General features: G+C 38.8%; 2 protein-coding genes across 5 annotated transcripts in view; one reads left to right on the forward strand and one right to left on the reverse strand.

Moving 5' to 3' along the window:
* LOC124863804 (cytokine receptor common subunit beta-like) overlaps positions 1-16,737 on the reverse strand; it is a 22,778-nt gene extending 6,041 nt beyond the window's left edge. The window contains exons 1-10 of the mRNA XM_047358300.1: positions 16,637-16,737; positions 14,872-15,097; positions 12,036-12,162; positions 11,753-11,928; positions 11,502-11,656; positions 11,215-11,359; positions 10,164-10,296; positions 9,915-10,066; positions 374-504; positions 96-279 (exon numbers count right to left, since the gene is read on the reverse strand). Of these exons, the coding sequence (XP_047214256.1) occupies positions 96-279; positions 374-504; positions 9,915-10,066; positions 10,164-10,296; positions 11,215-11,359; positions 11,502-11,656; positions 11,753-11,928; positions 12,036-12,162; positions 14,872-14,974 (1,306 nt within the window). The 5' untranslated portion in view covers positions 14,975-15,097; positions 16,637-16,737. The remainder of the gene's footprint in view (positions 1-95; positions 280-373; positions 505-9,914; positions 10,067-10,163; positions 10,297-11,214; positions 11,360-11,501; positions 11,657-11,752; positions 11,929-12,035; positions 12,163-14,871; positions 15,098-16,636) is intronic.
* A 10,761-nt stretch (positions 16,738-27,498) lies between these two features.
* LOC124863930 (parvalbumin-7-like) lies at positions 27,499-117,368 on the forward strand. 4 transcript variants are annotated; one of them, XM_047358497.1, is made up of 5 exons: positions 27,499-27,745; positions 112,660-112,725; positions 113,736-113,868; positions 113,957-114,066; positions 116,692-117,368. In XM_047358497.1, the coding sequence occupies exons 2-5, from the start codon at positions 112,665-112,667 to the stop codon at positions 116,715-116,717; spliced, it is 330 nt and encodes a 109-aa protein (XP_047214453.1). In that variant the 5' UTR covers positions 27,499-27,745; positions 112,660-112,664; the 3' UTR covers positions 116,718-117,368. The 4 variants fall into 4 exon arrangements, with proteins under 4 accessions (XP_047214453.1, XP_047214452.1, XP_047214455.1 ...); XM_047358496.1 differs by lacking the exon at positions 27,499-27,745 and adding an exon at positions 83,881-83,971; XM_047358498.1 differs by lacking the exon at positions 27,499-27,745 and adding an exon at positions 99,900-100,049.
* Positions 117,369-144,179: the final 26,811 nt, after the last annotated feature.

A 144,179-nucleotide genomic window follows, 5' to 3' on the forward strand; every position in this document is an offset into this window, starting at 1 on the left:
TCATAATTTAAGTTTTTTTTTGGGTCTTTCAGAGAAAACAAAAACCAAAAACAGCAGGAAAGAATCAACATTGTGCACGCTCAAACTGTAAAGACCTTTATTTGAGGTCCACTTCGCAGGATCAGACCATTCTGAGGGGATTCCTTCGTAGGTGGAACCGCTTCCAGGGACGACCAGTGACCTCACTTTCACCTCGTAGTCCTGGAGTGGGATAAGAGATGTTCCCAGGATGGTCACGCATGTGGACCCCTTGGAACTGTTCAGCAGCAAAGAAGACCCCTGACGACAGAAAAAAAACAATCCATGAACATTCGGGAGTGTTTTCAGGAGCTAGTGAAGTGATTAGAAGCTAAATTACCTAAAATCATTTTACCTGATCTTTTGTCCTGTAATATGAGACCTGATAAAAGAGCTCTGAAGGTGCTGTAGATGGTGCAGACCACTCCACATCCCAGTCACCGTTTGTCTCTCTCACTTTCACCTGCTCCGGCGGTTTGGAACGGACTGTTTAAAGAAATAATTGTTCTTAGCTTGAGAAATAATGGTTTTTTTTCTACATTTATCATACAATTGTTCACTTTTTTTATTGCAACTTTGAAAACATACATTGAATAATGCTTGCATTCATGCTGCATACAGAGTTGTGCAAAAGTATAAAGTCATTTCTAATTTTGAAATAGAAGCATACTTTTCAAAACATTTTTCACTTTTAGAAATCTGCAAACTGGGGTATACATTTTTGTATAATAAAACAATATCCCAAGCTGAAAATTTCACCAAGCACAGGTTAATCCATTAGCTCCAAATGGAGACGGTACAACTGCAAACCTAGTAAGATGGCAGTCCATCTAATTCTACAGCCTGAACGAGGACAGCATTAATCCGATCAACTTCCAAGAGACCTTTTGATAATTTTGGGTGAGATCCACAGCTCGGTGAGAGAAGCAGTTTACAGGACAACTATTAGTCAGACACTACACTTCTGGTCTTTATGGAAGTGAAGCAAGTAAAAAGCTGTTGCTGAAAGACATCCCATTTACAGTCTGCCCCACGCTATTAAGTGTCATGATCCTTAGGTGTTTGAGTTTTGGGGTTTTTGTTATGTCTCTGTTTTTATTATTTGCCTGTTCAATATGTTCTCTAGTCACTGCTATTTTAGCTCTTCCATTGTGTATTTGTTTTCTAGTCTATTCTTGTGTCCATCACATTACTCTCCCTGTAAGCCTATTTTCCTGCTGTTTTGCCTGTGACTCCACCGTTTTCCTCATCCTGTTTCCTTGTGCTCATTGTAAGTTTTCTTATCATCATCCAATAAATTATCATGATCATCCAACGCTCTAGTCTGTGCCTTGGTCCTGCTCCTCAACCACACTGCACGACATGTAGGGGATGTATCAAACTGATAGTTTTGACCTGAAAAATGCTAAGTTTGGAGGAAAACTAACACTGCACCTTGAAAACACCATGTATATCGTGGGGATGCCTTTCCTCAACAAGGACCGGGTAGTTGGTCAGTGTTGATGGGAAGATGGATGAAGGTAAGTACAGGTCAGTCCTGGAAGAAAACCCGTCAGAATCTGCTAAAAACCTGAGACTTAGGTAAAGGTTCACCTTTCAGCAGGACAACAACCCCAAAAATACAACCAGAACCACAATGGAATGGTTCAAATCAAATTGTATTCATATTCAGTTGAAAAGTTGCACTCTCCATCAAATCTGACTGAGCTTGAGTCATTTTGTAAAGACGAATGGGCAAAATTCTGTCTCTAGACATGTAAAGCTGGTGAAGACCCTGCCCCCAAGCTTACAGCTATAACTGCTGGTTCTTCTATGATGCACTGGCTCTAGGGACCTGAATGTGTAAGAACTTGGGACTGTGACGTGACAAATTAGAAAATAGCTCAAGGGGTATAAACAAGTTCTGTAGTTGTATGTTTTGAAAAATCAGTTCAATTAGTCTGTTCACTGAAACCCTTTTCCCACTCATCATTATTAACTTTCTTTATGTGCATAATATATGACCTGTTGGATGGGTGCAAAAACTTGCTATCACTCATGTAAAAACCTTGTGTTGCAAGGCACCTGCACTATGCCTTCCTCCCTGTGTGTGTGAGATCATTGTTATCTCTGTGTGAACCAGCCTCCTTTCTTTCTCACACACAAACACCCTGTCTGAACTGTCTGTTGAATTGTGTATATAAATAAAGAGATAGGGTGTCAAAAACTTTGTAGTTTCACTGCAAAGTGGGCTACCCTTGCTGCAAGTAACTCTGACTGTATCGTTCTTACCTCTGAGTTGACTAAATAATACCTAACATTTATTGGTCCTTCGTAGCCGGATTAATTCAATAACCTTATTTCTCTTTGCTTTAACAGTGACTCTGGGATCCGTGGGGGAAGCCTGACGTCGAGCGAAGCACCGCTGCACAGCCTCCTTTAGCCGGAGTGGCTGAAAGTCCCGGTGTGTGTGAATTCACACCTGGCCAGTGGGTTATCGCCTTCCTCGGCGCGGGGTGACTCTCACAGGGTCCAGAGAGTCACCAAGAAGTCAACTCCGAGGTGAGACAGTTTTAAAATACAGTTCATAGGAAAAGTACTTAACAGTCGTTGGTAGTGCGTCGCCGGTAAGGACGCTGCATTGGGATGGTTTTATTCCACCGTGAAAGGAATAGTGACAAATTTGGTACAATCCCGCCGTGAAGGGGATTAAAGAAAACGACTGAGGATTATTCCCCTGTGAGGGAATAGAATAAGCGCTATATAAATAAAAGAAGAAAAGTACTTAACAGTCGTTGGTAGTGCGTCGCCGGTAAGGACGCTGCATTGGGATGGTTTTATTCCACCGTGAAAGGAATAGTGACAAATTAAGGTAGGGCCCCGCCAAGAAGGGGGCCAAATAAAACGACTAAGGGTTATTCCCCTGTGAGGGAATAGAATAAGCGCTATAAAAGTAAAAAGAACGGAGTAAATTGAGCTCATAAAATAACACCAAGTTAACTTAAAAAAAATTACAAGGTACCTGAAACTAACTGTGTGACTGTGTTGTGTGTGTTTGGAGGACTAAGCATTTTAATAGAATCATAGCAGGATTCTGCTAGTCCTGTGTTTTCTTTTGCCCAGATTAAAACTACGTACTGGTGACTTTGGACATTCAGGTCGGATTTCATTCCAGAAAATTAACACCGCTGCGAATTAGTCGCAGTAGAAGGCCGTGTTAATGTCCTCTCCTTAAAGTCTCATGCCAGTGACCTTTTATCTGGGACATTTATACTATAATTAAACTAACATAAATCATAATGGGGAAGAAACTAAGTAAACTAATTGACTTAGAAGGGGAGGTAAAGTTTATGGAGAACTATGTAAAAGGAGCAGGTATGATCTGTCATAGATGGAATAAAAAATAAAAAACATGGGTTTTTGGGCAAATTAGATACAAAGGATGTCTTAAAATTACAAGGGGATCTAAAATTAGAAATAATGAAAACTAAAAAGAGAAAAATAACAAAGAACAATGGGGAAAGAACAGAGAAAAATCTCTGATTTAACAGAAATATGTACACGATGGCATAAAAATACGGATTTTCAGGTAACTTAATTATCACTGAAATCCTAAAACTACACGGGGATCTTAAACTGGAGATTATGCATTCAAATGATTCAAGAGACAATAAAAAACCTTGCCAGATTATAATTTCAAAGGGGACTTTTCAGTCCCTGAGTGCTCACAGTTGATAAACAGATTAAAACAAAAAGTTTAATTAAAAAAACAACAATAAGAGCAGCTTTTAACTGACATAGCCATAATACTGATGCCTTAAGAAAAGCACAGGAAAAAACTTTCAGCTTAACTGAAAACAAATAAAGGGGGGCGGACTGCCACCCATCCCAGGTTAGAATACCAAGGTAGCCCCAAATTATAAAGACTAAGAGATGGTTTTAGAGGACGTGGTAAAATAAGTTAAAAGAGGAGGTGACAATGTGGACAACATGGAAACTGTCCAACTGGACAACCCAGTGAACAATGACTAGAGAAGAGAGAACAGAATGTTGTTAAAGAAGTAATCTGAGAGTAAAATATTTTGTAGGCAAGCATTAGTGAGAAACAGGTGCTTTAAAAATCATTCTATGGTGTTATACTACCAACAATATCATGATAAAATGCAAAAGATTCATTTTACAGGGAAATAATTCCATATTTGGCTCAGATTGTGTGCATTCTTGATTTTTCCTCTTTGAGAGAAGTTAAATTTCAGCTCTGTGAAACCACCTTGACAAAGAGATGCAGCTGCCTGAAAACAAAGATAAAACTTCTGCAAACAGTAGAAGCCTGTCTCTGCTGAAAGGTCTGAAAATAAAATTGTAACTCTACCCTGCATGTGTCAAACTCAAGGTCCGCGGGCCAAAACCGGACCCCAGAAGTTTAGTGATTCTCTAGAAGTAGAGCCTTTTAATATGGTGATTGTGTGCTTGAATGTTATTTTGTCAATCAATAAGCAGTTTTGTTTACATTCTGCCACAATCTGCCTTTTGAAAATGTTTTGAATCTTGCGCTTTATGTATAAAAAAAAAAAAAAAAGAAAAGAAAAATTGGCTAAAGTCTGCAGACACAAAATGAACCTGGATTGAAGCTCTAACTAAGTTTATTTAATCTGAGATCCTCTCCAAATGCAACAGTATATGTCAGTCTACATGAGATACTAACAACTTCACCTACTGGTATAATATAAAGATCTGATTTAATATGTGAAACAAACAATGATGAAAGTTTTTCAACAGGTGATGCTCATCCAGGAGGAAGACAGTGTTCCTAGGAAATGCAGCTCATTCATTAACAATCAATTTTTCTCCTATAGGTGAAAGTTTTGCTGACTAATCATAGGCTGGATCTATGAAACATTATGAGCACAGAACAAATGACCAAGGTTCTGACTGACTTATGAACCTCACTGACCTGACAATGATAACATGACACCCAACAGATAACACCTTTAAGGTGGACCCACTAAGACCACCTTATTGATTCTTGGTGAATAAAAAAAAAAGAATTGAAGCGTTCAAAACAGACCTAGTGGAAACAAAAGGGGTTATGAGGAAACAATGTGCATTTTAAGAATAATAGAAGTCAAATTATGTTCAAATTTTTGCAAATAAAATGACTCTGACAGAGAAATAAGTAAGTAGTGTGTGAATGTGTGTGAATGGGAATGACTGATTTCATTGTAATGCATCTTTGAGGGACCTTAAAAGCGCTAATAAAGGTCTGATGTTCTGATGATCTTTGCCAAATTTATATCTTAATAAGGTTTCCAGAATCTTTTTCGAAAAATTATATAAAGATATCAAAGGTTCTACCTGTATTGAAAATACTGATAACCATAAGAAAGTTCATAGATCCGTCTTCAATTTTTCCTAATTCTTTTACAAACAGGTTATTTAAACTTTCATGTGGCCAAATGTCTGTATTTGACTTTCTGTTTTTGTGAAATAAATGTCTTTCATGTTATGTAAAAATTAGAGTCTTCAACATTACCATAATAATATTAGGTCAGTTCTCTATGGTAAAACAAAAAGATTTTAACAGATGTTTAGACTTTTTCCAGTCAGGTTCAAAATGATTGAATTAGACTCAAACTTAACATAAGATGAAATGAACCTTAACAGAATTACTGGACTGGACTGAAATAGAGAAAACTTGAGTTAATTGAAACAAACTTTAGTTACTTGAACTAAATACAAAGCTGACTGAAAGTGTATGTTGTATCTATAAAACTGGGTAAGACAAACTAAGATTATAAGATATAATATGCCCTTCATTTTTTGTGTTAATCAGTGAGTGAGTTTTTATTTTTTATTTTTAATAAGCACTAAACCAAACATTATTTATAATAATAGCAACTACCAAAAATATTGATCTCATTTTTAAATGTAATAAGGACTTACTTTATAAAATATGATAAAAAATAATAAGAAGAATTTGGAAAAACAGAGGCTTTAAACCTCTGCAGGAACAGCACTGACACTGTCAAAAGTGGATCCTAATACAGGAATCTGGAAGCTCATTCTGGCGTGGACAGTCAAAGTCCATCCAAGGACACATTTAGATGAGGCAGAGGGACAAATACAGGGATTAGCTGAGAGCAAAGAGAGCAACATGCATCCTGCCCTAGCTGCTGTCCCACCTGAACTGTGGTCCCAATCATCAACTGATGTAGGACTTATAAAGGGGTTCCCACCATACAAGGTTAAACTAATATCTGAAAAAAGGCCATTAGTCCGTCAATACCCCTTAAAGCCAGAAGCTGAAGAAGGTATTAAGCCAATAATACAAGATATGTTGAAGTCAGGAATATTAAGAGAAGCACCTGACGCTACATGCAAGACATATCACACTGACATCGCTATTATTATCACAGCCAAACATAACTCTAAAAAGATGTGCTCTTTAAATCCAAGTACTCTAATACCTACTGCAGAAGATGGAAAACCACATTCTTATAAAGCAAAAGTTGAAGAAGACACCAAACCCAGACAAGACATTTCTCAAATCCTTATACCAGATTCATGTGTTGTGTTTGTAGATGGCTCAGCATCTAAAGATGAATATGGAAAGAATAGAGTTGGTTATGCAGTAACAACCATCGATAGGATAATAGAAGCTAAATCTCTACCCAATACATGCTCAGCCCAAACAGCAGAATTATATGCTGTAGTAAGAGCATGTGAATTACATGAGGGACAAATACTTACTATATACACAGACAGCCAATATGTTTTCGGATCAGTACATCACCATGCTCAGATTTGGCAAAATAGAGGTTTTAAAACATCATCAGGGACAGAACTAACTCATTTCAACCTATTAAAGAGAAAATGTCAGATCTGCTATTTATAGACACAGACGTGCTGAAAGATGCCCAACAGTCAGCACCCAAGACAGAAATAAAGGCCTGGCTAAAGAGAGGAGCACAGAAAAAAGATGACATCTATCAGATAGAAGATAAACCAATCCTCCCAAAACATTTATACAACACAGCGGCTACAGTGACACATTGGGAAGACCCACGTGTCAAGGGGGGAATATGTCACATCTGGTAAAGCATTAATGCTACACTATAAATATTTCTGACTATGCAAAGAATTTTTGCAGATCATGCATAATTTGTTGCAAACACGGGGGAAGAAATATTGCCTAGTTGTAATAGATGAACCTAGTGACACATTTCTTCCCCACATATGGTATCCCATAGATTATAAGGTCAGATAATGGAAATCATTTTGTAAATAAATTAATAGAACTAAGTTCTAATGCATTAGGATTTCAGTTAAAGATTAAGGAAAACAATGGAAGAAACAGGGAGGCCATGGCCCGAATGCCTATCCCTGGTTAAATTATGGATGAGAATAACTCCAAATCAAACTGGTCTTACTCCATTTGCCACCTACTGTACATCATTGTATAACTCCACCCACTATATTCTGAGTCTGAGATCACGTGACACCAAGTTGCTGATGTAAATTTGTATTCTCAAAGAAATAGTACACGGCAGACCGTTTTCTCTACCCTCTGACATGAATGAAATATAGAAAGCACAACAGGAAACTTCATTAGCTGAGTGGATGAATAAAATGTTGCAGACAAAAGAAGAACAAATGTCCAGTGGTCTGCCGATAATCTCTGCTCCTATCCCACAGAATGACCTGAGGCCTGGAGACCTGGTCCTGATTAAGACACTCCACAGGAAGGATTGGAGCACTCCTCGGTGGAAAGGGCCGTTTCAAATACTCCTGACAACGCCCACAGCTCTGAAAATAGCAGAGAGGCCTTCCTGGATCCATAAAAGCCACTGTAAGCCAGTTTTGCCGTTACAGGAGCCAAACCAACCGACGGGGTAAGCAGAAGGAAGTCCGGGTTCAAAGGAGTTGGAGGACCCATAGGGCCCAGCGTCTCAAACCGGTGAAGAAAACAGCTGATCTGCGCCCAATTATAAAATGGCTCTCTGTAACATGTGGACAGGACTGATAAGCCTGAGCTTAATTCTGGTAGCAGGACTCTTTCTCTATCTAAAGCAGGATCCACAGGAGGTGATACCGAACCAGAAGAGATGGACATCAGACGGGACCCATCTCAGACCACTGACAGAAGAACATGACGCACATCCATTCCTACAGAATTTCTGGTATTGTTCACGGTGGCATATGCAACACTGAACCAGGTAGAAATGCACGAAAATGAAGGGGACGATTATGATGACATGTTGTAAATAAATCACATCAAAAGCCTGAGTGTACTCATACATTGTATTTCATAAAATGACCTTACAGCAGAAAATCGAAAGAAGTTGTTGCTTAAGTGAAATGAGAAAAAGTACAATGATGACATAAACAGGGCAGATTTTTTAATTCTTTTATTTTTATGATTTCAAGTATCATTCTTTTATTTTATGATTTCAAGTATTATTCTTTTATTTTTATGATTTCAAGTATTATTCTTTTATTTTTATGATTTCAAGTATTATTCTTTTATTTTTATGATTTCAAGTATTATTCTTTTATTTTTATGATTTCAAGTATTATTCTTTTATTTTTATGATTTCAAGTATTATTCTTTTATTTTTATGATTTCAAGTATCATTCTTTTATTTTATGATTTCAAGTATTATTCTTTTATTTTTATGATTTCAAGTATTATTCTTTTATTTTTATGATTTCAAGTATCATTCTTTTATTTTATGATTTCAAGTATTATTCTTTTATTTTTATGATTTCAAGTATTATTCTTTTATTTTTATGATTTCAAGTATTATTCTTTTATTTTTATGATTTCAAGTATTATTCTTTTATTTTTATGATTTCAAGTATTATTCTTTTATTTTTATGATTTCAAGTATTATTCTTTTATTTTTATGATTTCAAGTATCATTCTTTTATTTTATGATTTCAAGTATTATTCTTTTATTTTTATGATTTCAAGTATTATTCTTTTATTTTTATGATTTCAAGTATCATTCTTTTATTTTATGATTTCAAGTATTATTCTTTTATTTTTATGATTTCAAGTATTATTCTTTTATTTTTATGATTTCAAGTATTAATCAACATTTAACTTTTAATGGTCGCCGAGGGCGGCGGGGCCGTATGAGTATTTCCCACAAAATATAATCTGTTTACCGTCCGTGGGTTTTCGCTCATACAAAGTATTTTTCTTACTCGTTTTTATATTAAATGTTTTTACTTGTGATAAAAGGAGGGACTGTTGGATGGGTGCAAAAACTTGTTATCACTCATGTAAAAACCTTGGGTTGCAAGGCACCTGCACTATGCCTTCCTCCCTGTGTGTGTGAGATCATTGTTATCTTCGTGAGAACCAGCCTCCTTTCTTTCTCACACACACCCTGTCTGAACTGTCTGTTGAACTGTGCATATAAATAAAGAGATAGGGTGTCAAAAACTTTGTAGTTTCACTGCAAAGTGGGCTACCCTTGCTGCAAGTAACTCTGACTGTATCGTTCTTACCTCTGAGTTGACTAAATAATACCCAACATGACCTAATGTAGGTACATTTTAAGAAAAATTCAAAACATTTTCTTGATCACAGGAATATAATGGCTAAATACGTCCACAAGGAGCCAGTATTTAACAAGATAGTCATATCAGTGCCTACATCCCAAGTGAAAGAGCTGATCAGAGGTGGTACTTATTTAGATTTAATAACACAAAGCAAACACTAGGTGATGCTGTACAACAATGACAGGAACCTGGTTAACCACTGTTTGTTTGCACTGCTTCCTGTGGTTTTAACTGCCCCTTGTGTGTTTTTAATTTAGCTGATATGCTCAGATAGGCACAGAGAGACTTCCGCCTCGCCTTTTCACCTTCTCCCCTAAAATGATTGCCTCCATATTCTGTGCACTCACTGTATTTGTGGGCAGCAAAAGTCTTAGCATTGTGTGTCAGCAGGAGCTTCAGCTGCAGAGTTTCAGGGTCCACATTAGTGAGAAGGCAGCTGTATCTCATTTCAGTCCCTCTGGTAGATCTCACTGCTGGGTTCAAGCAACATCTCTCATACCTAAGAGCATCGACACTTCCGTTACTTCAGAAGTAAGATGGCAGGTGCATTTTCAGCTTCAAACACATAACATCAACAAGCGCTGTGTTTGACTTACTGTGCAGTCTGGGTGTGTCGACAGGTCAGCTGGTAGGCGATGAGATAGGCCAGCTCTCTGCTCACTTCCCAGCTACACATCACTTCCTTTTCTCCATCCAGAACACAGTGCAAAGAGGGAAGCTGCCCAGACTCTGATGCCAAAGTGACAGGAAAGGAAAGTTAGTATCACTGCTGGAAATCACCAGACGTAGTTCCTATAAAACTGAAAAGGCCCAGAAGATTGATGTTCCTAAAGAAAGCAACAATTTGATCTACAGTGTCTGGCAAAACTGTTCATACCTCCTGAACCTTTTACATCTTATCATTTTACAAACACACATTTTATTACTTACTGGGGTTTTATGTGACAGATCAACAGATAATGTTTGTGAAGTGGTAGGAAACATGTTCATGGTTTTGTAAAGTTTTCATAAATCAAAATCTGTAGCAAAAGTGTAGCTTGCATTCATGGTTAGCCCCTATGTGGTATTACTAGAACTAACGGTGCAATTACAGCTGCAAGTATTTTGGGGTAAATCTCTAGCAGCTCTTACCAGCTGAAAAAAAAAGCCTTCCCATGGCATGATGCTGCCGTCACCAGGTTTTTACACTGGAGGAATGTTTTCAGGTTGATGTGCAGTAGTAGTTTCTGTAACATATATAGTATTGCATGTTGACCAAAAATATCAATTTTCGGGCTCATCTGAGAACTCTTTCTTCCCACTTTTCTAGAGTGCAAAACTAACAGATTTCCTTACAAGAGGTTCAACCACCTGAGTCATGGATCTTTCCAGCCCCTCCAGATTTATAAAGCTGTATGCTCTTTTTGTCCAGCTTGTTAGGCAAATTCCAGAGGCCATTGGTTGCCCTAGATTTTATTTAGAGGTGTCAGAGTAAAGGGGTATGAATAAAAATGCCTTCTACCACTTCACAGTTGTATGCTACTTTGTGTTGGTCATTCACATTAAATCCCAATAATGTACATTAAAGTCTGTGGTTGTAATGTGACGAAAAGTGAAAAAAAAGTTTAAGAGGTATAAACCTGTTGCATGCCTCCTTATTTCACTCACCATCTCTAGTTTTCCAAATCACCACAGGACTCCATTCGCTCCACCGGCCCAGACTGGCCTTGGTTCTCACCTTGGCTTCGTATCTATGGCCTGGAAGCAGCCACTGCCTCTTAATTGTCATTCTGGTGGTTGCGACAGTCTTGATCTGGGTAGAGAGGCGCAATTAACATCAAAACCAGAAACAGTGAGCTCTAAAAGGCACTGATTCACTATGTCTTAGACTTATTGTTTCTAATGAGCTGTACAGAAATTTAGTCAAATGTTGATTTAAAGTATTTGGGACTCACAGTCCACGTGTCCTCAGCCTGGTGCCTGAAGCTGAGCTGAAATGTGAGGTTTTTGTTCAGGGAAGAAGATGGAGGATATGGGCTGGACCACTGCAGCATTTGGCTTCCATCATTTTGCTCTGACACAGACAGATTCCCAGGCGGACGTGCTCTCACTGTGCAACACCATCAAACAACAACGCCATCACTGTAAAATTCAGTTTTACGCTATATAAGCTACTACAGTTCATTTTACTGCTATCTGTGCTCACTGTGCTGAACAAGATCTTGAGCTGTATGCTGGGAAGGTGAGCAGAGGCTTGCTGTCTGGTTGTTCATGAAGAAAACAGTATGGCGGGTGCCAATAGCAAATACAAAAGTTTTAAATCTGCAGTGGACAACTCCATCCTCGGTTGCATTTTCAGCTTCAAAAGGCACACACAGCTCACTGTGTAGAAATAGACATGAATCAGTTAGACTGAAAATCATCTCTAAAGAAGTTAACTTCTATAAATGTTGCTCCTGTCCTTCTCCTGTCCCTTCAGCTCCATTTACCTGCTGTTATCTTCAATATCTTTCTTGAACCAGACCTGTATTGTCATGTTTGTTGGTGGCTTCCACTTGCAATCCACATGGGAACTGTAGTCATTATAGCATTGTAAGGACTGCAGCCAAGGGGACACTGTAGAAAGAGAAATACCTGTAAATTCAATGCTAAAGAACTGTAAATAATAATTTAGCATAACATTTCCTATCATAATTCTCCAATTGGTATATGAGGGAATTAAAGGAACAGGTCAGAATTTTTTGAAAGAAGCTTCTGTAGAGGTTTTATCAGCCGTCAGTATCTTACCTCTCTAGACAAGCTCAGTTTAGAGAAACACTTTAGCTCCCACTGGATAGTTAAGATTTCAGCTTCTCAGTTCCAAAGCGGATTTCTACAATCTCTGTATACATTTATACCATCTTCCTTCGGGGTTAACATTGTTTTGGAATTAAGTTAAACTTCACAACGCTGTTTTTTTACACAATGAACTTGACCTTGAGTTCTTAAGCTTAGCTCTCTGTTGACATTTTAAATTCACTCAAGAGTGAAGCCTTTTAAAACCAATAAGGGTTTACAACATATTTCACCTTCCTTGTAAAGAAAAGATATTTCCACTTAAAGGCCAGACGTTCATTTCTACGTGCCTCTCGGCATGCTTGAAAATTTAATACAGAAGCATATGCAGGCATAAAACCTTGTCAATTATGTTGAGTATTTTTTTTAATTTAAATTTGTTGTTTAATTTAAATCATGATCAAAAAAGCAGATTGATCCCCAACTTTAACTTTCATAGAAAGTAACATCCCAGATTAAAGTTGTTCTTTCTTCAAGGAAAGCTATCCGTATTGCATGGCTTAATTGATGCTTATGTAATGATATAAAGGGGTTGGACAATGAAACTGAAACACCTGTCATGTTAGTGTGGGAGGTTTCATGGCTAAATTGGACCAGCCTGGTAACCAGTCTTCATTGATTGCACATTGCACCAGTAAGAGCAGAGTGTGAAGGTTCAATTAGCAGGGTAAGAGCACAGTTTTGCTCAAAATATTGAAATGCACACAACATTATGGGTGACATACCAGAGTTCAAAAGAGGACAAATTGTTGGTGCACATCTTGCTGGCGCATCTGTGACCAAGACAGCAAGTCTTTGTGATGTATCAAGAGCCACGGTATCCATGGTAATGTCAGCATACCACCAAGAAGGACGAACCACATCCAACAGGATTAACTGTGGACGCAAGAGGAAGCTGTCTGAAAGGGATGTTCGGGTTCTAACCCGGATTGTATCCAGAAAACATAAAACCACGGCTGCCCAAATCACGGCAGAATTAAATGTGTACCTTAACTCTCCTGTTTCCACCAGAACTGTCCGTCAGGAGCTCCACAGGGTCAATATACACGGCCGGGCTGCTATAGCCAAACCTTTGGTCACTCATGCCAATGCCAAACGTAGGTTTCAATGGTGCAAGGAGTGCAAATCTTGGGCTGTGGACAATGTGAAACATGTATTGTTCTCTGATGAGTCCACCTTTACTATTTTCCCCACATCCAGGAGAGTTACGGTGAGGAGAAGCCCCAAAGAAGTGTACCACCCAGACTGTTGCATGCCCAGAGTGAAGCATGGGGGTGGATCAGTGATGGTTTGGGCTGCCATATCATGGCATTCCCTTGGCCCAATACTTGTGCTAGATGGGCGCGTCACTGCCAAGGACTACTGAACCATTCTTGAGGACCATGTGCATCCAATGGTTCAAACATTGTATCCTGAAGGTGGTGCCGTGTATCAGGATGACAATGCACCAATACACACAGCAAGACTGGTGAAAGATTGGTTTGATGAACATGAAAGTGAAGTTGAACATCTCCCATGGCCTGCACAGTCACCAGATCTAAATATTATTGAGCCACTTTGGGGTGTTTTGGAGGAGCGAGTCAGGAAACGTTTTCCTCCACCAGTATCACGTAGTGACCTGGCCACTATCCTGCAAGAAGAATGGCTTAAAATCCCTCTGACCACTGTGCAGGACTTGTATATGTCATTCCCAAGATGAATTGATGCTGTATTGGCCACAAAAGGAGGCCCTACATCATACTAATAAATTATTGTGGTCTAAAACCAGGTGTTTCAGTTTCATCGTCCAACCCTTGTAGATGGAATTATAGTCACATTGGTTCTGAATGTCACTATAAAATTGGAATGGAATTAATTACTTTAAATTTAATTTAGACCAATTTAGATTCGATACACAGGGCTGAGACAATGTATTTGCCCCTCGGCAGGGCAGATTTTCTTGTTTTTTCTTTTTTGTCTTTTTTGATAATTATTCTCAGTGTGTTTTGATGTATTCCCAACGCCTTAGAAATGGCTTTTAAACCCTTTCCTGACTGATAGCGATTTATTTTTGATTTGTTCTTCAATCTTTTTCAATGTTTGACATCTTTTAGACTACTTCAGGTATACTCTATTTATTTGATTTCTTGATGCTGCAGGCCATTCAATAATCACTTGGTATTTAATCAGGTTATCTTTTTCATATCCTCCAATTTTGTTTGAGGATATGACAAAACAAAAGAAAAAACAGCACAGTAACTGGTTATTAAATAACCCAATTTGTCTTGTAAAACCATACAATATTATTTGTTATAATTTGCCACGATACAGATAAACTGAAATGTCGAATGATTAATTCTAAAAAAAACAACCCTTGCAGTTACTGTGCATCAGTTGTAATTACTGTAAACCAAGGTCTCACAAGTGTCACAATTATGCATGAAAGAAACATAAAATATGTGCTGATTCTGATTGGTGTTTTTAAAGGTTTTTTTTTAAGTCAATACTCACTGTTGTGTAAGCTGTTGGTCTCGTGAATGTCACAATGATCGAGACCAGAAAGGAGAGCCCGATTCGGGAGTACCAACCACACCAAGAACCAGAGGAGAGCCATTCCTTCCCCTGACAGCAAGGGTTCACAGAGTCCCGTTTCTTTTTTTTTCTTTTTCTCAGATCCAGATCAGCTGCTTATCTTTACATCTTCAAGACACTCATGCCTCAGAGGTGAGGCTGTTTTCTATGTAGCCAACATGTGATTGACAGAGACAGAGTGAGAGAGAAACAGCTCATTTACTAGAAATAACGTAGAAATGAGTCATGACCACTTCACCATCAGACTTCCGCTTTGAGTGTATGCTTTTTGTGGGATGTCACCACACATCCGCCTTCCTCTTATCTCTCGCTCTCAGATGTGATATAGAAAAAAAAACATAATCTAGGAGGAGCACACACATTGGCATGAAAAAAAAAAATACATGGCATGAATTTAAAGTTTACTTTTGCAGACATTAATGCATGAAAGGATGGCTTAACCATCAAATTAGAAAGGACAACAGAAAACCTCGAGCCGTTTCAGCCACCCACACAAGACAGACAAGACCTTCTCATTTTAAAGACATAGAGGTATTTTAAAAATAATTTTCCAGGCGTAGCGCTGATGGTGTAGGGGTTATGCGTGCGACCATATAGGGTGGCTACAGTCCTCAAAGCGACTGTCCCGGGTTCAGGTCCCGGACCTGGCGACATTTGCTGAATGTCTCCCCCTCTCTCTACCCCACTTTCATGTCTGCCTACTGTCAAAAAAGTAAAATAAAGGCCACTAGTGCTGAAAAAAATAAATAAAAATAATTTTCCACAAAATAAAAAATAAAACATTTTTAAAATTATTTTTACATATATCTCATATCTGCACAGTTTCATTTAGAAATTATTTTATTTACTTACAAAATAAATAAAAAAATAAACAGAATCCTTCTTCAGCTTTAAATAATTAAAAACAAAAATAAACAAATAAATCTCTCATTCACCTTTAAGGTTTTTTAATATAGCCTCCTAATAAAAACGTAATCCCTTTAATTTAGCGAAACGTGATGTAAAAATCCCATAAATTCCTGCAAAAATATTTTAAGATTAGATATGTAAATTACTTTTTAGAATTCTGAAATATGCTTTAAACATTAGTTTGAAATGTGCAACTTCAAAACTGGGGAAACAACAAATAAAGTTTCGGTTAATATTTAAAGAGGAAAGGTCACAATATCAGTGCCTCTTTTGCAAATAAGGGGGTTTTTAAGGGTCTCTCGGGCTTGACGTTTACATTTTTAGTTGCTGTTTTACAGTAGCAGGTTGGGAAAACCCCACAAAGAGAATATCAGGAATCCAGCAAAAAAGTCAGAAAGTCAATCTGTTGATGTTTGTGGTGTTTGACACCAGGGCTGACGTGAAACCTTCAGGCAGAGACAAATAAAAGTTGCAATGGTTTACACACAGAAAACCACATAGATGCTGTGACTATGAGTTATATTTCTGAATGTTTCATCATGTGTGAGCTTGATCCATTATTATGGGCATATCTAAATATGAACATTTCAGTCTTATATTTATATACAGTATATTGTTTTTATCAGTCCTAATGAAGATAAACATTAAGTCTAGTCTAGTTTGACTTATTCATATAATGGTTATTATCATAGTCTGGTTTATTATTATCATATATGATCTGAGTGCATTGATACACAGACTTCTTGCGATAGTGAAAAATCTGATTAAAACTCACCCAGTTAATCTTCTTTTCATTGGTGAAGAATACCTTTCCTTTGTCCGTCAGTCGTCACTGCTTCTTTCTTGTCTGACAGCTCCTAACAAACACTGATGAGAAGTCTGTGGGAGTTTCCTGTGTGACGGCTTCAGTTTCCCCTTTCTGTCCAGGCTCGCTCTTAATGTTAGCTTGTCTTTAATACACAATCAGTTGTTTTGTTTTTGTGCGAAGACACACCAAAAAGGTCAAATTGCTGAGTACATTAAAAGAAATCAACATCTGATGTATTATTCTGGAAAAATTGCATTTGTAGTTACTCGTTTGTTGTTGCGTGAACATAAATAACTTGATTATAGATTATAAAATCACAACCAGGGTTAAGAAAACCAGATTTTGCTTTCAGGCCCTATTCAAGATTTTCAAGATAATTGCGAGTAAAATCGAACAACCACCAACCGCATTACTTTGAGATAACAACATATCATCCTTTATGTGGCTCACCCACATGCAACTGAAACCTCTGGCCATGCCAGGATATAAAATATGTTGACATTTTGGAGATCTTACCAGCTGCGCCAAATAACATCCTCATGCGTAGCTATTTTCCATTTACAGTGTATGTTTTACCAAAACTACTTCAGATATTTGAAATGTTCCTACCTGTGACTCTAAATGCTCGACAAAACCGGCCTGAGCACACTGCTGTAGCAGAAGGTAGGTGTAATGAAGGTGGCTTCAAAGTGTTTTCATTCAGTGTTAAAGAGTGTGTTACGCCCACTAGTTCTCAGGTTGGTTTCACATCTTTTCTGATGGTAATAGGAACGTTTCTTTTAACTGATTCAAGATCAAGGCAGAAACAATGCCGCTTAGAATATAAATATGATGCTGGGACTGAAAAATAAAAGCTAGAAATAAAAAGGGAGAGTTTCAAATTTCCTTTGAATTTATTTTAGCAAAAAACAATAATGTTACTTTGCAACAAATCCTTAACAGATAAACAGGCACAAACAAATCTGTTGGCACCCCTGGTATCTAGAAAAATCTTAAATTAGATTAATATTTTATTGCAGTAGCATGATCTTACTCTGAAATAAGCTGTAATTTGAATACATTTATCCATAGGAGAAGCAATTATTTTTTTTAACAAAATCCAAACTGCAACATTGAAAGGCACCCCTGCCAAAGACACTTTAAAACTAAGATGACCCCCATTTTTAGCCAGTGGCCCCTAGGCTGGACAGAGCCTCCACACACTGTTAACAGGATGATAAGAGACGTAAAGAAATCTCTAAAGCTCACTGTTAAAGAACTGCAGCAACGGGTGCAACCAATTTTCTACGGCAACCATTAGACGCGATCAACATGCCAATCTGTTGAAAACATTACTTGAAACAAAAACCTGGATGGCTCAAGATTAATTTGTTTAAGGGCTTCTAACATGACTATACTTGTGGGGTCAACAGATATCTCAACATCAAGAAGTTTGAACTTTGCTCACATTCTATAAAGATATTAAGACGGCCAAATCTTTCTTACTTACAGCATATGTTGGAATTTATGCATTTTACTATAGAAACTTCTGCGTGCAAGAAAAAAGGCATAAAACCAAAATAAAAAGAGAAAAATGATTTCTTATGATAGATGCCTGCCTTCAAAGACAGTTAGGTGAAACTTTTCTTCACAAATGCAACTCATACCTGGAAACACACATTTAATCACAGTTAAGACCCATCCTCGTTAGGGTCTGATCAAGTTGAGGAAAGATTTGGTTGATGATTAAGATCTCTATTTTCCTTTTTAAACTTATTTTCAGTTTAGATTTCAGTTCAAGATCTATGATGTTGCCTTTACAGTGTCTTCAGGTCAATGCAGAGCCTAATTGATTAGCATTATTTCTCCTTTCCTTAGAGAACACCTAAAATTTTAATTGGAAATAAATAATATACTTGTTCACATAACTCTTAAACAAAACAGGCTAAGTTAAATCTTAATGTTCATTATAATCCCATTATTGTAAATGGATGTTATACAAGACAGAGATGCTTCTCTTATGTGGTGTGACTCTTTCTAGCCAGCCCGCAGCGCTGAGTCAAATCATTCAGCTTCTCACACTTTTGGTTCTTTTATCAGTGGTGTCAAACTTTTAATTACTGGACAGTCACTCTCATAACAAGCTCACATTATTCACACATACACCCTCTAACAACAGATACCATAAAACGAGATATGAATGCTTACACACTCTTTATAAGTGAAAACAAAAAGCCTTCATATATTAGTTTTTAAATGGGTTTTAATAAAACCTTTATTGAGATTGCAACAGCGATTTAAGCAATCTTTGCAGAAATCCAAATTCCTCAAAATAAAATTAGGAACTGCAATGTGACTACTGGAAGTTATTCAGATCTGCTTTCACAGATGTATTCATGTTTTCTAGAAAACTGGCGCAGTCTTTCAGGGCCAGTGTCTCGCACGGCACCGTTTTCACTCTTGTCAATGCGTCACATTTCAGTAGCAGCTTACTCTGTGCTCTACTAATGTCACTGTTAAGGTTTTTTAGTTTTGAAAGAGTTTTCTGGTTATCTAACACAGGCTCGAGGATATTTTTGGCACAATTTAGCAAGACAGTTTCAGCTAGTGAAAAAGGGTAAAACTAGATCTTTTATTTTACAAGGAGAACAAGATGAAAATGCAAAGCTAAAATAATGTTTTGAAAATATGTAAATATAAGCACATGCTGTGATACATATAAAGCTATATGTGTTAAAACAATGCAGTTTTTCTTAATTTCGGTGGAGCGTGATTAGGTCTTCAACCCAAAAAAAGGTTTAAAATATCTAATATTGCTACAACAAAAAAAGATCTGGCTGAAAAAAGTAAACCATGACATAGATTACAAAACAAGAAATATTCAAATTAGAAGGCATAATTTTTATTATTTTTTACTGTATACTCTAGAAGAGTGTATTTTTGTACACCCTTCATTCCAGTACACATGCACTATATAAGTCAGGGCTACATGGAAAGCAACAGATTTACTTTACAAGCACGACATAACCTAATGCTCCACATAACTGGCATCATTTCTGTAAGTTTAGAATCACATAAAATATGGTTTTAGATACAACAACATACATGGCTTGATAAGTAACAGTGAGATAGCAGCTTTAGATTAAAAATAAAACAGTATATGCAACAACTTCATAATGTCTAAAAAGATGTTCACTGACTAACAGATGAATAAGGACAGCAAAATTCTTACTCTCTTTATAACTCTGTTTAAATGTCACAAGTCCATGCTGACTTTATAACCAGTTCTTTGGTCAAAGTGTGAATGTTGAATGTAGGTTGCACTAACTGCTTAGCAATTAAAAGGCCAATGTTATCTTACCTGAACAAAGTGATTTTCTAGTTTGAAATTAAGACATTTTACGAGCGTAGTGTTTCTTATTTGATCCTGTGGAAGAGGTTCAGTAAAGTCCTAGTGAAGTTGTGGTGAAGTTAAAAATGGCGGTCTGTGAAGAATGGTGAGAATTGTGCTAGACTCTTCTTGTGTCTGGATCACAATGTTTCACTAAATGCTGTCCCAAAAGAATAACTTGGCATCTGGGTGAAAGAAAGTCTTTACTTCTACTCAGTTAATGGCCTTAATGCTTGATATTTTTATTAATTAAAAGTTTTCATGGTATGTTTTTTTGTCTATTTTCAATGCCTTTCACTAGAGTGTTCATTCTCTCCTTTAAATTGCAAGTTTTTAAAATAAATTTTAGACTTCTTTTATTCCTATCTTATTTTTTGTCTTCCTATTGTTTTAAGAGATAGTTGTTGCTTGGTTTGCTTCACTTTGCTGTACGGCACTTTTGCCCAACTTGCATGGTTTTAAATAGGCTTTGTTAACGTTGACGTTCACATAAGAAATAGAATTTCAAGAATCTCATTGGGCATGAACATCATTACAACAAAGATGGCAACTAAAGTTACAGTTTTAAAATGTGAAGGACAATAAGAATGTATAGCAAATCAAAACTTTATGCAATAATATCATTAGCTCTCAAAAAATATCAAAATTAAAATCACTCCAGTGTTCACTAAGATGATCAGCATTGCAGCTTGATTTGCGTCTTATCTAAATGTTCAGCTGACTCTTTACTGGTTTTCTTTTTTAGCCCTGCCATTTCCTGTCAGCAAATATGTTTCACACCTCTGTATGAAAGAAGTTGATAAGTGAAGACACAGCCTGACCAATTCCTCAATTCTTCTCTCTACTTGTTTGTTTTCGATTCTTGTTTGTTTTTCCAAAATGAAGCCATTTAGTGAAAGAAAGCAGATGTAACACATGTTATTGAATGCCACATTTATAAGTGACTAAAAGCTAATTTATATACTGTATAAGCAACCCAGTTTTGTAGATTGTGGTCACTGTAGCACAAAACAATCAACTAGTCTAACTGTTCATGCAGAACAGTGGGTTTGAGTGCTTCACAATGTAGTTTAGTGGAAGTCCAGGCTTGCTGGAAACACTGGAACAGCTACTTTCTGAAGAGGGTTCAGAAAGTAAAAAAGTAACTGGTTCTCAGAATTAATGAGGAACTCAAAATCTCATGACTTCATGCTCTTAAGCAATGTGTGACTGAGAAAATGCCAAATGTAAAAGTTGATATATTACCATAGAGCTGAAGAATTAGCTCACATGAATGTAATACCAGTCTATTTGCAATTCTGATAGCAGATTTGAGTTTTGTCTATTTTTTATGGTGTGTAAAATGTGTCCCAAACATGGGTCAGTAAATCCAGCCATAAAACAATTTTTGAAATTTACTTTAAGAGGCCTTATTTTTCTATCCGTTGTTTTTAGTGCACATTAAAATAATTAAACTGCACACTAATTTTGTCTAAGACGTTTGAAGCGTTATTCTGCTATTCTAAGGCTCAACTGCGCTCCCTAGTGGTTATCAATCACAACTGCTGTACTTCCTAACATTTTGCCAAACAGCTGATTGGCACAGATTGAAAAGATTCTCTCATGGCGATCTTAAAGAAACAGATCTAAAACCAGTCATACCACAAATATCCAGTAATGCTGATATGGACACAATGCATTAGATTCAGTCTACAAAGAACTCCCGTTCCCAGGATCATTTGTTTAAATAAACATTCACTAATCTCATCTGTCTCTTGTTGTTCTCTGCATGTGGGTCAGGTCGGCAGTTAACATTATGACAAAAGCAGCTTACAAAAACCTATATTTTCAACAAAATTTTCCCTTGTTTGGAGGGTGTGAAAGTAAATGTAAGGTGGCAGTGTCAGGATTGGGTTTGATGCATAGATAAATTTATTAGCAAAAAATGATATACAATTAGAACCAGATATTAACACAAATGCTTTAAAAACAAACATTACATCTAAACACCACATTTTGGGTTGGTTAAATTAAACAAATGATTTATGCACTTATTATGCGCTTGAATTTTCAGCCCATTCCTCCTGACACAACTGGTGTATCTAAGTTAGGTTTAAAGGTCACCTTTTTCACACACGTCTTTTCTTCTTTGTCTCCTTTTTGAGATCAAGGCTTTTCCATAGTAACTCCAAATCACTGACTTTTTTCCCCTCAAGGTGCTCTGTTATCAATTTGTGGTAGGCTTGTCCATTTGGAAGACCTGTTTGTGCCTAAGGTTTAAATGACTGGCTGATGTCTTCAGATGTTGCTTCAATATTTCTATGTAATATTCTTTTCTTATGCCATCTAGAACATATAATCATAGAGCTGTTTTGCAAAAATAGTTTTGGTTTGGCTATGAACTATTAAGTGCCAATGGCAGTTATTAATATTGTGAATCAGAAGCTTCGAAAGCTATGGCATCACCAACTATATCATCTGATTGAGTTACAAAAAACATCAATCATTATTTTCACGTATGTCAAACAGGACTGATTTTGTAAACCAAAATGACCTAAAATAGTAAAGTTCTACTCTCATTTAATATTGGCCAGTGAAGAAAATGTGTTGTTTTATACAAATTGTATACAAATTGGTTTCAGCTGTATATATAGTATTGCTTTTTGGCATAAAATTAAAGTAATTATAGTGTGTTATACTTTACGTTTTGGGTTTAGATATTTGTGGTACAATGAAATTGTGGAATTTTTACTCCAGATTTTAGAAATATTGTGCATATTGGTCATCATGTTCAAATTTTAGCAATTTGTCAGCTTTTAATGAAGTAGATAATTTTTTTGCCTGTTTAGATCCCTGTTTAATCATTTCTGTGTTCAGTCAGCTGTACTGTTTTCTGTTCATTGTTCTCACCTGTTTCCAATAACACTGATCACCTCTTCGGCAATTAGAAGCTGGTTAGTTTTCTGTGTCAGCTCTTTATGCTCGCCTGTCCTCCTGTTTCCTGCCTTATGACTAGCAAGATTACACCAGTCTGCTCCTGCTACTGCTTGATGCACAGTCTGCATGTGCAAAATAAAATAATCAGTCAGGCTGATGAGAAGGTAACTTGAGTTAATTGGATCAATGGCTGGTGTGTTTGTGTGTGTGGGGTATGACAGACTGTCAATATGTGGACTTTTTATGAGTATTTTTTATGAGTATTTAAACCATAAAAGCACATTAAAAGGATTGTAAGCAGAGGGAGATGTTGTAGAACAGCTATTCTCTTTCTTTATCTCTCTTATCTCCTAAACACAAAAACACAGTTGCACGTTCTCTTGGGTCAAAGCCAAGAATATTCCGCAACCATTTCTATAACTGATGCACAGTTAAAAGGAAAGCAAAAGTTGACATTTTCTGCAGCATGTCTTAACAGCAATTTACTCAACAACTGAAAATATGTTAGAATTAAAAAATACAAAAGAAAACTTTTATGCAATGACAGTCTGGAATCTAGCTAAGTATACAGGAATTCTCCTTAAAATAATGTCCATAATTTAAACTTATGACTTTCATCTAAATAAACAGTTTAATCAGTTTTAGAATTAAATATTACAATTGATTTCAAATAAGTTACATTTTATTGGCCCTTGCGATGCTTGTTTACCCTATGCCTTTCCTTGGATGTTGCAGCTTCATGGTCAGAGCAAACTCAGGAGCTTATAAAGCAAAATCCTTTACCTGCCATTGTCCATCTATCTCCCAAAATGTCCATACCCAGACTAAACGCTTTTTGTAATACCGCCTCAGAAGGATAAAGCACATTCCTGGGAAAATGAACACATAATAGAAAAAATGTGGGCACAAATATTTTTTATCTGCATGTATGATTTACTGTGAAAACGGACTGCCACCATCCGTAATGTATTTAAGCAACTGAATACAGATATTCCTCTAGAGGAGACGAGAACCTCTGCCGAGCAGCAGGTTTCACTTAACTGAAGTGTCCTTGAGTAAATAAATAGTCACCTTGGCAAAACTGAATTCTCACTAGCTAAAGAGTATTAAAGCTGACCGAAGTCTCTGCTTCAGAATACAAAAAAGAAAATCACATTGCATTTTTATTCTCTACAAGCCTTTAATGGCTGTTGTATCATATTAGAATGAATGAGAGTTAATTGGAAATCTGCACCTTTGTCAAATCAGTTCCAGAAGTGTAAATAAACAACATTCACAGAGATTACCATGTCTGCAATGAAACACCAACAGAGGTTGACTAATGCAATACAACATGAGCCATCTGGTCTCTAATTTGAACTGAGTTAAATAGTCAGTTATTAAGAAAACGTTATGAAACCTTAAAGAACACAATAGGTACAAAACTAAAACCCTTAATTAAAATTAGGGTTTAACACCCACCTTTGAGATGTTTGGTAACCACTTTGGCAATTGATTATTTCAATTCTTTTTCTATATTCTACCAATAATCAACTGTAGGGAAATATTGATTTCCAAAAAATACCTCCTAGCAGGAGGTCATCCTTGTTTCTTTTGATTTGCTCAGGGATCACAGTCACTCATAGTTTGTAAAAGTCAAATGACGCAATGGAGATCAGAAACTCCATCAATAGAAATAAGGTTTCATGTAAAGCATTCTGAAAGTAACATGCATTTAAATAAAACTATAGGTGAGCGTTTTTAAAATAATTCTTCTCATTTAAATACTTGCCAAGAATGGCTTAATTGACCCAAAGTCCACAACAACAATCGCAAGGAGTTCATATGTAAAAAAGTTAATACCGGCCATATAGAGGAAAATATGAAACCTTCTACTGCTGGACGTTTTATACTGGCTGAAGTTGTGACATTTGTGAATGAACTGAGTCTATTGACTGTCTCTTTAATACAAACGATGGTAACTTTTCTTTTGTTGTTTTGTTTGCTGTGTTGAACACGTGAGGTCCTCTTTTCCTACTCCACTCATTGAGACAGAGAACAGGCAAAAGGGAAGACGCGTAGGATAGTATACTTATGTGGTATTTTGTATACAAATATTGCATTATGTCATCTGAATGGTCCACACTACCTTTACTGTAGGGCCTACCATACAGCCGTCTAAGAGAGTAGCTAATATTTGTTTGAGCCGGATTGTTTGAACAGCTTCTTGAAAGGAACTGATCTTCAAGATCTTTTTATAAAGTCCTAGGGCCTTTCTCTATCACAAGCCATGCATTCATTTGTACCTGTCAGAAAGGGTGTATTTGCCTTAACAGCTGATGACACTGTGAGTTAAAAATATAATAACCACTTAAAGTTTGCTTTGATGTATTTTCATTTTATTGGGTCTGTCATTTTTCAAAAGACTTAGCTGGCTCAAACAGGAATCAGAGCTAGAATAAATGTAAAGACAGTGTAAGTCAAACTATTCATCCATTCAAACTACTAATACACAAATGAAATTATAGGCTATTTATTCCGGTAATTTGTAAATTAATAAAAACACACTGATATGTCATGTTTTACCATGAATTAGTGCAGGACCCAAATGCAGGGAGGAGGCAGGCAGGTGAAAATAAACAGTTTTACATAAAAACGAAATCCACAAACTAACAAAAACTAAAGTCCAGAGGGGATTCCCAAATGATACATAACAAGGAGGTTGAATAGAAACTGGGTGCAGCTGTGAAGGAAGCAAGTAACTAGGGTAGAACTGAGGACATGGGACAAATGGCTGATAGGGCACAATTGAAACAGGGGAGCAGAATCAAAATAAAGCAAAACATAAAACCAAAGTCAAAAGATCATGACATGTACATGGGTATGAGATAGTTTTAAAGAGATAAATCAACTCTGGGTGAATTTGCCACTTCACCAATTCATACCCCTGTTTTGTACACACATGTAGCCATTTTGTCCCACTCTACTTACATCTCATGCCCTGACGTATCCGATGTTTTTCAAAGCTTCCGCAGTCTGAACGGTCACATCGCATTTCATCCAACCTTAAGTCATTGTCCCGGCTCCAACTACACATCCAGACAGACTTCTCTACAGAAGTAGCAGTCACTGCACCACTAAAGGCTATTGTTAACAGCTGTGTCTCTTTCATCACCTTTCTTTGTCTTTTTATGATGTGGTCATAATATTGTTGGCTCCCATTGCTCAACAACTTAATAATAACACAGCGACGCCAACATTCGTTATTACTTCCTTAAACAACATTCTTCATCTGCACAAGAGGGTTGCTTTGGTCCGTGGACTGAAGTCTGATGGAGATCACATTTAATTAGTAGTTTCAACAATCACGCAAGAAAATTGGTTTTAAGCTTAGATTGGAATTGAGTATCAAGACCTGCAGTGTGAATGCAGCCAAAACCACAAAAAAGCAGGTGATAATAAACAAGGTAACTTTTACAAAAATAAATTATAGAGCTGCACAAACTACAAACAAGACACAACATAAAAATGGAGCAAAAGAAAGTCATAAGCCACAAAGAAAAGTATGATAACTAATTCTAAAATAGACACAGCCAAATATAAACTTAAACTAAGCTGGCACTAGACACAAAGCGACTACTGAGACCTACAATCACCAGTGTTTTAGTCCAGGGGTCTTTCTGTTGGAATTGTGTTTGCTCAGAGGCCAGGAGTTTTCTAATCTATGACCCACAGCTGTGAAGTGCTTTTAGGCTGCTGTTGTGTGAGACACACCCTCCATTTAACCTTTTTTTCAATCTCCTTTGTCCTATAACCCCCAGTCCACTGTCCTTTATCCCTGAGCTGAAGGCTAAACTGCTCATCTTCCTCTTCTTTCCCATGTCATGTCCAACGACATAAACCTTCAGCACAAACTCCTTTTTTTCCTGAAGATGCTGTCTTCTCTGGTTTCCATATGTCACTCACATTTCACAAAGATCTGTGCTCTTCCTTTTCCTCACCCTGTTTTCCCCTTTTCTCGTAGAGCAGCCGCGGCTCCGCCAAGTTATTGCTCCAAAGTTAATTGCAGAATCTGGTCTGCGCCGCACCAACTCAAGATTGGATTACGCTGTGATTTAATGGATGGAAGGACATGTTCTGCGCTCTAGAATTGATTGTCTCAAGTGACTGCCAGCATCTGATGGCTTGACATGAGTTGTAACAGCCCGTTAAAGGTTACAGTTGTAATAAAGGAGTGCTCAGCTGGAACCAAACATTTACTTTTCCATGAATTACACTGTGATTATACTTCTTTCAAGGCTTTCTGAAAAACTCTCCACCGCAATGCCTTTTTGCTGCTCCTCTTTAATTTTAATCTGCCTCTTTTTTTCATTGAACCTCATGCATGTTGTAGTGTGCATTCTTTCATTCTCTCTTATCTTCTTCTTATTCCTTCCCTTATGTCATCAGTTCAGTTCCCCATCCCACAATCCACTGGAATCCCTCCTATCCCAACCCAGTGTTCTCTCTCTCCTTTTCTTTATCTCTTCATCTCCTCTCCTACCTCTCTCTTTCTCCCCTTCATCTCACCTCCAGCAAGCCGGAGCACCCCTCCTCCTCCTCTTGGATCGTTCTAGTTCACTTTGTTTCTCTCTCTCTTTTCCTCCCTCTTACTCTCTCTCTGCACCCTCTTGTCTCTCCTCCTCACCCTTTCTATCTCTTTCTTCCTGCCCTTCATTCCTCTTCAGCTGCCAGAAGCTCGCAGGCTCGGAGCCCCTCATCCAACCACTGATAAATCAGAAGCACCCTGGACAAAGACCTTGTCACAGAAGGTAAGTGTCTCTGGGTGTATTTGTGGTGGTTGTTCACTATACCAGCGCTGGCACCTGCTTTATGGCACAGGTGTGAAGATGATGGGATGTCTGTAGTAGAGGAGAAAAGTGGAGAACATGAACAAGAGAGATCATGATAGTAATGATGTGTGAAGAGGAAAGTGAGGGAAAACCTTTTGATAAAGGCAGCTTCAATGCAGCATTGGCCCAAAAAAACCCCAGCAGAATCAAAAAAGACACGGACGATCAGTGGTAGCACAAAGAAGACAGAATGGATGAAGAGCTGGAAAAGATGAGAATGAGCTGGAAACCAGTAAAGAAACATTTTAAAAGAAAGAAAAAAAATCACAAAATTGGTTGCTGATGTTTTTCTACATGCTACAAATGCATCAGAGCCCGCCCCCTCCTCCTCCTCCTCTCCCGTAAGCATCCCATTCACAAACAGGACCAGCAACCAGGCTGTGGTAATTGGTTTCCTGAGCGCTGTGTTTGTGTGTGCATGCATGTGTGTGTGCATGCATGTGTGTGTGCATGAGAAAGACAGAGAGGAAGATATGAAAGGGGGGCAAAAGACATAAGAAAGGGCACTACAGGTGAAGCTTGGGAGAGAACGGCTGAATGAAGCTGCAGCTGGCGCTCTGGTACATTAACATTATCTATAACACTGCTGTCCATATGGCACAGTGCTGCAGTGATGGCGAGGGATGTCCTTTATGGATTTGTGGGGTCGACGCGTGGCAGACTATTACAGCACACTGACAGAGAGATATAAACACATATAACTGGTGCTTTAAAAACTTCAAAGATTTAAACTCTTAGAAAAAATATTTCTTTTTGCATCATTCATTCCACTCAGCGAGGCTCACCAGTCTGCTCATTTAGCTGGCCACCTAAAAGTAATATTGGTTTTAGTAGTAGAACCAGAGGCTGCTGTGGATGTGTTAGACTTAATGTGCTGGTGGGTGATGAAGAAACTGAAAAGGAGGTGAAGGTTGAGTAGAAGGAATACAAATTTGAAGGGTGTGAAGTGTTTACATATAGACCCCTTTACTCCTGTGCTCCTCAATAAAATCCTGTTTGAACAATGGCCTTCAGTCGTCAGAAGTAATTTCATTTCAGTAAAAATACAACAGCTCTATGAATCCAAACATAAGTGAACAAACGGCATCCTGAAGACCAAGGAACAGAAATAATATCCCGAGCTTTGAAAACCTGACAGAGATTGAACACACTGTTCAATCCATCATCCAAACATGAAAAGAGCATGGCACAACTTCAAACTTTCCCAGTTATGGCTGTCCACCGAAACTGATCAGGGAAGATTATTCAGAGGAGCAGCCAAGAGGCACACAATAGCTCTGGAGGAGCTGCAAAGATTCACAGCTAAGGGAGCAACATTTGTTAAAAAGACATATTTTAGTTGGCCTTTATGGAAGAGTGAGAAGTAGAAAGTCATTGTTGAAATAAATCTATTGGACGTCCTGTGTGGAGTTTACCAGAAACCATTTCCCCTCGGGGATCAGTAAAGTATCTTTGAATTGAATTGAATTGAATTGAATGTAGAGGTCACCAAAAAACATCTGAAAGAAGGTGCTCAGTTCAGATGGAAAATTGAACCTTTTGGCCTACATGCTACACACTCTTTGTGGTGGTAAACCTACAGTGCGCTTCACCAACATACCATCCCTATGGTGAAAAATGGTGGTGGCAGCACTATCTAATGGGGATGTACGCTGGTTAGACCTGGTGTCAAGATAAATGGTACTAAATACAGAGCAATGCTGGAAGTAAACCTATTTGAGGCTAAAATGACAACAGCCCTAAATATCCAGCCAGAGCTACAGTCAAATGGCTCAGATTGAAGCAAATTCATTTGTTAAACTGGACCAGACAAAATCCAGGCTTAAATCCAAGTGAGAATCTGTGGTAAGACTTGAACAGTGAATCATCAATTCAATCTGAATGAACCTGTGGTACTGAATGAGTACCACTGAGTGAGCCTCTGCAATGAATGGGACAAACACTTTAGTCTCTAGATATGCAAAGGATAGAGACATAGCCCAAAAGACATGGAGCTGTACTTGGAGCAAAAGGTGGTTCTACAAAATATTTTCTCATTGGGCTAAAAACATGCACTGTTAGGTAAAATATGGTGATGTTTGACTGTTCAGTATGACAAAAATGGGAAGGTTCAATGAAGCAGTCAACTCATAACCAGAAGTTAATTTCTGCAGGTACGGCACCTAAAAAATCTATTTTCCAGATTCCTTAATCCCCTTGAACTAATGCAATACATTTTTCTTAAACAAGGGGACACTCAGTATATTTTACAGTCTATTCCATTTTTCTTCTACCTCTTATGGTTTCTCCTCTCCTCTCATCCCATCACACATATTTATAAACTCAATCACCACTTTTCTATTAACCAAAAACGTTGAGCTTGATACATGGTTAAATGTTTCCACCCTATTTCTTGGGAATTTGTTGATTTCACGAGGATGAAGCTCGGTGAAGTGTGAAATACCCAGGTGTGAAACAACTCTCCTGTGGGAGGAGACCTTGCAATTTAGCTGCTGGGTGTGACTGAGAAAATCAAGGTCAAGGAGGCAGACTCAATAGTTATGCATGTCTATGTGTTTAAAAGGTTTTGGTTAAACCTGGTATTAACATACATTGAAGGTAATCTGTCTATGACCTCTTATAATAAAATATTACCTTCCCCTCTCTGTGTCCAAATATAAATAAATGTAACCAACATCCAATTTAGTTTTTATTTTATCTTTTTAAATCACAAAATCTTGCCTTGCTTTATATTTCAAATCCAAACGCTGCACCTTGAAAAATCTGTAAATATCCTGAAGTTAAAACCAGGTTGTATATAACCCACTGATTCCAGTCCCCCCCCCCAGGCCATGATTTAACACACACACTAATACTCTCTTACCTTGGAGCACTTTTATTTTTAGGTGTGCACACAGACAACGTCTGCAAACAATCTAGTTAGCTTGCATTAGCTTTCATAACCACATTAGACACAGAAATGTGCCAAGGTTTTGGGGGTTTGTTGTGCAGATGGATGGCAAATCGATTAGGTAGATGATCCTCCAGTGTGACCCAGGTGAATATTGTGATTTAAATGTTAATCTTAACTAACCTTTATAAACAAGTTTTATCACTTGCAAACGCTGTGCTGGTCCACAAGGCATCTATATGTTAAGTGTTTTTTCTTTGGGATCTCCTAAAGCCCATCACAAATTAACCAGTACCTGGCCAAGTACTACATCAGTGTGTGGTTATATAAGTGAAGTATGATCATCAGAAACTGCAGTGTCAGAAGCACTGATGTTTATAATGGAGCACATCTGTCTCCCACTTTACACCTACATGCAAACTTGACTCTAGATTCCTTGATGGTTCTGAGTGGTAACTTGGTTGGGTCAGGTTTAAGCTCATAGTACCATGGTTGTTATAGAAATCACGGAGAAGGAGATGTTTCTTGACAGGCAAGAAAGAGGGGAGTTGTTTTAGACTTAGATTTGTTAAAACATAAATGGTCATGAATAACGTTTTAAAGACTAATGCTGCTGCCACACTTTACTCATAAATGTTTCAGATAATTAAAAATTTTTTATCATCAAAGATAACATGAAAATACAAAATGCAGTTTTTAAATAAATTCTTTTGAAAAGGAAAAATCTATCCAATTATAATTACAATCATAATCACAATCATGGCCCTATCATCAATTAATTGTGATTAACCAAATTTGTATGGTTCAGTTTCAGAAGACACACTCAGGCCTGATTGCTGCCAGAGCTGGAAAATCAAAAAATTACTTGTCTGACATGAAGCAGGCCAAAAGATCGCAAAAAGCATGTCATTCCCTGATTTAGTTTGAGAATCAATGAAAATGAAACTCACCGACATCTAGTCTGGAAAGTCTTACAAAGCAATTTCCAGGGCTTTGGGACTCCAGCGAAGCATTGAGGCAGTCCTTATTCACAAATGAAGAAAGCATCAAACACTGGTGAAATTTTCCAGAAATGGCCAGCCAACAAATATTACTATAAGACTGCCAAAACGTCTGTGTTCAATATTCAACAATAACAAAGAGATTGGGAAAATGGTATCCATTTAAGACTTCTAAGGGCAGAATAACTACTGATCCGACATGACCCAAAAGTCATCTTGATTCTCAAGACTTTTGGGAAAATATTCTGTGGACTAAAGACATAAAAACAAAACTTTTTGGAAGGTGTGTGTCCTGTTACATTTGATGTAAAACTAACACTGAATTGCAGAAAAATACTAACAAACACTTCCCGATCGCCTGACTATCGTGGGCTAAATGTTAATCTAAGATTGCCACCAGGTGGTCAGGTAGCTGAATTATTTAGAAGATAAGTCCAGCTACCTCACTGTAGCAACCACTGCAAGCATTCAGATCAGGTTCAATGCTTAGGTGAATGAATTCTTTATCAGTGCAGAAAAAGCATCTGCTTAACTTAGCATAAGACTGTAATCTGGTCAATGCTATTACGTTTGGTTGACATTACAGTGTATAGTATATACAATATATATAATTGTGTAGCAATTGCTTATTGTGCGGCAGTATATATAGCATCATGGATTGTCGTGCTCATGCCACAGAATTTACAGAAAAACTTGGGGCTTGGCTGGAGATTAACTTATGATTAACTAAACATTTATATTAAAGACTCTTTTAAGACCAAGGAGACCCAACTAGATAAAACTTTATCACTTGAAAATATATGTGTAAATGTGACTTTATCTCCACGCATGATGTTTAACATCCTTGTATTGTATAAGCCACCATCTAGTTGCCCACAAACCTTTTTTCAAAATTTAGAAAAACAAATCAAAACTTTTAAATACAATAGTGAAGTGATCTGTTACGGGAATTTCAATGTTAACTGGTTGGATAAATCCAATAGGAAACACCTTAAAGAATTAACATCAAAATATGATTTTCATCATTTTATAAAGGGACCCACTCGTCTAACAAAAACATCAAAGACAGCAATAGATTTAGTTTTTTCCAATAAAACTGAAAGAATTTCAAAAATATACAATCTGGTGTGTGGCCTATCAGATCATAACATGATATTGATTTCCAGAAAACTCTCAAAAAAGCAGGTAACTGGATATAAAAATGATCAACAGGTAACAAAGTTAACAATTCCCCACAAGGACCTCATAATTTTTGAGAACAAGTTAACAAACATTAAGTGGGATGAAGTAGTAAAACATAGTCAAACGTATGACTGTTGCAATATATTTACTTCTATAATGAGTAATGTTTTAGATAAGTTTTTAAAACAATGTACAAAGAACTCGGACAACCAACGATCTAAACTTCAAAATAAATGGAGAACTAATTGAATAGGTAGAACAAGAAAAATATTTAGTAGTAATATTAGATCCTCAATTAAATTTCAAAAGTCACATTAAAAGCATTGTAAGAACAATGAAGGCGAGTATGAACTGTTTCAAAATGATCAGGAGCTGTCTGACATTAGAATGTGCTCATGTCTTTTTGAATACAATGATCCTGTCACATCTGTCCTACTGCACTGCTGTTTGGTCTCAGACCAGTCAAACAACCTTAAAGCGAATCGAAAGGCTATATAATCAGACTTTAAAGACTTTTGATAAAAAGCCCATTCGATTTCATCACGGTCACATCTTACGTAAATATAAAATCTTAAATTTTGTGAATTTTGTTAATCTTAGCTATATAAAGTTGATTTTTAAATGTTTGATTAGACTTGCACCTGAGCCACTTTGTAAATTTGTTAACAGACTGGACACCTCCAGGTCAATGAAAGCTGCTACAAGTGGAAACTGTAAAGTTCCATTTTGTAAAACATCTTTTGCGAAACATTTCTTTTCTGTTAAAGGAACCAACCTATGGAATGGTCTTCCTGTTAATATTAAGACTTTGACTAGCCTGTCCACTTTCAAAAAACAAGCAAAATCCTGTCTCACACAGCAGCAGCAGTGTGGCCATGTCATATGAAATGCATAACTGTATATATGAGGCGTACATTTATTTGATCTTGAGTGGATGTGTTAATTTTATTACAGTGATTTTAATAGTACTAACTGGTTTCTGGACATTTCTGATTGCATTCATTGCCACTGTTTTTACTTTTTATTTATTTTAACTGTTAAAAGCCCTTCAAGGGACAGGTGCTGCAAATTAGCTATGGCTATAAGCACTATGATACAGGCATCAGATTATTTTGCATATAATGATCTATGTTTATTGTATCTGTCCCTACCAAATAAATAATAAACCCAATTTCTAAAGTGTACAGAGGTGATGTTTGGGCATTATTTACTTAAGGCTACGTGTCTTCATGTGCCACGAAATACAAGGGAGATCCACAGTGGTCTGAATCACTCTGGTTTTAAATCCATGCATCACTACAAGGCTGTAGACAAACTGAGAGATACAACCAAATCTAAAGCTAGTGCAGCTCTAATTACCTATCTAGGTTTAACCAAAGTTTTTATTTGTTCTCTCATGAATCAGGGAAACATTAACCTTTAAAGCAATTTTAAGATAGATGTTGGCTTTTAAATTAACAGAGGGTCAGTGTTGGTCGTAAAAGGGTAAAATGTGTCATTATTGCATCCAAAGAACTGTCCTACTTGTAAAAAGATCACATGGAACTCCAGCCAGTGCCAGGTGTGAGCTGTGCTAATGGGAGCTACTAAAAGGTCAAAGTAAAAGAGTGTGGACTGGTGTTTGTGAAGATGTTTTTCCCCTTTAACACCTGAGAATGCTTGGAGAATGTCGGGGCAATTCGACCTGAATTTATTTTACAGTTAATGCTCCAAAAGACTAAAGACAAAACTCCACTTGTGACTACAGAAAATCTGTAGAGTTTTCTGCAAAAAAGAGTGTTTTTGCTAGTGCAGCGAAGTTAAATGCTCATTTTAGGACAAAGGTAAGAAAAAGTCAAAAGAAAGATATGGTGTCAATCCAGGGCCTAAGTGAAGATTAAAAGTGGAGAAGTCCTGAAGAAAAATTCCTTATGATGTGGTTCTTGCTATGACTCATTTAATCATCTATTACACTTTTCCAATTTTCACTTTTAAGAAATTTTGACAATAGTGTGTAATTTTTCTTCCAATTCACTATTATGCACCTTTTCGTGTTGGTCTACTGCACAAAATCCCTATAAAATGCATTTAAGTTTGTGGTTGTAACACTACTGTCGTGAGGTGACATCTTTGGACTTTTTTGTGGTTTTATGTTTTGACTTTAGTTTGGTTTTGTAGTCATGGTTGTTTGTTTATTTCCTGCCTCCTAGTGTTTGTTGTTTTATCTCCTAGTTCCTTTAGTGGTTTCTTTTCTATTACTTGTTATGGTTTTCTTATGATTAGGACTATTTTTATGTTTGTTTTTCTAGTTTCCTTGTTTTCCTTGTAGTTTCTAGTTTAGTTTCCCATGTATTATATCTGTGTTTATTTATGTTTTGGTATTTGTTCCCTGCGCTCTTTGTTTACTAGTTTATTTTCTCTGTTGCTCCTCGTCCTGGTTCCCTTTCTGTGGTTTAGGTTTTGTTTTTTTACAGTCAGGGTTTCTTTATGTGTTCTTTGTTAATTATTAGGTTTTGGTGTTTCTTGTATTCCCTCTAGTTTCTCAGTTTACTTTAGTTAATGATTATTCTAGGTTCTTATGTCTCTTTTGGTTTATTATCTCCATCTATAGTTTTTCTTAGTTCTGTTTCCCTGAGTCTTGTTATTTATAGTTTTGTTTTTGTAGTCACATTCCTTTGGTTATGTTATTGTCTAGCTTCCCTCATGTTTTCCCCTCTGGATTTATGTTATGGTTTAGCTCTCGTGTTTCGTTTTGTTTCTAGCCTTGTCACCTTGGCAACTATTCACATTCCCTCAGTTCTCTACAGCCTGGTCCACACCCAAATTCCATCTCCCCTGATTTCCTATCTCTCATTCTCATTGGTCCATACTCCACTTCCTTCTGTTCATAAGCTCTCTGTTCTTGTTTGTTCCTCGCTGGTTCCTTCCGTTCGAATCCCCGTTCATATCTCTGTTCACCTACCTTCGTCTATGTACTTTGCCTACTATGTTCCTGCAGTATCAACTTTGCAAGTTTTTGGATTTCTTGTATCTGCAGTGATTTTGCTACATTCCTGCTACATTTGGAAAACCTTTTTGAACTTATCTTTGAATAAAAGAAGAAGACTCCTTTAAACATGCAGCTGCTGAGCTCTTGTCTGTGCTTTGGTCACTCTAAACTTCAGAACCCGACAACTACAAACAGTTTCCATGTATAAATATTTATTCACTGTAAGAGATTCCTTTCCATGATTTTGTTGTACTTGCTGATGGTGGTCAGAGGGCCCGGTGGCACCGAATATATAGCAGCCTTACATCTGTCAGTGTGCTCCAGGGCAGCTGTTGCTACAATGTACCCTACTATGAATGTGTGAATGGGTGGTTGACTGATTGTAGTGTAAAGTACATTGGAGTCCTTGGACTTGGCAAAGAGCTATACAAATGCAGTGCATGTCATTTGCTACCTGAAACAACATTTTATATGGTACCATATATGTGTAACTTTTATTTGTTTAGCTTAGGAATTGAAGCTTGATGCCATGATTTAGCTGTATTCATCTTCTCATCAAATTTAGATCATCTTTCTTGACACTGGTGAAAAATACATCCCCACAGCATCATGCTACTACCTCCATGTTTCGTTCGTTCGTCGTCTTCCGCTTATCCAGGACCGGGTCGCGGGGGCAGCAGACTCAGCAGAGACGCCCAGACGTCCCTCTCTCCAGACACCTCCTCCAGTTCCTCCAGGGGGAGCCCAAGGCGTTCCCAGGCCAGCCGAGAGACATAGTCCCTCCAGCGTGTCCTGGGCCGTCCCCTGGGCCTCCTCCCGGTGGGACGTGCCTGGAACACCTCCCGAGGAAGGCGTCCAGGAGGCATCCGGTATAGATGCCCGAGCCACCTCAACTGGCTCCTCTCGATGTGGAGGAGCAGCGGCTCTACTCCGAGCCCCTCCCGGATGGCCGAGCTCCTCACCCTATCTCTAAGGGAGTGCCCGGCCACCCTACGGAGGAAGCTCATTTCAGCCGCTTGTATCCGGGATCTCGTTCTTTCGGTCATGACCCAAAGTTCATGGCCATAGGTGAGGGTAGGAACGTAGACCGACCAGTAAATTGAGAGCTTTGCTTTTCGGCTCAGCTCTCTCTTCACCACAATGGACCGGCACAGCGCCCCCATTACTGTGGCAGCTGCACCGATCCGTCTGTCGATCTCCCGCTCCATTCTTCCCTCACTCGTGAACAAGACCCCGAGATACTTAAACTCCTCCACTTGAGGCAGGAACTCCCCTCCAACCTGAAGAGGACAAGCCACCCTTTTCCGGTCGAGTACCATGGCCTCGGACTTGGAGGAGCTGATCCTCATCCCAGCCGCTTCACACTCGGCTGCGAACCGCCACAGCGCATGCTGTAGGTCTTGGCTAGAGGGGGCCAGCAGGACCACGTCATCCGCAAAAAGAAGAGACGAAATCCACTTTCGTGGACCTCCATGTTTCACTTTGCATAAAAGTATGTGGTTGTAACGTGATACATTGGAAAAAGTTTATGGTCTATGTATGTATTTGTACTGCAGATTAAATAATATGCAATGAAAGGAACACTACTGATGGTGTCATACATATGTATGTTTATTCCTGGACGCGAGAGAATTTGTGCACCCTTTCATCAAACATTTTGACAGGTGGGCGGGACTTCCGGTGAGGGCGGGACTTCCGGTGGGGGCCATGTGGGCGCCATGTGGTTGCCATGTGGGCAGGAGGTCACGTGGTCAAGCTGGGGGGGTGTCCAAGGGGGGCGTAACAGTGGATGTTGATTGGTTGTCGTCATTAGGGGCGATACCTTAAATGAGTCAATTAAAACACAGGGGTGTGTTTAAGGGTGTTACGGGGAAGGCCTTAAATGAGCCAATTAAAACACACAGGGGTGTGTTTAAGGGTGTTATTAATAATCTGTATGTTTTTTCAGGCGTTAATACATCTAAAAAACAAAAATAAATAAAAGACATGCATCCTTTTATATTTTAAAGGTATAATCAACTTAATGTTGACCTATCACATGAAATCCTAATAAAGGAACTGTGTAACCTGACAGAATTGTAAGTTAATTTTGCTTTACAGCAGGACCTATTTGTTGAATATATGAGCCAGTCTAAATCCGTTCAAAATAGAAAAGACCTAAAAAGTAAATAAAAAAATTGTGCTTCACTACATCGATGGAACGAGAAAAACCTTCAGCTTCTGCGTCAACATACTGGAAAAGCAGCTGAAATAGGTAAGACGAATATGAGATTAACAGAAAAAAAAAGAACATCAGTATACTGTTTCCAAGTTACAAATTGACTCTAGCAATGATGTGTTTGTTTTTGAATCATGAGAGACTCCATTTTAGGAAAAAGGAATGATAATTTTAGTTACCTGTAGCTTTTCTAAAACATTTACTTTTTCATCTTAGAGTTACAGGGTTACAGTTATTCTATATCCAACTGTTAGGGGCGATGTCAGGAAGGGGCAGTTACGTCTGTTTCTTAGATAACATATCACCTTTGAACTCAAGAAGGGTTTTGGTCTTAAAAACATAGTCTTTGCAGTTGAGATAACACTGTCATGTTCTGGTATAAATACTGTGTGTAAATGTTGGGGCTCTGTTTCATTGGCTAACCTCAGTGTCAGGGTCTTCAAATGCTGAATGTCTTTGAACCATAACACTTGTTACATTGAAAAATACCAGTACTGACAAGAAAAAATGTCGGTAAATATTTCAGGAAACCCGGAAATTGTGGCTTCTTCTTCTGATAATTCACAAAAGCACAATGACATCTTTAAACGTAAGTAAGTAAGTAAGTATTCATTTTTAAGAAATCATTAAATGCATGTGAATGTTCTCAAATTTTGTTTATATATATTGTTTATATATATATATATATATATATATATATATATATATTTGTTTCTTTGTCATAGAACCCACCGCTGATGACCTTGATGATTTCATCTTGACACAATCAGATTATGGTAAGTAAATGTTAAATGCAATAAAAAAAAAAAAAATATATATATATATATATATATATTATAGTTAACCCTTGACAATGTTTCAATTTATAGATTTGATGAGAGAGGTAAACCCGAATGATCAAGTTGGAGGGTTCAGCGGCTGGAATCGACACTCTAAATTAAGAAGGCGAATTATTTCCAAACAAGAAAAACTCGCAACAACTGAACTTTCTTTTAACACAGAAATTAAAACTGATTCTTTGAATACCCCCCCCGTCAATTATCATCATTTCCCCTGAAGACACACCGGATAAGTTACCGGCACCACCAGAAAGTAAGTCCTAAGAACTATCTATTTTTTCTTTGAGAGTGAATGTATTTTAAACCTCAGATAAAAAACTGTTTACAGATTCGACTGAGAGCTCTGTGGAAGACATAGTTGTCGAGCAGGAGCAAGGTAAGGAAATAAAAATTTAATAAAAACAATATATAAATATATATATATATATATATATGTATTTTAAGCATAGTTCAATAAAATGTCATATAAACCTGTTTACAGATACATCCAAAGATGCCACATTGAATCCGCCCACCAGAAGGTCGCTTTTCAAAGATCAAGACAGCTTTCAGCAGAGAGGCACCGTTTCAGTTCAACAAGAAGTGAAATCTGGAGGTTTTACCGCAAAGAATCGGAGTAAGATAAAAAAAAAAAAAAAACTTGTGTATTTTAAAAACTATTTTTCGTTTTATTTATGAACGCTGTGCTGCACAGCGTAAGATAACTTTTATTGTCTTCTGTTTTTACAGAATATTTAACCCCGGCCAAAAGACAGCGACTCTCTGCGCTACAAAGCTGAGCAACACTAGTGAGTGGATTAATGAACGGTACGTTTTAATTCATACATACATACTGAATTAATTTGAATTGCTTTATTTTTTTCAGCTTTAATGTGATTATTTCAATATATATATATATATATTTATTATGTATTTATTTATTTTTTGTTCATTCTCCTTACAGAGGTAACGTTGATGGTAGGACAGATTGGCTACAGAAACGGACAGCGCAGGAAGACAGTCTCTACAGCCTCACGGGATCTTCGTAATAAGGCCTCATCGTTAACGCTTCTGGCAGCATGTCAGATTCTGTTAAAGAAGCATTTTGGTGACATCAAGGTGATTTTAAACTGAACTGATCACTGTGTTTTGTTTTTTGTTTTTTTTTGTTTTTTCTGTAGGTTAGTTTTATTTTTATTTTGTTTCTTATGTTCATAGAAATGGATAACCGAATCAGACTTGCCCTGGATGAAATAAGAAATTTAGTTAATGAACTTAACGAAATTCCCGTTAATGCAGAAGTAAATAGCGCACCGTCTCCACACAGCATTGAGCAAAATTATCATAATCCTTCTACGTCACACTCCGCAGATCGGCACGGGGGTCATTTTAATACAGACGTAGCAGTTAGTTCTGATCAAGTAATCAGACTTGCCCTGGATGAAATAAGAAATTTAGTTAATGAACTTAACGAAATCCTTGTTAATGCAGAAGTAGCAGATAACATCGTTTTAAATGCATCTCCTGCTAACAGTGAAAATGTAATAAATGAACATCAGCACGGTGACGTTTTAAACGTAATCAATCAGGCTCTTTCCGATTTGAACAGCGCACCGTCTCCACACAGCAGCATTGAGGAAAATGATTCACCTGACAGTCATCAGAATCTTTCTACGTCACACGCCGCAGATCAGCACGGGGGTCATTTCAATACGGACTCCCATCAAAGCTCTTTCTTGATCATTATGCGTGCAAGGACCTGACTGGTTATTTAATTCAGCGCATGAGCGGCAGAGAGTGAACACAAGTTTACCTTGGGATGTTCTGTAAGGTAAAACAGGGAACAACAGGTTACGTGGTGGGTAGACCACAGCTTTGATTATACCGAAGTAGCTGCTGGGGTCATCAAAATCTTTGTAAATGATGGTGGGGTGTCCAAGGGGAAAAACGCAGTTGGCGTTTACATAAGGGTACAGAGATGTGTAATCCACATAGTGTACAGTTTCATCCGGTTCCGCTGTGTACCTCAACTTCATAGGACAGGTGCATCCACCATACAGCGCATCCCGGGGGGATAGCGGTTCGGGTGCATTAACTTTCTCAAGAAAGCTGATCACCCCTGGGTCTGATTTTTTCATTTCAATCCACTCATGCTCCCATATGACCTCGAGACGAAGGCCGTACATAGTTTGTAACACCTTGCTTCTCTCAACAGTGGCTGCGTAAAACTGTTCAAATGCGACCCCTCTCAACGGACACTTGTCATGAGGCATGTAACACTTTTTACAGCCGTGGAAAAAACAGCCATAAAATTCAAACGCAACTTTGACACCGTTAATCTCTGCATACCCATCCACTGAATATGGGTCGATTTTCTTTTCACCCCTATTTAATGCATGCTCGATAAATATGGCTCTGCTGTCTGCAATCCAGCCGAGCCATTGAATGGACGCGCTAGAGAACGTTTTACTGCTACGTCTGTAGTCCAGAGGTGATGGAATGGCTAAGGTTTGAGGAGGAAGGAAATTGGTTACAAAAACCTTCATGCAGGCTGATGCTATTGTGATACTTTTAAACGGATCCACACTTGTCTCCTTAAAGAACTCGTCTCTGAATTTTAAGCATTCTTGAAAAAGAATTTCAACGTCATTTTTACAATAACGAATAGCTTCTTTCTTAAAGTCAAAGACCTCTTTGCTTGCTTCTCTGTACCAGCTGCTAAACACCTGTTGTTCTTGAAGACTCATGCGTTCTACAGCGTAGCAGGATGGAGGAGGAAAAGCCCCTACATACTGGAGATGTTGTTCAGAGGAAAATAGGTGGGGAAAAAAACCCTTGCTTTGATCGGTAAAGCCTAACGCTTTCGGCATGGCACTAAGCTTCATGCACATGAAGGACAGGCTATCAATGTATTTTAACCTGTAATCAGGGTCGGTTAAACAGAGAACTTTACTCCCTACCATGACGATATGTGGTTTAATGCCTAACTGCAGCATTGCTGTGAGAATCAGGTAACCATCGTACCCCCGCGCATTGTGCGCTATTAAGGTGTAACCTTTGTACATTGGCCTCCTGAAATGCAGGAGAAATTTTTGGGTGCAATTCAGTCCATAAGCGTACCATTCATCACCTTTCAACGTTTTAGCACAGACCAGAAAGGGGGTATGCATGCCGCTCTCATTGACGAGGCATTCGAAATCATAAAAAATCAGTTTATCATCAAGCTGATTAATTGCACTGCAAGGCTGAATGTAACACTTATGATCATCGCATGTAATGTCTAGGCTGGGAGGTACATTTTCACCGCAAATACTGCATTTTACATTACACACGTGTGGTTTATTCGGTTTACTGATTGGAATAACGTATATCCGTTTGCATACTTTACACAGTTTTACCAACTCACAGTCACTGATAGGCCTTTCAGCACTATTTCTGATGCGCGGTTCCCTGTGTCTGCTGAAACATGAAGAATTACGACAGATTCTTTGACAGCCTGCACAGCTTACAGGATTGCTAATCTCTTGCATACATTTATATGTTCGACACACTGGACAATAACCTTCACAATGGTGTGTATTGGCATTCTGATAGCTGGCGTAACAGTAATGATAAATATATCTGCACCCCATAAAACCTTTGAGATTTTTTATCCCATAGTAATGACCTTGAAATAACAGCAAAAACAGAGGGTTTGAACGATCAGGGAAACTGGTCTCAAATTTACACAGAGCAGTAGAGCCCGTGGTTCTGTGAAACACTACAATTTTTCTCTTCAGAATGGTTTCAAATTTACCAATATCACTAAAAGTAACTGCTGTTTGCTCGTCGAGGCCTGCCTGATGCTGCCATCTCCTCCCCAGTTCTACAGCACGGTGATCCGTGAGCTCAGGATCAGAGACGTGTGCGAGGCTGATTGCAAAACATAACTGATTACCGGTATTGTTTATAATATACAAATGACGCATTTTCTTATTAAACAGATCACAGTCTAACGTTCCTGCAGCTTTACGCTTAGAACCTCCTGCTGGGTCATTAACAACCTGAAGAACAAATTCCATGTTATTATCTACAGGTATATTTGCATTCGATTGTACTAAATCGTCGAGGAAGTTTTCGAAAGCAGGCAGGATCATATTTCCATCATCTGTAACAGTAAATGTGATGTGACGATTGAGATTTTCATCCACTAATTCCAGCTGCACAACGTCGTTACGTCTGGTTAACGATCTCGCAGCATCGGCTAATTCAATTATAATACGCATGATGTCTGTATAGAATGCTGCTAAATCTGGAACGTTACTTGGACAGGGCGGCGGTATGGTAAAAGGTCTCCTTATTTCATGGTTATTAAAATGTTCACGTTCAACCACAGCTGGAGGATGTCGCTCTATTTGATCAGAACTAACCGCTACGTCCGTATTGAAATGACCCCCGTGCTGATCTGCGGCGTGTGACGTAGAAAGATTCTGATGAGTGTCAGGTGAATCATTTTCCTCAATGCTGCTGTGTGGAGACGGTGCGCTGTTTAAATCGGAAAGAGCCTGATTGATTACGTTTAAAACGTCACCGTGCTGATGTTCATTTATTACATTTTCACTGTTAGCAGGAGATGCATTTAAAACGATGTTATCTGCTACTTCTGCATTAACAAGGATTTCGTTAAGTTCATTAACTAAATTTCTTATTTCATCCAGGGCAAGTCTGATTACTTGATCAGAACTAACTGCTACATCCGTATTAAAATGACCCCCGTGCCGATCTGCGGAGTGTGACGTAGAAGGATTATGATAATTTTGCTCAATGCTGTGTGGAGACGGTGCGCTATTTACTTCTGCATTAACGGGAATTTCGTTAAGTTCATTAACTAAATTTCTTATTTCATCCAGGGCAAGTCTGATTCGGTTATCCATTTCTATGAACATAAGAAACAAAATAAAAATAAAACTAACCTACAGAAAAAACAAAAAAAAAACAAAAAACAAAACACAGTGATCAGTTCAGTTTAAAATCACCTTGATGTCACCAAAATGCTTCTTTAACAGAATCTGACATGCAGCCAGAAGCGTTAACGATGAGGCCTTATTACGAAGATCCCGTGAGGCTGTAGAGACTGTCTTCCTGCGTTGTCCGTTTCTGTGACCAATCTGTCCTACCATCAACGTTACCTCTGTAAGGAGAATGAACAAAAAATAAATAAATACATAATAAATATATATATATATATATTGAAATAATCACATTAAAGCTGGAAAAAAAAATAAAGGAATTCAAATTAATTCAGTATGTATGTATGAATTAAAACGTACCGTTCATCAATCCACTCACTAGCGTTGCTCTGCTTTGTAGCGCAGAGAGTCGCTGTCTTTTGGCCGGGGTTAAATATTCTGTAAAAACAGAAGACAATAAAAGTTATCTTACGCTGCGCAGCACAGCGTTCATAAATAAAACGAAAAATAGTTTTTAAAATACACAAGTTTTTTTTTTTTTTTATCTTACTCCGATTCTTTGCAGTAAAACCTCCAGATTTCACTTCTTGTTGAACTGAAACGGTGCCTTTCTGCTGAAAGCTGTCTTGATCTTTGAAAAGCGACCTTCTGGTGGGCGGATTCAATGTGGCATCTTTGGATGTATCTGTAAACAGGTTTATATGACATTTTATTGAACTATGCTTAAAATACATATATATATATATATATATATTTATATATTGTTTTTATTAAATTTTTATTTCCTTACCTTGCTCCTGCTCGACAACTATGTCTTCCACAGAGCTCTCAGTCGAATCTGTAAACAGTTTTTTATCTGAGGTTTAAAATACATTCACTCTCAAAGAAAAAATAGATAGTTCTTAGGACTTACTTTCTGGTGGTGCCGGTAACTTGTCCGGTGTGTCTTCAGGGGAAATGATGATAATTGACGGGGGGGTATTCAAAGAAACAGTTTTAATTTCTGTGTTAAAAGAAAGTTCAGTTGTTGCGGTTTTTTCTTGTTTGGAGATAATTCGCCTTCTTAATTTTGACTGTCGATTCCAGCCGCTGAACCCTCCAACTTGATCATTCGGGTTTACCTCTCTCATCAAATCTATAAATTGAAACATTGTCAAGGGTTAACTATAATATATATATATATATATATATATATATATATATATATATATATATATATATATATATTTTATTGCATTTAACATTTACTTACCATAATCTGATTGTGTCAAGATGAAATCATCAAGGTCATCAGCGGTGGGTTCTATGACAAAGAAACAAATATATATATATATACATATATATAGTCAGTCAGTCAGTCATTTTCTACCGCTTATTCCATAGTGGGTCATGGGGGAGCTGGTGCCTATCTCCAGCAGTCTATGGGCGAGAGGCAGGGTACACCCTGGACAGATCGCCAGTCCATCGCAGGGCAACACACAAACAACCAAGCACACACTCATTCATACACCTAAGGTCAATTTAGAGACCAATTAACCTAACAGGCATGTCTTTGGACTGTGGGAGGAAGCCGGAGTACCCGGTGAGAACCCACGCATGCACGGGGAGAACATGCAAACTCCATGCAGAAAGACCCCAGGCCAGGAATTGAACCCAGGACCTTCTTGCTGCAAGGCAACAGTGCTACCAACTGCGCCACCGTGCAGCCCCATATATATATATATATATATAAACAATATATATAAACAAAATTTGAGAACATTCACATGCATTTAATGATTTCTTAAAAATGAATACTTACTTACTTACTTACGTTTAAAGATGTCATTGTGCTTTTGTGAATTATCAGAAGAAGAAGCCACAATTTCCGGGTTTCCTGAAATATTTACCGACATTTTTTCTTGTCAGTACTGGTATTTTTCAATGTAACAAGTGTTATGGTTCAAAGACATTCAGCATTTGAAGACCCTGACACTGAGGTTAACCAATGAAACAGAGCCCCAACATTTACACACAGTATTTATACCAGAACATGACAGTGTTATCTCAACTGCAAAGACTATGTTTTTAAGACCAAAACCCTTCTTGAGTTCAAAGGTGATATGTTATCTAAGAAACAGACGTAACTGCCCCTTCCTGACATCGCCCCTAACAGTTGTAACCCTGTAACTCTAAGATGAAAAAGTAAATGTTTTAGAAAAGCTACAGGTAACTAAAATTATCATTCCTTTTTCCTAAAATGGAGTCTCTCATGATTCAAAAACAAACACATCATTGCTAGTCAATTTGTAACTTGGAAACAGTATACTGATGTTCTTTTTTTTTTTCTGTTAATCTCATATTCGTCTTACCTCTTTCAGCTGCTTTTCCAGTATGTTGACGCAGAAGCTGAAGGTTTTTCTCGTTCCATCGATGTAGTGAAGCACAATTTTTTTATTTACTTTTTTAGGTCTTTTCTATTTTGAACGGATTTAGACTGGCTCATATATTCAACAAATAGGTCCTGCTGTAAAGCAAAATTAACTTACAATTCTGTCAGGTTACACAGTTCCTTTATTAGGATTTCATGTGATAGGTCAACATTAAGTTGATTATACCTTTAAAATATAAAAGGATGCATGTCTTTTATTTTTTTTTGTTTTTTAGATGTATTAACGCCTGAAAAAACATACAGATTATTAATAACACCCTTAAACACACCCCTGTGTGTTTTAATTGGCTCATTTAAGGCCTTCCCCGTAACACCCTTAAACACACCCCTGTGTTTTAATTGACTCATTTAAGGTATCGCTCCTAATGACGACAACCAATCAACATCCACTGTTACGCCCCCCTTGGACACCCCCCCAGCTTGACCACGTGACCTCCTGCCCACATGGCAACCACATGGCGCCCACATGGCCCCCACCGGAAGTCCCGCCCTCACCGGAAGTCCCGCCCACCTGTCAAAATGTTTGATGAAAGGGTGCACTTAAATTCTCTGACGCGGCTATCCTTTGTCCTACTTTGCCAATTGCCCTCTGGTTCCCTCTGGTTCCCTTTCTCTTTTGTACGGACTTGTGGAATGTGTATGGAGAGGTGGTTGAGAATGTGTGCAGGTAGAAGGACGCAATAGAGGAACATATAGGAGGAGCTGTTTGCGTGGGAATGTGATTGAAAGTGAGAGATGCCAGGAAGAGGTCAGTCAGTCTTGAACAGTGAGGGAGGAGCACAGGGATTCAGCTTGTTTTTCTATTTCTTGACCTTTATTTACTAAAATCCAGCATTTGGTATTATCTTGGTTTCTTTTCTTTCAGTCTCTACTTTTTTCTGTTTACAATCTTCTTAAAGTTTCTTCCAATATTTCTCTTATTTCACCTCTTTTAAAAATATGGCTGCCTTGTCACCAGGGTGCCTCAGCAACTTAAGAAGCTGCCTGGATAATTAAAACTCCATCACTCCTCTCTGTAAAACGGAGGTTGCTCACAGAGAATTTGCATTTGCGCTGATTTCAGGAAAAGCACAATTAACCCCCTGTTCAGAGGCCTTATTTTAATGGCATTAATTAAAGCAGATTTTGATTAAAAAAAAAAAAAAAGAGAGGAGAGAGTTGCATGGTTGTTATGGGCCGACGTGAGTAAGAAAAGAAAACCACATTAGTTAGCATGCAACAAGCTTTTGTACAATGCACAAAAAACTCAGCAAACTGATATGAAAAAGAATATGCTATGTTCATTGAGGCAAGCCAGGTTGCAGATGACGTGCAGTCTTCTACCTATCACAATTACACAGCACGCACACACATTAATAAAGGCCCCTGTTATCTTAATGGTCCCTGACAGAAGGCTGTGATAACCATACTCACTCCCCAGAGTTTTCTCTGCCCGTCATCACTGCCAAGGTCAAGGACAGATGTTGCGCGATGCGGCCAGCTTCAGAGAGCTTGATGAGCTGGCTGATAAACAGGTTGATCAGTGTAAAACGTGATCTGGGCTGCCTGTTCGGGGCTTAATATTGGCATTATGCATCTGTAGACATTAGAGAAACACCACATGGCAACAGAGCTTGAGTTGAGCATTTAATAAGGAATCATGAGTGTGAAGTGCACAGAATCTGTTTAAATGCTGACTGCAGCAGTGCTTAGTATTTTGCTGGCCAGCGCTCAGCTGGACTTTGTCAGGTCATATGAAGGTGCTGAACAGTCCTGAAATAAGCAGAAGGGACTTTGGTGTTGTGCTGACTTGCAATGGACATCAAATACCTTTGGATATAAGGTCACATTCTTAGTTTTACCACTACATCGTGTTATATCTTCTCTATGTCATTTATGTGTATGTGTCTCTCTACAAAACTATTCCTGTATAAGACCAACATGCAGGTTACTCTTGTGAGTATATCTGTCCATAATGTTCTGAATGGAAAGCACTTACTATCAGGGGAGGTCCAAAGGTTATTTGATTAATTTAAATGACTGTCCGTGTTTGTGGGCACAGAGTGTGACAGGAGTTTGAGTATATTCAATGAGGACAAAAAGTCGCTGCTAACTTTAGACTGTCACTGGGGTCACTCCAGAGCAACAGGAGTCCGCCCATTTCCAATTAAAAAACCCATGACCCCTTAAATGAGATCATTAACAAACCTGTGGTCAGATGGGACAGAGAGCGAGAAAAACGGATAGTGAGGTCTCTTGTTATTTCAGCCTGGTCTCTTTTTCTTTTCCCTTTTTTTAGGAAAAGAAAATTAATTGGATGATGATGTGACCTATTTTGTCAAAGCCACTTAAAGTAGCCATCTTTGGGGAGCAACATCTCAGTATACATATATATATATATATATATATATATATATATATATATATATATATATATATATATATATATATATATGTATGGTCCTTCAAGTAAAACAACTTACATCAGACCAAATTGAACTAAAATAATGTTTCCTTGAATCTAAAGGCTTTAAGCTGAAAAAGGAGGCTTGGTTGTCTTTGGCTACTCCTGAGACAGCAGACAGGTGGATTGCTTTTGTGGTTACAAATGCAAAAACTTGGGGATGGAAGGAATCTGTGAAGTTTATGGAGGAGAACATTCTTTTGGCCTCAAGGAAGTTGTGAAAAACTGTCTAACAACTCAGAAAGGGCAATCAGACCCTTACCCTAACCCAGGCTGTTTAGTTTAGGGGGAGTTCTGTAGGATATTCTTAAGAGGTGGGTGACGTATTTGAAAGATTTCCTTAATATGGTCACCTTGTCCACTGGGGAGGAGGCAGAATCTGAAGACTTGGGGAAAGATGATTTTCTCACTGTTTCAAAACATGGCTAGGTAGTTAGGAGCTTTCCAGTGGAATGGGAGGATGAGATTTGCCTGGAGATTTTGCTCCAGACATCGTGGGGCTTCTTTTGTTGACCTAACCCAACCCTCTTTAATGTCACATGTTGATTATCCAAAGTGGCAGTCTCAACTTTGAAAAATGGAGACTATTTGGCATGTTCCAACTGTTGAGGTTTAGCCTTCCTGAGAAAGTTTTGACAGAGTTGCCAAACCTCAGATTCATAAGGAGTTGTAAAACTTTTATCCTGGATAACAGTGGACCAGATCTGTTTCCTCATAGTCTTGCTGAGGGGAAGGGTCCTGGAGAACATTTTTTGGAGAACAAAGTTAAGTGCAAGGGATTGGTGTAGGGGTAGTGTTCGCATTTTGTCAAGATTCCCCCTAGATTCCTCCTTTTGGAAGTTTTTTGGGCATTGGGTGGAGACCATGGGGCAGACCCAGGAGTAGTAGGACAACAGAAAAGGTTTGAAAGTATTGCTGGAGAGAGGAATTCCAGAATTTTCTGCCTAGATCTCAGATAAGCGGGCAAAGGATGTATAGATACCTGGAATTCTCTATATAAATAAAAAAATCTTCTGCAGTCCAGCCAGGCCTGCACTTCCTGCACTAATGCTCTCAAACAATCTGTTACTTTTTATTTTTACCCATATGAAATATTCTGCATTTGTTGTTACATATCTGCATTCTTGACTCACATTTAAAGAAGAAAAAACATAGATTGCAACTTAGAATCCTTACATGTCTGTTGACTGTTTTTGTACTTAAGAGGATAATATGTCAACTTTATTGATAACCTGAGGACAGAACACACATTGAAATTGGTGATATGTCACACTCCATTAAACACACACACACACACAAACACACACACACACACACACACACACACACACACACACACACATACACACACACATATATATATATACAATGCCTTGTGAAAGTATTCGGCCCCCTTGAACTTTTCAACCTCTTGTCACATTTCAGGCTTCAAACATAAAGATATAAAATTCTCATTTTTTGTGAAGAATCAACAACAAGTGGGACACAATCATGAAGTGGGATGAAATTTATTGGATGTGTCAAACTTGTTTAACAAATAAAAAAACTGAAAGGTTGGGCGTGCAATATTATTCGGCCCCCTTGCATTAATACTTTGTAGCGCCACCCTTTGCTGTAATTACAGCTGCAAGTCTCTTGGGGTTTGTCTCTATCAGTTTTGCACATCAAGAGACTGAAATTCTTGCCCATTCTTCCTTGCAAAACAGTTCAAGCTCAGTGAGGTTGGATGGAGAGCATTCATGAACAGCAGTCTTCAGCTCTTTCCACAGATTCTCGATTGGATTCAGGTCTGGACTTTGACTTGGCCATTCCAACACCTGGATACGTTTATTTGTGAACCATTCCATTGTAGATTTGGCTTTATGTTTTGGATCATTGTCTTGTTGGAAGATAAATCTCTGTCTCCATCTCAGGTCTCTCGCAGACTTCAGCAGGTTTTCTTCCATCTTCCCGGTCCCTGCTGACGAAAAGCAGGCCCAAACCATGATGCTGCCACCACCATGTTTGACAGTGGGGATGGTGTGTTCAGGGTGTTGAGCTGTGTTGCTTTTACACCAAACATATCATTTTGCATTGTGGCCAAACAGTTTGATTTTGGTTTCATCTGACCAGAGCACCTTCTTCCACATATTTGGTGTGTCTCCCAGGTGGCTTGTGGCAAACTTTAAACGAGACTTTTTATGGATATCTTTGAGAAATGGCTTTCTTCTTGCCAGTCTTCCGTAAAGGCCAGATTTGTGCAGTGTACGACTGATTGTTGTCCTATGGACAGACTCTCCCACCTCAGCTGTAGATCTCTGCAGTTCATCCAGAGTGATCATGGGCCTCTTGGCTGCATCTCTGATCAGTCTTCTCCTTGTTCGAGATGAAAGTTTAGAGGGACGGCCGGGTCTTGGTAGATTTGCAGTGGTCTGATACTCCTTCCATTTCAATATGATTACTTGCACAGTGCTCCTTGGGATGTTTAAAGCTTGGGAAATCTTTTTGTATCCAAATCTGGCTTTAAACTTCTCCACAACAGTATCTCGGACCTGCCTGTTGTGTTCCTTGGTCTTCATGATGCTCTCTGTGCTTTGAACAGAACCCTGAGACTATCACAGAGCAGGTGCTTTTATACGGAGACTTGATTACACACAGGTGGATTCTATTTATCATCATCAGTCATTTGGGACAACATTGGATCATTCAGAGATCCTCATTGAACTTCTGGAGTGAGTTTGCTGCACTGAAAGTAAAGGGGCCGAATAATATTGCACGCCCCACTTTTCAGTTAAAAACGTTTGACACATCCAATAAATTTCATTCCACTTCACGATTGTGTCCCATTTGTTGTTGATTCTTCACAAAAAATTAGAATTTTATATCTTTATGTTTGAAGCCTGGAATGTGGCAAAAGGTTGAAAAGTTCAAGGGGGGCGAATACTTTCGCAAGGCAGTATGATCTTGAAATATGTCTGTTAGGTATTATTTAGTCAACTCAGAGGTAAGAACGATACAGTCAGAGTTACTTGTGACAAGGGTAGCCCACTTTGCAGTGAAACTACAAAGTTTTGACACCCTATCTCTTTATTTATACAGTTCAGACAGGGTGTGTGTGTGTGAGACGGAAAGGAGGCTGGTTCTCACAAAGATAACAATGATCTCACACACACAGGGAGGAAGGCATAGTGCAGGTGCCTTGCAACCCAAGGTTTTTACATGAGTGATAACAAGTTTTTGCACCCATCCAACAGTCCCTCCTTTTATCACAAGTAAAAACATTTAATATAAAAACGAGTAAGAAAAATACTTTGTATGAGCGAAAACCCACGGACGGTAAACAGATTATATTTTGTGGGAAATACTCATACGGCCCCGCCGCCCTCGGCGACCATTAAAAGTTAAATGTTGATTAATACTTGAAATCATAAAAATAAAATAATGATACTTGAAATCATAAAAATAAAATAATGATACTTGAAATCATAAAAATAAAAGAATGATACTTGAAATCATAAAAATAAAAGAATAATACTTGAAATCATAAAAATAAAAGAATAATACTTGAAATCATAAAAATAAAAGAATTAAAAAATCTGCCCTGTTTATGTCATCATTGTACTTTTTCTCATTTCACTTAAGCAACAACTTCTTCCGATTTTCTGCTGTAAGGTCATTTTATGAAATACAATGTATGAGTACACTCAGGCTTTTGATGTGATTTATTTACAACATGTCATCATAATCGTCCCCTTCATTTTCGTGCATTTCTACCTGGTTCAGTGTTGCATATGCCACCATGAACAATACCAGAAATTCTGTAGGAATGGATGTGCGTCATGTTCTTCCGTCAGTGTTCTGAGATGGGTCCCGTCTGATGTCCATCTCTTCTGGTTCGGTATCACCTCCTGTGGATCCTGCTTTAGATAGAGAAAGAGTCCTGCTACCAGAATTAAGCTCAGGCTTATCAGTCCTGTCCACAAGTTACAGAGAGCCATTTTATAATTGGGCGCAGATCAGCTGTTTTCTTCACCGGTTTGAGACGCTGGGCCATCTTTGAACCCGGACTTCCTCTGCTACCCCGTCGGTTGGTTTGACTCCTGTAACGGCAAAACTGGCTTACAGTGGCTTTTATGGATCCAGGAAGGCCTCTCTGCTATTTTCAGAGCTGTGGGCGTTGTTAGGAGTATTTGAAACGGCCCTTTCCACCAAGGAGTGCTCCAATCCTTCCGGTGGAGTGTCTTAATCAGGACCAGGTCTCCAGGCCTCATTCTGTGGGATAGGAGCAGAGATTATCGGCAGACCACTGGACATTTGTTCTTCTTTTGTCTGCAACATTTTATTCATCCACTCAGCTAATGAAGGTTCCTGTTGTGCTTTCTCTATTTCATTCATGTCAGAGGGCAGAGAAAACGGTCTGCCATGTACTATTTCTTTGAGAATACAAATTCACATCAGCAACTTGGTGTCACGTGATCTCAGACTCAGAATATAGTGGGTGGAGCCATACAATGATGTACAGTAGGTGGCAAATGGAGTAAGACCAGTTTGATTTGGAGTTATTCTCATCCATAATTAACCAGGGATAGGCATTCGGGCCATGGCCTCCCTGTTTCTTCCATTGTTTTCCTTAATCTTTAACTGAAACCCTAATGCATTAGAACTTAGATCTATTAATTTATTTACAAAATGAGTTCCATTATCTGACCTTATAATCTGTGGGATACCATATGTGGGGAAGAAATGTGTCACTAGGTTCATCTATTACAACTAGGCAAAATTTCTTCCCCCGTGTTTGCAACAAATTATGCATGATCTGCAAAAATGATTTGCATAGTCAGAAAAATTTATAGTGTAGCATTAATGCTTTACCAGATGTGACATATTCCCCCCTTGACACGTGGGTCTTCCCAATGTGTCACTGTAGCCGCTGTGTTGTATAACTTTTTTGGGAGGATTGGTTTATCTTCTATCTGATAGATGTCATCTTTTTTCTGTGCTCCTCTCTTTAGCCAGGCCTTTATTTCTGTCTTGGTTGCTGACTGTTGGGCGTCTTTCAGCACATCTGTGTCTATAAATAGCAGATCTGACATTTTCTCTTTAATAGGTTGAAATGAGTTAGTTCTGTCCCTGATGATGTTTTAAAACCTCTATTTTGCCAAATCTTAGCATGGTGATGTACTGATCCGAAAACGTATTGGCTGTCTGTGTATATAGTAAGTATTTGTCCCTCATGTAATTCACATGCTCTTACTACAGCATATAATTCTGCTGTTTGGGCTGAGCATGTATTGGGTAGAGATTTAGCTTATATTATCCTATCGATGGTTGTTACTGCATAACCAACTCTATTCTTTCCATATTCATCTTTAGATGCTGAGCCATCTACAAACACAACACATGAATCTGGTATAAGGGTTTGAGAAATGTCTTGTCTGGGTTTGGTGTCTTCTTCAACTTTTGCTTTATAAGAATGTGGTTTTCCATCTTCTGCAGTAGGTATTAGAGTACTTGGATTTAAAGGGCACATCTTTTTAGAGTTATGTTTGGCTGTGATAATAATAGTGATGTCAGTGTGATATGCCTTGCATGTAGCGTCAGGTGCTTCTCTTAATATTCCTGACTTCAACATATCTTGTATTACTGGCTTAGTACCTTCTTCAGCTTCTGGCTTTAAGGGGTATTGACGGACTAATGGCCTTTTTTCAGATATTAGTTTAACCTTGTATGGTGGGAACCCCTTTATAAGCCCTACATCAGTTGATGATTGGGACCATAGTTCAGGTGGGACAGCAGCTAGGGCAGGATGCATGTTGCTCTCTTTGCTCTCAGCTAAGCCCTGTATTTGTCCCTCTGCCTCATCTAAATGTGTCCTTGGATGGACTTTGACTGTCCACGCCAGAATGAGCTTCCAGATTCCTGTATTAGGATCCACTTTTGACAGTGTCAGTGCTGTTCCTGCAGAGGTTTAAAGCCTCTGTTTTTCCAAATTCTTATTATTCTTTTTTATCATATATTATAAAGTAAGTCCTTATTACATTTAAAAATGAGATCACTATTTTTGGTAATTGCTATTATTATAAATAATGCTTGGTTTAGTTCTTATTAAAAATAAAAATAAAAACTCACTCACTGATGAACACAAAAAATGAAGGGCATATTATATCTTATAATCTTAGTTTGTTTTACCCAGTTTTATAGATACAACATACAGTTTCAGTCAGCTTTGTATTTAGTTCAAGTAACTAAAGTTTGTTTCAATTAACTCAAGTTTTCTCTATTTCAGTCCAGTCCAGTAATTCTGTTAAGGTTTATTTCATCTTATGTTAAGTTTGAGTCTAATTCAATCATTTTGAACCTGACTGGAAAAAGTCTAAACATCTGTTAAAATCTTTTTGTTTTACCATAGAGAACTGACCTAATATTATTATGGTAATGTTGAGGACTCTAATTTTTACATAACATGAAACAGACATTTATTTCACAAAAACAGAAAGTCAAACACAGACATTTGGCCACATGAAAGTTTAAATAACCTGTTTGTAAAATAATTAGGAAAAATTCAAGACGGGTCTATGAACTTTCTTATGGTTATCAGTATTTTCAGTAGAGGTAGAACCTTTGCCATCTTTAAATGATTTTTTGAAAAAGATTCTGGAAACCTTATTAAGATATAAATTTGGCAAAGATCATCAGAACATCAGACCTTTATTAGCGCTTTTAATGTCCCTCAAAGATGCATTACAATGAAATCAGTCATTCCCATTCACACACATTCACACACTACTTACTTACTTCTCTGTCAGAGTAATTTTATTTGCAAAAATTTGAACATAATTTGACTTCTATTATTCTTAAAATGCACATTGTTTCCTCATAACCCCTTTTGTTTCCACAAGGTCTGTTTTGAACGCTTCAATTCTTTTTTTTATTCACCAAGAATCAATAAGGTGTTCTTAGTGGGTCCACCTTAAAGGTGTTATCTGTTGGGTGTCATGTTATTGTCAGGTCAGTGAGGTTCATAAGTCAGTCAGAACCTTGGTCATTTGTTCTGTGCACATAATGTTTCATAGATTCAGCCTATGATTAGTCAGCAAAACTTCCACCTATAGGAGAAAAATTGATTGTTAATGAATGAGCTGCATTTCCTAGGAACACTGTCTTCCTCCTGGATGAGCATCACCTGTTGAAAAACTTTCATCATTGTTTGTTTCACATATTCACTCAGATCTTTATATTATACCAGTAGGTGAAGTTGTTAGTATCTCATGTAGACTGACATATACTGTTGCATTTGGAGAAGATCTCAGATTAAATAAACTTAGTTAGAGCGTCAATCCAGGTTCATTTTGTGTCTGCAGACTTTAGCCAATTTTTCTTTTCTTTCTTTTTTTTTTATACATAAAGAGCAAGATTCAAAACATTTTCAAAAGGCAGATTGTGGCAGAATGTAGACAAAACTGCTTATTGATTGACAAAATAACATTCAAGCACACAATCACCATATTAAAAGGCTCTACTTCTAGAGAATCACTAAACTTCTGAGGTCCGGTTTTGGCCCGCGGACCTTGAGTTTGACACATGCAGAGGTAGTTACAATTTTTTTTTTAGACCTTTCAGCAGAGACAGGCTTCTGCTGTTTGCAGAAGTTTTATCTTTGTTTTCAGGCAGCTGCATCTCTTTGTCAAGGTCGTTTCACAGAGCTGAAATTTAACTTCTCTCAAAGAGGAAAAATCAAGAATGCACACAATCTGAGCCAAATATGGAATTATTTCCCTGTAAAATGAATCTTTTGCATTTTATCATGATATTGTTAGTAGTATAACACCATAGAATGATTTTTAAAGCACCTGTTTCTCACTAATGCTTGCCTACAAAATCTTTTACTCTCAGATTACTTCTTTAACAACATTCTGTTCTCTCTTCTCTAGTCATTGTTCACTGGGTTGTCCAGTTGGACAGTTTCCATGTTGTCTACATTGTCACCTCCTCTTTTAACTTATTTTACCACGTCCTCTAAAACCACCTCTTAGTCTTTATAATTTGGGGCTACCTTGGTATTCTAAACTGGGATGGGTGGCAGTCCGCCCCCCCCTTTATTTGTTTTCAGTTAAGCTGAAAGTTTTTTTCTGTGCTTTTCTTAAGGCCTCAGTATTATGGCTATGTCAGTTAAAAGCTGCTCTTATTGTTGTTTTTTTTAATTCATCTTTTTGTTTTAATCTGTTTATCAACTGTCTGCACTCAGGGACTGAAAAGTCCCCTTTGAAATTATAATCTGGCAAGGTTTTTTATTGTCTCTTGAATCTTTTGAATGCCTAATCTCCAGTTTAAGATCCCCGTGTAGTTTTAGGATTTCAGTGATAATTAAGTTACCTGAAAATCCGTATTTTTATGCCATCGTGCACATATTTCTGTTAAATCAGAGCTTTTTCTCTGTTCTTCCCCCATTGTTCTTTGTTATTTTTCTCTTTTTAGTTTTCATTATTGCTAATTTTAGATCCCCTTGTAATTTTAAGACATCCTTTGTATCTAATTTGCCCAAAAACCCATGTTTTTTATTTTTTATTCCATCTATGACAGATCATACCTGCTCCTTTTACATAGTTCTCCATAAACTTTACCTCCCCTTCTAAGTCAATTAGTTTACTTTGTTTCTTCTCCATTATGTTTTATGTTAGTTTAATTATAGTATAAATGTCCCAGATAAAAGGTCACTGGCATGAGACTTATGGAGAGGACATTAACACGGCCTTCTACTGCGACTAATTCGCAGCGGTGTTAATTTTCTGGAATGAAATCCGACCTGAATCTCCAAAGTCACCAGTACGTAGTTTTAATCTGGGCAAAAGAAAACACAGGACTAGCAGAATCCTGCTATGATTCTATTAAAATGCTTAGTCCTCCATACACACACAACACAGTCACACAGTTAGTTTCAGGTACCTTGTAATTTTTCTAAGTTAACTTGGTGTTATTTTATGAGCTCAATTTACTCCGTTTTTTTTACTTTTATAGCGCTTATTCTATTCCCTCGCAGGGGAATAACCCTTAGTCGTTTTATTTGGCCCCCTTCTTGGCGGGGCCCTACCTTAATTTGTCACTATTCCTTTCACGGTGGAATAAAACCATCCCAATGCAGCGTCCTTACCGGCGACGCACTACCAACGACTTTTAAGTACTTTTCTTCTTTTATTTATATAGCGCTTACTCTATTCCCTCACAGGGGAATAATCCTCAGTCGTTTTCTTTAATCCCCTTCACGGCGGGATTGTACCAAATTTGTCACTATTCCTTTCACGGTGGAATAAAACCATTCGAATGCAGCGTCCTTACCGGCGACGCACTACCAACGACTGTTAAGTACTTTTCCTATGAACTGTATTTTAAAACTGTCTCACCTCGGAGTTGACTTCTTGGTGACTCTTTGGACCCTGTGAGAGTCACCCCGCGCAGAGGAAGGCAATAACCCACTGGCCAGGTGTGAATTCACACACACCGGGACTTTCAGCCACTCCGGCTAAAGGAGGCTGTGCAGCGGTGCTTCGCTCGACGTCAGGCTTCCCCCACGGATCCCAGAGTCACTGTTAAAGCAAAGAGAAATAAGGTTATTGAATTAATCCGGCTTCGAAGGACCAATAAATGTTAGGTATTATTTAGTCAACTCAGAGGTAAGAACGATACAGTCAGAGTTACTTGTGACAAGGGTAGCCCACTTTGCAGTGAAACTACAAAGTTTTGACACCCTATCTCTTTATTTATACAGTTCAGACAGGGTGTGTGTGTGTGAGACGGAAAGGAGGCTGGTTCTCACAAAGATAACAATGATCTCACACACACAGGGAGGAAGGCATAGTGCAGGTGCCTTGCAACCCAAGGTTTTTACATGAGTGATAACAAGTTTTTGCACCCATCCAACAATGTCATTGCTGTTCACTGTGTGAACATAATGTGACAAGAAGACCTTGCATTGAACCGTTATTTCTTTTAAACTTCTTTTGGTGACTTTGGGTCAGATGAAAAATCAAGGCTTTAATGTACCTACATAAAAAAGCATAAAACTTATAGCTGGTTTATGCAGCGTTGAAAAAAGTTATTTATTTGAGTTGCTTCTTTTATTTTGCATTTATTGTTTTCAAGATAGGTTTCCTAAGAGTGCATGGAGCTCTGCAGTGAGCAGTATGCTGAAAAGCATTCTAGCTACAAAGCAGACATTGTTTTACAATTTAAGTGTACCACCATTCAGCTGTGCTCAATGTGTTGTCCATGAAATGAATGACAAGGCCTTTGGTGCAGCCTTGCAAAGAAGCATTTATTGAGAATTCTTCATCAATGCTCCCAAGACTGTCATATTCAAGGCCACATCTAGCGCCTCGGGATGAGAGGCATTGATTCTAATGGTGAGGATATTTTCCTTTTTCGGTAGTCCACTTTAATCTGACCTTCACTTGAGGATGGGACAGTGCAGATTAAGGTTTAAGTGAGTATGGGCAAGCAGACTTTTCAAAGTAGGATGTAGTGAGAACAGGTCTTCAATAAGATGAACATGACACAGGATTTCCTGGTGGTTTTTGTCAGTTCTTGCCATTGCCACATATTGGATGGGTTGGACTAAAGTGTCCAGAAACAGATCACTTAAATTCAGCCAATACAAGTGATCAGCTGTCAGATGCCTCTGCTGTAGGTGGTTTTAAATTTTCAGCGTTGGGTAATATATGATGCCCATTTTACATCTTCAGTATGTTTCACCATTTAGAATGGGAAATGTCTGAAGAACTATACATGCCCATGGCACATGGTGTGTGTTATTAAATCTAGCCCATCAGTTTTCTGTTAAACTACCGACACCAGCAGCTTCAGGTCAATTGCTAACGCTCTAAGGAACTGCACCAAGCTAACTTTACTGTGCCTGTTCAGTTAGGACACAATAATAGTCTTAATTAGACAATATACAGTTGAAGTCTAGTTAGTTGTTGTTTCAGCACAGTTCAGCTCGAGTCTGTGATAACGCTTCCAGTTAACACTGAACATCAATCCAGTTGAACCACACTCTACTTCCTCAAAGTTGGCTTCTTTTATGAAAGTTTACATCTGTGTGGGACATGGCCGGTTTGAATGATGATTTATGATTGACCAGAGCCATCTTAAAGAGGGGCTTTCCTTTGTGTTTCCATGACAACTCTGTTTTGTGAAAAAGGCTAGAGTTTTAGGGTGTATTAACACCAGGAAAGTCCTTTGGTCTGCTTATTTGGTCCGGATACTATACTCTTTGCAAGTGAACTATTACTTGTAAACAAAGCCACACAGGTGATGATCAGAAATGATGGGGGCGTGGCAGAGGACAGACCCAGAAATGGATGAAAGCAACTGTGGCGTGCAGCACCTCTCTCCTGCATATTTGTGTCGTTATTACAGCTGCAATATCATCGTGAGGGTGAAAAGCAGCTCATTGAACACAGATTTTGTGTGCTCTGCGTGCCCTGTCCCACAACATGCTAGTAAAAGCGTTGCTAAGCAACATACAGCTGATCATGTATGATTTCAGCACAAAGTACACCTTAGCTACCGGCTATGGTGGCTTGTTAATTCCAAAGAGACATATTTTTTCTGTCGTTGGGTCTAGCAGGGCCGATTTGTATTCACAACATAAATTAAATGTCAGGTCAAATTGGCATCTGTGTGCACATCTGTGGTTGCGATGAGCACTGCTCACTCATGCACAATTCAAAATGATGAGCATTCTCAATTCCATGGGTAGATCCCACACACTCTCTCATCCTGCAGACATTATGTTTGGGAATACACTGCAAGTGTATTTTTAGGCGATCCTAAAAAACAAGAACAACCTCAAGTGCAGTGCAAGACGAAGACAAGTCATGTGTCAACATGGAACTACTTTGGTAGTCACGCAGAAATTCGGATGGATGATAGTCAAGATGCAAAATACAAGATTAATTCATAGTTTCAGGTTCCTGCACATATCCTCATGATAGCATCAAGAGATTGTTAGCAGTACATTGAGCATGCTGAAGGTCAACTCTCTGAAGAAGCAAATTTGTTGACAGTGTGATGAAACCCTATAACACTTGCCCTTTTGTCCACTGAATTTAACCAGTCTTCTAACTGTGACTTTAACATCTCCTCACCTCCTCACTGACTACCTAGCCTCCCCCCTTTTCCACTTGCATTGCAGACATGGTCTGGAATACAAATTGTGCTTTGCATTCTTTTTTCTGTTGCCTATAATGCTGTAGGACCGAGGACAGTAGGACATGGGAGTTAATGTGTCCCACTGAAAGATAATCCATACCACAACAGCAAAGTAAGGCTCCTCAACAAACAAAAGAGAGGAAGACAAAGAAGAAATACAGACAGCCGCAGTGATTGATGGAAAATGGAGATAAAGGAGGGATCCACGAAAAGGGAAAGACAAGGGGGAAGAAGTGACGAATAAAGATAAAAAGAAGCCAAGCATAAAGTACCTCCACGGAAAACAGAATGGACTTCTACAAGGTTTATTGTTTTCTCTAACAATAATCCGGAGTTACTCAGTTAATGAAAGTGTCTTACAGTTCCACAGGATTGCAAAGAGGGCGTTGAGTCAAGTTATTTTGTTCTAAAAGAGTTGAATAGTGCTTTAGTTTTCATTCAGAAAGATAATACATGGTTCCATCTCCCATCGTAATCATGGTTCTGACAAGTACATCCTGTACAAGGTCCAATCAAGCGAACCTTAGGGACTATAGCAGCCTAAAAAAGGCTTCAGATTTCTTACTTATAATTTTGGAAAGAAACATAAGTCCCCCAAAATTGCATGATTGTATATCTGTTTTCATGCATTTTAAACATCTGTAACATCTGGCAGAAGTCTTGCCTGACTGTACGTCAACAGCAAAACCGCTGCTCCATAACTGCACACATTCTAATAATGTTCAGCAGTAATTCCCAACTGGGGGTACTCGTACTCCTAGTGGTATGTAAGCACATTGCAGGGGGTTTGTGGAAATGTACCTTTTATCAACCTAAAAACCTGCAAAACAGGCAGGCAAGGATATCAGTGGTTTTGAGAAGTGGCAAATTTCATTTAGATGGCAGCACTTCCTCTCCTGCGAGTGGCAGCAGGGCTAACTCTCCTACTTCTGGTACGAAGGTAGAAGTACACAAAATAGCCAAAGTGTTTAATTCCCTGCCTCTGACTTGCAGCTGAAGTCCAGTCAACGCAGAATAAAGATTCTGACCTGGCTTGGCTGTTGGAGGTGAAATAATCCCCCTGGATCTATAAAAGTGGTAATCAATCAGTCAATCAATCATACAGACAGACAGACCGATTGATCGATCGATAAAGAAAGACAATTTATAAAGATTAAAAGATGAGAAGAGACAGAAACAGATACAAGATGTGATAGAGATAGAAAGATGATAAATAGGGATTGATGGAGAGCCAGTTAAAGCCAGTCTTCATTGATTGCACATTGCACCAGTAAGAGCAGAGTGTGAAGGTTCAATTAGCAGGGTAAGAGCACAGTTTTGCTCAAAATATTGAAATGCACACAACATTATGGGTGACATACCAGAGTTCAAAAGAGGACAAATTGTTGGTGCACATCTTGCTGGCGCATCTGTGACCAAGACAGCAAGACTTTGTGATGTATCAAGAGCCACGGTATCCAGGGTAATGTCAGCATACCACCAAGAAGGACGAACCACATCCAACAGGATTAACTGTGGACGCAAGAGGAAGCTGTCTGAAAGGGATGTTCGGGTGCTAACCCGGATTGTATCCAAAAAACATAAAACCACGGCTGCCCAGATCACGGCAGAATTAAATGTGCACCTCAACTCTCCTGTTTCCACCAGAACTGTCCGTCTGGAGCTCCACAGGGTCAATATACACGGCCGGGCTGCTATAGCCAAACCTTTGTCACTCATGCCAATGACAAATGTCGGTTTTAATGGAGCAAGGAGCGCAAATCTTGGGCTTTGGACAATGTGAAACATGTATTGTTCTCTGATGAGTCCACCTTTAGTGTTTTCCCCACATCCAGGAGAGTTACGGTGTGGAGAACCCCCAAAGAAGCGTACCACCCAGATTGTTGCATGCCCAGAGTGAAGCATGGGGGTGGATCAGTGATGGTTTGGGCTGCCATATCATGGCATTCCCTTGGCCCAATACTTGTGCTAGATGGGCGCGTCACTGCCAAGGACTACCGAACCATTCTTGAGGACCATGTGCATCCATTGGTTCAAACATTGTATCCTGAAGGCGGTGCTGTGTATCAGGATGATCAAGTAGTGACCTGGCCACTATCCTGCAAGAAGAATGGCTTAAAATCCCTCTGACCACTGTGCAGGACTTGTATAAGTCATTCCCAAGACGAATTGACGCTGTATTGGCCGCAAAAGGAGGCCCTACACCATACTAATAAATTATTGTGATCTAAAACCAGGTGTTTCAGTTTCATTATCCAACCCCTGTATATATACAGTACTGGTAAATACTGCCACATTCTTGTTTGGGAGCCTAAGTATTAGCGAAAGCAATTTTCAATTGAGAATAAATATTCTTGAACATATAAAAAAGAACTAACGCAGCTGTAAACATGCCTCAGTCCTTTTTATAAATCCATTGTTTTTCAGCCTTGCATATCAGTTGTGTAAGAATATCTGGCTCTTTAGGTAAAAAAATGCACCAGCATTGTCTTGATGATAGTGTATGACAAGCTTTGACAGACTACCATGGATTTTATAGGTGTTGAATGAGCAATTGATAAAGTACTAATTAATGTCACCATTAACAGGATGAAGTAGGAATTTGTTTCAGTAATACAGCTCTCAGAAGCATAGTTTCTAAATGACACATGAATAAATAAAATAAAATAAAATAAATAAAAGAGGTTAACCCTAAATCATAAATAGTAAAGACTTTGCACATTTTAAGTACACATGTTGGGAAGGTCTGTTTTTGTCTTACCTCAATTAGGAGTGTCAAATTACCGCGTTAATTGCGATTAATTAATTACAGTCATGCTTAGCGCGTTATGTTTTTTAATCGTGTTAATCTAATTTTTAATCTCCAACTCTACTATTTCTTTATGAGAGTCCCCTTTTTATGAAATCTGTTTTTTTATGCATTGGGCTTCTTCTTGCACTTGAGTTATTGAGGGTGGAAAACAATGGTCAGTCACACCCTGAAGTGGACATTGATTGGCTGTCATGGGTTTGTATGAGCTGATAGGCTCAAATCAGTAGCGGAGAAGAGACGCGAAAATGGAGGAGCATATGAGAGTTGTCGGTCCAATGAATGGGAAATTTACATTCCAAAAACACCCCGACGGCACCATTGATAAAGGCAGAGTGATATGCCTTCTTTGTAAGAAGGAGTTTGCCTACCACATCAACGCAAAGCACCCAGTCGCGAGTTCCGCCGCCACAGTTAATGTTAGCAGCGAAGACATTAGCAATTTAGCAAGCCACAGCAAAGCTCTTCGCCAATATAAACTTGAAGAGAACACCCCACGTATGAGCAAGTCTGCAACCGACAGGCTGACAAATGTTCTTGCCAAGTGTTTAGCGTTGAACTGCAGGCCGATTAATATAGTGGAAGACGAGGGATTAACAGGTGTTGCAAAATGCATCCAATGACCCATCATACAAGCCACCGTCCAGGTCGACACTGGCGACCAAAATCGGCAAGATGTACGATGGCGAAAAGAAAAACAAACTTGAGATTTTGGTGAAGGACTCGCCCAACTATGTTGCTATAACCGGAGATCATTGGACCTCAGCTGGCAATCACAGCTATTTGGGAGTGACCGGACACTTTATTGATGGTGAGTGGAACCTCAACTCATTTGCACTGACCGTCATGAAAACAGAAACCAGGCACTTTGCTGATAAATGTGCCGAACAGTTCCTCAAGGTGGTACATGACTGGGGAATTGAAAAGAAGATATCCACCATTGGTACAGACAATGCAGCAAACATGCTGGCTGCTATGAGAGCCCTTCCATACGAGCACATCGCCTGCAATGCTCACCTTCTCCAGAGGACCATCACGGTCTGCCTCGATAGTACTGGGTTTGCCGCTGTACTGGCAAAGTGCCGCAAGATTGTTGGCCATTTTAAACAAAGCCCTGCGAGTACCACAGAACTTAACCAGCAACAAGTAGCACTTGGAAAAATGAGCGAGCAACTTGTACAAGATGTACCGACCAGGTGGAATTCGACACTAGAAATGGTCTCACACCTCCTATGCAACCGAGAGGCGGTCCAGGCTACATTGGACCAACAGAACCACAGATTGGTCATGCCAAACGAAGCTGAGTGGGGGAAACTGCAGAGGCTGGAGGTCCTGCTTGAACCATGCAGGTAAGCCCAAATAAACACGTCCATTATAATCAAAAACTATTGTCACATGTTAGGTAGTTACATTTCAGAACAATTAAATTGGAAATCAGTGACACTTTAGTTTAAATATCCAGCTAAGTTTATTTTTGCAAACTTATCCACCTCTGCAGGTATTTGATTGAGCTGGTGGTGAGGCCTACATCTCTTGCTCTGTAGTGTTGCCTGCTTTTTGCCATCTGGACCGTGTCGTGGACATCACTGATGATGATCCAGCCTATGTGGTAAAGTTCAAGAACGCGTTCCAGAGGGACCTGGCAGCACGGCGAGTTGATGCCAATGAGACATGGTTCAAGTTGGCCACAGCACTGGATCCACGTTTTAAGGATTTGAAATGTCTTCCAAGAGAAAATAGGGAACAGGTAAAGACTATAAGGATAAGCTGGATGAAAGAGTCCAATTTATCAAAAAATTTTTTATTTATATAGCACTTTTCACACATAAGAAATGCAACACAAAGTGCTTCATAAAATAAAAAAACATCTACTGCACTTAGTGTTAATGATAATCACTCACTCAACCATCTATTAATTCATTCATTCATTTAGGTGTGGACCAGTCTGGAGAACATGCTCCAAGCAGCAGAGCCCAGAAGAGAAGCTACTCTCCAGCCCTCCACAGAGTATGATGAACCAGCTCAGAAGAAGAAGAGGAGCGTTCTCCTGCTGGGGTCTGACTCTGACTCAGAAGAAGATGGAATGATGTCTGGAGAGCTGCAGCGCTACAGAGGAGAGCCCAGGATCAGTATTGATGACTGTCCCCTGCAGTGGTGGTATGCTCACTCAGGAGCCTATGGAAAGCTGTCAGCCATAGCACGCAAGTACCTGGCCTCCCCGGCAACCTCCATACCTTGTGAAAGACTGTTTAGCCTTGCAGGCCACATAGTACAAAAGAAAAGGGCAGCCTTGCTCCCAGAAAATGTGACCAAGTTGGTCTGTCTCAGCGACTGGCTGAAGAAGAAGAAATAAGAGGCATGAGGTCAGCAAAGCTGCTATGTCCTCTGCCTACTAGAAGGGATTGTTTCAGCACTTTATTTTTGTTATGATGAACAATTATTTTTGGTGTGCTTGCTTACAGCATTGTGATTGATAGGTCTGTTTTATTAATTTTGTTATTTAAAACCGACGAAAAGCAACAAGTTCGGTGTTCAATAATTTTATTGTTCATAAAAGTGTTCTTGCCATTTTATATGTTCAACTTACAGCATTTTATACAGACCTGATGTTTTCATTTTAAAATTATTTGGAAATAAAAAAAAAAAGAGCTCAGCAATATTTCTGCCCTAGTGACAGAAACTACAAGTTGAAAGCAGCACTTGGGACTAGTCTCAAATACAGCGGAATGTAAATGGCTAGAACTGCATCTGTTCAAAACAATAAATTACTTCATAAAACCACTTTTTTGTTATATATCAATCTTTTGATCTACCACAATAATGTAACAAATTGAAATTGAAATATCTCAACCAACTTAAGGGCCTTTCTCAGCAATTTTTAGGTGAGATTAAAAAGGAGATTAATTAGATCAATTAATTACAGATCATAGTTAATTAATCTCTCAATTTTTTTAATCTATTGACAGCACTAACCTCAATTACAAATAAACTTTGTCAGTGGAAAAATTCAGTTTTTTTTTTTCATGAGAAAGGGATTAGTTTGGTTTTATCATTTCCACAATGACAGAATAAATCTATTTGCTTCAAATTCAGTTTTCACCTTTTTGTTGAGAAATTCATTCTGATTTAAGCTCGGTTGTTTTCTCGGTTTTTTGAAGCTAAAGATAATTAGTTCTCAGACATTCAAAAGTGAGGCCATTTTATCACTTCATGTTAAAAAATGTCTAGACCTGAGAGTCACAACTCAGGAATGCATATGCCACATCCAGATGCCACTGGTGCAGAATTAACCAACTTAAATGTCCAACGAATTATCTAATAATGAGTTTAGGTAATCCCATGCTACGTTACACAAAGGCTCTTTGTGCTGATAAAGATTCATTCACATCTGTATGCTTAATGCTCGAAGAGACACCGCCTGGCATACCATCTACTCACTGATTAGCTTACCTAGTAATTATTTGGTCTCATACTGTGTCTAAAGCATTAAACTGCAGATGAAAACACTGAACTTTACTTACTCCCTTAATTCATACATGTAACAGGATTTATTTCATAAAATGTTCTTGGTCTCTTTGCATATAGAATCTTGTAGAACTCATTTTGCAAACACACGTGGTGAGACAGAAGACAGTGTGACGGCAGCTTTAAATTCAATTGAGTATATTGTGTGTTTGCACCTGTCATCTGCACTATTTGATTTCCAATCTCCATCACATCTTAACTGTTGGTCTGGTAGCATTTTGGTTATGCTCCAAGACAGCAGAGAGATTTAGGTCTTGTATGACCCAAGTGGTACCATGGCATTTCTGCCTCTGTTCCAAACATGACTAAATTAAAACTGGCCACATGAATCCCACACACAACGTAAGTTTTAGGTTAAGTTAACACGCAATATTGTGTGGCCCAGAGTCGCCAGAACTAGCCCATATTAACCAACAAGATTCTCTTTGAGTTTTAGCTTCTTATGCTTGGGTAGGATCTGGCCTTATTGAGCTTTGTAAACATTGTTAGAATACCATGACTAGCTAACTGGTAGAAACCATAAACATTTAAGATGTCATTTACTTCATAACTTCCAGTTAGCACTAAATTAAAGAGCTGTCTAGGGCTTTTTTAAATGATTCTGGACAGCATTTTAATCATGTTCAAAATATAAAATACTTAGGTAGATCAAACTGGGACTGCATATAGATGAGATTCTTTTTTTAAAGAAATGTTTATTTTATGTAACACACAAAGGGAACATTTTTAATCCTTTTTGGCATTAGGGTCATCATAAAATTAACATTTGAAAGGATATATGGTCAGGTGAAATCCAGACCAAATTATTCTACACTGATATTAGATTCTTTAAAACAAAGTTTGGGATTTTTTAAACTGGACTTTGTGAAAAAATAGAGATAATGAAATTTCCCCAAAAAAGTACCTACTAAAACCTCATCTCATCTCATTCTCAAAAATGTAAAATTGTCCTGTGTTTGACCAGAGGACGAACAACCATTACATATACACATGTAGTACATCAACTTTTAAATGCAGGGGTTCAGTATTTTGTAGTACTTTTGTAGAAAAGACAATATCTGTGATATTCTGAGCATGATACTGATTAAGAAAGTTACAATTAATTACGTCACAGGTATTAACAAGCCAAAGCTGTTTTATTTTGCTCATAGGCAGCATACTGTGTGTCTCCGAAATCCAACAACCCTCATTAAAATCATCAAAAATAGGTCTTATTAAAATTCAACCCCCAGGAGCTCTCTGTGTGCTGGATTAGAGAATAGATAATTGAACTGTTTTGATACAGATTATCTTTTATACATTATGCAATCATATACGAACATATATGATATGAAGTATTTTGTATATTGGTCCATGTAGACCAATTGCCCCCAGGATGTTTGTGTCTATAAAAGAAACATCCATTACTCTCTCTGACCCCATTTACTCTGGGCCCAAACCATATTTGTGTCCCATTGCCCCAAGTGCTACACCAGTAAGTTAATACACATGCATACTCTGCAACACAATCAACATCTGTCCTATTCGATTAATTGCTTTCCCCTCCTGAAACAAAGTGAATCTGAGCTGCATCCCTTTACAGCAGCCACAGAAAAAAGAGACCCTTACATCACACTGCTGTGAGCCAGTCAGGCATGACGAAGACTTCAGTATTTTCAGCTGAGGAGACACAAACGTATGCAGACAACTACACAAAAAAGGTTCAGAAGTAAACTAATCAAACCTCTCTAAAGGGACCATAAACTGGATTTAGCAGCTCTTAAAGCAGAGATCAATTCTTAGACTGAATTTTAAGATGAAGGTCATACTCCATGCTCCTCTGCCAGCTTTAACTTCAGAAATGTTTCAATTTGCACAAAGGCATAAATACTACAGTGAAAGGAGTGTAACAAAAAAGCAGACTTTATTTGATTGAGGGTGTCTAAAACACTGGGACCAAAGAAATAAATCCTGAGCTTTGAAAAATTGCTTTAGAGCAACTGTGGTGTTGATAATCCTTGCCTGTCAGCTTTGTGGTGTAACATTGTGTATGCACATCTTATGCTTCGTTGTAATATTATTCATTGATCTTGTTCCATGTAAGGATGCATGCGTTATACCTGCTCTCTGGGAAAGAAGGCATGCTTGGTTTCTCGCATTAATGTGTGTTTAGCGGCCTGTGGGCATTCCTTCCTTTAAAGCTGACATTTAAAACAAGTGAACAAGACAACAAAAAGGAAGAGGTATCACAATAAAGTGGCATAGCAGGACATAGCAGGGAGGGAATCACTCTGTCAGACATGCAGCCTTCAGCATGGTGACACCAATCACACAAAACAAGTAAAATGGAAATTTCACGACCAAAACATTGGTGAAGAATAGACTAGAACAGTTTCCTTTTCCAGATATTGTATATATTTCCATAGAAATAGAACTTCTACTGTTAGGCTCAAATTGCTGTGCCTAATGGGCAAAGTTCATTATAAGGATGGATTTGCATTGTAGAGACTGCGTCTGCAGGACATGACAGAGGCATGAGTTCATGACTGACAACAGTAAACATAACATCACTTAATATGTCATCTGTGCTCAAAGCTCAAATACACAATTCCACAACTCATACATGAGCACAGATTTATAAAAATCTCTGTCTGCTAAATTTGTGGAAACTCATCCATCCATTGTCTATCACAACTTTCAACTTTCATCAGCTCACCAGTCCATCACAGGCCAATACAAAGACAGATAACCAATCATGCATACACACACACACACACTCTTGTTTTGCTATATGTAGTGAGGACCATGTGTTGACTCCCATTGACTTCCATTGATTTTCTGTCATTTTCAACCCTTTCTATGACCTAACCCTGACAATAACCCTAAACCTAACTATTACCAGTGCATGCCTAACCCTCACCTTAACATAAAGTCAATTCACACCTTAGTCCTAAACCTAACCATTAGCAAAATAGGTTGAGGACCAGCAAAATGTCCTCACTTTGGTACAAACGGTCCTCAATGTGATGGTGAAATTGGGAAAATGGTTCTCACTGTGATGCCAAGACAGGAACACACACACACACACACCCCTAAGTGATATTTAGAGTTGCCACTTAACCTAGCATTCATGTGTTTGGATAGTGGGAGGAAAGTGGAGCACTTGGAGGGGAGAATGTGCAAACTCCATGCAGGGCTTTTTGCTAGAAGGCAACAGTGATAGCAACTGTTACATCAGCCCTGTTCAAAACAAGGGATTCTAAGATTTTAGCAAAAGGAAGACATGCTCCTAAATAGTGCATTATTCGAATGTCTAAGGTAAAAATCTGGCCATTTTTGTGCATATTCAAATTATAACTGCCAGAGCAAATAGTGTCAAACCCTCAAAGACCAGCGCTGTTTGTGAACTGCATATTGCATGAAATATGAACCATGTCCATTGTCATGACACATTGTTGGTTTTCCTAACCTTGTTAATACAAAGTGTCTTATCTACAACAATAGTCCATCACATTGTTTCTTTTGATTCATTGATTGTAGTCAGCCTCAAGGAAACGATATTTAAAGTCAAGGTCTATAGATCAATCAAACCTTCTTCCAATAATTGATGTTCACAACTCATTCTTCCCAAGTATTTGAGAAGAATGCTTCCAACCTCAAACTCTGTTTGAGTTAAAACACTTGTTATTGTCAAACTTCTGAAGGAACCAAGGAAATGCATTGTTTGGGCCTTTTATTGAGATACCTAACCCTTTAGTTCCTCTCGCTCGGAATCAGATTGTTTTTAAGATTATTATGAAATCATGCTCCAAATCTACATCTAAAACCCTTTTGTCAACCTCCAAAAAATAAATGTGGACTCAGAAAATGTAAACAATTTCTTTCTGAATGAACAGAACAGGACAATACTTTGACAAGTATTAACACTCCACAGTCCTTAAACACCATGTGATAAAACAGGAAAACCCTTTAACAGGAAATGATGTGCATGACATACATCATCTGTTAGAAATGCAGTCTGAAGCTTCCATACTGACCTATTTTCACTTGTGATTATATAAGATAAAGATCGTTTCTGTGACGCAAGTCCAGGACCTCAAGTCAAAGTGAAGTCTTCCTTCTTCAGAGCACAAGTCTAAGTTGAGTCTGGAGTCCTTCTTTATGCAACTTTAACAGGAGTCTGAGCCTGAAACTCAAGTCGCAATCTCTGCCAGAAAGGCCGATGATAAACCTTAACAACATTTGAATCTTTTTTTTAGATATACATCTAAAAAAAGTGATTTATTTATAAATTATCTTCACTAGGTGAAACATCTTATTGCTTTCAACCATGAATAAATAATTCCTCTCATAAACTCCTCTATAGACACCATAATTTTTCTGCATCCCCCTACAAAGCATAATAGCCAGTTTTACACCTCATTGAAGAGGCAAAACTGTGATAGCGCAGTATTGATGATGTTGTCTTTTTAATCAGCTGGATGAATTTATCCATTAGAATTAGAATAAAAAAGACAAGAGGTTGGGAGAGTAATCACTTGGCAGAGAACCCAGAGGAAGGGGAAATGGCACCGAATGCACATTTGTCATACATAGACTCAAGTTAAATCTTGTTTTGTTTAAATGCATAGAATGGAGTTTTTAAATCATTATATGGTCTTACAGACAGTAGCTTCTATCTGAATCTGATATTATTACTCAGGCTTTAACCATAAAAGATTGTCTTCATGGAAAGAGAGCCAAGAAAAGAAAAAGGAAAAACCACTTGGCATAGAAAGATTGCTGCAATAAAGGGGGCATTGGCTGCTCACCGTGTGTGTTCACAGGTGTGTGTGTAAGCCACATGTTGGTCCTCCAGTGGTCATCATTCAGTGCAGCACACCTGGAGTTTAAGAGCCTGTCTGCTGTGGCCAAATGATCTAGAGAGGGGGATTGGAACAACTGAAAGAGAGAAATAGAAAAAGACAGGGGGGATTTAGGGGTGGGGGTGGCGAAATCTGCCAAGACAGCCTGATGATCCCAGGCTTGTAGATGTGTGCCGCTGAGATAAAATGAAAGCATAAAATTAATGGAGGTTGATGGGAAGCAGAGAGAGAGCAAGTGAAGGAGACTGAGAGAAGGATGGCTAAATGAGAGGGAGGAAATGGATGGAGGGATACACAGATAGATGAGAGCATTCATTTAGGTTGCTGGGACACAGTGCTCCTTTATCTTCAAGAGGATGAAGTGGGGCTACAAAGGTGAATCAGCAGAAAGAATCAAAGAATGAAAGCGAGGACATATTTTAAGTAAAATATAACAATCACAAAAGAAAGATTGACAACAAGCCTCATTGGGTTGCTGTTGAATGCTTTTCTACTTTGTTTCAGCAGAAACCTTAAAGGTTCTCAAACATCCCAATTGTCTAAAATTTAAAATTTATCTCAAAGACACCCCTCCCTACCTTCCTTTATCACAATATCCTACCAAAACGTCATCTTTGAACCAGTTAAGCTGCAAGAGACACTGTGTCAAAGTGGAATAATTCTACAGTAAGAAAATTACAAGGGTTTGCAAAAACCTTTCTTCAGGTTTTTACCAGCAGTCTGAAACATAATACAGCTCTCATATAAACTCTAACATTTTCCTTTAGATTCCATGGTCTTGTGCATTTTGCACAGATCTAAAGTTTTTTGGCCCTATTAGGTTTTCACAAACATCTCTATTTTGTCTTCTGCTTTGTTTGTTAAACAACAACATATGTGGTGAATGGCTTTTTACAAGTGAGGTTCAATTTAAACAATTTTTGAATCTGATACAGAGCAGATCATTTACACAGTAAAATGGGTAGATGGCCCATGATTGTGTAGCCCACTGACCCAGACTAAGAGAACAAGAAAGCATTATTTTGAGTTAATTAGATGCTTAGGGTGTGGCACCATGAGTTTATAATATTTAACGTTTAAAAGTATTCTAATTTCCACAGATTTTTGGTTTTTGATGATCTGTAATTAAATATAATTAAAATAGGGCTTGAAATATTTCACTCTATTTATAATGAATTTATATACGTTTAACTTTCTCAAATGAGAGACAAAAAATATTGAACTTTTTCACAATATTCTAAATTTTTTTGATGTACCTGTAATCTTTCTAAGTGTAAATCCCAATACCTGTTGTTGAACCGTCAGGGATTTTATGTCACCCACAGCCCCAACAGAGAAAGTGAGAATCAATTTCTCAACAATCTGGGCCTAACCCTAACCCTGTGCAAGGTTTGTAAAACTGTACATTATTTTCTTAGTCTAACAACTTTGGACTTTCCAAAACAACCTAAGAGTTTTTCAACACTCACAATCCTGCCAACTGTGAGTTAGTAAATGTACTGTTGTGTCATGTGACCTGCTTTGCACACTGTGCCCCGAGTGTTGAATGTTGTAAAATAAGCTTCACAAAATTCAATGCAGTAGGGCAACAACCTTTTCTGTTATTTTTCTAATTAACTGGAACTGGAATGAAACATTTTAGAAATAGTTAACAAGTCAACTTTAGTATAGCACCTCAGCAAATCCACATCCGATCTTTGTCAGCAGGAAAAAGATGCTTGTTTAGAAATGCAAAGCTGTCCTGCAGAAAGACTGGATGGGATGGGAGTTAAAAGAACAGATTGGAGTGCATGTAATGTCATTGGTAAACCAGATGAGAAAGGTACAATTACAATACCAATGTAGACTGTGTAATATTGATCAAATAAAATGAAAACACCTTCATAAACAAATATCTGGTAAGCATGTGGATTTATGACAATAAACCTATTCCAAATTCATTCTTCTTAAGGTCAACACTTTCTTCTAAATCACGTGAATGGTTTATCTCTCTGTATCAATACTGTCACTTCCATGCTATACTGTGTAGGCTGGTGTTCTTTAGGTCTAAAAGAGGTTTCTGAAAGAAACTTTGATCCCTGCTGTATAATGTTGCAGATATAACCCCTCTGATTAACTCCTTTCTTCTCTGGTTCACACAGGCTTTGGTGGCCTAAGTTTATTGCATTGCCATTTTCATTTTAAAATAATACATTTATTGATGCTCAGAGGGTATTTGAATCAAACCAACTCAGAGGTTCAGGAGGATGGAACTAAATTGAGCAATAATTCATTTTTAGTTTGCTAGGTAAAAGGATAATTGCCCAGGAGTTTTCTAAATGTGTCTCTTTGCAGTGAGAGATAAGATTTTCAGAGGTCCAAAAATGGGGGAGCACTTTTAAAACTCCAGTGGTTTCTCCACTTGTTCAATTGTTTGGTATATATTGAAGTCAGGCAAAACCTAGAAGACGCATATTAAGACAGGGAGATCAAAAGAAAAGGTATAAGGACAACATCAAGACAAACATTAAAAAGTGCCATATTGAGCTTAAGAACTGAGAAGAAATGGCCACCAACAGGGAGACCTGGAGAAGACTGGTCTGTGAAGGCACTGCACTGTATAACGAAGACCTCCAATGTGCTGCAGCTGACAAGTGCAGGAAGGAGAGAGCCACCATCAAAAAGCCAAGAGTTGAACCTACCACCAGTCACCCATGTCAACACAACATAAACATATATTGGCTTTTTCGCACACCTGAAGACACACAAGGATGAAGACGGAGGACATCCATACTTGACATCAAGTGACCACCGATGACGATTACATCTATACTAACAGCTGCATTGTGGATATACCCACTTTCTACAATGACCACAGCCAATAAATAGTTGATCTGTTAGCCTTACCTGTCAAATTCAGTGGGCGGCTAATAATGTCAAAGACTAGGTGATTGGTCTGCAGTTAAACTGCAGTGCATGTCAACCAATCTATCATATAGGAAAGAGTCAGGTTTCAGAGCTCATCATAGCACTGAAAGAAGCTCTGCTGAAAGTCACTAATGATATTCTTATGGCCTCAGATAATGGACTTGTGTCTGTTCTGGTTCTGTTAGATCTCAGTGCTGCATTTGATACAGTCGACCATAATATTCTCTTAAAAAGCCTGGAATATGCTGTAGGGATCAGGGGAACAGCGCTAGGCTGGTTTAAATCTTATCTGTCTGACAGATTCCAGTTTGTTCATGTAAATGATAAATCATCTTTAAACTCCAGGATTAATTGTGGAGTACCACAGGGTTCAGTACTTGGGCCAATTCTCTTTACTATATATATGCTTCCAATAGGTCAAATTATCAGGCAGCATAGGATAAATTTTCACTGTTACGCTGATGATACTCCGCTTTACTTATCCATAAATCCTGATGAGCCCAACCAGTTAGATAGACTACAAGCATGTCTTGAAGACATAAAAACTTGGATGACTTTAAATTTACTGCTTCTAAATTCAGACAAGACAGAAGTTGTCGTCTTTGGACCGGAGTCTTTAAAAAAGAAACTGCTTAGTCAATCACTTAACCTGGATGGCATTAAATTGACCTCTGATAATAAAGTAAAAAACCTTGGTGTTACTTTTGACCAGGACATGTCATTTAAATCCCATATTAAACAGGTTTCTAGGATTTCCTTCTTTCACCTCCGGAACATTGCCAAAATTAGAAATATCCTGTCCAGGAGTGACGCTGAAAAACTAGTCCATGCATTTGTTACTTCAAGGCTGGACTATTGTAATTCTTTACTATCAGGATGTCCACAAAATGCAGTTAAAAGCCTTCAGCTGATTCAAAATGCTGCAGCAAGAGTTCTGATGAAAATTTAAAAAATAGATCATATTTCTCCTATTTTAGCTTCCCTTCATTGGCTCTCTGTTAAATCCAGAATAGAAATAAAAATTCTCCTCCTCACATATAAAGCCCTTAATGATCTAGGTCCATCATACATCAGAGATATGATTGTTCCATATGTTCCTAACAGAGCACTTTGTTCTCAGACTGCAGGTTTACTGGTGGTTCCTAGAGTCTCTAGAAGTAGAATGGGAGGCAGATCCTTTAGTTATCAGGCTCCTCTCCTGTGGAACCAGCTCCCAGTTTTAGTCCGTGAGGCAGACACCCTGTCTACTTTTAAGGCTAGGCTTAAAACTTTCTTTTTTGATAAAGCTTATAGTTAGAGTGGCTTAGTTTATCAGGGAGGGAGCCTTCCTCCCTCCCTGTTGGGTGGAGTAAGGGGGAGTCAGGTTTAGCCTAAACCGTGTTGTGGAATTTTCTTATCAAAGTGGGTAGAAGTTGACTCATAACAAGAGAAAATCCGGACTTTGTCTTATAAGTTTTATTCAAAGGCATTCAGCGTTTGAAGACCCTGACACTGAGGTTAGTCAGTGAAACAGAGCCCCGATCAACATTTACACACAGTATTTATACCAGAACATGACAGTGTTATCTCAACTGCAAAGAGTTTTAGAAATATGGCCCCTAGACCCTCCCCGGGTTAGAGTTAACAAAGTTATTTATGAGGGCACCCATCTACCTTCCCTTGAAATATACACTTCAGGAAGTGTTAACCATAAAACTCTCCAGCATTTGAATTTAGAGTCCATCTGCTCTAAATAACAGAACGCTATTAAAACACAGAGGTCAGAGGAGAGAGGTGAAGGGAATATCAGAGCACTTTAAAATAATTTTCCATTACAACCGGCTCAGTTATGTTGAGGTGCAAACACACCCTCCATTTCTGCTACCAGTATGACCCCTTCTCTTTTCCAATGGTTATAATCAGTCTGACAGAGAGAGGTATCCCAATCCTTGTGGTTTTTAATATAACAATGACCATCAGTGGGACCCTTTGTCTTGAGACGACATTGTTGTAAATAAGCGCCGTTTAACTAAATAATCTGAATTGAAACTATCTCTCTAGATATGCTGCTATAGGCTTAGGCTGCTGGAGGACATAATGACCACTTTCACCCTCTTCGCTACATTCTCACACTACTCTCCAATTTTGCATTATTTGCTGTTATTTCAGTTTTTAACCTTGTTCTCTCTATTCTCTTCCTAGAAGCTACACCTGGCCTGACTCTCTTTCTACTTGTGACATCTTTCTGGAGAGGGGCATCGTCCAAGCTTCTGCTGGCAACAACTTAATGTTCACCCTCTACCGATGATCCACATGGCCCCGTCTTTTAATGTTTAACCCTTTCTCTCTCCTAGATATGGCGATTGACTGAGCTTTACTGTAACTAATTATATGTGCTCTCTTTCAGACTCTAACCTTGAAAACTGGCTCAGAGTTTATCTGTTCTTTCTTTCTAGGTGAAACGACTAAAGGAGCTACATCCATTAACATTTACTTTTCCTTCCCATAGAAAGTACTCCTGGATCAGTGCTTCTTTGTTCTTTTTGTGTCTCTGCTCTGTTCTCTCAAACCCCCAGTCGGTCGTTGCAGATGGCCGCTCACACTGAGCCTGGTTCTGCTGGAGGTTTCTTCCTGTTAAAAGGGAGTTTTTCCTCTCCACTGTCTCTACATGCTCATCCAGGAGGAGGGAATGCTGCAAGTCACTGACTGGATGCAATCTGCTGGGTTTCCTTAGACAGAAAAACATTTTATCCAATTTGAATAAATAACTAACTCTGACTGCACTGTTCAATGGTTAGGATTAATTGGAATGTATGTACCTGACTGTTGTGAAGTGCCTTGAGACAACATGTGTTGTGAATTGGTGCTATATAAATAAAACTGAATTGAATTGAATTGAACAGAATTTAATTATTATTAATAAATCAAACAATATATTAATAATAATACTTTTATGTTGTTTATATAAATTTAATGTAGTTTTATTTAAACAATCATGTAAAAATATTAATTTGCCAGTATATTTTTTTGTTCGATTGTGTTATGATGCCAATGCCCTCTTTATCTATAAATCAGAATTTGAAAAAAACAAAAACCAAACATGCTATTGGAAGCTACAGCAGTTTCCTCTACCCAATGAAACAGTTGAGATACTCTATGTGGGAATTGTTCTGCTACATATAAAAAGGCACCTGAAACAAATTATGTCATACTGTATCCAAGAAAAGGTAGATTCACAGTAAATTAAATATTTCCAAAAGATGAATGTAAATATCTGTCAAAGAACACTCTGTTGCACACGCTGATCAATCACACAATTTCAACTCAATTTCTATTTCAGCACCATGTATGTGTTGTTGATAGCCTTCAGCCCGCTTGTAAAAATGAGAATATAAGTCCGTATCAGGTTGACACAAGCATCACCCCTGACTTGTAATCACTGGCCTGGCATGTCCAAGCTCCGTGTGTTGATTAGTTTTTAGGGAATGAAAATTGATCTGGAGTTTTCATTATAGGTGGTCAGGAACCACTATGTTAGAGCACCAACATCACATTTTAAATTTTGTTCACACAGTTGGCAGAGTGCTCTGCCAGGTCATATGCTCTGGTTGCCATAAAGAAACTGGGAACTACTTGATATGCAAGGAAACACCTGCCCACTGAGGCGTAGCTTTTGATTTTATCCCGTCTTGCCTGAGCAGAGAATGGCATTATGATGAAATGAGGAAAATTAGAAAATCATCATAGCCTCTGACATGAATGACAGCTGCCAGCTTCCATCTGAACGAGATTTGTCAAAGACGAAAGGATGCAAAGTATGACTTGGCAACGGATGTAAGCAAACACGACAAGATGAGATGGTATATGTGGAGAAGAAATGACAACTGATGGAAAAAGTAAAGATGGTTAGCAAAAAATGATAAAAACCAGAAAACACTGGAGTAAAGACATAAAGGACAGGAAAATATGGAAAGTGATCAGTGATCACACACATTATGACCACTGACGTGTGGATTATACTGAATATTTCTTTGGTGACACTGGTTAGTGGGTAAGATATAGTGAGCTGCTGTCACACCGTTTCATTTCTTGCAAACTATGCAGGTGTTATCCTGTCAAGTTGTGTCACTTCTTTGAGGTATGTGTTTTTTTTCTTATGGTGTGCGTGATTCTGAATAGTAAATGTGTTTAAATGTGAGTGATTAAGGGTGTTGAATTTAGAGCGGTGTGCTCTGTCAGGAAGTGGTATTACTTTTATCATGATGTCACATTTTGTTTTATTTTTTTTCTCATATCTAAGGATAAAGTGACCATCTGAGTAATGACATTTTAATGCTTTATGAGTGTCTCTAATGCAATCAGATACATATTTATAGCATATTTATAAAAGTGTGTCAGGCCATCAGTTTCACCTTTAGTTTCAAGTATCTGGCCTGCTGAGATCACATAATCTTCATCAGTGCAGAAAGCATAGCCTAGAGTGAAAATAGGTTATTGTTGATATAGTTATTGTTATTATGGTGTTATTGCTGTGATTCTTTTGTCACAGTTGTGTTTCGCTTTACCATTTGCACACGTGCGATATATGTGAGAGTGGTGGAGCTCAAAAAACGTTCCCTGCATTTCCTGTTTGTATTTAAGTTCCTTTGTTGCCATAGTTCCCCGGCTGGTTCATCATGTTCTATGTCTTGTTATACAGTGTTGTAGCTACCATTTGGATATGTCTGGTCTTGTCTGCTACATTGTATCCTGGCCTGGTTCTGTTCCCCTGGTCCTGCCTGCCCTGCCTGGGTTCTGAGAGAGAGCGAATGAATCTCAACTTTCAGTTGTCTGGTCCTACTTAAAACCTGCATTATGACAGGTGATGCCTGAGCATGATTTCCCTATAGCATCATTACCTAATAAGCAATTGAAACATAAGCCAGAGACAGAAAAGTGCAAAGGAAGTATTAGGCAGAAAGTGAACAATTAATTCACAAAGCTGATTTGTTGGAAGCAGGAAAATTGCCAAGCATAAGGATTTGAGCAAATTTGACTCGGGCCAAATCGGAATGGCTTCACCCCAGAGACAGAGCATCTTCCTGCTCTGAATTGGTCAGTATTTTTTAAAAGTACTCAGAGGAAAGAGGTCATGGGTGGCCAACACTGCTTGTAGGCACATGGGGAGTGAAGGCTTGCCCAGTTGGTCTGATCTAACAGTCGAGCTACTGTAGATTAAATTGAATTATGCTTCTAGGAAGTGAACTATGGTTTGGATAGAAAGGTGTTAGAATACAAAACACATCAGAGTTTGCTGCTTGTGGGAATACTCAGCCACAGGACCGGTCAGTGTACCCATGGTTACCCCTGTCCACTGCTTAAAGCACCAACAACAGGCATGTGAGCATCATGACTGGACCATTGAACAATGGAAGAAGGTTAGCTGGTCTGATGAATTACATCTTTTTTCTCGATGTGTCCAGTAGGGTTCCTGTTTATTGCTTACCTTGGGAATATGTGACACCAGGATCCCAGTGGAGACAGTTTCTGCTGGAAAATCTTGGCTCCTGCCATCCATGTGGATGTTACTTTGACACGTTTCATGGAACAAGTGTTCTCTGAGGGCTGTGTTCTCTTTTAGACGGATAATGCACCCAGCCACAAAGTCAAGCTTATTCTGAAACATTTTGAGGAGTAAAACAACGAATTTGATGTGTTCACTCAGCATCCAAATTCCCCAGATATCAATTCACTCGAGTATCTGTCCGATCCATGGAGGTCCAATCTCGTGATCTACAGGACTTGCTGCTAACATCTTGTTGCCAGTAACCACAGCACAACTTCAGTGGTCTAGTGGCGTCCATGCTTCAGTGGGTCAGGCCTGTTTTGTACTGATGAACAGAGTGACTTACAAAGCTATTACCAAAGCCACATCAAAGTCTGAACATGACAGACAAAGGACAAAAGATAATTTAAGAGGGTCATTGTTAATTTCATTGAACTGTCAGTACTGAGTACTTCATTAGTGTTCACTGATGTTTTTACTTTAATCTGAAGCTTTCAACCCTTTGCTCTGTTTCATTCAAACACCTCGTCCCTGCATCCTTCTCTACTAGATCACATGCCTCTCCTTATTATCACCCTTGTCTGTTTCCTTGTCACCTCATCTCCTTCCTCCTCTCCTCACCTGCCTAATCTGTTGTCTTTCATTCCGTATCAGGAGCTCTTCTTGGCAAACCTAGAGGCGAAAACCACAACTTTTACCCAATTCCTCTGTGTTTGTGTCTCAGTGATTTAGAAAAGAAACAAAAAGATGAAAAACGTGAGTGCTTAACCTGATATGTATGCTCAATTTGCATAAATGGAACATTATTCTCCACTGGTTATTTTTCATACTCATGCTACAGTTCTCTTTATTTCTGGAAGACAGATATTTTGCGTTCTCCTCCCTTACTCTTCTATTTATCCTTTCATTTGCCTTGTATTCTCTTCAGTCATGAGAGCCTAAAAATCACTGCACACACATACACACACACACACACACACACACAGTTTCACTGAATAATAAAGTGTTTAGGTTTGGGTGCTGAGCATGGACTCCCCTGGTTTCCCATCACAGAGTAACAACAAAAGTTCAACGTATTGATTGTTGTTCATCTGTTGAAGCCCCATGAGTTATTGAACCATTTTTTTCGGTCAGTCAGTCATTTTCTACCGCTTATTCCATAATGGGTTGCGGGGGAGCTGGTGCCTATCTCCAGCATTCTATGGGCGAGAGGCAGGGTACACCCTGGACAAGTCGCCAGTCCATCACAGGGCAACACACAAACAACCATGCACACACTCATTCATACACCTAAGGGCAATTTAGAGTGACCAATTAACCTAACAGGCATGTCTTTGGACTGTGGGAGGAAGCCGGAGTACCCGGTGAGAACCCACGCATGCACAGGGAGAACATGCAAACTCCATGCAGAAAGACCCCCGGTCAGGAATCGAACCCAGGACCTTCTTGCTGCAAGGCAACAGTGCTACCAACTGCGCCACTGTGCAGCCATTTTTTTCTACAAGACGAAAAACATAAGCCATGTCTAACACATGATCAACCAACTTTAACAAAAAACGTATGTATTTGGACTAAACCTTTACAGTACAGACACATTAGACAAAGGCAATCACCACCCCACAAGTCATGTTTAAAACACAGTTTGTGAATGACAGAAATGGAAGAGATGGAGATACTATCTAAAGCACAAAGAATTGAAAAAAAAGAAAAGAATGGTAGTTATAACTCATGAAGACCTGTCTGCCTGTGTTGATCAGATTATTTTATTGTGTGTTTGCCTTACAACACCTAAACAAATGTGATGAACACTTCATTCCATCTTCTTCTCAACCTCTAATTCATCAGCACTGTTAGCTAAATAGGTAAAAAAAGCTTGGGAAAATGGGGTGTCTTCTCTGTTTTGTCTCTATTCTTTTAGAGGATAATACCAGTAATTCAAGCTGGTTCAGATGTTTTGTTTATATGATATAAATAAAGATATATTAATTGTTAATTATGGCATGTAAACAAATACAGTATGTAAGAAAAGCACATGGTGCTCTCTCTGAACTGTACTGATTTCTTTATATTCTTGTACTTCTGTGTACCTTAAGGTGGCCTCAAAGGTCTACACACCACAGTTAAAATGCTATTTTCTTCATATAAATAATTATCAAGCCTATACAATAAATCTGAAAGCCTTTTTTTCAAAGGATCCTGTGCAATTCAACTGAAAAGTATTGTAAATCTGAGGAGAAACCCCCAACATATTTTCTGTCAGCATAGGTCTGTCTAGCAAGGTTGCTGCAAAATAAGCTTTGTAGTGCACACCTAAAGGTTTTGGTCAATACTAAATGATATTTGTAACTGTTTATATTTTCGTCCACCAGACTATATCATGTAGTCCCACAGGGGTTTTGGAAAAGCCATCCAGGTACAGATGTTTTATTAGAAATACAAGCCTCTTCGTAGAATTAATATTGGTTTAAAGCAAGAAATTAGCTGCAAAGTCACATTTGGAGGAAGCTAGCCATGGTATTTATCCACATTTTTCAAGTGATTTGTATAATTTAGAAAAATGAACAAAAAGCGTCCATTTTAAAAATCTCAATTTGTACATGTATCTGTTTTCGAAGATAAACTTTTAAACCTTTTAATGACTGCACAATATGACCTATATTGACTACTTATCGTTTACCTATAACTAGGTACATCCAATTCTAAACTCCAAAATGATAGGGGTGAGTCTGTTTTTCAGGTCTTTTATTATATTTTTGCACATGTAATTGCGATAGAAAGCTATTGTTACAAATTTCTATGCCATTACTTTCCCACCCAGTTCAAAGGTCAGCACCTCATCCAGAGCCACAGATTATACATACATTATCTGACATCAATAAATTTTATTACAGTTGGAGTTGCCACTCTCATTTTTATGTAAAACAATTTCCTACTTGTTTAATGGTATAAAAGAGAGAAGGTGAAACAGGTCACATAAAAACATGCAGTATTTGTTACTCATAATGGTTCTAATAATCCCACATATGTTGCTTTTTTTTAACTCTCAAAGTGATATTACAACATTACCAGGGGTGTTAGGTTATGGTTTTGTTCTTATTTCCTAGTTTTTTATTTATGCATTTCCTCTCCTTGCCATTTTCAGTGTTCATTATTATTTTATCTTATTCATTTATTTATTTTCAGGTTTCAAGTTTATTTCCTTGTGTTCTGCTCCACTCATATTAATTAACCTCCTGCCTTTGGCTTCTCTGCTTCCTCTTGGCCTCAGCTGTTCCTCATTCCCTCTGACAAGCTCATCTGGTTTCCTTGCCTACTTCCACTCCTACCTCAGTATTTAAGCCCTTGAGTTCTCACTGCTGGATTCTTCCGTTGTTCGACCTGATGTTCTGTTCCATATCATGCCAGTTGTTCCCCATCATATGCCATGTCCTGCTCCTCTCGTGCTATTCTGTAAGTTTTAAGTTTTAAGATACTTTTCACCTCTTAAACTCTGGTTCACTCTGCATTTGTATCCAGTGATAAACCAGCCATGAAACATGTGTGTTTGTTGTGTAGTATGAAGTGTAATTCATAAGGACTTTGGAATCTAATGCTGTTTAGATGGGAATGAAAGAACGCTGCTGTATTACTGCATATAGATGCGCTCATGACACCATCCTTCTTTTGACTTCATTAAACCCTCCTTTTGGTCACTGCTGGTGCGTTTCCTGACAGGGTCAGTGACTCGGTGTGTAGGCTGAATGCATCCTCTTCTATCTAATCAGATTGCATTGTGGTTGTTGGTGCTCTTTTCATAGGTCTAATGAGTCATGCCGCCATAGGTCATTAGCAGGAAGTGGATCAATGCACTTGAGATGCCAGTGTATGAACTTGATTTAATTACGATATCTATGTGTTCCCAGGTACCCTTTTTTTTTTTTTACTGTGCAACACATGAATGCATAAATACCTGCTAATGTTGTCAGTCCATAGAGTTTAAAAAGATTTTTTTTACTTCAGCTAGCTGATTAGAAAAGGGAATTTGTTATTATTACAGAACATGCAGTATAAAAAAAATAAAAAATAAAAATAATTTTTTTTTTATATATATATATATATATATATATATAGGGTTAAATACAAAGATTTCGCTAATCTTTGTATTTAATGATGAGGCTAACTAGCTAAAATTGGAAATAAAGGCTGGTAAAAATGTATTTATTGCATTATTTCAGATGGTAAACACTTCAAACACACATTTCTGTTTCTACGAGTGATGAAGTTGTTTACAAAAATATCATTCACGCATCGGAAGAGAGAATCATGTTAAACTTTTGCCACTTCCCTAACTGCATCTGTACATTGCTAGTTTCCTGTTTTCTTCTCCTTAGCCAATTCCTGCTTGCTTTTAGAAGATGATATTTTTTCACCGTGCGACCTGCATAATAGAAACAACTCTCTCTCACTCACTCACTCACTCACTCACTCACTCACTCACTCACTCACTCACTCACTCACTCACTCACTCACTCACTCACTCACTCACTTACTCACTCACTCACTCACTCACTCTCTCACTCTCTCTCTCACTGAAAGTGAACATATTACTGGTCTTCCTCCGAGGATAGTTTTATCAAGAACATTGACACTCCTGAATAGATCAGGTTTGAAAAATATTGCTGGACAGAATCTACTGGTGTGACATTTTTACCAGAATGTATTGAGCCGCATATTTTGAAGTGGGTCAAACAACATATGTGTGTATTTCCTTCGGAAACTCACATGGTAGGCATTAATCTCCATCTACCAGTCCATGTTCAGTTTCTCTTTAGTAAATAACTATTGTACTGGTAGATGGGTGGTAGTCCTGTTAGGTTCAGACATATTACTTTGAAGATGGTGAAAACAAAATACATATTGTATCTCCATTGAAAATCCTCCAAAAGCATATGGTAATCACAAAATACGCTGCTGCAGGAGTGCTCGTTCATATAATATTGCCTGTTATGCAGTAACACAGAAGTTTGAAATTTGGGATATTGAGAAATTTTCAAGTTTCAAAGTATGAATTCAGACTTCCTGCAGCATTCCAGGTAATTTTTTCCTGTGATTTAAGAAATTCAAATTTAACACAGCATTAATTAACTTACACACTTAATGCATACTAATGCCTTCAAATGTTTGAAGGTTTCTTTGTTTTGCTTTTGCTAATTTCTTTCTAAAAAACTGAAATGAGTGAACTCCTAATTCCAACAACATTTTCATTGTGTTGTGGGTGGCTTTGTGTACATAACGATTTATGATCCACATAATGTCTGTTTGTGAGTTTGTGGACTAATAACTTAGGAGTGACTCTTTAGAAAATTGACTGGTTATACAAACGAAGACAGAAATGAACAGAATGAGAGAGCAAAGCAGGTGGTGCAGTGTTATTTATAAGAATAATATCTTTATTTTAGATACAGGTAATGTTTTTATAATGTGCAGACTCTAGCAACATTGTGATACCAATATAGACTAAGACACAAATCAAGATGTAAGCATCAAGTTTAGTCTAAATGCAATAAAGGTTTTTATTGCAATTGAAATACAGGTTATGCTTTAGAGGTATCAAAGTTTGAACAAATGCCACACATATGTCGAAGAGCACAATATAATCCACAACAACCTAATGTTCTAATATAATCTTCTTTCTTTCATGAAACAGAAAAGGGGCAGTATGAGTTTAGATCATGTAAACATTGTTTCATTCACACATACACTATTGTCTTAGTGGTTCCCAGCACTGGTTCTCAGGGCCCACTGTCCTTCATCTTTCACATGTGTTTCTGCTCCAGCACACCCAGTTCCAATGACTGCATTACCTCTCTTTGCCATCAAGTGCTGCAGAAGCCTGATAATCCCCCATTAATTTTAGTCAGGTGTGTGACAGGAGGGAAACACTTAAACGTGCATGACAGTGGGCCCTGAGGACCAGGGAGGAGAACCAGTAGTCTAGGAGTTTACCTCTCTCGTAGTCAGCAGAAAAGTTACACTGCCTTTCAAAAGTCTTAAAGCATAATGTTCAAAGTTTTTCCAAGTAGAAATCAGAAATGTGTGCTGTTTATTTGTATACAGCTCACTGAGTCAAAACTTTGAAGAAGTCACAGTTGAAAGTCCTGGGGGTATGTCTCCAACGGCTTTGCACTGTCAGAGACTGATTTGTTTTGTGCCATTTTCTCCTTGCAAAATGGCTTTGATCTAAATCATTCCATTGTAGATCTGGTTGGGTCTTTGAGGCTGTTGTCCTGCTGGTAGGTAAACCTCTGCCCTGGTCCTAAGGCCTTTGCAGACTCCGACAGATTTTAACCAACACAGTCCTGTATTTAGTTTCATCAGTCCTTTCATAAATTCTGACCAGTTTCATGTCAATGCTTAAAGACAGCCTCCCCACAGAATGATGGGTCAGAACCATGTTTCACCAATGGCATGCTGCACCATCTTCCACATGCTTGCTGTGTCCCCTTTGTGGCTTGTTGCACAAGCAATAGTTGTCCTTTGGACCTGAGCAAAGCTGTGAATCTCTGCAGCTCCTCCAGAGTTCCCAAAGGTTATTTGGCCATTTCCATGGATTATGCTGTTCTTGTCTGGTCTGTCAATGTAGGTTAGAAGGTTAGCAGTTCAGTTTTACATGGAGATTTAAGCACCCTGTGAGATGTTCAAATCTTAGTATATTGTTTTGTAACTTAACCCAGCTTTAAACTTCTACACAGCTTTCTCCTTGACCTACCGACTGTGTTCCCTGATCTTCATAATGTGTTTTGTTCACTAATGTACTCTGAGAAATTCTGTGTTGCTCTATCAGATAAAATCCGAAGAAAATACACTGAAGTGTGTGGTTATAACATGACAAAATGTGAAAACAGGGGTGTGAATACCTTTGCAAGGCACTTCACAGATTTGCCAATGTATTTTTATGTGTATACAGGTCCTTCTCAAAATATTAGCATATTGTGATAAAGTTCATTATTTTCCATAATGTAATGATGAAAATTTAACATTCATATATTTTAGATTCATTGCACACTAACTGAAATATTTCAGGTCTTTTATTGTCTTAATACGGATGATTTTGGCATACAGCTCATGAAAACCCAAAATTTCTATCTCACAAAATTAGCATATAATTAAAAGGGTCTCTAAACGAGCTATGAACCTAATCATCTGAATCAACGAGTTAACTCTAAACACCTGCAAAAGATTCCTGAGGCCTTTAAAACTCCCAGCCTGGTTCATCACTCAAAACCCCAATCATGGGTAAGACTGCCGACCTGACTGCTGTCCAGAAGGCCACTATTGACACCCTCAAGCAAGAGGGTAAGACACAGAAAGACATTTCTGAACGAATAGGCTGTTCCCAGAGTGCTGTATCAAGGCACCTCAGTGGGAAGTCTGTGGGAAGGAAAAAGTGTGGCAGAAAACGCTGCACAACAAGAAGAGGTGACCGGACCCTGAGGAAGATTGTGGAGAAGGGCCGATTCCAGACCTTGGGGGACCTGCGGAAGCAGTGGACTGAGTCTGGAGTAGAAACATCCAGAGCCACCGTGTACAGGCGTGTGCAGGAAATGGGCTACAGGTGCCGCATTCCCCAGGTCAAGCCACTTTTGAACCAGAAACAGCGGCAGAAGCACCTGACCTGGGCTACAGAGAAGCAGCACTGGACTGTTGCTCAGTCGTCCAAAGTACTTTTTTCAGATGAAAGCAAATTCTGCATGTCATTCGGAAATCAAGGTGCCAGAGTCTGGAGGAAGACTGGGGAGAAGGAAATGCCAAAATGCCAGAAGTCCAGTGTCAAGTACCCACAGTCAGTGATGGTCTGGGGTGCCGTGTCAGCTGCTTGTGTTGGTCCACTGTGTTTTATCAAGGGCAGGGTCAATGCAGCTAGCTATCAGGAGATTTTGGAGCACTTCATGCTTCCATCTGCTGAAAAGCTTTATGGAGATGAAGATTTCATTTTTCAGCATGACCTGGCACCTGCTCACAGTGCCAAAACCACTGGTAAATGGTTTACTGACCATGGTATCACTGTGCTCAATTGCCCTGCCAACTCTCCTGACCTGAACCCCATAGAGAATCTGTGGGATATTGTGAAGAGAACGTTGAGAGACTCAAGACCCAACACTCTGGATGAGCTAAAGGCCGCTATCGAAGCATCCTGGGCCTCCATAAGACCTCAGCAGTGCCACAGGCTGATTGCCTCCATGCCACGCCGCATTGAAGCAGTCATTTCTGCAAAAGGATTCCCGACCAAGTATTGAGTGCATAACTGTACATGATTATTTGAAGGTTGACGTTTTTTGTATTAAAAACACTTTTCTTTTATTGGTCGGATGAAATATGCAAATTTTGTGAGATAGGAATTTTGGGTTTTCATGAGCTGTATGCAAAAATCATCCGTATTAAGACAATAAAATACCTGAAATATTTCAGTTAGTGTGCAATGAATCTAAAATATATGAATGTTACATTTTCATCATTACATTATGGAAAATAATGAACTTTATCACAATATGCTAATATTTTGAGAAGGACCTGTAGTTCACTTATGTAAACAATTTTATGTTCTGATCTCATGACAAAGACGTGGAATGTTCTGTTTCTGGTGTAGTTGCCTGTATGCTCCAGTATAAGTATTTTAAATAGATGGTTAAAAAAGAAAAGAATTTGAAAGAAAATACATTTACTATAAACACAGTGATGCCCTCCCTCTAGTGTTATTGGGAGTAAGCTAAAATGACCAATAACATTTAAGGTTTTGACTTGGTTGAAGTCTCAAAGCTTTCACTTCTGGGTTTGACCCAAATAACAACTTATGTTTTCTTGCCTTGTTGCCAATGTAAAAATAAACCAGCTAAATTAAGTCTATTCCTAAGACATAGATCAAATGCTAAAGGTAAAATTAGCAAACATGGTTTTTGCCAGAGATTGAGTTACTTGGTGTTACATTCAAAGGATGTTTTACAGAAACCATATACCATGTCTAGAGATGCCAGTGACCACACTTACCCCCAGGGTGCTTTTGTCAATATTGGACTTCCTTCAAAAGTTACTGGCTGTTGTTGGTGTACTGCCTTATGATGTTCACAATAATTTCTGGGTGCTGGATCTCATATTGCTCCTTAAGTCTCTCTCAAATATGCCCAGACACCTGTTGCCTGAATTCACACCATTCTCCCAGCCAAGGCTAGCAATAGATACTGTGTGAATCAATCACCCCATGTCTCACCTCTTGAAGCTGAACTTTACACGCTGTCGTTCTTCTCAGTGCTCCATGGTTGATTGCTTTCTGGTATACATATTGCCAAGCTCTGTTCGGGAGTTCGAGATCTGTTTTGGTCCCCTGTCTGGTTTCCAGGTTGTTACCACGTCATCAGTAATGTATTTTATATAACTTTGATTGTATTTATGCTGTTTTATAGAACCGTCAAGTCAATGTTTATTTGTATAACACATGACGTACACAAAGCAACACGATGTGCTTTCAATGAAAAAAAGTGCAAATTCAAAAACGCACATTTGTTTCTTACACAAACCAAGATGGTAAAACTAACAAATCTGCAACATTCCCACAAACACATGTACACATGCACATGCACACACACACACACACACACACACACACACACACACACACACACACACACACACACCATCTGGACCATATAAAATTTAACTGTAATTACATCTCAAGGCAGGAAAGAATTAAACCAATCGGAAAATAGTTACTGGATATTTATTATTACAGATGGATGAATGTACAAAAAGGTGATTTATAAGGCAAACAAATAAGTCAAAAAGAAATTCCATCGCCAAAAACTTTTCTTCCTCACCTTCAGTGTCCACTCTGAAGGTTCTGAACAGATAACTGAGATAAAGATGCAGTTGAGTGGAAAAACCTTGACAACTCATGGCAGGGGAGATCATGTCTTCTAGACTGTTCAGATCATTGAACAGACACAGTAATCAATATCTTACACCCTCTGAGACCACATGCATACATCTTCCTCCCTGATCACATCTAGTTGTTTTTTTTCTGTCCCTTCTTCTTCTTGTTCCCTGTATCAGAACAATCATTCTCTATGTGCTGCAAAGACATGTAAATCATTCTTTATCTCCTCTACGTCTCCTGGTACAATTGAACTCTCAGGGAGTAGCCTGTTGGTTCCATTTTCTGCAGAGTCAGCCCTAAGATGTGTTGCCTTGCATCAAAATGCACCAGATGTAGGAGGCCTGATATCTTCTCAGGATGTGGAAGCAAATGTTCAAATATGTTTATTTTGGCTCAATGAACAGTTATTAAGAAGGTGTGTGATGTATATCAAGAGTTTGGTGAAAAGGCACATGTATTCACAAACAAAAAGAGATGAGAAATATTGACCAGACTAGAATTTATGTCAACGAGGAAGTAATTTCTCTCTTTAGTTGAATTTGTTTTTCTGTCTAGTGTGATGTCCTTCCTCTGTTACTAACCCCTGTCTGATCTCTGTGATATACACTTTCATGTATAGTTTCTATAACATTTCCATTCTCTCATTTTCTCTAGTTATTTCTACATCACATTGACTTTTCTCTCGCTATTCTTAACAAATGTCCTTCTTCCACTTCATACCCTGTAAATGTACTGACTCAAGTAATGCAAGAGTGGCATCAAGGACAAAGAAAACTCAACATTAGAGCTCTTTTCTCTATTACTGCCATTCACAAACAGGTGAACATTTGAGTTGGTCTTTTTTCCTCACCACACAGTTTTACATTTTTGCCCATTCCTTCCCCTGCATTTTTTAAGACATTTTGTGATCTAAGATGTGAATGGAAAATATGCAATTTTCTGTATAAATTATAAAATGTCAGTTGTTTGGGATAGAAAAGCAGTGGCAGATTGTACCTGAAACTTACACAGGGCCTACTCAATTAGCTAAAGGTGTTAAGGATTTAGGGAAACAATGACACAATTGCACTGGAGCGACTCCTACTGAGGCAATTTGACTTTTGCAGAAAGCCTTTGTTGCTATCCATTGCTCTTTATTAAACTTGAAACATGTTCTTAATACTGATAAAACCAAATTGATGTATTATTCCAGATCCAAGGGGCCTCAAAAGATCCCGTCACCATTGTCTTGTGGAGGAAAGGAAATGGAGCTGGTTCATACATATACATTTTCTGGGCATTCTGATTGATGACACCCTCACTTTTAAACACCATGTGGAAATTCTTGAAAAAAGCTGGCTTTTAATTTTTGAAACAAGTTGTATTTGTCATATGCAGCTTGAAAGCGGCTGGTTGGTGCCACTTTCATGTCTGTCTTGGACTATGGAGATCTTTTGTACATGACTACTTCTTCACAATGTCTCAGACTCAGTCTATATCTTGTCTCTGTTAACACACCATTGTGATTTATATTCACAGGTGGGATGGTCTGGTTTGGCTGCTTGAAATAATTCTCATTGGTTAATTATTGTTTACAAGGCATTACTTGGACTGCTTCCGGCCTATATCTGTCCTGCACTTACATTGAGAATTGTCGATTTGTATACCATTCATTCACACAATTTTCTGCTTCTTTCTGTCCCTTTTGCTCAGACTGATTTGGGCAAGAAAGCCTTTGTTCACTCATCTCCCTCCTCCTGGAACTTGTCTCAGAAAACTTTTAAATTAACTGAACTTATTTCACTAAGACCTTTTACTTCAAAACGAAAAGTTCTAGAGGCTGATTCAATAACAAGTATCTGTTTTTCATAATTTGTTTTTCATTTAACTACATAACTTTGTGTTTTATTTGTTGCTGCCTCTTGGCCAGGACTCCTTTTGAAAAAGAGGTTTTTAATCGCAGTGGGACTATTCCTGGTTAAATAAAGGTTAACAAAAAAAAATGTAGATTGCAACTCATACTTCTCATCTTACCCTTTCCTATGTATGTAGAAACTTAAAGGTTTCTAAAAATGTTGCATTTTAGATATTTCTTTTAATCTACACTGTAAAAAATACTTAGAGATTCTGTACCTTTTTGTCAGAGAAGAAATTGTGATCTTTAATAAGGGAAAACCAGTTAAAAGGACAGCTTCAGCATTGTTAGGCAGCTGTGGTGTAGGGAAATTATTTCCTACATTGCTTAAAAACACTTGCTTTGTTACTCTGTGGTGACTTCATTTTTTTTTTTTTTTTTTTTTATCAGATAACTAAAATACTGCAAATTCAAAAGTTGTAGAAGCTTCCTCCGTAGACATCCAGAAAGTTTAAATCACACTGACTGTAATGGAGTTTTTGTTTTGCAAGACAGATTTTATACAGATGAGGAATATTGGTAAACTAAACGTTTTTCAGGAAAATAAAATGGACCTGAGTAGATCTATTAACACCCCTGGTGACAACTTCTATGGCAAAGCAAACCCTGCTAAGGGGGTGATGACATCACATCTAAATCCTCTATGTATAGCCATCTTTATAAAGATTTATTTTTTACTGTAGACTTAAGATGGTAGACTAATGAATAAAATAATCTTCTTAAGCAGGAAACCAGAGAGATAAGAAAAAAACTTGCTGTTTTTATCTGTCCCTCTTGGTCCTCAAAGAGCTTTGCAATTTGTCTGCAGTATGCTGGCTTACCTGGACTCCAGTTCAAAAGACTCTATCTCATCTGCTTCCATGCCTTGTCTTGTCAGCATTGCTCTTTCATTTCCTCCAGGAAATTCAAGCTCAAACTCCACTTTATCTTTCTGGTTGATCCAAAGAATAATTTTCCTTTTTTCCAAATTATGTGACATGCAACCGAAAGTTTCACTTAAATCCTAGGCTAAAAAAGGTTAGAAGGTAGAAATGTGTGTGCTGATCCAAAATAGGACAAAGAAGAGAAGTTATGACTGGAAAGTATGGATATGTGTATTTGTTAACCTCTCTAAATTTAAGAAATATTTAGCTAGTTATAATGTAATATGATTAAATGCATGTAATACCTATAATAATAATAATAATAATAATAATAATAATAATAGATGCAAACACTCTTAAATAAATATTCAAAGCTAGAGGACATAATTAACCACTGGTCTGTTGATGGTTTGCATAACTGTAGAAAGCTGTCCAAGAGCAAATGTCTACAAATGAATTATGTTTGAAGTGTCTTCTTTGTCACATTCAAGGCACTGTTTAGAACAACATATAAATCTAAACTCTCCGATCTCCAAAATATGTTGATGAATGAGGTCTTATAAACCAAATGACGGCAATGTGAAGACAGGCCAGTAACTTCTGGCGATGGGACAACTGAAATCTGAATTTAAATCATGTCAAGACTTCGCACTTTGGGGAGACATGAAGTAAAGATTACTGGCACCTCTTCTTCACTGTAGTCTTTGTTGCCTTTTCTTTCCCTTCTGCTTCTACGTGCCTTATCAATCCCTAGATCCACCACTGAGATAACTCACAGGTACCTGGTCCATTTTTTTCCCCCACCTTTTGTTCTTTTATCTTCTCTCTTTAACCTTTATTGTTTGTTTGTCTTCCTAAAAACTTGTCATTTGAATATTCAGTCCCCTTCTTTCTCCCATTCCGTTTGCAATACTGGCCAGTTGACTCTAGATCAAACAAGCATTCCCATCAGGAACTAGAGAGATGAACTATACCAGCTAAAACATTCCAAGGCCATTATAAAAAAACAAAGAAGTTCTATCAAGTTTCTAATGTTCAAAGAAACAATTGCTGAGCTTTAGCATAGTTTGCAGCAAGACTGCGACGTTAATTGCACACTGCCTCCAATCTCAAGACAACCAAAGTAATCATCATGCTGTTCTAACAAGCCCAGTCTTCATGTGCCTCATTCCCTTTGAACATAGAGGAATGCACTGCACTCACTGCTGGAGAATGGTTTGTCTATATAAGGGGATTATTGCTTGACCAAAGGAAGTTGCAACTTATTCAGGCTTTTAGTTTCAGTCTAGTGTGTATCTGTCAGGTGTGCAAGAAGAGTCCTGGGGTTACATTCATAAAGGAGTAGAATAAAGACTGAGATGCAGCTAGATAGAGACTGAGTAGAGGGCAATGTGTCAGGGTGCTGGTGTGTGTGGAGACAATTGTCACAAGACGCAAACAAAAAAAGTAAGTACAATGTTATTTGTATTGCACCTTTCACAGATAAAATGACGAATCCCCATGGGTTTTAAACCATGTACATTGTGCTAATGTTAGTCTCCAATCTGCAGACCTTAGAGCTCTGGCAGCAGACTAGGACATGTCAATAAAGTATTGGGTGCCTGGCCATGCAGTGCCCTACAAGTTATAACAAGTATTTTAAAATGATATCTAAAATTAACTGGTAAACAGTGAAGCAATAAGACATGAGTGATATGTGCTCTCCTGTTTTTGCCTGTTAAAGGTCTTTCAACAGCATTCTGTATGGTCTGAAGGTGATGCACAGCAGATTTGTTAAAACAACTAAAGAGGCCAGTACAATTGTCCACATGAGAGAGTTTAGAAATATTTGTTAAATGGTTAAAGCATCAGTGAGCCAATTGCTTGGAGTGATGATCAAGAGACATGGAACTGTCAAAGATCACATCCAGATTTCTGCGCTGCTTCACACACATTAAGTAATGTTTCTGTTTTGTTAGTTCTCAGTTGTAAGCAGTTTTCATTTAACCATTTCTTAATCTCTAGGTAGAGTTGTCACTTGACAACTTAAAAAACTCAGAGGGTTTAAAAGGACAATAAAACTGTATGTCATCAGCATAGAGATTATAAGAAACATAATTAAATTGGTGTATGATTTGGCCTAAGGGAGTGATATACAGTTAAAACCGGGTTGGGCCAAGAACAGGTCCCTGGGTATATCACATGGTAGATCTGACGAATCAGACACTTGATTGTAAAGAATCACTAAAGGATCTCTCTGAAGGTAAGGAGGTAAACCATTGTAGAGCAACACTAGTAAATCTAAAATCTTTGCGTTTGGTAATCAGGATAACATGACCAACTCTGTTGAAAGCAGAGATAAGATCCAACAAAACCAAAACTGTGAACTCTCCTGGGTCAACTGCCATCAGAATGTCACGTGACTCTTAAAGTGGTTTCCGTTTAATGCATTTCATGAAAATCAGACTGGAAAATATCCAAAATATCGTTGCTCTTTATTAAAACAAATCCCAACAGAGGTGGGTATACCTCAACATAAAATGTAAACGTCTAACATGTCATGCCATCCCACTGTTCTTGAAGGGTGGCCCTGAGGTCATTGAGGTTCTGGGTACAGAGTAATGAGCCTCTAGACCGTGAACCAGTTGATCCCAGAGGTTCTCTATGGGATTCAGATCTGAAGAAAGTGCAAGCCACTCCATTCGAACTACCCCAGTCTCCAGCAACCATTCCCTGATGAAGCAACGTCGATTAGCTTAATTATGTTATTTAGGTGGTATGGGCTTGTCACTGTACCATTCACAAAGTGCAGAGAAGTTCTTTATAGACTAGACACACCTGCTCACACTCTTTTATATGTCTCTAACATTGTTGGCGGCCATCATTTAAGCCCAACATGAATCTTCTTTCATCAGAGAATAGTACTGAGGCCCACTGGTCCCTCGTCCAGCGTAATTGCTCCCTGGCCCATGCAAGACGCTGATGTCTATTCCTGGTGGTGTGGTCAGGTACCCTTGCAGGTCATCTACATTACAGACCACACTGATGCAAAAGGTTTGAAATAGTTTGAGGTGACACTTGGGTGCCTCTCGCCACCCTTAAATGTACCTGGAGTTGAGTGGCATTCATCATCTGGTTCTGCAGGGCAGTGCGTGGGTTTCCTCCGGGTACTCTGGCTTCCTCCCACAGTCCAAAAACATGACTGTTAGGTTAATTGGTTTCTCTAAAATGCACTTAGCTGTGTGCATGGTTGTTTCTCCTGTGTGTTGCCTTGCGATGGACTGGTGACCTGTCCAGGGTGTAGACTGCTGGAGATACACCAGCTGTCCCCCATACTGTACAAAAGAAGTGGGTATAGAAAATGGATAGATGGTTTGGATAGCTTTCTTTTTCAATGATAAATGAAATAATTTTAAAAAACATCCTTTTACAGACAAAATCTGGCACAGTTTTGGTGCATGATCTCAATGAAAACAAATACTTTTGAATGTACTGCAGGGTTGGAATTTTAAAGTCGTCTTTTCTAAAATAAAACTGTGTATACGATTCTTTGATGCAGCATAAAGCAGGCATTAAGGCATTAAGCAAAACATAAGGTGCATTGTGCGCAACATTTTAATAGCTAGCAGGCTGCGCTTGATACAGCCCAAGAAATTTTAAATGTATTTCACCTTCTTAAGATTAAAGACTTTTTATTGTCATTTTGCCCATATATGTGTGCAGTACATACAGAGGAACTGAAATGTAGTTTCTCTCTCACCATGGTGACATAGAGCATGCAGCATAATAGTACTCAAGATATAGTGAAAACAGATAGTAACTAAAAGCAAAACATTATACAAATCAACCTTTGTTAAAAAACATGTTACATTAAGTAAAAAGAACATAAAACTGTGTAATCAAGTGTGTTTGAAGGCACATGCAGGCTACCTCAGTACAATTCTGCAACAATTATGCAATCTGATGTCTATTATTACAAAATGAAAAACCATATAGTCCATTGATGTGTTAAAGTGATAATGTCCATTTGGTTCCTGAGGTTAGGCAAGGATAGTGTTGAGCATCCTGACAGCCTGGTGAATGAATGTGTCCCTCAGTCTGCTGGTCCTGGTCCTGGCCCAAAGACTCTGTAGTCTCTTCCTTCCTAGCATCTAATATCTTGTAATTGGATGTTAGAGAAGGAGTTAGAATGTCTGGTGTGTTTTTTTTAGATGTATGACGCATGTAGTAAAATAGTGTTGTTCCTCCTCCATCTGTTGCTGAGCACTGCCGGTCAGCTGGCTCAAATAAGTTATTACACTTTTCATTTTACAGAAAAATATGACTTACTTGCAACTATTAAATAATTTGTTGGATATTTATACCAAATTTGTGCTTAATTCTATGTATCAAAATAACAAGTAGTATACACTATATTGGCAAAAGTGTTTTTCTGTCTATTTTCACATATACATAAATTTTGATGACATCCTATTCCTGAGGAATAAGGTTCAAGTTGATGGACACACCATTGCCAGCAAAACCAACTTTAACTATTCTATAAACAACTTCCACTAGGTTTAGGAGTGTGTTCATGGTTAAATGAGAAAAGTAGAATAGCAGCCTCCACTCTAATTCATCCCAAAGGTCCTCAAGAAGGTTGAAGGTCAGAACTCTGAGCTGGCCAGTCAAGCTTCTCCACACCAAACGTTATACACCCACAGCCATGGAAGTGATACTTGAATTCATTGATTTGGTGGTGTGACCCAATACTGTTGGCAACAAAGTGTATGATATTGAAAACATTAATATTATTGTGGTAATTAATATACAGGGGTTGGACAATGAAACTGAAAAACCTGTCATATTAGTGTGGGAGGTTTCATGGCTAAATTGGACCAGCCTGGTAGCCAGTCTTCATTGATTGCACATTGCACCAGTAAGAACAGAGTGTGAAGGTTCAATTAGCAGGGTAAGAGCACAGTTTTGCTCAAAATATTGTAATGCACGCAACATTATGGGTGACATAACAGAGTTCAAAAGAGGACAAATTGTTGGTGCACGTCTTTCTGGCGCATCTGTGACCAAGACAGCAAGTCTTGATGTATCAAGAGCCACAATATTCAGGGTAATGTCAGCATACCACCAAGAAGAACGAACCACATCCAACAGGATTAACTGTGGACGCAAGAGGAAGCTGTCTGAAATGGATGTTCGGGTGCTAACCCGGATTGTATCCAAAAAACATAAAACCACGGCTGCCCAAATCATGGCAGAATTAAATGTGCACCTCAACTCTCCTGTTTCCACCAGAACTGTCCGTCGGGAGCTCCACAGGGTCAATATACACGGCCGGGCTGCTATGGCCAAACATTTGGTCACTCATGCCAATGCCAAACGTCGGTTTCAATGGTGCAAGGAACGCAAATCTTGGGCTGTGGACAATGTGAAACATGTATTGTTCTCTGATGAGTCCACCTTTATTGTTTTCCCCAAATCCGAGAGACTTACAGTGTGGAGAAGCCCCAAAGAAGCGTACTACCCAGACTGTTGCATGCCCAGAGTGAAGCATGGGGGTGGATCAGTGATGGTTTGGGCTGCCATATCATGGCATTTCCTTGGCCCAATACTTGTGCTAGATGGGCACGTCATTGCCAAGGACTACTGAACCATTCTTGAGGACCATGTGCATCCAATGGTTCAAACATTGCATCCTGAAGGCGGTGCCGTGTATCAGGATGACAATGCACCAATACACACAGCAAGACTGGTGAAAGATTGGTTTGATGAACATGAAAGTGAAGTTGAACATCTCCCATGGCCTGCACAGTCACCAGATCTAAATATTACTGAGCCACTTTGGGGTGTTTTGGAGGAGCGAGTCAGGAAACGTTTTCCTCCACCAGTATCATGTAGTGACCTGGCCACTATCCTGCAAGAAGAATGGCTTAAAATCCCTCTGACCACTGTGCAGGACTTGTATATGTCATTCCCAAGACGAATTGACGCTGTATTGGCCGCAAAAGGAGGCCCTACACCATACTAATAAATTATTGTGGTCTAAAACCAGGTGTTTCAGTTTCATTGTCCAACCCCTGTATTTGGTTATTTCTCTAAATAAAAGCAATTAGATAATATTATTTATATCTCTTTTACATTTTTGTGTTAACACCATAATACCCAATAACATAAGGTTGTCATAATGTGGGAATCTCACAATATTTCACTGCTAAATGGCTGACTGAAGAAATTTTGCTTTGTCCTCTTGTTATATGCAAACACCTTTCACAACAATTGATTTAAAAATTTTATTCCAGAGACCATCAGCAGTTTTAGTTCAAACATTCAGCTCATCTTAACATTCCTTTTTTTTACTTTGAATTTGAGGGGACATAAAAAAGAAGATAGATAGCAAGGTCTCATCATTTTTTACTCATATTACAAAGTGCCTTAAAGGAAAAATGTTTGATGGAAATTAAAAGTGAAAATTAAAAGTTAAGGAGAACATGGTGTGAGAGAATGGAGAAGAAAATAGGGGAGATCAGAACCGAGGAAGAACAGAGGACAAAGCAAGGTCCCATGGGTGGGTGGCGTGAGAAAATAAAAAGAGAAATCAAGTAGCTACAAGCAGAGGAGGAGGGGCAAAATAAATCTGTCTGGAATGAGGGGTTGGGTTAGACGATTATTAATAGTAATATTTGATTAGCATGAGTCAGGATAGAATGTGACACGGCTAGGCCCGGCATTGGAACATCACGACAGGGAGCCCATTTTTCATCCCAAAATAGTTTGACGGAACATGTATAAAACACAAAAGGCAGAGCCTCTGATCTTTCACTGGATGCCCCAGCTGCACTGACCCAACCCCTGTCCCACATCCAAAAACCATCACCAACCAGTAGCAAGGTAAGAATCAAAGAGCATGATATTTGTGTTAAAATGTAATGTCCTGGATAGAAGAATTTGTTTTAAGTTTTATAATATTAAACTAAAGCAGGTAATATTTTTAACTATAAAGAAGTATAGGAAAATCCAGGTGCTCATATAGAAGGCTTATATTTACATATTAAAGAGGTTTTAAGAGAGTGTAGCAAGTGATTAACATAAAAGTCTTTAGAGAGATGTCTAAAAATGCAATTTAGCCTCTTTTACACGCTCCTTCATTAAAGCAGATCAGATTAAGATACAGCGACAGTATATCAACAAAATAATTACTTTGTGATAACAGCAGTCTGATAGTAAATGTTTGTGTGTTATTATTTTCAAGGACATAATTTAATCACACCTTTTTTGATTGAAAAAGAGTCTCACATCACATCTCCTGTGTTTAAATGCTGATAGAGATAAAACAATAAATAACCATGGTTGTTTCAATGATTTAATGCATTTAATTCACACAGTAGAGTAAACCTTGAACATTCATGGTCAGAATAACACGCAGTCTCACTTGATGCATAGAGGAGCATCATTAGTGTTTGAATGCTACGTTTGTTCCACTTGTTTGTGTATGAACTTAACAGAATCTTTAATTTGTTTAGTAATATTGTATTTATTATTTGGTGTTTACTCGTCGTACTCGTACACGTCATCTTCCGCTTTAACCAGGACCGGATTGCGGGGGCAGCAGACTCAGCAGAGACGCCCAGACGTCCCTCTCCCCAGACACTTGGGGGGGGAGCCCAAGGCGTTCCCAGGTCAGCCGAGAGACATAGTCCTTCCAGTGTGTCCTGGGTCATCCCCTGGGCCTCCTCCCGGTGGGACGTGCCTGGAACACCTACCGAGGAATTCGTCCAGGAGGCATCCGGTATAGATGCCCGAGCCACCTCAACTGGCTCCTCTCGATGTGGAGGAGCAGTGACTCTACTCCGAGCCCCTCCCAGATGGCCAAGCTCCCATTCTATCTCTAAGGGAGTGCTCAGCCACTCTGCAGAGGAAGCTCATTTCAGCCGCTTGTATCCGGGATCTCGTGATCGACCAGTAAATCGAGAGCTTCGCTTTTCAGCTCAGCTCTCTCTTCACCACAACGGACCGGCACAGCGCCCCCATTACTGCAGCAGCCGCACCGATTCATCTGTCGATCTCCTGCTCCATTCTTCTCTCACTCGTGAACAAGACCCCAAGATACTTAAATCCTGCACTTGAGGCAGGAACTCCCCTCCAACCTGAAGAGGACAAGCCACCCTTTTCAGGTCGAGAACCATGGCCTCGGACTTGGAGAAGCTGATCCTCATCCCCAGCCGCTTCACACTCGGCTGAGAACTGCCCCAGCGCATGCTGTAGGTCTTGGCCAGAGGGGGCCAGCAGGACCACGTCATCTGCAAAAAGAAGAGACAAAATCCACTGGTTCCCAAACCAGACCCCCTCCGATCCTTGGGTGCGCCTAGAAATCCTGTCCATAAAAGTTATGAACGGGACAGGTGACAAAGGGCAGCCCTGTCGGAGTCCAACATGCACCGGGAACAGGTCCGACTTAATGCCAGCAATGCGAACCAAACTCCTGCTCCGCTTGTACAGAGACCGGAGGGCCCCTATTAAAGGGCCCCCAATTCCATACTCCTGGAGCACCCCCCACAGGGCATCACAAGGGACACAGTCGAATGCTTTCTCCAGGTCCACAAAACATATGTGGACCGGTTGGGCAAACTCCCATGAACCCTCGAGTACCCTGTAGAGGGTATAGAGCTGGTCCAGTGTTCCACTGCTGGGATGTAAACCACTCCTCTGTTTCCACCAGAGAATGCGTAATGGCAGGATTGAGGAGATCCTCGAAGTACTCCGTCCACCGCCCGATAATGTCACCAGTCGAGGTCAGCAGCTCCCCACCCCCACTGTAGTGTTGGCGAAGCACTGCTTCCCCCTCCTGAGGTGCCGGACAGTTTGCCAGAATCGCTTCGAGGCCAACTGGTAGTCCTTCTCCATGGCCTCACCGAACTCCTGCCAGTTTTTGCCTCTGCCACAGCCCGGGCCGCGGCATGTTTGGCCCCACGGTACCCGTCAGCCGCCTCAGGAGTCCCACAAGCCAACCACAGCCGATAGGACTCCTTCTTCAGCTTAACAGCATCCCTTACTGCCGGTGTCCACCACCGGGTTCTGGGATTGCCGCCGCGACAGGCACAGCAGACCTTACGGCCACAGCTACGGGCAGCAGCATCGACAATAGATGCGGAGAACATGGTCCACTCGGACTCTATGTCTCCAACATCCCTCGGAATCTGGTCAAAGCTCTCCCGGAGGTGAGAGTTGAATACATCCCTGGCCAAGGGGTCCACCAGATGTTCCCAGCAGACCCTCACTATGCACTGTCCGGCTTTTTCCTCCTCCAGCAGATCCAACTCACCACCACGTGGTGATCAGTGGACAGCTCAACCCCTCTCTTCACCCGATGTCCAAAACATGTGGCCGAAAGTCTGATGATACGACAACAAAGTCGATCATCGACCTCCTGCCTAGGGTGTCCTGCTGCCAAGTGCACTGATGGACACCCTTATGTTTGAACATGGTGTTCATTATGGACAATCCGTGACAAAACACCACTCGGATTCAGATTGGGGAGGCCATTCCTTCTAATCACGCCTCTCCAGGTGTCACTGTCGTTTCCCACGTGGGCGTTGAAGTCCCCCAGCAGAATAATGGAGTCCCCGGGAGGGACACTATCCAGCACCCCCAACAGGGATGCCAAGAAGGCCGGTTACTCCGCACTACCACTCGGCCCGTAGGCCGAAATGACAGTCAGAGACCTGTCGCCAACCCGAAAGCGCAGGGATACGACTCATCCACTGGGGTAAACCCCAACACGAGACGGCTGAGCTGGGGGGCAACAGGCAAATCCACCCCAGCCCACCGCTTCTCCCCATGGGCCACTCCAGAGTTGAAGAGAGTACAGCCCCTCTCAAGGAGATGGGTTCCAGAGCCATCGCTGTGCGTGGAGGCGAGCCCGACTATTTCTAGTCGATATCTCTCGACCTCCCGCACAAGCTCAGGCTCCTTCCCCCCCAGTGAGGTGACATTCCACGTCCCTAGAGCCAGCCTAAGCATCCGGGGATCGGGCCGCCGAGGTCTCCACCTTCGTCCGCCGCCCAATCCTCTTTGCACCGGGTCTCTCACGGTTCTGGGGGATGGCCTCGGGTCTCTCATTTGGGCTTGGCCCGGCCGGGTCCCACGAGGCGCAACCCAGCCACCAGGCACTCTCTGATGAGTCCTGACCCCAGGCCTGGCTCCAGAGTGGGACCCCGGCTCCGCCGTACGGGGCGACGTCACCTGCCTCGATTTAGTAGTCATCTTGAGGGGTTCTTGAACCACTCTTTGTCTGACCCGTCACCTAGAGCCTGTTTGCCATGAGAGACCCTACCAGGGGCATTTAAGCCCCAGACACCATAGCCTCTAGGATCATTCAAGCACTCAAACCTCTCCACCACATTAAGGTGGCGGTTCAAGGAGGGGATATTTGGTGTTTATTTTATGCAAATGTGATTCTGTATGCATTCAGGGGAGCGTTCACCCATATTTAGAGAGCTTGATGATTTAATTTATTGGCTACAAAGCCAAGTTATTTGTGAAATTGTTTGTAAAGCTTTTTAAACTTGCTTTAGGACTTGCTTTATGTAAAATACATGTGAGTTTGATGTAAAAAAAAAAAAAAAAGGCTCCTTCCTTTTTTGTTCTGGAGGTTTTTTGCTCTGGAGCATTAGCTTTTTGTAACTCTGCTTTGTTGGTTTGAAAAGTATTGAATTAGCCGATATCCTCCATATACAGTGAAGGAAGGAACTTTTAATTTCTTTATTTAGTACTATAAAGGTAACTGGTAGAATAATCTGAAAGCATGTTTGTATCTTACATCTGTCTGTAGTTTCCTCTTGCTACTCATCCTCATATGCTTGACTGCTTTTGTTGGCAAAGCTGCATTCCTGCCCTGTACCTGCCAGAGGATTAAGCAGTGGGCGGCGGTGATAACACCCAGATGATCCCCAGGTTTGCACAAGGAGAGAGCGGCTCTTACATCCACTGTCTCCTTGTGCAGTGGTGCATAGCTGCATGCTTGCACATAGGAATTTGTTTCTGTACAGATCTTTCTCTTCCTAGCCATACAGTTTAAAAATCAATAAAAAGGCGCTGACAGATAGTTTGTTCCAATTAACCAACTGACCTGATTTTGAAAATAAAACTCAGTTCAGATAAATGTCCTTCACAAAAAATTAATGGGGCTTCCTTTTCATTTAGTAAATGGCCTGTTGAAGCAGTTTGTGTGGTCCACATTAATAATTCAAATGCAATTCTCAGTTGGATTTAAGTCTGGACTTTGACTGAGCCATTCTAAAACATGAATATGTCTTTTGCAGCTTCTAGCAGTTTTTTCAAGATTATCCTGTATTTAGCTTTATTCATTCTCCCATCAACTCTCATCATCATTAGGGACGAAGGAGCTGATGATGATGAAAAAAAATCGCACATAGCATGTTCAAGGTGTTAGTTTCCTGACATGCATGGTATTTGGATTGTAGATCAAACTGTAACATTTTGGTCTAATTGTTTGACGGTGGTGCAGTTGGTAGCACTGTTGCCTTGCAGCAAGAAGGTCCTGGGTTCGATTCCCGGCCGGGGGTCTTTCTGCATGGAGTTTGCATGTTCTCCCCGTGCATGCGTGGGTTTTCACCGGGTACTCCGGCTTCCTCACACAGTCCAAAGACATGCCTGTTAGGTTAATTGGTAACTCTAAATTGCCCTTAGGTGTATGAATGAGTGTGTGCATGGTTGTTTGTGTGTTGCCCTGCGATGGACTGGCGACCTGTCCAGGGTGAACCCTGCCTCTCGCCCATACACTGCTGGAGATCGGCACCAGCTCTCCCGCGACCCACTATGGAATAAGCGGTAGAAAATGACTGACTGACTGACTGTTTGACTTCTTCTCATTCATAAAAGTGGCTTCCCACTTGTCTCTGTCTCATGGAAGTGAAATTTCTGGTATGCATGGCTAATAGTTGCTCTTTTGATCAATACCCCCACCTGAGCTGTGGTTTCTGAAGCTGCTCCACAGTTACAACGATCCCCTCGCCTGCTCCTCTGATTAATGCTCTCCTTTTTAGTTTAGGTGCAAGGAAATGTCTTGGTAGGTTGGCAATTTGGCCATATTTTTTCCTTTTCTCTTGATGGTTTGAACACTGCTTTGTGTGATGCAAAAGGTTTATGATGCTTTATAACCTAGCTTTGCCTTAAAGTTTACAGCTGTCTCCTGGTCCTGTCTGCTGTGTTCCTTGCTCTTGATGATGATGTTTATTCCCTAATGTTCTCTGACTAACCTCTAAGGCCTTCACAAAACAGATTGATTTATACTGTGAGTAAATTACACAGAGTGGGACTAAACCTACTAATTAAGTGACTTTTGAGGGCAGCTGGATGCACTGGAATTAATTTAGAGATATCAAATTAAATGGAACTGAACAGAAATGCATGCCACAATTTTCTTATTTTTATTGTAAAAAGTATAAATTCCCTTCACTTCACAATTATTCACATTGATGGTGTTAATACCGATAAGATACTTGAAATGTGTGGCTGTTACATGACAAAATGTAAAAAGTTCAAGGAGCAGGTAAATGCCTCTGCAAGGCACAGTTGACCTTGCAAGGCACACAATCTCATGACCTTAGAAAAATCTTTAAATGGGACAAAGATGTGTTACTGAGTCGCATAATCCTACAAAACAATGCTTAAAGTTGTCCTATATTTGGTCACAGTTACAAAAAGAAAACCTAAAATACTCTAAAATGAAATCTAATTCCTGTAGGTCTTTTTCTGCCTGAACAGCAACATCACTGCAGAGGCATGTTTCTCCGCTCCACTATGCACTGTCTACATCCTTTCCCTCCTAACTCATCTTGTGTTATGTACATCCACATACTCTCTCTGTGTTTTGCAGACTCCTTAGCAAATATATACTGAAACAAACATAAAAGAGCTTGGATTTCTTAAATGCAGGCAAGTTACTCTCTAAGCCTCCTGTAAATCTTGGGGCTTCAATATAAATACTCTCTCTCACACACTCACACTTGTCTTACTATATTTTGTTAGGACCTTGTAGTGACTCTCATGGACTTTCTTTGATTTCCATTCATTTTTAGCCCTATGGCCTATCCCTGACCCTACCACCAAATCTAACCATTACCAGTACATACCTAACCTTAAGCCTAACCTTAACTCAATTCACACCTTAGTCCTAAACCTAACCCCTAGCAAAATGGCAAGTAAGGACCATGAAAATGTCCTCACTTTACAACAAACGGTCCCCACTTTGCTGGTGAAATGCAGAAAAAAAACAGGTGCACACACACACACATGCGCGCACACACACACACACACACACACACACACACACACTCTTGCAGCTGTTATAGTGGACTGGGGAGCTGGTGGTTGTGCAGGACGGTTGGGTTTCCCACACCTTCTGAGAGCATTAGGGTCATTTAGATCCCCAAGAGGGAAAATGTTTTTTGCTTCAAAGAGCATAAAGGTCAAACTCCAGTACTGTTGGGGAGAAAGGCATGGATGACATTTTATTCACAATTAAGGTTTATCATCAGCTTATTTTTCCTATCTGAAGCAGACATTTGGTGTTTTCATTGGCAAAACAGTTGAAAATCCTATTAAATCATGACACGTATGTCAAATAGTGTTTATCCGATAGACTTCCACATTTAAAAGTGCACATCTTGACTTTCTTTGGGGAAAAATATTACTGCTATTATCAAACGTTTAAAAAAAAATATCTCGTGTATGATGCATGATTTTGCTGAATTTTGCTTCAGCATGCAAATTACTGATTCTTAAAGTAGAATTAGATTTCTAACCAAAAGGATAAGTTGATGCTGTAGACTTAAAAGAAAAAGAAAACAAAGGCATCCAGGACAAATACTTCTAACCTGAGGGACTTGTTGGAAAATATCTACTCAATGTATTTAAAGGAAGGCTGCATGGTGGAGCAGTTTGTAGACCCGTTGCCTTGCAGCAAGAAGGTGCTGGGTTCAAGTCCCGGCCTGGTGTGTTCCTGAATAGAGTTTGCATGCTCTCCCTGTGTATGCATGGGGTTTCTCTGGGTACCCTGGCTTCCTCCCACAGTCCATGAGCGTTAGGTTAACTGGTTTTAAACCACCCTTTGGTATGAATGTGTGCGTGCATGGTTGTTTGTCCTTTGTGTCTCTGTGTTGCCTTGTGAAGGATGGGGACCTGTCCAGGATGTACCTGGCCTCTTGCCAAATTAACACTGAAGATAGGCACCTTCCCCTTTAAAATATCTTAAGTCCCAATTGGTTTTGTGAAGTTTGTGCTTGAAATAACATGCCCCAATCTGACTTTTTCTCAGAGATAACAAACTCTTTTTTTTAATAATCAAGTTAATAATTATGTTTTTGAAATGGGAGTTATACTTCTGGTCTTCCATTGCTGCTGGTTGAGTGAATATAAAATGGCAGCTTAAATTACGCCACAAGTTAGTTTCTTGGTTTTAGTGGTTTGAATGGCTTGTAACTGTCAGAATGTGACATTTTGGACTTTGTGTTTTGTTTTGTTTACTGATTTATCATATTTCTCCAGCCCCTCTGGTTAGGTTGTGTTTACTTGTTTACATTTTGTTTGTTTACATCCTAGTCCTTGTGTTCTCTGCTTCCCTTCCTGTCAGTTCAGTCTGTGTGGTTAGGTTTCATTACTCTGTAATCTGGTTTGCTTTATGGGTTCCTTGTTCGTTCTTAGGTTTGGTGTTTCTTATGTTCCCTTCAGTTTCTCAGTTTCCTTCAGTTCATGTTTATCCCTGATTCTTATGCTTTATTTTTATCTTTGTTTATAGTTTTGTTTTAGGTCTGCTCCATGTCTTGTTAATTACTTGTATTAGGTTCACCTGTTCCCTCTGCCTTCCTGCCTCCTTGCCTCACCTGTCCTTAGTTCCTTTGATTACCTGCCTTTGTTTTCTCTCTGTATATTAGTTGGTTTGTTTCATTATGTTTTTGTGGGTTCCTTGTGTTACAACTCAACCCTTTATCCTCGTCCTTGCCTTGAGTCTCCATGTTCCTGCAGTGTCTGTAATGTAAGTGTTTGGATCTCGACCCTGTTCAGTACCTGCAGTGTTTTGTTATGTTTTGACTTTTTTTGATTAAAGCTGACAGACTGCTTTTTGAAATGCTGCTTCCAAGCTCTTGTCTGCGCTTCGGTCCACTCCAAAACCTCACCGTTACAGTAACATCAGGTGAGCAGAAATGCATCAAGGACCCTGTGCACTTCACATTGCAGATAATTGAATGTGCAAGTTCGCTGGTTGCTTCAAGTATGCACAAAACGTTTTTTGTGGTCATGGTAGCATATTTAGATGTAGGGTGTGGCATGGAGCTGCCTACATTAGCAGCAGCCATGCACGTCAATGTGCATTGGTCATCAGGCAATTTAAAGCACAAATAATCCAGGATAACCTTGTGCCAAGGCTGCAGCCCAATCATCTCCAAACAGCACCGGGAGCACTCCAAATAATTTATTATCATTCTTGGTTGTGTTTAGTAATTAAGAGGAGGAGAAAAAGGGCACAAGATTTGCAATGTTCTGTGCTGAAAACCTGCACACTTGAATCCTGCCAAGGTTTGATAAGATAAAGAAAACACTGATGTTTTTTTCTTCCTGCACAGTAAGGCTTAAACTGATGATGGGGATGCAGAATCCTCAAACCTCAATTCGTAGCAGCAGCTAATCAATTCGTAAATTCTGCAGTTTGTGAGGAAACCTCCTTGTGCAGATGCAGTAGCATTGGGGTAGGATGACTAGGAAAAAGACAGGAGAAAAGCTGTTTGGCAAGTACCATGAGTAGAGTAGCTTCTTGACTGTCTTCTCACTGTATTGAAGTTTTCCACATTTGTTGTGATCTATTGATGTTTGGATGATCTTGAAGGTCAAAGATACCGTAGGGTGATCTTCCGGTGTGAAGGGGGACCCAAACCATCAAATGTAAATTTGTTTTTACATGTTCACTAATTATTCACATGCAGCGAACATTAGCAAAACCACACCTATAATATTTTGCCTCAAATTGGATTATTGTACTTACTTTGTATGGTTCAACTCACAGAACACTGAATGTGATATTCCAGTAAATTTACCTTATCCTTCTCATTTCATCTTGAATTGTTTGTTTTCTTCTGGAATAACTTTGTGCTTAAGGTCAGAGAAGAAGACTGAGCTTTTACAGTGACACAGGATTGAATTTGTGGCCACACAAGTAAAGCACTGTTCAATATTGATCTGTGTGTGCAGCAGGGTGTTACTGAAGTAGATAACACCATGCCTCTCCAGAAGCACATACATCACTTGAGCTCAGTTTGACACCGGAGGATGAAATCTATAAACTACTCCATGTAGTAGTTAACAGCTAACTTAGTTCTTTGTAGTCTGACACACTGGACCATCCACATGGATTGTTTGTAATCTACTTTTTTTTAAAACATGGGCATAAAAATGTAATTTACTATTTCTGTTGTGTTTGTTTGGCGCATTTACTTAAAACAGAGTAGAAACAGATAAACGGCTGAAGAATTTGTCTACAGGAGTAGCACAGCTAGTTACAACAGAAATGTAGAAAAGTAGCGGTTTAAAACTTCCATTACTTCCATTACTTTTTTATCATGTGGGAGTTATTTAGGCAGAAAATTATTGCAGGGAATGTATTTACTATTGATATTGTCAAGAAGGTTGCTTTAAACTTGACAGCTGAGTCCCATGACAGCGAGTCATTAAAATAGTATTTTATATAAAGATTTTCTTGGAAGCTAGCATTCGGATCGTGTAACGCCATTGCACTTAACTGTGCTACAGTTATACATTTTTGTCCTATTACTAATTTACACTTTTCACTAAGCATTTTTTTGTTTCAGGTCAAATGGACACAGAAGTAACATTGTGCATTATGCATCACAGTATGGTGTTATGGTTGTACTAGGGTAGTCTTTATTGTGTTAAATGTTAAGGCTGCATTTGCCAGTCCTCTGTTTGTATGCTTAAGCAACTAAAAAAAAATATATATATTTTTTTTTTCTGTGTAACATGTTTTTCAAGTGCAAAAAGCTGTCCATTGTGTGTATGTAAAGCCAGGCATTAACAGATGAATAATTTTCACTTTCCTTCTAACTAGTCTGCAGACCCTACTCTTTCTGCTCAGTGCTGCTCTGCCCCACCTGCCTGCATCAGTCAACATTTTTATGCCTCCCCAGAATCTGTTGTTAATGGGTTTTTCACTGCTTGACCAAATGGATGTCTGATGAGAGTGTAAAAGTGTCACACTCAGTGTAGACTTGAAATCCCCGCTTTCCTTAACTCAGTTGGCTTTGCATTAAAAAAAAAGTCAGTCAAGTATCTGAACTAATCGTTAATCATACTGGAGTTCGTGGATTTATAGGATTTAGCAGCGCATAGTCGGAACAAAGTTACCAGTCTACGTATCTGCAGAAAACAATTATTTATTTTGTACAATTTATGTATATTACATATTCCCATGGCATTGCACATAAATTAATGTAGCAAATATAGCATCTCACTACATATTTGAGCTTTTGCATGTCTTTTTACACTACTAGATCAGATTGATCTAGCTGGCCGCAATCAGCATGATAGTACAAGATAAGGTGTCATTACTTTACAGGACACAGTGTCTTCACAAATGATGGTGTCGGAAATGACCTGGTATATAATTAATATGCTGTTTCATGACCTTGCTTGAACAGTTTTCTCAATAAATAAGCTATATTGTCAAAATTACTGTATCACACCACCAAATCAAAGAATTCTGGTAAGGACCTGAACTCAACCTTTTTGAACACCTTTGGGGTGAATAAGAGTGGAAGCTTTTATCAATAAATTGGACATTATAGCTTAAGAATAGGATGCCACCATAGCTCACGTACATGCAAAAATAGACAAATACTTTTGGCAATATAGTGCATGTTAGTTTAGTTAAGTCAGTGTTATCACCCATTTGACGACAGTTTGGTTGATTGATCTGGACTTACAGTGATTTGGACACATTTTTAAAATTGGCTGAAATATTAACTTAAATAATTTCATTAAAAGTCAATTTGGACATGTCAAATTTGAATGGGTCATGTGAAATTGTTTCTTCTGAACAATTTATGGATACGTTGCTCCTTCTCTCAGCTCCTCTCTACAGTCCTGACTTCCACCCCAGCTTGCTTTTGTGTCCACCTTCTCGTATATCCACACTCTAAATAAAGCATATGAACAGGTAAAAAGGGCATCAAGAAGGGGCGACAACTTCATAAGCATCAGGTTCAGGTTTAATTACACACAGAGTAAAGAGCCAAAGTGCTGTTAGGTGCTAAGCTCACCTTTCACACAGAGACTCTGCATATGGACTGGGCTGACAAATTAAACTCTGCTGCAGTATTTTAGAGACAGCAGAAGTCTCAGATGGCCTGTTAAACCCCCACTGGCTTTGTATCTGGTCTTGTGTCTTGTTTTTTAATTCAATTCAATTCAAAGATACTTTATTTATCCCCGAGGGGAAATTAGAATTCCAGTACAACCCATCCAAACATACATCATGACACAAGACAAGGGGGGACGGGTCACCGAGGCTTTGCTGCCCACTCACAGGCGCTGCCCTTGCTAGATGAGAAAAGAGGCCACATTAGGTAAGTAGAGGGAAAAAAATCATATTTCACACTTTATCCTTAGCAGGATACAGTTTGAGATTGTAAAAAACCTCAGCACAAAGAAGCAACAAGTTTACAAAACAACATCATGCTGGGAACGGTGAAGGTGGTGTGAGGGGTGCATATGTTTATCTTGAGCATGTGTGTCAACTCAATCACATTACACAATTAAAACAGGAAACACCTCACCCTCATCTCTTTTGTTTAATATAAAGCATTGCATAAATCTTTAAATCTCTTCATTTTTTCCTACATTTTGTCAGATTACAACCTCAAAGAGTTTTATTGGGATTTTATGTGATGGACAAACACAAAGTTGTGTCTACTTGTGAAGTGAAAGGAAAAAGGTACATGCTTTTACCCCAAAATAAAATGCAACCATTTGGTTCAAGACAAAAACACATAGGTAGACAGAGTATCTGTGTTTAGTTTAATCCTATTATGTATACAGTTGTTCTGTGTTTTTGAAAACATTAGAAAATTAATGTGTCATTGATTTTAGTGGTTGTGAAGTAATAAAATGTGGGAAAGTTCAAAGAGTAAGAATCCTTAGTTTGCAAACTATTCACAGTATAATTTCTCCTATAACTACTCTGCTTTTTTCATATTTTTTTCTAGACTGTTTCTAATTCATTTTTCACACATCACTTCCTTCTCACATGTCCTGATTTCCTGCTCTATTTCCGGACCGTCACCTATGTAATACGGGAATGTCTCAGAGTTCTCTCTCTGCTCCCCTGCAACCTTGTTTTTAACCTTGTCCGCTCTGTTTTCTTTTATTTCTTGTCTTTGCTTTTCCCCCCTTCATCTGTTATCTCCATTAGCCAAGATGGCAATGAGCAGCATCCTCAACGCCGATGACATCAAGAAAGCTCTTGATGCGTTTGCAGGTAAAACACTTGACATGTTCATAGCAATATCTCGTGAAGCACCCAGACTCAGCTGTTCATTTTTATTATCATCATTTTACTTAAATAAAATTGACACATCAAGAGTTGTTTATATCCTCCTCAATAATCAATGAACAAATCTTTAGCATTACAGAAATCAAAACCTTCTCATAACTGCTGACCAGCTTTTTGCATATTTCCACTGCTGTTTTAATTATTTATCTTTGGTGAGAAGTTTTTGAGGTTGGAAGGCCTCATTGCCATCGCCCTAATCTTTCACTCCACAGATTCTCTATCAAATTCATGTTAGTACTGTGGCTGAGCTACTCGAAAACATTCATATTACCTCCAGTCAGAAGAAACATGTTGGTAAAATTAAAGCATTAGTTTAAACCTAAATCTTCTCAGGATAAGAACAATTTTAGTATTAACTGTATATTTTTTACATGTTTAATTTAAATATTGATTCTTTTTATCAATTTAATTTGTAGCACAGGCTTCCTGCATAAATGTAGGGTTTGCAAAGTTTAGTCTTTGCAGTGGTCTAGAAGAATTATATAAAATTTATGCAGAACAAATTAACATTGTATGCTTGCCTACTCACAGTAAGGATGTATCAAAGGTGAAATCACATTAATTTGCATTTGCTGACATTGCTTTTTAAATTACATACTGAAAAGTTTAATACTTTGGTAATTTTTTTATCTGCTTTATCTTCTTTTTTTAGATTTTAAATATTTTTATATATATATTTAACCCGCTCTGGTTGCAGGTTCTCTACTATCATGGCATTATGTTCAGGTTTTTTATTTTTATTTTCCTTATTTCTGAATAAATCACCTTATCTCTGTGGACCACATGTTCCATTTTTGTTTTCATCTTTATTTCCAGAAAAGTTTGGTGCAGCAGAAGATATACAGTATGATGTTGAGATAACATTTGGAGTTCGAAAGCATTTCCACAGTTCTGATGTTGTAGCATTTTCTGTCTGTCTTTCTGTCAATATGAAGTGGCTGACTCTTTTGACTATAAGAGGTTTTTCGAGATTGTTGGCCTGAAGTCCAAGTCCTCTGATGATGTGAAGAAGGTCTTCACAGTGCTGGATGCTGACAACAGTGGCTTTATAGAGGAAGAAGAGCTGAAGTGAGACAAACACAAACTCAGAGAAAAGCTCAAGCCTGCTGATGTCGGAAACATGTTTTCTGACTGAATCTTTTTTCTTTTTGCCCAGATTTGTCCTGAAGGGTTTTGCCAAGGATGGCAGAGACCTGACAGACAAAGAAACCAAAGCGTTTTTAAAAGCAGCTGACAAGGATGGAGATGGGAAGATTGGAATTGATGGTATATATAAACATCTAAATCCAGCTGTGAATGTCCAAGTGCCACTCTAGAGAAACACATGTTCAAACACCACAGAACCACTAAGAGGTACCTTGAGTCAAAAGAACATACAGCAGCCCCTTTGGAAACTGCTGTCTTTTGGCTTGGAAAAGATCTTCATAAATATTCCAGAGAAAATATTTTTAATACCCTTTCTCTTACTTACTTTCTTATGCCAAGCTTCACTTGCCTTTGTTGTCTATGAGTGTCAAAAGTAAAAGTACAGAGGTAGTACAAGTAGCATGCTGAACAGCGCTGTTGTAAACCAGCTCACTCTTTGATGCTAGCATGTGATTTGAACACACACAACACAGTTTGAAAAAATCACCAATCTCTCTTTGCCTTTGGCTTTTTTCCAATTCTTAGATACCATAAGCAATCAAAATTAATGTGTTTAGTCCTAAACCCATTTGAGAAAATGGCCCTAACACATTTTGTTGTTTGACACATTTGCAATATCAAATACATAAAGACCACTGAATACGTAATTGGCTATAGTAGCTTCTGACTTTGGAAAACAACGTAAGTATAGTTTGTGAGATTTTTACCAAATAACAAATATTCAAGATAAGCTTTTCTCATATAACTTGAATACGTAATGAATCCATTGCTCCACTAAAGCTCCTTGGAGGGAACCCACCAAACACTTTAAAAAACATCAAATATAGAATTGTAATGTTGTGAATATCAACTACTTTCAAAATATATTAGTGTTTATAACTAAATCTGTCTGATCGGCTGTCAAGGAAGTATTTTATCTGAAGCTTAAATAGAGTAGAATAGTATTTAATAGAATAGAATGGAAATAATAAGAAATTGTCCCACAGTTGGGAAATTCATGTGTATCAGCAGCAGTAATATAAAATGCAAATGGAAGCATACAGGTACTCACAAACCTAAAAAACTAAAAAGTCAAAAATTAGGAGTAGACCGTACAATAGAGGAAACAAAATTACAACATAGGAAAAAGAAAAACTGTAGTTTTTAAACATGGCATACTCAGATTAAATAAATGTTCAATGCAGTAGGGTGACTTGAAAAAAAAAAAAAAACTGCAAATAACAGCAGGGATGTAAACATTTATTGAGCTTGTTAGGAGCAGTGATGGTTATAAGGACCAACATCTGCTGGGAGAAAGGGTTTGCGATAACGCTCCTTTCTGCATCTAGGAGGCAATAATATTTCAATGAATTTTTCTACTTCTCCACTGAGTTAATAGTTTCATTTAAAAAGAAGAAAATATATTTGTTGTATAGTCTCAGAATTAATTAAATTTATTTTAAAAAACTGTGACATGCAACCCCTTATCTGAATCAAGATCTCCCTGTTTGGTTTGTTACAATTCAAACAGGGAGTCTTGGTTCCTAATCTGTTGAGTCTGACTCTCTTGATGGCCAAAAGTTTTTTCTTCTGTTGTTGTGTCTTCAAACATAGCACAGCCTTTTGGCCACCTAATTTTATGGAAGAGGAGTTGCCACACGGAACTGATCGGCCAATCAGAAGTGGGATTTTGGGAAAAATTATATATTACCAAATATGTATAAATTAGAATCAAAGTCACAATAATGGTTTTTAAATAAGGAAAACATTACAACAATTTGAAAGAGGCTAGACTAAGGGTTCATTTTGGCTATATAATAAAATTCAGCTGCCGAAGTGGAGGTGATAGGTCAAAATTAAGGGATGTACATAGCTAGTGGCTTGTAAAGAGTACACATTGGGTGAATCCTGGCAGATATGGAAAATCGAGTGCAGAAATTAGTCACACTTAAGTCACAAAAACAAAGACTCGATATTTGACTGAGATACATGCTCTAAAGACTCAAGTCCTATAAACAATCTTTATCTCTCTTAATCAGTAGTCAAGGAAAGTCTTTTTATAGGCAACAGACCAACTGCTCTCACAGTTGCTGTGCTGCCATGCATATTTTGGAGTGAAAGAGTGCAACACATTATTAGCCAGTGCGTTCACGGACCGAGGGCTGTTAATGGTTCATTAGATTTGATTCATGTTTAGCCGTAGCTCTATAATAATGACCATAAGAGAGTCTCTCCATTTGACAAAATGACTTTGGATCTTTTTGTAACAAATTTAACTTAACTTACCTTAAAAAATACCTGTTAAGCTTCTCCCGTCACCAAAAAGATAGTTTCTGCTTATAAATATAAAAGCACTTATTGTGTTCATTCAGAAGTTTGAAATTCCCCCCCCCCCCCCCCAACCCCCTTTTAAATGACAACCAATGATTTAAACAGGATTTGTACAAGATTCAAACTTCTAACCCAAAGCAATGCCATGTTATGTAACATGTGTTTGATGAAAAAGCATTCACTTCAGTCATTAGAGACCTGAAATGTGTCTTGAACAAAGAAAAGCCGACATGTGAACATTTCTGCATCCCGTCAGTCAGCTAATCCATCACAAGGTCATAGCTTAAATGCCTCTTGGGCAGCTTATCAGAAATTTTTAGCGGAACCCTAAAATAGTAAACATGTACTTCCTGTTCTGGATTGACAAATGTTGTGGGATGTGGGTATATACCTCAATGGTCCTGACTGCTTTCTGGTCTTCTTCTCCTTTTTCAGAATTTGCTGCCCTTGTGAAAGAATAAACAGCTACCCATCACCATGAAGAATCGCCTCCCAGCCCTCACCATCCTGACTCCACGCTCACACCCTTCCCTACACCTCACTGCGACGTGCACCTCACCACCTCCCCCTGACTGAGGCCAAATTCTGCTTTAAGTGCTCCTTCCCTTTAACCTCAGCCTCACTGCTGTCTTTACAATGAGCAACACTGCAGTGAAGTAGGCTGACGCAGCCCCCGTCCATCCCTATAGCAGTATGCAGCTAGTTTAATTTAGCCTTTTTATACAAACTGTTCATGTTTATGTTTATGTATAGATATAAAACACTCCTGCAGGAATAAACTTTGCATTTTAAAGAACATGTAGATATTTACTGAGAACATTTCCTGACCTTTTCTGACCTTTCCGTCTCTCTAACCTCTTCGTTTTTCTCAGCCTGGTCTTCCTCTGACTTTTCTTTCCTATTTTTTCTTCTCTTCTGTTTGTCGACGTCACGTCTGGCTCAGTGAACCTTCCTGTACCTTTTCCCCTTTGCCCTTTCTTACACCATCATCCCATCCACCCATCTGCTATCTATCTATCTATCACTTTATCCTCTGATAATGAGCTATTGTAAAAAACAACAATGACAGCAGCCAAGCTGTGAAAGATTGAAATAAAACAATAAATTACAAAGCCTGGACGAGTCTTCTGATTATTTTATTATTCTTCTGTTTATTTATTTTGTTTACTTTCAATCATCAATCTTAACATTTACTCATGATGGGCAAGAACATTATATTAGATTTGATCAGTTGGGAGGGTTGTTTTCTAAGCATGGTGTAATGGAAAATTCTTTTAAAGTACTCTGATATTCCCTTCACCTCTCTCCTCTGACCTCTGTGTTTTATTAGTGTTCTGTTATTTAGAGCAGATGGACTCTAAATTCAAATGCTGGAGAGTTTTATGGTTAACACTTCCTGAAGTGTATATTTCAAGGGAAGGTAGATGGGTGCCCTCATAAATAACTTTGTTAACTCTGACCCGGGGAGGGTCTAGGGGCCATATTTCTAAAACTCTTTGAAGTTGAGATAACACCCTCATTTTTGGTATAAATACTGTTTGTGATTTCTGTTCGTGGCTCTGTTTCACTGACTTGCTCGGTGACCGAGTCATTCAAACGCTGAATGCCTTTGAATAAAACTTATAAGACAAAGTCCGGATTTTCTCTTGTTATGAGTCAACTTCTACCCACTTTGATAAGAAAAGTCCACAACAATTTTAGCGTCACGAACAGGATCTAACGTGCCAGAGGAGACCGCAGGATGGGACACGGACGCCTGGCCAGCCTGGAGACGTTGTCCTCAGTCCACCTCCATATTACGGTAGTGGAGTCCGGGTGCCCGCCTGCGGCTTCTGGCTGATTAGATCCGAACAATTTGTCGTCAAATATATCTGGGTGAGAAGTTGCTCTGTATGATATAATGTATATTATTATTTTTATTACACATTAACCATCATCTCCTAACTAATTAATTAGGTTCCAGAGTTGCGAGAGGGAGGACATCAGCTGAGGGCCCGGTTACCCTGCAAAAGGAATGGCAGGGAGGTTCTTATTGGTAACAATAGGATAAAGCAAAACACAGGGTTTTGCGGGTGGTTTTTAGCAATTTTCTACACCTCATAAAGGAGAAAAGCCAGACGGCAGACGTGCCGCTGAACAGGTAAAAAAAAAAATGGTTCCGGAACCTTGAGGCATCGGGGGTGTCTCCTTCTTCATACTCTGATTTATAAAATAATGAAAGGAAAAAAGTGGGGATGATTGTGTTAAATGTGGTTTAATTTGGAAGATAAGTTTGGTTTTTCACAGCGTGGAAGTTTGAGTGTAAATAAGTTAAATAGTTTAAAAAGTTTCAAGTAAAACAGTTGATGGAAAAATAAATAAAAAAACATAAGAAAAGATTAAAAAGCACAGAGTGCATCAATTAAGGGGTTAAAGAGTTAAAACTTTCCTGAAGGAAGTTTTGTTTGTCTTAAATATTGCGATCAGTCGGTAAAGAAGGTAAAAGTGAAAAGGGACATTAAAGAGTCGAAAAGAAAGTTGTTTTAGAAAGGAGTATAGTTTATGTTGTGGAAGGAAGTGACAGGCAGGGGGACAACTGACTGACTGACTGATAATATGTATTTGTACAAAATCTGAACGTATACTAAACTTTTTCTTCTGCCTCTCTCACACACAAATACACACACATATGGGATTTGAGTTCAACATCTGCGTTTTTGAGTCTGGATTTTAGAAACCTGCCCTTCTCCATGGCTACTACACCAGAGACGTTTCTCCAGCACGGCCTGAAAGAGAGAGATCTGCCTTCCTGCATGTTGAAAATCGCAGTGTGACTTTCTACAAGGACAAAAAAAAAAAATGAAACTCAGAAGAAATCTGGACCCACTGAGATGGACAAAGATCCATGCTGTTTGCAAGAGCCAGAAGAGTGATACACTGGATTTATATTGAAAGCATCTTATGCGGGTAGAAGAGAAACAGGCCGGAGCAAAGTTTCTTCTTTCTCCTTCCTGGAGAAGTTAAAGTGGACAAAGAATGATTGAATGTCTCACCAACAGACCTGGGAAGGGCCTGGTTGTTTTTTGGACTGATAGAGGACTGTGTGCCATAACAGTTTGACTCTGGAGCGATTTAGAAACTGATGGGGGTAACGTACAAACACACACACATTTGCATAAATCTTTTCCTATTTTCTGCAATGAAGAACGCTTATTAACCGCTGCTCATGTGACACGCTTGCTTGACGTTGACAGATATAGCAGGTTAAAATATTATTTTAGGGTTAGAAAAGTATCTTTAAAAGGGTGATAACTTAGCTCATTTGATACTTTCCAGTTAATTCTTCCAGAGAAACAAGTTCTCTTTCGTCGTGGAATATTCATGGTCAATTATTATAGTTATTAAAAGTTATGAAAATGCAGAGGAAGTTACAACATCTCCAAAACTCAGCAGTAACCATGTGTTTCTATGTTATTCTCAGGACAGATCTCATGAAGGAGTATTTTTAAAACTCAGCGCATGCGTAAAACTTGATGGGTTTCTCCTTCAGATATTATTTTCTGTTGTCAGAGTTTGTATTCCATAAATCTAATGGGTAGAGACCTCATTAAAACAGGCTTAGTTTTACTGCAGATGGTCTTCATACAGTTTCTGACACAGTACTTAAAGTTTGGTGCAGTTTTTGTCCGCAAGTGCTAACTGACGCTTATGGAAAGTACAAATTCATTGTTTTTCACAGCAGGTGCTGGGATGAGGTTATATTAGGTTTTTTCTTCCCTCTTCTGATTCATGCAGCGTGTTGATTTATACTGTACCTTATATCAGGTCCTGACAAAAGCTATGAAAGGTTTGGTTCTGCAGGTTCTTTTTTCTCCCTTTGGAGAAGGAAAGGACACCTAATCAGTTCTGTGTTGCATAGAAATATTAAAACACTTGTTGTTTTCTAAGATATCACCAGCTAAAAACTTTTAAAACTTTGAGAGTAATTGGTTTTGTTAAGCACATTTTCCTTGGTAAAACAAACCTTTAAAATGAGTATGAAAAAATTGGGTTATTTAGTAAGAATCTGATTGGACAGTGGTACCACACAAAAATTAAACTAATCTCATGTTTCCTAAAAGACTCTGCATGAAAAGGCCTTCAGAACCGTGGAGTTATTTTCCACCACAGTAACAAGTTTTTTAAGGATGCTTTTTCTTTATTTTAAAACAGATCTGTGTTTTTGTTTGTTTTGTTTTTGGTTTTTTAGCATAATGTTTGTCTGAAGCTTCTTATGAACTGGGTTAGAAGCAAATATGATCTGAGGTAAATTAGGAGTTGTGAACTAATAATTTTAAATCTGATTATTGTCCAAGCAGAAATAATATATTTAGCCAATCCTTCAATCTCTGCAGAAAGTTAACACCATTGTTCAATGCAGTAGTACTCAACTTGTGGTTCCTGGACTCCTGAAGCCCGTAAGCCATAGATTTTGGGGTCCATAAAATTATAATACTTAATTAAAGGTAGGCTGATTACTTATTAAAATAGATCTAAGTCAATGATGAGTTCCAGTCATTTTGGTGACTTTGAAATGCAATAATACTCAAACTTTCTTACTCTGGGGACACAGATTGGGGTTGAAGAGTTTAGTTTTGGAACCAAGGTTAGGATTTTTATAACAGAATCAAGACAAGTAAAATCCTTCATTTTAGGAAAAGAAAAGAAATAAAGGCTCTCTTAACAGTAAGAGGATGGTCGGCTTAAACTCAAGTCTCCTTGTTTAATTTCTTAAGGTTTAAAGATTAAAAGAATACATATGAGTACAAAGATACACAAGGTGATTTCAGATTACTAAGAGATAAAATATTGAAACATTTATCAGCATTTGGATTGTAAAAGAGGGGTTCTAGTAATAAGTTCTCCCCAACTCTCAAAATTTAAATAGCCAAATTAAAGAAAATGATGTTTGTTCTTTTTGAAACACTATGTGGGAAAAAGTCCAGTTTGGAGACAAGCTCCTTATCTTAATTTCTGATTAAGTCAAACACTGCAGTTTTGTTTAGTTTGGGTATACCATAAAAATGTCAATGCTGACTTTTCTAATTTCCCCTCGGGGATCAATAAAGTATCTTTGAATTTGAATTGAATTAAATAAAAAATACTTCTTTGCATTTAACTTGAAATTTTGCAATGCAGCTGCAATCAAATTGAGCCAAACAAAAAGAGAATTATAACAATAACTCTCAGGATTGTAGTTATTATTATAGAGTTACAGTACAAAGAATTAGCAAAAGGTTTCAGCATCAGTAAATTTGGATTCATATAAGAGAAAACTGTTGCTGTGCTTCTAAATACTTTGAGATCTCTTTGGACTATGTGCACTCATTTTTTAAAAGGATCCTGAAGCAATTGTCATAACAAAATTTATCAATTATAGCATTAAAAGATATGGTTGAGAAAACATATTCTGAAAAGAGATTGTTAATAATTTATTAACAATCTATTATTAATTTAATTTAATTCTTGAAGCTTCAAATTTGGCCATTTGTCTGTCTTTGATGTTTTGTCTTTGTTTTGTTGGAATGAATGTTTGTTTATTTGTTGCATGAAACAATAATCCATGTTTAGAATAATGTTTCTAAATCCCAGATTGATTAAAACTTTGAGTTTTCAGGAGAGTTAAGAAGCAGCTTGTTTCTGAGGTAGGTGCATGTTAATAGCTAAGCAGTTTAAGTTACACTAATGTGGGATGGGATGAAGAAACTGTGGTTCCGCCCATAGGCTGTCAATCAGAGGTTAGTTCTGCCTGACTCCGCCCACCTACCAGGTTGGTTCATGCCTTTGTTGTCATGGTAACGCTCAGCACCTCCCTTCCTGAGTTTTAACACTGTTTAAGAGTCAATAGAATCAAAATGCTTGTAGTGATTGTTGCCTTAAAAACATGTTTTTTTGTATAATGATTAAGGATGTAGCATGACTTTTAGATTTATGTGTTTTATTACTAAAAGGTTAATGAAATAGTTTAAACTAGTTTGAAGAATTAGTTTTGCATACAGAATCATTGGTGATTTATTAGATTGAAAGTTTCCCTGGTACCCTTAAACTAGCTGACAGTTCAAGATATGCCAAAAGTAAGGAATATATTTTTGATAAAGAATCAGAGTTATGATTTCATATTTGGTGGGAATTATTTATGAGATTCAATTTGTAGAGTGTATGCATCAAAATTACATTAGATGTCCATTAATCTAATACTCATCTTCATACAAGACAAATCAGAATGATATGTGACTAATTTCTAAGTGAGACATTGATGAACTGAATAATTAAAGTTTGTGTTTTGTTGTTAATGGAACTGAATTGCAGTTAAAAACATCTGGATTTTCTTTATGTTGCTTTCGTTAAATTCATAGAGACACATAGTTATGTCAGAATTCATCTCTTTGGTTCTATGTAATGTGATCTTGGTTACTAGAACATTTTTGTACAAACTTTTTGCTGGATTGTCGCATGGGTTGGACCCTGCGCCAGAAGAGGGGAATGTCAGAATAAAGTAACATGGGGTTCCAAAAGTTTTAGCACTCATGGGAAAAAGGGTAGCTCAGACCTCCAGTGAGGACTTAGTGACAATGCGAGAGAGACGTTGTACTTTGTTTATATAAATGGTGCATAGCTCCCTAAGACCACATTCTGAAAACCTCTCTGAAATTATGGTGTTGATTGTTTTGTGAAATTTTATATCTCCACAGATTAGACCATTTTTGAAATTCTTTGTGGGTTTTCTGAAACTATGAAATATTGACCTGTAATCAGACCTTCAAACATCATGTCACATTTTTGATATTCAGAATATTTAGCTGATGGTCACTGCTAGTATATCAGGTGAAGTCAGAAGATCAATTATTTGGATTTTGTTGGATGTTTTGATGAAGTTCATGTAGTTAAGCACTTAGGTTTGAGAATGGGACTTTGAATTGAAAATTAGCCAAGTGTTGTGAAGGCTCTACCTATTGTTCTCACTTATATGAGATTGAGACAAAGGACACAGGCAAATCTCAGTCCTTTTGAAGTGCTGTGTGGCAGGTCTCCTAATTTGGACATGGGGATATTGCCAAGATAATTTTCTTCCACATCTTTGTGTGAAGATAGGATGTTGTTTTACTGTCAAAACCTGTCCACTGTGTTTTCTCAAGTTTCACAGACGGTGAAGGCTGCATTACCAGAAACAGCCACTTCCACCCTCCAGTCCTTTATTCCTGGCGACTGGATTCTGGTCAGAGAATTTAGGAGAAAACACTGGAAGTCCAGGGCTGGAATGGCCCATATCAGATCCCACTAGACACCCAGGAAAGCTGCAGGAAAGCTGCAGGAAAGCTCCAGCTCCTCCAGCTTCATCTGGCTTCCAGGACACAAGTCATCTTCCAACTGGATCATCCACGGCCTGAAAGGTGTGAGGACAGCGGACCACCACAAGACAAAGAACTGTAAGCTGATCACTGGCGAGTGATTGAAGAGGTGGTTGAAGAACACTGTTCTTACAAGGGCACAATAATCCCTTGGGCAGTGCAACGTTATTTCAGAATCTACTTAAGGCCATCGCATTGCCTGAAAGTTAGAAATCATAAGGTCATTTGCCTCACTGCACACACACCACAGTGAGAGATTCTTTCCTCCCACTTTGACAGCAAGACTGACTCTGAGGAGGATATCTCGGATGCTTTTATCTAACTTTTATGTTTATTGCTTGATATTTATCATTATGGTATTATTACAAATTTGAATGTGTTCATTTCCACCGTTGTTTAGTTGGACTATGGAAGCCTAACTTCCAGCAGGTTAGAGTTCCTGTTTCTAAATATATTTCTAGAGGAGCTTCCTACGACCGCCCACCTGTACCAGACTGGTAACAGGGCAGCTTGAAGACATTCAGGAGAGACAGCAGGATTCTTTGTTTTTTAAGTTGTGTTTATAATTTGTTTTCTTTAAAAAAAGAAACTGTTTGCTTTCAGTACCAGAAGAAAGGACATTCCACTTCAAGGTCACGATGCAGTTAAATGGAAGATAGTCTGTTCTGATGCTAATGATTGGTATTGCAAATATTTTTTATAACTCTTGTGTTCATTTTGGGAAAGGTACAGCAAAGACAATGTGTGGTTAATCTGACTAATAATATTCATCAGCAGATTCGAAGAGAGATTCATCACTTTTCTGACTACTATGAACATGCTGATAATGTCTGGTGGCAACTGATGCATCAAACTGTGAGGAAGATAAGAAATGATTGTTGTTATGTTTGTTGTTTGATTTCACGTGCTATTAATGATCAACCATTTTTGGTACCAGTTCCTATTGATACTACTTATGCTCTAGCTACTTTCTTTCCAGATAACCGGTTGGTGGAGGTCGTTTTTCCTTGGGTGATGGTTTTGTAGAATTTTCTTTTAGTTATGTGATTATCTTGTAATTAGAAGAAAGGAGTGTAATGGAAAATTATTTTAAAGTGCTCTGATATTCCCTTCACCTCTCTCCTCTGACCTCTGTGTTTTATTAGTGTTCTGTTATTTAGAGCAGATGGACTCTAAATTCAAATGCTGGAGAGTTTTATGGTTAACACTTCCTGAAGTGTATATTTCAAGGGAAGGTAGATGGGTGCCCTCATAAATAACTTTGTTAACTCTGACCCGGGGAGGGTCTAGGGGCCATATTTCTAAAACTCTTTGAAGTTGAGATAACACCCTCATTTTTGGTATAAATACTGTTTGTGATTTCTGTTCGTGGCTCTGTTTAACTGACTTGCTCGGTGACAGAGTCATTCAAACGCTGAATGCCTTTGAATAAAACTTATAAAGACAAAGTCCGGATTTTCTCTTGTTATGAGTCAACCTCTACCAACTTTGATAAGAAAATTCCACAACAATGGAGTAATGACAGAACAAGCAACTTTAAAGATTTTTAAAAGCAACTTTTGGGTGAAAAAGATTCTAATTCACACAAGTTCAAAATTATGCATACAACCTCTAATATGTTCATACACCCTCACTAATATTTGGATAACTGGACCTTAGCGAGTTGCAGACAAAACTGAAGTTAATTTCAGTTGGGTGGTTTACCTGGTATTTAAGCACAGCCCATTCATTTTCTGCTATTATAGAAGTTTAATTTTAGTTTTTATCCATTCCCAAACTAGTTTGGATGTGTGTTTGGTATCATTGTCCTGTTGGAACAACCAATCGTCTCCAAGATTCAACTCTCCACCTGCTATGTTGAGATAAAGTTGAAAGAATTGTAGGTTAATGTAGTACACCAGTGGTACTGGTGTACTGCACAAAGCAGATAGAATATGCTGTGTGCAGTACACCAGTACCACTAGAGGCAAAACAGCCCCACAGCATGATGCTGCCACCACCAGGCTAATCAGTTGTTACAGCAATCTTCTGTTTGAGTCTTGTCAATGAGGCCAAATCTTTCTCCAGAATTGTTTGCTGTGGCAGCTGCAAATCTCCCCTCAAGCTTAAATGTGTCGATTTTGGAGCAAAGGGTTCACACTTGGCCAGCACCCTCTCAGAACATGCTGATGTGAATTTAGCTTCACATTGATTGATGTCCCTGGTGTTCCAGCAGCATCAGGTATACAATAAGCTTGGGTTTTGGTGATTCTTGAGTTGTTTCTCATCATTTTATCCAGCTTGTGTTTCAAGATCTGTTACTTAAGAAGGTGACCTAAAGCACACCAACAGGGGCACTGAAGGAAGTCATGAGTCATGACAATCTCTAAGTGCCATGTTGATATAATTTATTAGCAAAATCTGCACAAGCAAAGCTGTAATGAGAGAAGAAAAGGCTGTTAAAAAACAAACTCTTAATAAATACAGGTTCCAAGGAAAACGTTCTGTACAGATGATTTGCAAAGAAGTCCAATTCATGAATGTGAATTCCCCAGTGAGTACAAGATAAAAAGGCCACATCAACCCAAGCAGCCAGAGAGTCTTTCCTCAGATACCATGCTGCTGTCAAGCCATTAGCACAATTGGATTCACACCAAGGTTCCATTTAGGTTAAGTATACCCAGCGGACAACCCAAATAAGCACCGCAGGAATCTTGATCTTTTTTATTAGGACAGTTCAGTGCCTGAGCAAATACATCTGAACTGCACTGGTTATCAATATATTAACTACTTGCTTTGACTCACTGTTAAACTGCGTGTCATTGGTCACTAGAACAAAAGCAATTAAAAAGATTGGATTCATAAGGAAAAATGAGAGCATAGTTTATAAACAGCCATGAAAAACCCTGTTGTATATGTTAAAGTTTTATTAATTTGCTTCATAAGTGTAAGAAAACATATGCAATAGTATATTAATATCCAAAAATCAGTGGTGAGGTAGACATGATATTTGGACATAATGCACTGAAGTTAAAATCTGTTATTATCTCAGACAGATGGTATGACATTATCTTTTAATACATAACATTATTCATGACACCCAAGTTTTACATGATCTGCCTCAGGTTCTATTATTTTCTAAAAGTCATTTTCCAAATTACATTTGCTGCGCATTTAATATTTAGCGACAGAACTAATCTCATATGTTGAACAAGTGGATATATATGGAAATGTAGAAACGATCAGGTACAGAAGTGAAGTGACATCAAACTTTCATTCCAGAACTACAAAATGATGCAAGTTACATACTGCTTATACATCTGAATACATATGAAAACATTCGTGGGCTGATTCTCCAAATCAGCAGGCAACTTTATCAGCAATTGTTTACAGTGGCTTGAAAAAGTACACCCACCCCTAGAACCTTTCCATATTTTGTCACTTTGAAACCACAAAATTCAATGTATTTTACTGTGACTTTATGTGACAATCCCCTTTGCTAATACAAACCATACCTGATAGTAAGCATTGTTCCAAAATGTAATTATTTAATTTAATTTAATTTTTTTAATAAAATCCAATGCAACCAATTGCCCTCAGACGTTCCCAATTAGCAAAATGCCTCAGATGTTAGAGAACATCAGGGAACATGCGCCATCAGGAAGATCAAGAAACAAACCAGAGAAAGTTGTAAGAAGGTTAAAAGAAAGGTTAGGATATACAAAAAAACAACTCAAGCTTTGAACATCTCTTAAGACCTATTTGATCCACAGATGGGTGGACACCCGTCTTACAGCCCATACTGACACCCCTGAGGAGGACCAAGGCAGCGTGGGCACAGCAGACCCCATGTTGCTTGCAAAGGTGGGAGAGAACTGTCTGAATTTTTTAGTGGACACTGGATCTACTTATTCCACCATAATACAGCAACTTCCTAAACCACTGCTCTCTACTAAGACTGTTTCTGTGATGGGCTTCTCAGGGGTTGCATAAATTCTGCCTGTGACTGTACCACTTCCTGTTCAGATTGGGACTCAGAGAGTAACTCACCCTTTTGTGTGTTCACCCAGCACACCTTTTAATTTGCTGGGCAGAGACTTATTAGTGAAGCTGGGAGCATCAGTGCTGTGTGGTACTGATGGGTTAACAGTAACTTTTCCAGATGGTTCCTCTTTGGCATGTGGACAAATGCTTCAGCATGGACAATATTTTTTACAGCCAGTTGCAGAGGAATATGTTGACATCTACTGGGGACTGTTGACCGCACCTTCTTCTCCAAGCAGCATCTTCTCTGTGTGTCAGCTGTGGAAACCCTGGATTCAAAGTCTCTGCCCCTACACCTCTCCGCCTGACCCGCCCCATGTCACTCTGTTCTACAACCGTTGTCACACTGAATGGTACCAGATTTGTTTAATGAAACAGTAGAAGGTAAGACATGGTTTATTTCATTCAAAAATATTTATGTGGCTCCTGGGGGTGTGGCTGCAACAGTTGATTTAACACCTGACCAAGCAGAATGGTATTTAATGTCAGATGAAGCTGTTCCTCATGTTTCTCTTTCTTTGCATCAAGCTAAGGAATTGGGAGTAGTGGCAAAGCGCTCTCTGGCAGCTGGGGACTGGCAAGACACCTCAGTCACCAACTTAAGGTATTCTAAGAACACAGACACATACTGTATAAATGTACAGCTACTGATTAAGTTCTGTCCCAGCCAGCATGTTGTGGCGGGCCCCATGTGGGTTACAGATGGGCTACATGGGTAAGGGGTGGGCATGGGCTTCAACTGGACAAACAGTGTGGGCACCACATAAAATTTTTAATACAGGGCCCATGTGGGAAGCCCATGAGGGCTGTCCATGTGGGACCCATATGGAGCCCATTTAGGTTGTATGGGCACAGGTTACAAGTGGGCAGAATTACATAGGACCCATATATGTTTGGTTATATGAGCCCCACATGGAGAACCCACATGGGCAGCCCATACAGGACCTACATGGAGCCTATGGGGGTTCAATAGGCATGGGCCAGAACTGGGTATCACTATATGGGGCCCATATAGATTTAGTTATATGGTCCCCACATGGGGAGCCCACATGGGCAGCCCATACAGGACCTACATGGAGCCTATGGGGCTTCAAAAGGCATGGGCCAGAACTGGGTATCATTATATGGGGCCCATATAGATTTAGTTATATGGTCCCCACATGGGGAGCCCACATGGGCAGCCCATACAGGACCTACATGGAGCCTATGGGGGTTCAATAGGCATGGGCCAGAACTGGGTATCATTATATGGGGCCCATATAGATTTTGTTATATGGTCTCCACATGGGGAGCCCACATGGGCAGCCCATACAGGACCTACATGGAATGGAGCCTATGGCAAAATGTAAAGAAAAAACAGGCAAATTTGACATTACAAAACTCATAAAAAAGAGCTGGGCAAAATGATTGGCACCCTCAACTTTTAATATTTGGTTGCTTTGGAAATAATTGAAATCAGTTGCTTTCTATAACCATCTTCTTGCACCTCTCCTCTGGAATTTTGGACTACTCCTTAACTGCTCCAGCTATATCATATATGAGGGATGCTTTCTCCCAGCAGCAATTGTAAGATCTCTCCACAGATGTTCAGTGGGATTTAGATCTGGACTCATTGCTGGACACTTCAAAACTCGCCAGCACTTTCTTTTCATCCATGGGTGCTTTGGAGATATGTTTGGGGTCATTGTCCTGCTGGAAGATCGATGACCTGTAACGCAAAATCCAGCTTTCTGACACTGGGTCCTAATGCAGTCCAAAATCTTTGGGTAATCTTCAGATTTCATTTTGCCTTGCACACAGTCAAGGCACCCAGTGCCAGAGGCAGCAAAACAACCCCAAAATATCTTTGAACCTCCACCATATTTGACTGTAATGTGTTCTTTTCTTTGTAGGCCTCATCTGTTTTCAGTAAACAGTAGAATGATGTGCTTTACCAAAAAACTATCTTAGTCTCATCTGTCCACAAGACATTTTGTGAGGTTGAATTTCTTTAGAAGTTGTTGTAGGCAGCATATCCACCATTCAGACTATCCTGCGTTACAACCTTTCAGTTTTTCTCTTCCGTCCACGTCCAGGGAGGTCAGCTGTGGTGCCTTGGGTTGTAAATTTCTTAATTATGTTGCATAATGTGGACAAAGGAACACTGAGATCTCTGGAAATAGACTAACCTTGATGCTGTTGATGTTTTACCACAATTTGGGTTCTCAAGTTCTCAGTTCTCTTCTTCTCTTTCTGTTTTCCATGCTTAATTCAAACTCAATGAAAATTCAAAAATACTTTATTAATCCCAAAGGGAAATTAAATGTTGTTGTAGCTCATATTATGTAGGTTTCTTCAAAGAGCCGTTGTAGATACTGATTGCTGTTGAGCCTATGTGCGGACATGTGCTGGTTGACATTTGCCAGACAACAGGAACAGGCCTTTCAAATTTTCGGGATCTACAACGATGTGGCAACCAGTGGTAAGAGCTCACTGGACTTATCTATACTAATGAAAAAAAACAACAACTCTGCTTTACATTATAGCTAATTTGCTCACAAAGCAACATCATTCTGAAAAATAACATCCAGTCAACAGCCAGTCAGGCTTAAATGAACTTGTTGATTCTAGCATTTGTTTAACTCCCACTTTTGGACTTTAACCATTAGACACAGCTTGTTGGATGTTCTATCTTGTGCTGTCTGAGAGTCTGATTGAGAAAGTAGTGTAAAGGTATAGTCACTACTTCAATAGAAGTAGGCAAAAGGCGAAGGCAAAAAAAAAAAAGAAATGGTTACCATAACCTCCTTAAAACCTATGATGATGGCAGTTGCTGAGAATACAATGGTCGATTTATCCAAACGCAGGTGATAAACTGCCAAAATAATAATAATTATGATAACCTTGATTTTGTTAATTGTACATTACAGCAAAAATTGTCCTCTGCATTTAATCCATCCCTTAGGGAGCAGTGGACTGCCATTGTGCGGCACCCAGGGAGTAGTTGGGTCTAAGGGTCTTGCTCAGGGACCCAGAGTGGCAGGCTGTGTTTCGAACTGGGGAACTTGCGGCCTCTCCAGGATGCAAACGCCCTTCTCTCTAACCACTAGGCCACCACTCCCACAGGATCCATATGTGCAGCCCGTGCATAACCCATATGGGACCCACCTGGACATGGGGGCAGTTCCATTGAACTCCATTGATCCACTGAAATTGTTGGAAAAATAAAAAAAAATATTCTGAAGCCATGTGCAAATACCACAAAGAACATGAAGACCAAATTATTGAAATATCAAAATAGAAATATTGATTTGAAAATCTTTAATGTTCTTCAATTCTTTCATCTACGCTATATGATTTTCTTTTAAAAAATAAAATAATGCAGGGGCATTTTATACATTGTAGATATTCTAATTTTGATTTTGTACCATAATCATAAATTCAATTGATGGTATTTTACATCTGCTTGCACAGACATATAAATGTAATTAAGTTTTTCAATTGAGGTATTTAATTTCTAATTATGATTAGGCCTATTTAATGGAAGAAAACACATTTCTAAAATACCTAAAACATAATTTGCCTAAAATATCTTCCTTTTAAAGAATTGACATTCCAATATAAGATATCAGTATTGGTAAAAAAACAAAATAAACCAACAAAAAAACAATAATAGCAATAAACTCGTATCTAACCCATATCCAAAATTGTACAAAAGCACTATAAAGTATTCATCCGCTTCATAAAATAGTTCCAGATCAAAATCTTTTTTGATAAAATCAGCGTCATAATTCTGTATCTTCAGGATATGAGAGAGGTAGAGAGAGAAAGCAAAAAAGGGGGGAAAGTTCGCACATTAAACCTGCTTAAAATGGTTTGTGCCTGGGTAAATTGTGCTGGATGCTCACACGGACAACCCTGGCGGATGGATATTTTTAACAGAAGTAGCTTCAGCTCGAATTATTCACTTTCCATCTTCCACGGTGAACTGAGATGTCCTTGCTAAGGTCAGACTAACTGTTAAAACTATGTTCAGAAGCTTTCCCCGTGTTAGAGTCCATAATGTCGTTGTTAATTTTACGTGTAAAATTGACTTATAATGTTTAGGAGGATTATGCGGTTTAAAGTTTAAAGTTAGCTAGCTGACTGAGCATACTTGACCTTGCCGGATAGCGGTAGTTAGCCCGGTAGAAGGCTCACATTTGAAACCACCTAAAATAGGGCAGGCAGGAGATACATCCATGAAAGTCGAGGTGAGGCTGGAGTCTGATTTAAAAAAATAAATAATTTATAGCTTTGCCTTTTAGCTTTGTGCTGTTTCCAATGCCTTCTGGATCAGCATTCTTCCTGACATCCTGCCGCCACTTTTTTTTTTACTTCCTACACTGTGGCTAATATACAACATCTTGTGTTAAAATATGTGAATTTCTCTCCAATCTTCGGAATATTTGCGTGGTTCGTTGTTTAAACACTGTCATGTTATCCACCTCCTAAAGAGTAACAGTACCGTCTTTTTTTAGTTCTGAGGCTTTTGCTCCTGGTCTTCAAAGCAAAATCAAGTGAAGGTATGCGGCCACTGGAAGCGTAGAGAATCTGAGAAATGCCCGCTTCTTATCATTGTCTGTGTGAAATGTGTAGCAATAAAACTGATTTGTTTTAGTAAGGAAGAAGAAAGTTTGACTCTGCTGCCATTTTGGCGCCCAAAGCAGCCCGCCATGTCGTCTACGCTTTTGTCAGATCAGGTCCAGGTAGAGGATAGGTGTCTTGTATTAAATTGCCATTAAAGGACAGCCTCGTTATATAGATTGCTAGACTCCAAGTGCTCGCTCACCAAGTGTGCAGAATTCAGAAAGCGCTGCTATGGATATGGAACATATGCGTCCAGTAGACATGTACCTTCAGGCACTAAATAGTGTCTGCAGAGCCAGAGGCTTCACGTTTAGCGCCTCTGGGCTGTACTTTCGGGTCTGGTCTCACCAGTTGATCTGCAGGCTCACGCTATGGGCTTCTACAGTAACTTCCCTGGTGAAAAATATTCAAAGTGGGGCTGAGCCCCCCTAAGCCAGTTTCAGCAACTATCCCAATATTTTACACAAATGGCAGGATTCCGGAACACCTTGAAAAAGTAATTGTTTCATGTCAGTATTAACCCTCTGTATCGCACTGAGTTTCTGGTTGATTTTTGCCTAAAGATTCACGATTCTTTATTGTCATTGTATGACCATAATGAAATTGTGTTGAGATCCGGCTCCAAAGATACACATTTATTGCACAGACATAATTAAAAACACTTGCAGAACAGGGAGTGGCTGCTGCTCAGAGTTTTATGCTTGTGCCGTTCTGTTTAGGACTCAGACTCACTCCAAACATGTTCAGCACTTGTATACTATGATCACGAATAATGTCAAACTATTAAAATCTTTGTTTCAGATCCAAACATGGATTACTGTTGTAGCCCGCGAACCAAACGGAGACGAATTAAAGCGAGAGTTGCAAAGCACTTGCTCATTTTAGAAAATTATGGTCTCAAAAATAGTGTGACTTCAAATCCAGCCCATGTCCCTGAAACAGAAAGCCAGGTTCATGTGGAAGAGTTGAATTTGCAGGCAACCCAATATGAAGATGACCAAGAATCTGATTGTGACATCCATTCCAGTCACAGCAATGAAGAAGTTGATTCTGACGACACTGTGCCTTGCACTGATGTCAAAAAGAAGTTGGCTGATTGGGCAGCAAGTTGCAACATTTCACACAGTGCCCTTTCAGAACTATTACAAATGTTGGTGCAGTGCGGCTTGGATTTACCAAAAGATCCAAGGACTCTATTATCAACTTTAAAAACATGTGACCTCAAAGACATTGGAGATGGGTGTTATCATCATTTTGGGGTATCAAATGCTCTGATTTTGCTGCTATCACAACATCAACCTTCAGCTGAGACTCTGACTCTTGGTGTTAACATTGATGGATTGCCCCTGTTCCGAAGCTCTAAAATGCAGTTATGGCCTATTTTGACCAAAGTCAAAGAAATTCCCGGATGTAATGTTATTATTATTGGTCTGTATGCAGGTCCTACAAAGCCCAATTCTGTAGAGGAATATCTTAAGGACTTCATCCAGGACCTGAAGCATATAACCCAGGAGGTTTTACAGTACAATGGAATGCATTACAATATTGCACTTCCAGATGCCTTCATATGTGATGCCCCAGCCCGTGCCTTCCTAAAATGTATCAAGGGTCATTCGGGTTACAGTTCCTGTGAACACTGTACAGAGCATGGGGTTCACATGGACAACAGGGTTGTATTTCCTAATCTGGCCGCACCACTTAGAACAGATTTAGATTTTCAAAATATGGCAGATGAAGAGCACCATCGTGGTGTTTCCCCCTACAAGAGCTAGGCATAGGAATGGTGTCAAGCTTTGTTCTTGACTACATGCATTTAGTTTTCTTAGGAAACGTTCAAAAACTTGTGAGTCTGTGTATCAAAGGACCTTTATGATGTCGGATTTCTGCAACCACCATCACAGTTATCTCCGGCCATTTGAAGCTAATTAGAGGACATCTCCCAAGGAATTTTGCTCGAAAGCCACGGTCACTTATGGAATACAGTCAGTGGAAGGCCACTGAATTCAGACAATTTTTGTTATACACTGGCCCTGTGGTTCTTAAAGGACGTTTACCTACAAGACTGTATAAGAACTTCATGTTGCTGTCTGTAGCAATAAGAATTCTACTCAGCCCAGCTTTGTGCATTGAATACTGTGATTATGCAGACAAACTGTTGAAATGTTGTGTGACTAACTTTGAAAAGATTTATGGGACAGAGCACCTTGTGTACAACACACACTGTCTTATACATCTGGCTGATGATGCAAGAAGGTTTGGTCCCCTGGACAATATTTCATGTTTCCCTTTCGAAAATTATCTGGGCACATTAAAACAGCTGGTAAGAAGACCACAGTACCCTGTCCAACAAGTTGTACGGCGCTTAGGTGAAAAAACTAGCTGTCCTCCTCAGATCAAGAAAATGAGAAACAAGCCTCAGCCACCACATGTCTGTGGTCCAACTCTCTCAAACTATCCTCCTTGTGTACATTACAAAAAGTATATATATGAGGGAAACATAATTTCTTGCTCTCAAGGCGACAACTGTTTTGATGTTGGGGGGGAAAAGTTGCTGTTGTGAGAAACATTGTGGAGTTTGCATCAGGAGAAATGTATGCTGTGTGTCAGTTTTATGAGAGACAAGGATGCTTTTACAATTATCCTATAGATTTTTCTTGCCTGGGGGTCAGAAAAGTGACAAAACTATCTGAAAGACTTCATAGTGTGCCTGTGACTGACTTGACAAAAAAAGTTGTGCTGCTTCCTGGACATGATAAAAATGTGGCTTTTCCTCTGTTACATGGCTGCTGATTTACCTCATATGAACTTTGCAGCATGCCTCTCTTCAACATTGTGGAGTTCAGAGAGGAAGTGACAAATGAAGGAAGGGCTCTAATGGATATCATCCTATCGTGTTGGTTTACTGATGAGGACAAGACTGAGTGTTTTTGGCCAGTAGGCCTCAAACATAAATTTATTTTATTGGAATTTAATGTGAAAGACCAATACAAAGTGGTATACAATTGTGAAGTGGAAAGACAATTATACATGGTTCATGGATTTTTTTTTTTTACAAAAAACTTAAAATGGCGGTGTGCAAAAGTATTCAGGCCCCCTGAGTCAATACTTTGTGGAGCCACCTTTTGCTGCCATTACAGTTGCAAGTCTTTAAGGTTATATCTCTCCCTGCTTTCCAAATCTAGTGACTGAAATTTTTGCCCATTCTTCTTTGCAAAACAGCTCAAGCTCAGTCAGATTAGATGGAGAGTGTTGGTGAACAGCAGTTTTCAGATCTTGCCAAATATCCTCTATTGGGTTTATGTCTGGACTTTGACTGGGCCATTCTATCACATGAATATGTTTTGTTTTACACCATTCCATTGTAGTCCTGGCTTTATGTTTAGGCTCGTTGTCCTGCTGGAAAGTGAACCTCCGCCCCACTCTCAAGTCTTTTGCTGACTCCAACAGGGTTTCTTCCAAGATTGCCCTGTATGTGGCTCCAACCATCTTCCCATCAACTCTGACCACCTTCCCTGTCCCTCCTGAAGAGAAGCAGTGTTTTACATTTTGGCCAAAAAGCTAAATTTTGCTCTCGTCTGACCAAAGCACCTTCTTCCACATGTTTGCTGTGTCCCCCTCATGGCTTCTGGCAAACGGGACTTCTTATGGTTTTCTTTTAACAATGTCTTTCTTCTTTCCACCACATTTGTGCAGTGCACGTCTAATAGTTGTCCTGTGGACAGATTCCCCCACCTTAGCAGTAGATCTCTGCAGTTCGTCCAAAGTCACCATGGGCCTCTTGACTGCATCTCTGGTCCGTGCTCTCCTTCTTGTCTTGGTAGGTTTCCAGTTATTCCATACTCTTTCCATTTCCAGATGATGGATTGAACAGTGCTCCGTGAGATGTTCAAAGCTTGGGAAATCTTTTCATAGCCTAAACCTGCTTTAAACTTCTCCATAACTTTATCCCTGACCTGTGGTGTGTTCCTTGGACTTTATGATGCTGTTTGCTCCCCAATATTCTCTTAACCAACTTCTGAGGCCGTCACGGAGTAGCTGTATTTGGACTGAGATTAGATGACATACAGGTGGGTTCTATTTAGTCATTAGCAATCATCAGGCAACTTCTGAAGGTAATTGTTTGCACTCAGAGTAAAGGGGGCTGAATACTTTTGCACACCGCACGTTTCAGTTTTTTATTTGTAAAAAACAAAATCATGTATAATTTTCTTTCCACTTCTCAACTCTATACCACTTTGTGTTGGTCTTTCAAATAAAATTCCAATAAAAGTTAATTATGTTTGTGGTTTTAATGTGGCAATATGTGGAAAAGTTCAAGGGATATGAATACTTTTACAACCCACTGTAGGTTCATTAGCCCTGTTTATTTTTGGGAGTAGGAAGCTCCAGCTTTTTCAGCTTCAAGACTGATCCTGTTACCTAATAGGTCCATTTCGAGTTTTTAAGAATGTTACATATATACATACACGCAGGGTGGCATTACACTTGAACTTTAGTGAACATTAATGAGTCAGTAAATGCTTAAAAATAAAAAGCTTGCAAATCTTTGCATCATAGGCTACTGGCGTATAACTGCTAATTTAAGTTTCTTTGACACAATCATTTAACTATTATGCTTAGAAAATCACGGAGGTTATTGAGACACTATGACTTTAAAATATTATGACGCACACAGATCAAAACACACATGCACAGGTCTTCACACGCACACACAAATAATTTTGCACCAATAATGGCCCCATAGGCAATTAGTATTATTGTTTCAACAAATGGAAACAAAAACAGAAGGATGGAATGCTGGGTAATGCACAATCTTGTTCAAGTTGTTTAATTAGCAATATATTATTGTCTGTAGACCTAGTGCTGTCTTTATAACATTTGAGCAACTTTTTTCTAACATGCTTTTTATCTGAAAATAGGCAAGTCCAGGCCCTTGAAACGAGTGAAGAGGACTCTGACACATGTTGCGATGATGAGCTGCCACCTTCTCCACCCCTTGATTTTAGCAGCAATTTAAAACCATATAAGCCAGCTGTAAGAGTAACCAACCTTCATGCTTACCCAAGAAGCACCAGTAATCCATCTAATGACTATAATGCCACGGCGACTGTGAAGAGCCCGAGTGCCACGGCGACTCTAAGAAGCCCGAGTGCCACCCCGTCTCATCAAGCCTCATCATGCTCAAACACTGCCAGGAGCGTTGGAGAAGCCATGTTTATTAAACTGATAACTTTAATTGAGGGAGTGAAGGAAACACAGAAAGTGCATGGCAAAATGCTCAATACTTTGCTTAAGCAAAGAGAAGCTTCAGTGTTGATCGAACTGCCTCAGGGAGCAGTGTTTCCATTAACAACAGTTGATGATGTCCAGACCATGAATGAGAAGCTGTCAGACTCAGAGTTCATGTCAGGAGTTGTAAGTTCAAATCTTATTAGCTTTTTTTCTGCATTTGCACTTGCTTTTAGGATCTCTGTCAGTCACTTATTTAACAGCTGCTGGCTGCAAGGATCATCAGTCAGAAGCGTCACATATGTAGCATAACAGACCCATATATATTGCAGCGGTAAATGTTGCCAAAAAACATTGCTTAATGTTGCCATTGATAATGATGTTTCTGGCAACTAATTTCCCTGCCAGCTAGACCAAGTTTTTAATTAAGACTCGTCAACTAGTCTTGAAAGGGTGGGGGGTGAAGAGACACTCAGGGAACAAGTCCAAATTTAACAGTTTATCTTTTTATCCCAAGTGTACAAAACTGGTGAACAAATAAAATGAAATTTTCCCAGTTTGCCACTGAAATACAGAGTATTTACATATTTATCATTGTACAAAACACCAGTTATCAGTTCACTGTTAGTGTAACAAACAGCAGTGGTGTGCAATTAAATCTGCTTCAACTGAAGATACATTTTATGTTAATGGAAATAAACATGTCACCATGATCAGATGAAAGATGTGAACACAACTGTTGATAAAGCATAGCATGCCAGTGTTCTCGACGGTTTATTTCATTGGGAAAAAGTTGCTGTCAAGGCCCACTATGCTGTCATTCCACCAAAAGACATTTACTTTGAAAAACCTTAGTAAGTTGTTCGACGCAGAAATTCTAAATAAATTTTACAATGAGTAAAATGTATTTAGAATTTGTAAAATTTTTTCACATGGAAAAATAATGAATGAAGACTCAATATGATTGATTGAAAATGATCCAAAAAGCGTTAAACACTTCTTACATTGTGCTGACAAGATTCACAAGTAATCTATGAAAGTTTTGAGATTAATTGGGATTTATAATTGTAATGTGTTGATGGTCCTCATTCTAAAATTTCGAGATGGTAAATTTTTGCGAGCAATACCAGTGATCTCGTTTACCAGTAAACTATTAAAAACATCTTTCAGTGTTTACTTTGGAGGAAATTAAATGAGGCTATTTTAGAGTTTAATCTAGAATTAAATCATAGCAAAAAATGTTTCATAATGACGAATTCTAAAATACAAAATGGTAATAGTAGTAATCATCTAAGTGACAATGGACCTCTCTGTTTTTCACCATATATTCTTAGGTCATCATGGTTGAAGAAATAGGAGGTGCTTCGGTAGACGATGCCACCCGAAGAATGATGTCATATATAATGTCACCTGACCTGGCACTGGAATACAACCTCTGCGGGCGTCATGGGAAGAGGCCCTTCAGGGAGCTTCGTCTTTTTGACCTCATTTATGGTAATTTCACAGACATTGGGACAGCACAATCACACTACCAAACAAAAACTCACTCTGCCAGATCACACAATTCAGACATTTCAATAGAATCCCAGATAGATGGGGTCAGCCATACTTTTGACCTAGTCTTGTTAACCATTATCTAGTTGCAGTATAACTAAAAATATATTATACCACAGTTTTACCAAGAAAATTCCTTAAATTTAAATATTTACTTTTAAATGTTGTGGAATATTTGTTTTTATCCAAAGATTTTTTTTTTTTTTATCTTATCTGAATGTATTTTCTTCATGGATTAAAATACTTGTATTGAATTACTTAAACCTAGAAAGTTCAAAAATAGTTGGATAGGGTACCATAAACTGTTACTGTGACTTCAAATGGTAGTTATGGTATTCAATCTTATGATGCATGTCAAAAGTATCTTTTTTCATTAAAACCTACATGGAACTTTTCATGTAATGAATTCCGTGCAGTTGCATTTTGTTTATTGCTCCGTTTATTTAGGAGAAGAGATAATTTATTGGTCAAGTACAATATTTTCCAGACTATGAAGTCACTCCAGAGTATAAATTGCTTCAGTCAAAAAATGCACCAATGCAACATTTATTTTTGAAATTTATTCCACAAAACAACTTAGAAATTCTAAGTTGACCCTTCCATTTATTTCCAGGAGCACTGAAGACGAACATCCTAACAAAGGACATCAACAAGAAGGATGCAGAGAAGGCTCTTTCAAAATGGTTCACTGGTACTCGTGACAGAGGAGGGAAATGGGCGTTGCGAACACAGCGGGAGCTCACTAAACGGGGTGAAACACTGGCCCTTCAGTCCCAAGATCAAACACAAATCGAATACTGATTCTGCAAGTAAAAGTTTCATAACTCAGAGGATTCAGCCCATAACACATTCACAGTTCAATATTCAAACAGTAACATGGTATGGTTAGTTTTTATAGAGGAAACATTGGATATTAAACTTGTTTGTCTCATTTACAGCTGTGTTTTGTATTTTTTATGTTGTAAATTAAGCAACATTTTAAAATGCAGTATTTTATATTTTTGCCAGTGTTTCATTTTAAGACTTGACTTTCATAGAGACCCACATGTAGAGCCATATGGGAAATTGTTGTCAAATCAACTTGGAAGCTGTTTTAAGGTCCTGTTGGTGCCCTATTAAGGCTCAGTGAGATTTATTTTTCCCAGGCAGTAATATGGGGTCTATGTGGGTCTTAGACAAATTGCCCAGATAGGCACCATGTAAAGCCTGGGTAGATCCCACTTGGGCCCCATACAAGATCCAGTGGGTCCATTTCTGCAGGCAGAGCTGAGGCCAACATGGGTCCCAAATGAATTGCCCAGAAAGGTCCCATGTTAAGCCCAGGTAGATCCCACATGAGGCCCACATGGGCAATACATGTGGGGGCCTCCATGAAACCCACGGACAAACCCACTTGGAACCTATTTTCCAGCCCAAAAACTTTTTAGTTTCACTGCAAAGTGGGCTACCCTTGCTGCAAGTAACTCTGACTGTATCGTTCTTACCTCTGAGTTGACTAAATAATACCTAACATTTATTGGTCCTTCGAAGCCGGATTAATTCAATAACCTTATTTCTCTTTGCTTTAACAGTGACTCTGGGATCCGTGGGGGAAGCCTGACGTCGAGCGAAGCACCGCTGCACAGCCTCCATTAGCCGGAGTGGCTGAAAGTCCCGGTGTGTGTGAATTCACACCTGGCCAGTGGGTTATCGCCTTCCTCGGCGCGGGGTGACTCTCACAGGGTCCAGAGAGTCACCAAGAAGTCAACTCCGAGGTGAGACAGTTTTAAAATACAGTTCATAGGAAAAGTACTTAACAGTCATTGGTAGTGCGTCGCCGGTAAGGACGCTGCATTAGGATGGTTTTATTCCACCATGAAAGGAATAGTGACAAATTTGGTACAATCCCGCCGTGAAGGGGATTAAAGAAAACGACTGAGGATTATTCCCCTGCGAGGGAATAGAGTAAGCGCTATATAAATAAAAGAAGAAAAGTACTTAAAAGTCGTTGGTAGTGCGTCGCCGGTAAGGACGCTGCATTGGGATGGTTTTATTCCACCATGAAAGGAATAGTGACAAATTAAGGTAGGGCCCCGCCAAGAAGGGGGCCAAATAAAACGACTAAGGGTTATTCTCCTGAGAGGGAATAGAGTAAGCGCTATATAAATAAAAGAAGAAAAGTACTTAAAGTCGTTGGTAGTGCGTCGCCGGTAAGGACGCTGCATTGGGATGGTTTTATTCCACCATGAAAGGAATAGTGACAAATTAAGGTAGGGCCCCGCCAAGAAGGGGGCCAAATAAAACGACTAAGGGTTATTCTCCTGAGAGGGAATAGAGTAAGCGCTATATAAATAAAAGAAGAAAAGTACTTAAAAGTCGTTGGTAGTGCGTCGCCGGTAAGGACGCTGCATTGGGATGGTTTTATTCCACCATGAAAGGAATAGTGACAAATTAAGGTAGGGCCCCGCCAAGAAGGGGGCCAAATAAAACGACTAAGGGTTATTCCCCTGTGAGGGAATAGAATAAGCACTATAAAAGTAAAAAGAACGGAGTAAATTGAGCTCATAAAATAACACCAAGTTAACTTAGAAAAATTACAAGGTACCTGAAACTAACTGTGTGACTGTGTTGTGTGTGTATGGAGGACTAAGCATTTTAATAGAATCATAGCAGGATTCTGCTAGTCCTGTGTTTTCTTTTGCCCAGATTAAAACTACGTACTGGTGACTTTGGACATTCAGGTCGGATTTCATTCCAGAAAATTAACACCGCTGCGAATTAGTCGCAGTAGAAGGCCGTGTTAATGTCCTCTCCTTAAAGTCTCATGCCAGTGACCTTTTATCTGGGACATTTATACTATAATTAAACTAACATAAATCATAATGGGGAAGAAACTAAGTAAACTAATTGACTTAGAAGGGGAGGTAAAGTTTATGGAGAACTATGTAAAAGGAGCAGGTATGATCTGTCATAGATGGAATAAAAAATAAAAAACATGGGTTTTTGGGCAAATTAGATACAAAGGATGTCTTAAAATTACAAGGGGATCTAAAATTAGAAATAATGAAAACTAAAAAGAGAAAAATAACAAAGAACAATGGGGAAAGAACAGAGAAAAATCTCTGATTTAACAGAAATATGTACACGATGGCATAAAAATACGGATTTTCAGGTAACTTAATTATCACTGAAATCCTAAAACTACACGGGGATCTTAAACTGGAGATTATGCATTCAAAAGATTCAAGAGACAATAAAAAACCTTGCCAGATTATAATTTCAAAGCGGACCTTTCAGTCCCTGAAAGTACACAGTTGATAAACAGATTAAAACAAAAAGATGAATTAAAAAAAAAAAACAATAAGTGCAGCTTTTAACTGACATAGACATAATACTGATGCCTTAAGAAAAGCACAGAAAAAAACTTTCAGCTTAACTGAAAACAAATAAAGGGGGGCGGACTGCCACCCATCCCAGGTTAGAATACCAAGGTAGCCCCAAATTATAAAGACTAAGAGATGGTTTTAGAGGACGTGGTAAAATAAGTTAAAAGAGGAGGTGACAATGTGGACAACATGGAAACTGTCCAACTGGACAACCCAGTGAACAATGACTAGAGTTGTTAAAGAAGTAATCTGAAAGTAAAAGATTTTGTAGGCAAGCATTAGTGAGAAACAAGTGCTTTAAAAATCATTCTATGGTGTTATACTACCAACAATATCATGATAAAATGCAAAAGATTCATTTTACAGGGAAATAATTCCATATTTGGCTCAGATTGTGTGCATTCTTGATTTTTCCTCTTTGAGAGAAGTTAAATTTCAGCTCTGTGAAACGACCTTGACAAAGAGATGCAGCTGCCTGAAAACAAAGATAAAACTTCAGCAAACAGCAGAAGTCTGTCTCTGCTGAAAGGTCTGAAAATAAAATTGTAACTCTACCCTGCATGTGTCAAACTCAAGGTCCGCGGGCCAAAACCGGACCCCAGAAGTTTAGTGATTCTTTAGAAGTTGAGCCTTTTAATATGGTGATTGTGTGCTTGAATGTTATTTTGTCAATCAATAAGCAGTTTTGTTTACATTCTGCCACAATCTGCCTTTTGAAAATGTTTTGAATCTTGCTCTTTATGTATAAAAAAAAAAAAGAAAAAGAAAAATTGGCTAAAGTCTGCAGACACAAAATGAACCTGGATTGAAGCTCTAACTAAGTTTATTTAATCTGAGATCCTCTCCAAATGCAACAGTATATGTCAGTCTACATGAGATACTAACAACTTCACCTACTGATATAATATAAAGATCTGATTGAATATGTGAAACAAACAATGATGAAAGTTTTTCAACAGGTGATGCTCATCCAGGAGGAAGACAGTGTTCCTAGGAAATGCAGCTCATTCATTAACAATCAATTTTTCTCCTATAGGTGAAAGTTTTGCTGACTAATCATAGGCTGGATCTATGAAACATTATGAGCACAGAACAAATGACCAAGGTTCTGACTGACTTATGAACCTCACTGACCTGACAATGATAACATGACACCCAACAGATAACACCTTTAAGGTGGACCCACTAAGACCACCTTATTGATTCTTGGTGAATAAAAAAAAAAAGAATTGAAGCGTTCAAAACAGACCTAGTGGAAACAAAAGGGGTTATGAGGAAACAATGTGCATTTTAAGAATAATAGAAGTCAAATTATGTTCAAATTTTTGCAAATAAAATGACTCTGACAGAGAAATAAGTAAGTAGTGTGTGAATGTGTGTGAATGGGAATGACTGATTTCATTGTAATGCATCTTTGAGGGACCTTAAAAGCGCTAATAAAGGTCTGATGTTCTGATGATCTTTGCCAAATTTATATCTTAATAAGGTTTCCAGAATCTTTTTCGAAAAATCATATAAAGATATCAAAGGTTCTACCTGTATTGAAAATACTGATAACCATAAGAAAGTTCATAGATCCGTCTTCAATTTTTCCTAATTCTTTTACAAACAGGTTATTTAAACTTTCATGTGGCCAAATGTCTGTATTTGACTTTCTGTTTTTGTGAAATAAATGTCTGTTTCATGTTATGTAAAAATTAGAGTCCTCAACATTACCATAATAATATTAAGTCAGTTCTCTATGGTAAAACAAAAAGATTTTAACAGACGTTTAGAC

The sequence above is a fragment of the Girardinichthys multiradiatus genome, chromosome Y (genome assembly GCF_021462225.1).
Source record: "Girardinichthys multiradiatus isolate DD_20200921_A chromosome Y, DD_fGirMul_XY1, whole genome shotgun sequence".
NCBI classification, from domain to species: domain Eukaryota; kingdom Metazoa; phylum Chordata; class Actinopteri; order Cyprinodontiformes; family Goodeidae; genus Girardinichthys; species Girardinichthys multiradiatus.

What these genes read in the sequence shown, in the direction of transcription:
- LOC124863930 (XM_047358496.1), top strand. Translation starts at nt 83,920, where the DNA reads ATGCCAGTTGTTCCCCATCATATGCCATGTCCTGCTCCTCTCGTGCTA. An exon ending in TGCTCCTCTCGTGCTATTCT is followed by an intron (nt 83,972 to 112,659) that starts GTAAGTTTTAAG and finishes TATCTCCATTAG; the next exon opens with CCAAGATGGCAATGAGCAGC. An exon ending in AGCTCTTGATGCGTTTGCAG is followed by an intron (nt 112,726 to 113,735) that starts GTAAAACACTTG and finishes GTCAATATGAAG; the next exon opens with TGGCTGACTCTTTTGACTAT.